Source organism: Cupressus sempervirens, chromosome 10, assembly GCF_028749045.1.
Source record: "Cupressus sempervirens isolate cs-2001-9-10 chromosome 10, ASM2874904v1, whole genome shotgun sequence".
Lineage (NCBI taxonomy): Eukaryota > Viridiplantae > Streptophyta > Pinopsida > Cupressales > Cupressaceae > Cupressus > Cupressus sempervirens.
In genome coordinates this window covers 811,537,342-811,681,520 of record NC_143127.1, presented here as the reverse complement: position 1 = coordinate 811,681,520, position 144,179 = coordinate 811,537,342, and the positions used below count along the sequence as shown (strand labels likewise).

The following is a 144,179-nucleotide window of genomic DNA, read 5'->3' as shown; positions in this document are numbered from 1 at the left end:
AATTTCCTTATAATGATGATATTAAGACGATCAACCATAGTGTTTATCATCCTTATAGAACTTGACATTGTACTACTCTTGATTTCTTTTGGCCTTCTATTCCCACTACACCTCCCACTCATCTAAATTTTATTTTTCAATCTTATCAAGATCATAAATGTTGAAATATTATTCAATTGATTAAGCCGAGGGATATTTCTTGTGGTCTTTTTCCTACACCTTCTATGCCTAATTCTTTTGATTCTTTTATGTATAATGTTCAACCACCTCTTTCATCTACCAATACTTCTAGTATGGTTCCTCCTTCTAGTGAGATTCCTCCTACTACTATGGTTCCTCCTATTTATCAACTTGTTGTTCCTCTTTTTAACCTTGGTAAGGAACCTATAGTTGTTGATCCTTCTTCTTCTCAATAAATTTCAGATAAGGCTAAGCATAATCAACATGCTCATGAATGTAAAAAGAATTGGAAAGCTCATGATAAAGCTTGTATGAATTCTTATCATCATCCTATGTCTGTTGAGGAATTTAATCATACTAATGAGATAGATAGATTTGATATTCCTATTTTGGATTATATTACTATTAATCTTGATGAAGAAGATACTTTAAAGAATGATGAGCATGTTATTATTAATCTTGACATTGATTTACCCAAAATCCTTTCTATGCAGGTTGTGCTTACATTTACTCCTAATAATACTCACTCTCTAGAGGATCCTTCTTTACATTAAGTTTTTGTTCATCATATGTTGGATATTTCTCCTCTTGCAATTTTTTCACTTTCTCTTATTACTTTTGTTTGAGATAGGGGATGAGTTCTCTAGCATAATATCTTTTTCTATGTTTTCTTATTGTTCTGTGCTTCCCTCATATCATGTTTTCTTAATGGTCATTTAGATTTCTTAGACAACCCTTGTTGCTCCATTGGCACAAGGTGATAAAGGAATTGAAATGGTTTATCATTCTTCTATTTGTATCTTGTTGGGCTAACAACCAATGTTTCACTTTGAGATACATGACATGGATTAACATCTTTTTGTGTTATATAAGTTGTGTGGTTATATCGTGCATTAATAGGTTGATCTTTTGACATAGAGGAAAGCACAACAACTTTCAAGTTTCTAACAATTGGTATCAAAGCTTGGTAACATGTTCAAATCTCCTCAAGTAACATTAAGGAGGGGATTGTTGGACTAAGAGCCAATTTTTCCCTTGAAGATTCATGACATGGATTAACCTCCTCTTGTGTTCTATAAGTAATGTAGTTGTATCATGTGTTAATAGGTCGATCTTTTGATGTTGCGGCAAACACAATGGCTTTCAAGTTTCTAGCATATCTTACTTCTATATGTTTGTTGCTAATGGTTTTTATATTTCTAACATATCTTACTTCTATATGTTTTTATATGTTATGTTCTACTTGTGCTATCATTTGTACTTTTATCCTTGTGTTGTCTTCTTGAATTTGCAAAATAGTAGCACCAAATGGTTTTTGGTCTCCATGATAGCAGTCCAAAAAAAATCTTCTTTGTTGTTATCATATATCTTTCTTCCATTTTATTTTAGTTCTACTTCCTTTGGGGGATGATAATATGTCATATTACATGTTATCATGTGATCATAATGAACCCAAAGTTAGTAGATCCACTTGTTCTCTTTATATATTATATGATTATTTTCATTGGTTTGTCTTCCCTTGGTGCATCTCATAGTGGAAATTTCTCTTATTGGATGTACGTATACTCCATTAAATTAATTGATCCTATAAAAGTGTTAGTAATGACTTTAATATGAGGTCATATGCTTTGTTCATTTTGCATTCTAATCATGGGGTAGTGAATATGGACTTTGAGTATCTATTGGGGTACTTTAGCCTCAGATACTTAGTATGCTTTCTAAGTTATCCTCAAATCTATACATTTATACTTCACCCCTTTTCTTTGCACACATCTTTTGAATCCCTTTATGGATTATGCATAATCTTAAAGAATGGATTTTTCATGCACACCTTCAATACAAGAAGTGAACATCCAAGACATTGGGTGTCTCTTTCCCCTATAAACACATATGCTAAATCTTATTTATGGGTAATGCATAACAATTTTCTCAGTCCCATGCATGAGCAATGCAATCTTATGGGACCACGCTGTGGTGATACAAGAATGTTGATCTATGGATGGGCCCTATAATGGGTTGACTAGTGGGTTACCACACTATTAGACTATTCAATGCCCACTTTTGTGATAACTCTTTCAATGATTCATAGTAGGGTGGGCACTCTACTAGGAAAGATAATCACTCTTCCTTTTTCCTTTTCTCTTCAATAATTAATTTCTCCCTTACCATGACCTAGGAGTTAGCAAGGACTTAATATATCTATGGAGGTGATGATAACATGAGGAGAGCTAAGATAGAAAGCATAAGAGGTCACTTTGATTAGATGAAGATGAGAGAGGATGAAAACATTGTAAATTACAACGAAAGAATCAAAGCTTGTGTCAGTGCAATTAGAGCCTCTCGAGGGAAAATTTATGATGTCACAGTGGTCAGCAAGGTACTCAAAACTCTTCTTCCTATCTATGCAATCAAAGTATTAGCTATTCAGGAAATGAGATGTGATCCCAAGAATGACATAACTTTGGATGCACTAGTGGGAAGGTTGACAACTTTTGAGTTGGATAACTATGACAACTATGTTCCTAACTCCATAAGCATTGAGTTTACATTTGAAGCTAAGCTTTAACTCAAAAAAAAAGGTGGAAAATCTAAAGGAAAACAATCTAAAAGTGGAGAAGACAGTTCTGACAATGATCTTGAAGTCACTGAAGCCCTACTTAGAAGAAGATATCCCAAAGGCAAAGTTAAGTACAAAGGTAAAATTTCTCTAATACATTTTTCTTGTGAAGATGTTGGTCACATTGTTGCAAGGTTTCCAAATAGAGAATGAAAAGAAGAAAATAAAAGCAACAAGTACAAAGCCAAGAAGGAATTCAAAAACTACAAGGACTACAAGGATAAAGGTAAGAATTATTGTTTCATGGCTAAAGATTCTAATAGTAGTGATGATGCTGAAATGGTTTATACTATTGTAAAAGATGATGAAGATGATAAGATGGCATTTATTTCTCATGTTAGTAAAAATGATACATGGATCATTGATGATGGTTGTTCTCACCATATGATTGGTGATAAAACAAAGTTTGATGGTGGGAGATTCAAATTTGGAAATAATGAACCTTGTTGTATAAAAGGAAAAGGTTGTATTTCACTAACCAATGAACTTAGATGTGACAATGCCTACTGGGTTGAAGGACTGAAGCATAATCTACTAAGTGTGGCACAATTGAATAACATTGGATTCAAGGTAGAATTCATGAATGGGAAGGCCAAGTTGCTAAATGGAAAATGAAATCTAGTTGGGTCTGGTAATTAAACAAAAGGTAACTTATACTATCTAGATCTAAGTGAAAGTTCATGTTTCATTGCTCAAGTAGAAGAAAGTTGGTTATGGCATAAAAGATTGTGTCATGTGAATTTTTATAACCTGATCAATATAAGAAAAAACAAAAGAGTGAGAGGTATTCCTAGCTTGAGGAAACTTGATATGGGCATGTGCAAAAATTGTTAAATTGGAAAGATGGGAAAGACAAGTTTCAAAAGAAAGAACTATCATTCTGAAGAAATCTTGGAGCTTGTACATACAGAACTTTGTGGACCTATTGGCATAGAGAGCTACAATGGAGATAATTATTTCATTTTATTTGTTGATGATTATTCTAGTATGATGATTTTAATGTATCGAAGCTCGATAAGTCTGAAGCTTTTCAAAATTTCAAGTGGTATATGGCTAGAGTTAAGAAAGAAACAGGAAAGAAACTAAAGTGTTAAGGTCAGATAAAGGAGGAGAATTCATCTCAAATGAATTCAATGACATTGAAAAAGGAATCAAAAGAAAAGTATCAACCCTTGGTACACCTTAGCAAAATGGTATAGCAGAAAGAAGGAACATATCTATCATGGATTGTGTAAGAACCTTGATGATAGAAAAGAATGTTGCAATCAAATACTGGAAGGAAGCAATCTATACAATAGTTCATACCTTAAATAGAGTGCAACTGATGAAAGACTCAAATCAGACTCTTTATGAACTATGGTATGGTTATAAAGCTAACGTAAGTCACTTCAAAGTATTTCGTAGCAAATGTTATATCTTGAAGGAGACTAGGAAATGTAAATTTGATGTCAAAAGTAATGAAGGCATAGACTCTAGCAGGAGTAAAGCATACAAATGTTTGAATCTAACTACTCATAAGATCATAGAAAGTGCATATGTGAAAATTGACGAGTTTGCAAAAAAGAGTGAAGAAGAGAGCAACAAAGAATCTAAAGACTAGATTTTTTTTTATTACTTTGAACCTGATACATTGCCTAATCCAATTGGAAGTCGATAGACTTCACCTCCCAAGTCCCCAAAACCTCCAAAAGCACCCAAGTTGTAGCCAATGCAACCTAGGTCATAGTCTAAAGGACCCAAGTCATAGTTAGAAGCAACCAAGTTGCAACCAGTGCAACTTGAGACTGAGTTTGAAGGACCCAAGTCACAAACAGTGGGACCCGAGCATGATGCAGAAGATCATAGTGAGGTAAGTGAAAAAAATTTAAATCCAAAGTACTTGTACTTGTAAGATATGTCAGAAGGCACCATGCACTTGAGCAAATCATTAGAGACAAGTCAAAAGGTACAATGACAAGGAACAAATTGAAAGGTACATGTTTGCTTACTAAATTTAAACCTAGAGCTATTAAAGATTCTTTGGATAGTGAAAGTTGGATTGATTTAATGAATGAAGAGATAGAACAAATAAAAAGGAATAAGACTTAGAATCTTGTTTCTAGACCCAAGGATAAGAATGTAATTGGCACAAAGTGGATATTTAGAAATAAGTTGAATGAAGATGGAGAAGTTTCAACAAACAAAGCAAGGTTAGTATACAAATGTTATTCTCAAGAGAAAGGTATTGATTAAAGTGAAACTTTTGCTCCTATTGAAAGATTAGAAGGTGTTAGGACTCTACTTTCTTATGATACACATAAAGGATTCAAATTGTATCAGTTGGATATGAAATCTACATTTTTGAATGGAATTCTTGAAGAAGAAGTCTATACTGAGCAACTTGAAGCTTTTGTAAATCCTAGCAAAAAGGATATGGTTTGTAAACTACACAAAGCATTATATGGTCTCAAACAAGCTCCCAGAGCTTGGTATGAAAGACTTCATAGTCTATACAATAGTCTATACATCAAAGGAGGACCGGAGAAAGAAATATTGTTGGTAGAAATCTTTATAGATGATATACGGTTTACTAGTTATGATTACTTATGTAAATTTTTTCTAAAGAAATGAGTAAGAAATTTGAGATGTCAATGTTTGTAGAGATCAAATTCTTTGTTGGCTTACATATTCAATAGAAGAAAGATGGTATCTACATTACTCAATCTAAGTATATCAAGGAGATACTAAAGAAGTTTAGAATGGAGGATTCAAGACCAATTGGAGCACCTATGTCTACTAGACATAAATTTTCCAAAAATGATGATTCGAAGGAGGTAGACAAGACCACATATAGATTCGTGATTAGAAAAATTTAGTATGTAGTGCATAGTAGGCATGATATTGCTCTTGTAGTTGGTATGGTGGCAATATTTTTAGCTAATCCTAAAGAAAATCACATGATGATAATAAAGAGAATCATGAGGTATCTAAAGCGTACTGAAGATTATGGATTATGGTCCAAAAAATGAGGCTACTTTGATTTGAAAGCCTTCATCGATGTAGATTGGGAGGGAAGTATTGATGACAGAAAGAGCACCAGTGGTGAAGCATTCTTTCTTGGTAAGAGACTGGTGTCTTGGACAAGCAAGAAGCAAAATTGCATCTCTCAATCTACAATAGAGGCAAAACGTGTTACAACAACAATTAATTGTTGAAATATTGTTTGGTTCAAACAACCATTGGTAGGTATGAAGGTAGAACTAAAGGATCCAATGGTTATCTTTTATGATAACAGTGGTGCAATTAATACATCAAACAATCCTATGATACATATCAAGACCAAGCACATTGCAATAAAATATCATTTTCTGAGAGAATTGGTGCAAAACAAAGAGGTGAGATTGGAATATGTGAATACTAAAGAACAAATTATAGACATATTTACCAATCCATTACCTAAGGATTCATTTTTTCATATAGGAGGTAAGCTAGGGGTTATCCCCTATTTGAAGCTCACTAAACAACATTTAGTGATGCATCAACTGATTATTCTTGAAGATCAATCAAGTTGATGCAATAATAAAATAGAAGATTGCATATGAATCTGTACATCAGGTACATTGAAATTCATTGAATATTATCTTTGGCATAAGATGTCAAAGAGGGAGATTTTGTTGTCATATCATAGAAATTTTGGAAAGGGAGAGTTTGCTATATCAAAGATTTTTTTTTTTTTTTGAATGTTTGAAGATGTCAAAGAGGAAGAGTTTGATGAATAGTAAGCTTGGAGAGTTTTTTGACAGAGGGATAAATTGGAATTAGAGGAAGAGATTGATGTTAGAAGGAGATCGTATTGATAGAGGGAGTTCTCATTGATGAGAATCAAAATCAAACTAAGGATATTATCCTTACTTCTTTTTTTTCTTCTAAAATTTCATTGTATTATGACATGTTGTATTGTCATCAATGCCAAAGAGGGAGATTGTTGAAAATAATTGATCTATTGTATTTTTCTTTAATGTTACACAAACTATCATATCTTTACTAGTCAGTGTATGACAAGCTCACTCAGGCGATGAAGATAGTTTCCTATTGTTGGATACAATTGGTCAATTGTGTGTTGTCTTTGATGTCACACAAATGTCATATCAATCATCAGATAGAGTCTACCGAGCTCAGATGGTCAACAAGGCAAAGAATAGAGTCTACCGAGTTCAGATGGTCAACAAGGCAAAGAACAGAGTCTACTAAGCTCAGATAGTCAACAAGGAAAAAGACAAAGTCTACCGAGCTCAGAAGGTTAGTAAAAAAAATTTGTAGTGTCTACCGAGTAGACAATTGTTACTGAGCTTTCAAGGTTAATTAAGGAAATTTAGTTATTACCGAGCTCACTCAGTCATCAAAGGGAAAAATGGCAGAAGCAGTTCTTACTGAGCTCTCATGGATAGAGAAGGAATTTAGTTCTTACCGAGTCAACTCAGTAGCCAAAGGATTTTTTAGAAGTTGCAATGTTAACCAAATCAAGATAGTTAACTCAGGAAATTTTTGGAAGTAGTATTTACCGAGCAAGGTCGCCCAGTGAAGGATTTCATTATTTTGTGAAATAACGTTTATTTGTTTAAAGTAACATTTGTAGCTGACTGGTGTATGGTTTATTGGTAAATGTAACATGTGAATGAGCCAACTTGATAATCTAAATGGTATAAATAAGAGGTCAAGTTGCAAATTATAAGTGTGGAAGTGGAATTAATGTGATATGAGGACTGATTATTGTGGAAGCGAATTTGAAGGATGATCAAAGATCATTGAGGAGCAACAAAGCTATATTTGATCAAGGAGGAACTAATGATGCTGAACAGAGGCCTGTAGTTAGCAAATTCAGCTGCATCTTGTTCAGGTCAATTCATTGTTGCTTTTTAACAATTGTAGCAGTGATTTCAAATCTCTTAACAGAGTTGGTTTAACAACCATTTTTTAGTCCTCTAACAAGGTGACAGTTCAGTTGAATTGTTCTAAAGACCTCTAACAAGGCGAGTACTCCTAATAGGGTGATTAAATCCTCTAACAAGGTCACACCTAACAGTGTGTATTGTAACCTTTAACAGGGTTGGCTCCTAATAAGGCTCACTTCAGAAGAGTGAATAATTGGTAGCTAGTTATTTAGTGGTTTTTTCCATATTGGGTTTCCATGTTAAATCTGGTGTCTCTTGTGTTCATTTTGTTTTTAATTGCATGCATGTTTGCTTGAAGATAAGTAACAGTTTAATTTACCAAGTTACAACATTTTGTTATGTTTACTAAGTATCAGTAGTAACTAGATCTTTAAGACATCTAAGAATCTATGGATTAATTTGTGTGAGTAACTAATTCACACCCCCCCCCTCTCAGTTACTCTATCTTTAATTCCAACAATTGGTATCAGAGCTTTTGGTGCTTACAGGAAAAGATTTCAAGGATCTAAGCTAAAGATTAGGATGTCTTACAAAAGAAAAATTCCAAGACTTAATAGGGACAACTTCTCAGTATGGCAAGGATTGATGAGGCTTCATCTGGCTTCTAATGGTGATATAGGGCTGAAGTACCTTGATGAAAAATATGAAGAACCTTCTAGTACATTATCTGTCAATGATATTGCTAAAAGAAGACTTACAACAACATGATGATAGATATAGCATCTGCTCTGAGTTATGAAGAATTTGATGACATCAAGGATTGTAAAAATGCCTTTGAAATGTGGAACAAGCTGAAAGAGATCTATAAAAGAGATGATAATGTGAGAAGAGCCAAAGCAAAAAGTTTGAGAGGACAATTTGATCAAATGAGGATGAGAGAAGATGAAAACATTGCAAAGTATGTTGAAAGAGTTAAAGCATGTGTTAGTGCAATCAAAGCATCTAGAGGAGATATTATGGAGAAGACAGTTATAAGTAAAGTTCTTAGAACTCTACTTCCTATCTATGCAATCAAAGTCTCTGCAATTCAAGAAAGAATATGTGAAACAAATCATAAGATAAATTTAGAGGCCATAGTTGGAAGATTGATTGCATTCGAGCTAGACAACTATGATAATTATGTTCCAACTGCCAAGAACATTGAATCAGCATTTGAAGCCAAGCTTTCACTCAAAGAAAAAGGGAAGAAGATGAAGGATCCACAATCAGACAGTGATGAAGAATCAGAACAAAGTTTATACAGTGATCTTGAAGTGGTTGAAGCTCTACTAGCAAGGAAATATTCAAGAGGCAAAGGGAAATACAAAAGCAAGGTTCCTCTAATCTATTTTTCTTGTGAAGAAATTGGACATATTGCTGCTAGCTTCCCAAATAAGTAGAACAAGGATGAGAAGAAAGGACACAAGTACAATGGCAAGAAAGAGTTCAAATCATTCAAGGATAAAGGTAAGAAAACATGTTTCATGGCTAAAGATTCTAATGATTCTGATGATGAAGAAGAAGATGAAATTGTCTATATTGTTGTGAAAGATGAATCTAATAATGATGAAGAAATGACACTTATTTCTCATATGAGTAGAAATGATCCATGGATTATAGATAGTGGTTGTTCTCATCACATGACTGGTGATAAAACTAAGTTTGAACATTTTGAAGACTATGATGGTGGCAGTGTAAGATTTGGTAACAATGAACCTTGTTGTATAAAAGGAAAAGGAAGAATCTCTCTGACCAAGGAACTTGTATGTGATAATGCATATTGGGTAGAAGGGCTAAAGTACAATTTGTTGAGTGTGGCACAACTACTCAATAATGGATTCAAAGTGGAATTTATGCATAGAAAAGCAAGACTGCTAGATGGCAAAGGTAAGTTGATTGGATTAGGCACTCAAACAAAAGGTAACTTATTTTATCTTGAACTTGGTGAATGTTCATGTTTTATTGCTCAAGTTGAAGAGAGTTGGTTATGGCATAGGAGGTTATGTCATGTAAACTTTGACAACTTGGTAAAAATAAGTAAGTTTAGGAAAGTAAGAGGCATCTTAACATAAAGAAACTTGAGGTTGGTCTATGCAAGAATTGTCAAATTGGCAAAATGGAAAAAACTAGTCTTAAAAGCAAGAACTATCAGTCTGAATTTTTTTTAGAAATTGTGCATACTGATTTGTGTGGACCTATTGGCATTGAAAGTTATACCAGTGAAAAAAATTTCATTCTTTTTGTTGATGATTATTCAAGAATGATGACTGTCATGTACCTAAGAGAGAAATCAGAAGCATTTGAAAAGTTCAAATGGTATTTAGCCAGAGTGGAAAAGGAAACAAGCAAAAGACTGAAATGTTTAAGGTCTGACAGAGGCAGTGAATTCATTTCACATGGGTTCAATAACTTTTGCATTGAAAGGGAAATCAAAAGACAAGTTTTAGCACCTGGAACTCTTGAACAAAATGGAATAGTAGAAAGAAGGAATAGATCTATCATGGACTATGCAAGAACCTTAATGATTGAGAAAAACATTGCTATCAGATACTGGAAGGAAGCTATCAGCACTGCAGTTCATACCTTGAACCGAGTATAGCTGAAAAAGGACTCATTGAAAACCCCCTACGAGTTATGTTATGGCTACAAACCCAATGTAAGTTATCTAAAAGTATTTGGAAGCAAATGCTACATTTTGAAAGAATCTAGAAAAGGTAAATTTGATGTAAAAGGTGATGAAGGAATATTTTTGGGATACTCTTGCAAAAGTAAAGCATATAGATGTTTGAACTTATCTACTCACAAAGTCATAGAAAGTGCACATGTGAAAGTTGATGAGTTTGCAGAAAGAACAGAAGAAGAAAGCAAAAGGAAACCTGAAGACTACAGGAGACTTGTTTACATTGAACTTGATACAATGCCAAATACATTTGTCAATCAAGAATCTTCAACTCCTGAGTCTTCATTAACCGAGTCACAAGAAGTTCAAATCGAGTCAGTACCTACCGAATTAGCATCTACCGAGTCCGAGCAACTAGAATCAAAACCATAAGTTGAGACATAGAAGGATAACAATGCAAGTCATTCAAAAGGCAAGGAGCTTGTGTTAGCCAAGTATGTCAGAAAGCATCATGCACCATATTAGATCATTGGAGACAAATCAGAAGGAACTATGACAAGAAGTAAGTTGAAAGGCACTTGTTTACTTGTTGATTTTGAACTTAGAAATGTCAAAGATGCATTAGACAATGAAAGTTGGATTGAAGCTATGAATGAAGAGATAGAACAGATAGAGAAAAACAAAACATGGACTCTTTTACCTAGGCCCAAAGACAATAATGTGATTGGAACTAAGTGGGTATTCGAAAACAAGCTAAATGAAGATGGTAAGGTATCAAGGAACAAAGCTAGATTGGTATGCAAAGGATAATCTCAAGAAGAAGGTGTAGACTATGGTGAGACTTTTGATTCTGTTGCAAGATTGGAAGGTGTCAGGACCTTACTTGCATATGTTGCATTCAAAGGATTCAAAGTTTATCAGATGGATGTCAAGTCAACATTTCTCAATGGCATATTGGATGAAGAGGTTTACATTGAATAGCCTGAAGGTTTTGTTGATCCAGACACGAAGGACATGGTTTGCAAATTGTATAAAGCATTGTATGGTTTGAAACAAGCACCCAGAGCATGGTATGAAAGACTGCATAACTATCTTATTTAGATTGGTTTTCAAAGAACTAATGATAACAATAGTTTGTGCATAAAGGAAGGACCAGATAATAAGATTGTTTTAGCAGAAATATTTGTAGATGATACTTTGTTCACAGAAAATGATGGTCTTTGCAAAGAATTTTCATAATAGATGAACAAGGAATTTGAAATGTCAATGTTTGGTGAAATCAAATTCTGTGTTGGTCTTCAAATTCAACAGAGTAAGAATGACATCTACATCACTCAATCTAAATACATCAAGGAGATACTAAATTTTTTTGGTATGGAAGAATGCAAACTAGTTGGGACTCCTAAGTGTATTGGATTAAAACTTACCAAGGATGATGAAATCAAAGGAAGTGGATTAGACATTGTATAGATCTATGATTGAAAAGTTGCAATATGTAGTGCACACAAGACTAGACACTGCCCTTGCAATAGGAATTGTAGCAAGATTCTTAGCAAAACCAAAAGAAAATCACATGATGGCAATCAAAAGGATCATGAGATACTTAAAAGGAACTAAAGATTATGGATTATGATATAAATTTGGAGGAAATCTGGATTTAAAAGTGTTCACTGATGCAAATTGGGTAGGGAATGTTGATGATAGAAAGAGTACAAGTGGAGGAGCTTTCTTTCTTGGAAAAAGGTTAGTTTCTTGGACAAGTAAAAAGCAGAATTGTACATCTCAATCCACAATAGAGGCTAGATATGTTGCAGCAGCAGTAAACTGCTCAAACATTGTGTGGTTCAAACAATTATTGGAAGGTATGAAGCAAGAAATCAAAGAACCTGTTGTTATGTTTTGTGATAACACAAGTGCAATTAATATCTCCAAGAATCCAGTGATGCATTCAAAAACCAAGCATATTGTCATAAAATATCACTTTGTTAGAGAATTGGTACAAGAAAAGCAAATCAGATTGGAATATGTGCATACAAAGGAACAAATTGCTAACATATTCAAAAAGCCTTTACCAAAGGATGCATTCTTGTATCTTAGAGGTAAGTTAGGGGTCATTCCCCTATCTGAAGCTCACTAAAATATAGTTTTAGTGATGCATCAATAGAAACAGAATTGAAGATCTATCAAGTTGATGTAGCAAACCAATGAAGACATTGCATATGAATCAGTACATCAGGTACCATGCTATTCAGTTGATTTGTACTGTCTTTAGCATGTGCTATCAAAGAGGGAGAGTATACTGTCATATCTTTCTAAAATTTGCAAAATAATAAGAGTTTGTATAAGAGGGAGAGATTATTATGAAAGAGGGATTTTGCTGTGTTTAAAGAAGAAAGTGAAGTATTATGTCAGTAAAGATTTGTTTTCAAATTTCATTATGCTATGAGATGTTGTGTTGCCATCAATGCCAAAGAGGGAGATTGTTGGATACAATTGTTCAATTGTGTGTTGTCTTTGATGTCACACAAATGTCATATCATTCATTAGACAAAGTCTACTGAGCTCACATGGTCAGCAAGGCAAAGAACAAAGTCTACCGAGCTTAGATAGTCAACAAGGCAAAAGAAAGAGTCTATCGAGCTCAGAAGGTTAGTAAAGAAAATTTGTAGTGTCTACCGAGTAGACAGATGTTACCGAGCTTTCAATGTTAATCAAGGAAATTTAGTTATTACCAAGCTCACTCGATCATCAAAGGGAATTATGGTAGAAGTAGTTCTTATTGAGCTCTCATGGACAAAGAAGGAATTTAGTTCTTACCAAGTCAACTCGGTAGCCAAAGGATTTTGTAGAAGTTGCAATGTTAACCGAGTCAAGATGGTTAACTCAGAAATTTTTTGGAAGCAATATTTACTGAGCAAGGTCGACCAGTGAAGGATTTCATTATTTTGTGAAATAATGTTTATTTGTTTAAAGTAATATTTGTAGCTGACTGATGTATGGTTTATTAGCAAATGTAACATGTGAATGAGTCGACTTGATAATCTGAATGGTATAAATAAGAGGTCAAGTTGTGAATTCTAAGTGTGGAAGTGGAATTAATGTGATATGAGGACTGATTATTGTGGAAGTGAATTTGAAGGATGATTAGAGATCATTGAGGAGCAGAAAAGCTATATTTGATCAAGGAGGATCTAATGATGCTGAACAGAGACCTATAGTTAGCAAATTCAGTTGCATCTTGTTCAGGTCAATTCATTGTTGCTTTCTAACAATTGTAGTAGTGATTTCAAATCTCTTAATAGAGTTGGTTTAACAACCATTTTGTAAATCCTGTAACAAGGTGATAGTTCAGTTGAATTGTTCTAAAGACCTCTAACAAGGCCACTTCTAACAAGGTGATTAAATCCTCTAATAGGGTCACACCTAACAGTGTGTATTGTAACCTTTAACAGGGTTGGCTCCTAACAGGGCTCACTTCAAAAGAGTGAAAAATTGGTAGCTAGTTACTTGGTGGTTTTTTCCATATTGGGTTTCCACTTTAAATCTGGTGTCTCTTGTGTTCATTTTGTTTTTAATTGCATGCATGTTTTCTTGAAGATAAGTAACAATTTAATTTACCGAGTTACAACATTTTGTTATGTTTACTGAGTATCAACAGTAACTAGATCTTTAAGGCACACAAGGGATCTGTGGATTAATTTATGTGAGTAACTAATTCACCCCCCCCCTCCCCCCCCCCCCCCTCCCAGTTACTCTATCTTTAATTCCAACACCTATGTCTGTCAAGCATTCCAGTGTTTACCAAGTTCAGAAGATAGTGTCTACCGAGTTCACTTGAGTTAATCGAGCTCACTTAGTTAACAAAGGAAAGTTGGCATGGAACCAATGTTAACCGATCTCACTTGGTTACCAAAGGAAGTTTACAAAGTTGCAGTGTTAACTGAGTTCACTTGGTTAACATAGGAAAACCATTTCAAAGTTAGTGTCTACCGAATTGGGTCTGCCAACAAAGGATTTTCTTATTTTGGCATATTGAGTTTAATGTATTTGTTTGTTGGTTCTATCCGAGTAAAGATTTATTATTCTAAGTTGTATTCAAGCCGACTTGACAATGTATATGCTATAAGTATAAGGTGAACTTGAGGATTGAATAAATGAGAATGGGTAGAAGATAAGAAGATGCTTAAAGGAAGTGAATTGGAAGGATAAGCAAAATATCCTTGTTGGGATGCAAAGATTAATTTGATTAGGAAGGATCAAGTATTCAAGCTAGAATTGAGATCTGAATCATTAAAGATAGTTGCATCAGTAATCAAGTCAAGTCATTGTTACTCTCTAACCATTGTAGTAGTAAATCAAAACTCTTAACAAAGTTAGCCTAAAAACTATTTTGTAAATCCTCTTACAAGGTGGAATTTGTAGATTGAAGTGTCTAAAGACTTCTTACAAGGTCATTCCTAATAGAGTGATTAAATCCTCTAATAGGGTCCCAACTAACAATGTGTTTTGTAACCTTTAATAGGGTTGGCTCCTAACAGGGCTCACTTCAGAAAAGTGAAAAATAGTAACTACTTACAATTGGTGGTTTTTCCCAAATTGGGTTTCCACGTTAAATCTTGGTTTAACTTGTGTTCATGCTATTTATTTTATGTGTATGCAACTAAGTTAATTAAAGTTAATCACACTTAATATCTTAAGATCTGCATGTTCAGTATTTACCAAGTTATAGTTGATATTTTAGTACTTGCCAAGTGACAGTAGATTGTTAGTGTTAACCAAGTGCTTCTATGCTAACCGAGTTTCAATAGAATTTATGTTTTGATTTGTATTGATATCTAAGGGATTTGGGATTTATTTTTGTGTTAACTGATTCACTCCTTCCCTCTCAGTTACTCCTCTTATATTTCCAACACTAGTATGTAGCCTGAGTCTCCTTCATGATTTTTTAAATATTTGCCTCTAGTTGTGTACTTGTTGGATATTACTTTTGATGGTGTATTTATTGTGAGTTGTTACTCATTGGTTGAATGCCATTGTGACCTTTATTGATGAGTGTCCATGATTTATTGGTGTACTTATTTTTCGTGATTATTTTTATTGATGACAATTATCATTTATTGATTATTATTATTCTTGGACATTGGGCCTTTGATGTAAGGTGGATATCTTTCATTCACTTTATGTTGATTTTTGATACTTGATTTATTCTTAGTATTTGAATGTTGATTTGGTATGTGGTGTTGGTGTTGGTGTTGGTGTTGGATTAAGTGCCTTTTTAATTTTAATTATATCTTCTTCTTGAGTAGTTTGGGTTACCATTGAGGTGGTTTTGGCTATCAAGATTCCTTGCCTAGGATTGTTTTATGATTTGATTATATGTGTGTGGATCATTCATTATCTTCCCTACACGATGGGATTGGAAGCCTGATTAAGTGACCACATGGTCAGGAGATAGTGTCTTCTTATCATTTAGGTCCCCCTTAGATTTGTGGATTTTGGATGATCATTGGTGTAGTTGTAACCTTTATCATTTGTATTCATATCTTAGAGACTTTTATTCAGTTGATGTATATATGTTAACATGTATCTTGTATTTGGATGTACTTGTATCTAACCCTGCCACATGTGCATTAGATGTTATTCATTAGATGTATTGTGTCAAATGTATTTATGAGTTTTCTTATTAGATGATGTATCTTATTTCCTTGTGATCATGACATTGTACTTGAGACTTAAACTAATTAATATAACTTCTTAATGTAACTCAACGTGAAGGAACCTTTGAGGAATTGAAATTCTATTGTAATTTCTTATGTGTATTTGATGTGAATGTGTATATTGCTTTTGCATTTTATCTTGTGTTGTTTAAACTTCTAAAAAAAAAAAGTTCAATAAATATTGTATCATGTTAGGTTTATTTCTCTTAGGTTCCCAAGCAAGGTGTTGCACTAACTTTGATAAATTTAGCTAACTAACTAGAATTCAATTTAAGAACTTAGAAATGCTAAATACCTCTTTGAATTGATGACATACCCTTGAAATCATGAATCCATGGTTTAATCAATTGAATTGAATGAATCTGTATCAAATGTTCTTCTAGCAACAACATTATGACCCTTCGAACTAGTAAATTATGTCTCCACTATCAACATAGAAATTATATTGAAATGTTAATCAAATTCATTACTATATCTAACCTAGAAGTAAGAATTAAACCTTTCATATGTAACTTAACTTCACCTAAATTACTATCACTTTGATTGATGGGGTAATTTTGCATCTTAAACCCTAAACACTTGTGATCAAATTGTGCAACCTCGAGACTCAAAACTTCTAAAATTTGTCATCCCATCATCATATCTACAACTCATTTAACATGAGTACATGTGATAACTTATCTATAATCATCTTTAAAAAAAATTAAAATATTGGCGTGTTTTTGTCCTAATTTATGGGTATGGCAACATTATCCGACTAGCCAACAAATGTTTGGGTGCACTTGTAAATATTTATTTTTAATAAAGTGAGATGTGCAAAGTCTATGAACATATCCGACAATGTCTCAATATATCATCATGCATAACATATGTTCTATTTTTCTAACTAATTATATTCATCTAACTAATTTATTTTTTCTAATTAATTTTGTTAGTCATAATTGTGTTTAGACATTTCACTCATATTATTTTGCATACATATTTGATCATAAAGTTGCATGAAAAAAAAACAAAAACATAACAATCTATTCATATAGGAATCATTTCATTTAGTGCATACATCATCATCATATATGAATACAACATGGTCAACAAATTAAAGCTCATTGGACATTGGATTCTTTATTTGCTTAATTAGTTGAGGGGGTATAAAACCACCTATTGTAGTCAAGGCAACTTAGGTTAGGACCTGATCATATATTCTTTGACACAATGTTCACAATCACATTGTATCAAAGAGGGGTGGATGTAGACACCCAAAAATGGACACACTTGCAAGTTCACATTTAATGCTCTAATTATTCCTCTATTAATTAATCATTCTTTAATTATTAAGTTATCATTAACATTCTTCCAAAATATGATCTTTGTATTATTTAATCATTACCAAAATATGAATTAAATAATTAATACTATTTATTAATCATATTTAACTAATTTAATAATTAATTAATGAAAAAATCAAAATTATGAGGTAATTATTATTTGTAACATTAATAATCATCATAAACAAAAGTAAATTAATTCAAAAAATTCAAAATCAAAAAGCATCTAAAGGTTTCTATTTTTCTATTTTTTAGTTTTTGGAAACTTTATATCTCAAAAAATAGAAAATATCTATTATATTTTTGTTCAATCCAAAATGGAAGCTTTCTCTCATCTCTCTCATCTCTTATCTCCTCACTAGTCAATCTTGATTTTCTTTGATCAATCTTTGATCTTCATTCAATCCTAGATTTCTATATAAACAAACCTCATCTCTCACATTTGGATAAATTAGTTAAGCATCAAACTTGTGTCAAATTGAAATAATATTTTGCTATTATATCTTTTATCACATTTCTCAAATCTCAAAGTCTAAGTGTTATCAGACTCATAGTTGAGTCAGACTTTATATCAAATAAAAAGAAGTAATGAAGTCTTAAGGCATTGATCAATTTGTATTCTTGTTTATTAGTTATTTTTTCTATTTATGATTACTCATGCATTTATTTTTATTTTTTGTAAGTTTAAATAGATTAGTTATTTTAGTATTTTAATTTAAGTGGATATAGTAACTAGTTTGTTTAAGACTTGCTAATTTTCGCCCTATAACAATAACATCCTTAGAGTTGTTAATCATTTCAATGTTACTTTTAGTTGTACTAACCTATCACTTTAAGATATCTTGGCAATGTGAAAGCTGACCAAGTAAAACCTTCTATTCTATGTAGGAAAATTTTGGAAGGTAGATGAACCAATAGCTAAATCTCTTGATCAATCACACCTTAACATCAAATAATCCCTTGTTCAAATCCCTTTACACTATTCTAATAACTTACATGGTAAATGCATCATTTATCCTTTGAAAAGAAGAAATATTTTATAGCCACACCTAAGGATAATAGTCATAAACTTTGAATTCTCTTAATGTATTACCAAACTAACCTATATAATTCAATCTCTTATCTTTAAATTTCTTGGTCAATATGTGCACCACACATGAAGTCATATCAAATAAATAGGCATTTTCTTCAAGACTCTAAGGAATGAATTAGTTAATTATAATTGATAATAGCCCAATAAATCTTCTCACCGTTACTAAACACTTCTTGAATGTAATAAAAGATCTAATTCATAAACATCATAGTAGTATCTAACACAAATATCCTACTAAGTAATGCAATCATACAATTAATCTTAGGTACATACGTTCACTTGTGCATAGTTTATTTTTTGTGATTTTGAATGTCTAGGTTTCCATGTCTAGTTATAATTATAAAAAACATAAGGTCATTTATCAATTATTATTTTTACATCCTCCTTAATAGCATATGTAGTAGTAGAGTAAGTTGTAACTCTAAATGTTATATTATTGCTTAGACATAGATATATACCACAACTATACCTTTCAAAGAAAAAATATTTCTTGATTAGTCCACATAATGTGGTTTGCATTCTATGATAAAATTTATACACTAGATAAAAGAAGAAAAGCCAATAGCTTGGACTATTCCATTTCCTATCACCTGTTTGGTCAAATTAATGGATGACTTATGTACATCATTTCTTTGAATTCATCCATGTCAATGTGACCTCGGTTGGTATTTCTTATACAAATTGGAGGCATGATTAGATGAGGGATTGCAAAATAAAAATTTATACTTCATTTGAGGAATTCTAGTGATCGTTACGTTTTTAGGTTTCTTTAGAGATTTTGTCATATCCCCATTTAAGATAGAATTTTAATAATAATTAGATAATACTATGTTATTAAATAAACAATGATAATAAAGTTATATTAAAACTAATACTAGAATATAATTCTAGGAAATAATAATTATTTAATCTATATTATTAATGAAATAATATTTTAAATAATTAAAAAATAATAAAATTTCAATGAGTAAATAAAGAAACTAAATTAAATACAAGATACAATATTGTAGAAAGTATGTTAACTTTATAAATAAAATTTAATAATAAATAATAATAAATATAAATAAGTAAGTAAATAAATAATATAACATAGAATAATATAAATTTACTAAATCTAATGAAAAGTTAAGAGATGCTTAACAAATAGACATGACTCCTTAAAATTTAGATATAAAAGGGAGGAGAGTTCATTTTAGAGAGGAAAAAAAAGTGAGGAGGAGAAGAGAGGAGTTCAAAAAGGAAAAATGGAAGAGAGAAGTAATATGAAGAAAATAAGGAAGTGACTTTTTGAAAAGGTTTCAATGACATTGAAAGGACATGAGCCTTTGAAAAGGTCATAATTATGAATAGTTGCGACTCTTCAAAAATATTGTGATTATAAAGTAGTGAGAATTTTTCAAAAGATTTTAGTTATGAAGCGTTGTGACCTTTTGAGAGTATTATAACTATGAAGTGTTGCGACTTTTCAAAGGATTTGTATTATGAAAGGGTGTGACCCTTGGAAAAGAAGAAGGTAAGAAAGGTATGTTTATGAATTACATTTTTTTAATTATGTCTATGAATTTATTTATATTAATGAACCATACTTGTGGATAATATTGCGTTAGCTCATGGGGTTAACACCATGGATATTAATGTGAACTTGAAGCATAAAGCATGTGAGATTTTAAGATCTCCATTGTCCGCTATGGTCGAGAATCAATATCGAAGCATGGAGCATGGAGATATTAAGATCTCCATTGTCTACCATGGCCAATAATTGATGTGCCAAAATATTCTAATGTTGTCAAACATATGCATATGTCATTGACCTTGGATAGAGGATGCCTATCCAAGAAGAATCTTAAGGGGTGTGCTCCTAGGATGACAACGAGGTAGCTATGAGCTAAGAAGCCCGATTTAGAGACGTCCTTAAGATTGGGGTTAACTTAGAGGGTAGTATAATATAGTTAGTTTTATTATTATTGTGATTCTAAAATTTATTTTGTAGGTATTACTTGTCCCTAACTAACCCTATTAGTAAGGACATTACAGTGGTATCCGAGCATGATCTTGCCATCTTGTAGGGTCAAAGGAGATCTAGATTTTTTTTAAATATGAAAGACTAATATAGAAAGTTAATGACTATTAGAAATGATACAAACATATCCATGATAACAACCTAAGAATTTTGACTAAAAGAAATATATATAATTTCAACTCAATAGAAGAAATTATCTAATTGCTTGAGGACAAATAATTTGAGGAAGGGCGGACTATCATATCCCCATTTTAAGATAGAATTTTAATAATAATTAGATAATACCATGTTATTAAATAAACAATGATAATAAAATTATATTAAAACTAATATTAAACTATAATTCTAGGAAATAATTATTATTTGATTTATATTATTAATGAAATCATATTTAGTATGATATTTTAAATAATTAAAATAAAATAAAATTTCAATGAGTAAATAAAGGAACTAAATTAAATATAAGAGACAATATTGTAGAAAGTATGTTAACTTTATATATAGAATTTAATAATAATTAATAATAAGCATAAATAAGTAAATAAATAATATAACATAGAATAATATAAATTAATTAAATCTAATGACAAGTCAAGAGACGCTTAACAAATAGACAGGACTCAATAAAATTAAGATATAAAAGGGAGGAGAGTTTATTTTAGAGAGGAAAAAAAGAGAGGAGAAGAAGAGAGGAGTTCAAAAAGGAAAAATGGAAGAGGGAAGTAATATGAAGAAAATAAGGAAGTGACTTTTTGAAACGGTGTCAATGATTTTGAGAGAATGTGAACTTTTGAAAGGGTCATAATTATGAATAGTTGCGACTCTTAAAATATATTGCGATTATAATGTAATGGGACTTTTTCAAAGGATTTTAGTTATAAAGTGTTGTGACTTTTTGAAAGTATTATAACTATGAAGTGTTATGACTTTTCGAAGGATTTTTATTATGAAAGGGTGTGACTCTTGGAAAATAAGAAGGTAAGAAAAATATGTTTATGAATTATATTTTTTAATTATATTTATGAATTTATTTATATTAACAAACCATACTTGTGGATAATATTGTGTTAGCTCATGGGGTTAACACCATTGTTATTAATGTGAACTCGAAGCATGGAGCATGAGCTATTGAGATCTCCATTGTTTGCCATGGTCGAGAATCAATATCGAAGCATGGAGCATGGAGATATTAAGATCTCCATTGTCCACCATGACCGATAATTGATGTGCCAAAATATTCTAATGTTATCAAACATATGCATAAGTCGTTGGCCTTGGATAGAGGATGCCCGTCTAAGAAGAATCTTAAGGGATGTGCTCCTGGGATGATAACGAGGTAGCTATGAGCTAAGAAGCCCGATCTGGAGATGTCCTTAAGATTTGGGTTAACTTAGAGTGTAGAATAATATAGTTAGTTTTATTATTATTGTGATTCTAACATTTATTTTGCAGGTATTACTTGTCCCTAACTAACCCTATTAGTGGGGACATTACAAAATTTGAATTTTTTGAAGGATAGTCTTTAGGCTTCACACCTCTTGTCATCTATCCTAACAATACACAAAATTTCTTAATGAATACCACAAAAAGTATCTATTTCTCATAAGCAAATTACTGTTAATGAAATTCATGCTAAACGTACTTTTATTTTTTCAAAACCATCTATTTTCAAAGTTTACTATCCTTGTATGATTATTTTTTTGATTTATTATAGAATTTTGGAGTATAAATTCCACAAAGGAAATTTGGAATAGATTATTTGTCTTATAAAGTGGGACAATCAATTTGTAGTTTTAACATAAGAGTTGTAAAACTTCAAGTAATTTTATCTTTGTATAGTTTAAGACAAGCTTTCTCCTTAAGAAAAGGAAGTTCAAGTCCCACCATTGATAAGAGTTGAGTCCAACTGAGAAATACAATAAATGTTAGAGTCAATAAATGATCTAATTTAGATCTTTGCTATCAAATTTATAACTACGTATGCCTACCAATGTAAGAAATTAGACCTTTTCTATTAAATTTATAAAGTTATGTATGCCTAACAATGTAAGAATTGACTTGCAGTTTATTATGGCTCGATCTTACACTTGTCATTCTAATGTGGACACCTTGATTTGGTATTTTACTTTTATGTAATTTATGACTTTAAATTCATATTTAACTTTATTTTGTATCTAAAATGATGATGGTTAAACCACCATTACAAAATCTCATTCTAGAGAAGAAAACTTAAAGTCCCAACTTCCATTCCTACACCTTATTTAAGTTCTTTAAGTGACTTAATAGTTTTAGTCATTTTGAAGACACAAAAAAGTATAGTAAAAAAATCCTATAAATCACGAGTGGTGCACTTTTTACTTATACAATTCTAAAACCTTTTATCATGTGTCTTATTTATCACTATTCTTGATCTTTATTAACAACTGATAAACATTATTCTTAATCCCTAAGAATCACTATTCACTATTTTTTTCTCTCCACAAAATTTTAAGAAATATTACATTTAATCCCCATAATTTACTATTCTTATTATTTATATTTTTTATAAGTATTATTTTTTATTCTTTACTAACAAATTTTGATGAAATAATATTATTAACTCTAAAGTAATTTCCACATCAATTGAATGATCCTTTATAAGTGACAATTCTAACCAACTAAACTTTACCTCACAACATATACAACTATATCTCCCTTAAATAATAATAAAATTAGAAGTATAAATCCAAATTTATGACCTCTCTTAAAAAACATTACCAACGATCCAATCTTACTCTACCTTTAAAAATGATTTCTATTTTTAACTAAAAAATAAAAATCCTATAACATCAAATATTAAATTTTTATGTTAAAAATAAAATGAAAATTTGTTTTCTCGATAACAAGACTTCACTTGTTCTCGCGGAAGAGAGATTCTGCAGATGACTTCTCCTTTGCATGGTTAGACGCGATTTTAAGGGTTTCCTTGAATTAATCATTTTGTTCTGTTAAGTTTTAGAGGTTAATGCCAATTAAAGACAAAAACAATTGATAGGAAATCCTCATATTAGCTGTTTCTGCGTCGCATCTGCAGAACAAATCCATTTTACATGCGAGCTAATGGCGCTCTGTTCTCCACAAGCATTAGTAGCAAACTCCCATGCAATATAGAAAGGTACCGTCGATCGACGAGAAAATTTCCTGTGGGGATTGGAACGATCTGGCGAACTGGAGTCGATAGAGGTGAAGCCTTTCACGGCGCCATCAAATAACGCCGAGATCCGCTATCGATCGAGCTCTTCTGTTGAGCTGGAAAGCCAGAATCTTTTAATTGACTTAGATTTAGAGCAGGAGAAGATGAAATTGAGAATGCGGCAGGAGACGCTAACGGAGAAGATGTACAGGTTCAGGGGCGTGATATTTGTGGTCTCTGTTCCTCTTCTGTTGATTTGTTTTGTGTTGTTGCTCATGCCTAGAGTTCCTTCTGAAATGAACACTATGATGCAAGAGGAATTTATGGATCACCATATTGGTGGCAAAAGAGTATCGTCCCGATCCTTGAGTTTTGCGGTTGTTTTCGATGCTGGGAGCTCTGGAAGCAGAGTCCATGTCTACTGCTTTGATCACAATCTCCAGCTTATGCCAATTGGAAACGAGCTCGAGTTATTCAAACAAGTAAGCTTATATATTATTGTTGGAGTAATTTTGGCTTTGAAGTTTCTTTTTTTATAGAAATTGGATCAAATTAGGCTTTCATCTATGCCACGATGACATGTAATTGCACATAAAAATATGTAGGGTTTTTAAGTCAGCCTGTAATGTGAATCCCATTTTGTTGCAAATCATAAAGAGACCTGGAAATTGTTTAATTGTTATCATCTCGAAAAGTCGCACTTAAGATATTCGAAGGGTGAGATGAGATCTTATACGAGTCTCAAGAATCACCGCATTTCCTTATTGATATCAGGAAAAAACTCATCATCTCAATGATGGATCAGAGAGTCCATCACAGAGTCTGATCTGTAAAAAGAGATGACATTTTGTTTTCGATTTTCAAAGAATTGGTCTATTTTGTTATAGAGTATAATCGGAAGACATTGACGCAAACAAAAGTCACACAATTCATTTCAAAAATATTTCAATCACTCTACTGGGCTGTGAAAACTTGAATGCTTTTTCAGAGTGAAAACCATTTTGTGAACAATTGTAAAAAGAATGAAATAATCTTCCAAATTATAAACCTCAAAACACTTCGTAAAATTTTATTCTGAGCGCAAAATTGTATCTTGTTACATGTTCTGAACTATTAGATAGTTCTCTTGTTAATGGGGAAAATAGTTTTGCTATTAATCACAATATCAACCGAAATTGTTTCTAGGTTATCAACATACCCCACTGAAATAGTAGTATATTGGTCGTATTATGAGATCTTGTCATTACTCTTCAAGAATCAAGCAACCGACTCGTACAAGTTGAAAACCGCTTTCTTATCAATTTTTTTTTATGAATGAATGAATGAAGGAATTTTAGTGGCATCCACGAGATCAACAGTCAAGGATCATTAAAGCAATTGAAATTGTTAACGATTCCAGGATCAAATGGGTGAAACAGTCAACGTAATTTTTTAACATTTTATGATAATTAAAACAATAAAAATCATTGTTGATGATGGTATAGTGTGATGGTTTAACTGTGGTGTTGTGATTCCTTTCACCAAGTTTAAATTGTTACTGGGATGTTATTGCTCAGTGTTCTTACGGGGATGAAGGCCCCATATGTAACGTTGCTGATTTATAATTTCAGTCAAAAGTGTTTACCCCCATTTTAAAAGAAAAAAATAATTGAAATACTTTCTAAGTTATTAATCCTAATTCTTTTGAAATTGTAAAATGAGATTTCATTACGACTCCTTAAGAATCCAACCATTGACTAGCTTAAGGTGAACCTCACTGCCATTGGAAGATATTTGCATCCAGATTGAGATAGTCTCAACAGATACTGGAATGTGAACCCCATTTCCATCGGAAGATGTTTGGATCCAGGGTGAGATGGTCTCTGACAGGTATTTGAATGTGAGCCCTCCAACAGAAGGGGTCTCAAAATGTATTTGCCACTGCAATACTGTACAATGCCATGTGCAGCATGTATTTAAAACAATCTGCAACTTGCTTAGTAACTCCGATAAAACCCTACAACTTAGTAGTTTTCTTTACAATGTGTTTTAGATTTCAAACAGCACACACATTCTGTGGGAAGACCGTCATGTGGTTTTGCAATGTTTCTAATTCCAGATAGCCTTGGACTCCATGAAGGAAATCTTCCCCTTCCAATATTTTGCTTATATCTGAAGCTAATGGAAGAAAAATGTAAGCTTCAGTTGAGAAATTAACACACAATTTACTTTGTTTTCTTAGCAAATTGACATGATAGTTGATAAGGAACCTTATGCAGCTAGTGATATGGTGTTTCATGGAGTCTTCGGGACAGGGGAACAAGTTTTTGGGACAGCAGTATTTTAATAAACTTTGTGGACGAAAAGGGTGGTTATTCAAAAAATAAAATATAAAAAATAAAAACTATTATTAGAAAAACAAAATCTAGTCGGTATGATTAGAAGAAGTTAAAATCTATACAAAATTATATTTAAGCAATAGAATAAGAAATTTAATGTTTTTATCCTATCTTGAGCAGAAATTGCACCACTGACCAAGATATTATCTACTGTTAGAATTAGTGAGATCACGTGTCAGCCATGCTGTAAACAATTTGACCAAATTCTGACACTATTTCTGCAAATGTTATTTTAAGAAAGATAAAGCCTGTTACCATTCATCATTTGAACAAGGATTGCCAGGTTCCAACATTATTAATTAAACAAATATAAGCGAATACATCAATTCCAACCAAATTCTGAATGGGCAAATTTATTATATCATTCATAAGCTTTAATATGCTCCTCTAAAATGGACAAGGGTAGTGCCCCTGTCATTTTCTTTGTCATGATATTGGCAGGGTCAAGAGGCAGAGCCCCTACCTCAAACCCAAATTGAAGCCTTGGAGGCAGTATGGATCCTTCATGGCATTTTTTTTAATATGCTAAATGACTATTGTCTGATTAGTTAAGCAGAAATTTTAAAATGACCACATTTCCTTGTACGAAGAGAAATAAACAGCATTTAGCCCAGCAAAACAACAGCTAGGCAACTGAAAACAGGGCAAAACAAAAATTTACAGTAGCCCCGCCCAAAGATAGACAGGGTAGATCCACCCAAAGTCAGGGTGGTCTGAAAAAAGTGCCTCAAAGTGCTTTTCTTCAACTCAAAACTAGGGTCCTCCATGGATCTAAATTTCTTGAGACAAAGATAAGTTATAGAATTATTGGCAGGGCCTTCCTCCAACTTCTTCATAGAAGAGTCCATAGGGGTTTTTGTTTAATTTCAACTCTATGAACCTCCAGAACAGAAGGAAAGGGAGACTCCATATGAACAGGGGAATTATCTTTCATTTTCCAAGCAAAGCGCTGTTTCTTATTTTTCAAACAAGTAGTAGAGGCATGGCCCACTTTGCTACAAGAAAGGAAAATCATTGGAGAGTCCTCAAACTCAATCTGCCACACTCGCTCACCAAATTTAAAGGCAATGGTAATATGGGAAAGAAAGGAAGACTCCATATAAATAGGGATTTGATCCTTTATTTTCCAAATAAAATGCTTAGGCATGGCCCACTCTACCACAAGAACAGCAAATACTTGCTGCACCCACTTTCCAAAGTCAATGCTAAATAACCATTGTTTTACAATACGCCAAGGACTTCTTATCCCCCTTCTTTCTTTTCAAAATAAGTAATTTTTATTTGCAATTGGATGTGAATGGCTATCATGCCTCTAAATCAGAATGCAAACTCTATTAATATTAAACAAAGGAGATATCATTTAAATGAGGGCCAACCTGTTTAATATTCATAATAAATTAAATCTAATGGATTGTGGAAATCTTGTAGCCCTAAATTTATATTGTTTTCCAAGGGTCCACTGCACTCAGGGATAAAACAATTGAATGAGGAGGCTGACTCGAAAAATGACAGTGATTTGTTATATGAAGAGAGCCAGCTACCTTAATTTGAAGGGCAATGATTAGCTTGATAAGGGCCAACCTTAATAAGTAGTGATTAGCTTTGGAGGGAGGCATTCCTTGCAAGGTGTAGGGGTGTGTTTCCGTATCATCAAAAGATATAAGAAGGAAGACCAATGCAAGTGGGATTGGGCATAAGAAGATACTAGATCAAATATGTAGATCTGCAGTCAGTTTTCAGCCGGCTGGTGATGCATCAATCCATCAAGATCAGATCTGAAATATATTTAAACAATCTGCATTCAGTAAAGCACACAATCATTTTATCAATCAAGGATGGAAACCCCTAAATAGGAGGAAATCATCATAGTTGGAAGGAAAATTTAGCCAAAAACCAAGATGTAATTTATTTTCAGGATTACATTATGAATCTGAATATTATAATAAATTCATAATTTTAGACAGCCATTATCATTTTGAATAAAGATTGCTGTTTTAGGGCAAAAATCAGAAATGTCCCGAAGGGGATTTTACAATTGGTATCAGAGCTTTCATCCTGCCAACCTGCAGGTCAAAGGAGACATTGCAACCAACTTTCCTATCTGTCATCCGTAATGTGCTTAAATTCTTTTGCAATTAAACCTCCTTGTTCAACTCTTCTTAAGACTAGGCACAAGGTATACAATGAAGCCAATAAAAATGCTTCTTCAACATCTACCTAGAAATATACAAGATACATAAGTTTTTACAACATTCAAAACTGAGTATGACTTCATATCCAGAAGCAGTTCTATTCTAAATGCATTTTGGCATACTCGTGCAAAAATCTCAAATAGGTCATGCCACAGTGGTGTCCACATCTTTACTTAAACTTGGAATTTCTTTCAACTCAAATCATGATTGTCCTGGATTTAGAACTCATACTCAAATAAATGCTGATCCTATCTCACATTTGACTAAATTTAAGACTCCTTTAATATCTAATGCACTTGAAGACGCGTTTTCCTTATTTTCTCAATAAAAATGTTGACCATGTAGTTTCTTGAAATCCAATTTTCTGCCTTGTTTGTGATTGTCCCATCAGTACAACATCGGTCTAGTGTTACATAATGGAGACGAGCCTCAAAAGGAAATTAATTTGTATAAAAATTAATTGCCTTATTTCAAGAATGCGAAATTCATAAAAATTTTCATCCCAAGTATTGTTGTAAGAATGCGTTCTACTGTACCCTCTCAAGAGCTACACCAATGTTCTAGCAAACACATTGGTTTAATCATTATTTGTGGATGAAAGATAATTGATCTCTTTAATTTGTATCCACCTCTTACAATGTTGTCAAAATAAATTCCACAAATTTACCATCCATGTCTAAAATGATATAACTAGGCTTGTATCCGCCTACATGTAGTCAAATAAACTCCACAAACCAACCATTCATGTCTAAAATGATATAGCTAGGCACAGAAAGTCAACCTAAACTCTCTGAGACCTTTTTTTGCATCAAAGTAGAGAGGATTCTCATACACATATCTGTGTATAAGATGCAGATCAGATTGATGCAAGGAAAAGAAGACTGCTGCATGAACAAGTATTAGTGACCAATAAGGATAATGTTATCCATCGTTTACCAAGATATTAATAAACTTTGTAAATCTATTATGTTTATTTCATCTAATAGATAAGTTTATCTATTCTTTACTCCCACAAGCATTCCTATACGACAGGAAGGAAATATTCTAGGGAGAGATGGTAGACAGGTCTGTTTGAATTAAGCAGGCCACCCCAAGTGTTGTAATTGTATTAGTGGATATTTCTGCTCACTTGTGGGCCAAGGGGTGAGTTGTATTAGTTGGGATGCTTCACGCTCTTATTAGGCTTAATTGGTTCCAGTGGTCTTCCTCAATAACCCGAGTTTCTCCCAAGTGATAGAATTGTATTAGTGGATATTCCTGCCACTTGTGGGCCATGGGGCTAGCTGTCTTAGTTGGATGTTGTTGAAAGTCAAAATTGCTTATTGAATTAACGGATTTAATGTGTATATATAACAATTTACAAGAGCTTCAGAGTGAAGCTAAAGTCTTTTGGAAATAGAAGACTAAAATAAAATAATAAGTAAAATACTCAAATGACCATTAATAGAAGACTCTACAAAGCCAGCTACAAATAATAAAAGATACTAATATTTTAAAAGAATCTAAAATATTCTAATACCCTCCCTTAATGGTCATTCTATCAACTACACCAAGTTGCCCCCTAAACTTGATAAACTTTTCTGGACTGAGAAACTTGCTGAGGATATCTGCAGCCCAGTCCTTAGTGGGAACATATTGCAACATCACCAATCCATCTTCATCAAGCTTGTGGATGGAATGACAATGATGGTCAAGATGCTTGGCTCATTCATGGAAGACTAGATTTTTGGCAAGTTTGGGAACCCTTTGATCATTACAGAACAAGGGAGTAGGTTCTGCTTGTGACATTTGCATGACAACAAGCATCCTTCGAAGCCAAGCTGCCTGACTAGATGCTTTAAGAGTTCCCCAATATTCAGCTTTGGTGGAGGAAAGAGCTGCTGCTTGTTGCTTCTTGCTGGTCCATGTGATTGTGCCTGTGCCCAAACTGAAAACCTACCCAGAAGTAGAATTTTTGTCATCAACACAAAACTGCCCAATTTGAGTCATTAAAACCAAGTTATCCTAGGATCTGTAATTTTTCTATATCAAATGCCAAAATTGGGAGTGCCCTTCACATATCTCAGCACATGCTTTGCTGCAAATTTTTGTTTAGCTTTTGGAGCTGTCAAGAAGCAAGAGATGTAGCTTACAACTTAGTTGATATCAAGTCCCGTGGTGGTTTGATGATGAGGCTTACCACTAGTTGCCTGAATGCTAATTCATCTCGTACCAGTAAATCCGATTTGGATGAAAGTTTGTCCTTTGCAGGTTTGCAATCATGCATTTGAACTTATCCAATAGACCTTTGCATACTTTGGCTGAGAAATGAATATGTTGCTATCTGTCTGCCAAACCTCTACATCAAGACAATAATGGAGAAGTCCCAAATCCTGTCCTATGAAAAGTCTGTCATAAATTCTGTTTGACATTCTTGACCAATTGTGCTGCACTACAAGTAATGATGAGATCAACAAAATGGATCACAAGAATAAGAATCTCACCTCTAGCATGGTTGACATACATAGTAGGATCACTCTGCTGAAACTCCTGATCAATCTGATACTTGTCAATCTTGATGTACCATGCATTGGGAGCCTGTTTGAGGCCATAGAGCGCATTCAGCAATTCACAAACATGGCGTTCCTAAAAAACAATCTAGAAACTTGGAGGCTAGATCACAAAGGCTTCTTCCTATAAATCACCATTAAGGAAAGCACTCTTGACATCCTTTTTATCAACATTCCATCCAAACTAAGATGATAGAGCAAGGCCAAGCGAAATGGTATTCATTTTGTCCGTGGTTAGCAAGTGTCTCCTTGTAGTCAATCTCCTCCCTTTGTGAAAACCCTTTAGCTACTAATCAGGCCTCGTACTTGTCAAGTGTTCCATCGGCCTTATACACCTATTTGTAGCCAATGGGCTTCTTCCCTAGTGGAAGATCTAACAATACCCTTGTTTTTCAAGAGACTCTGATATAAAGCTACCATTGCCTATTTCCAATTTGGTATACCTTTATCTTTTAAATATGTCCAAGGCTCATAAATATGTTTTCCATAAGAGCAAAGTTGATCGTGTTATACTTCTTTCTCTTATTTCTAGTTGATCCATCCTCAATAAGTTCATCATCATGATGAGCACTAATGGTCTTGGTCCACCACTTAGGTTGGAGAGTAGAACCAACATCCATTGTGGGAGGAACAACATCACCTGGGATCTCTGGATGTGGATCTTTAATATCCTAAGGAATTGTGAGTGGCACAATGTCATCTAAATCCCTCCCATTAAGTCTATTGGATGGAAGTCAAACATCCAAATCTATAGCCTTTAGAGGTGGGTTCTCAGGGGTCAAAACATGAGAAGCTTGAAATGACCCTTGTTCTTCATCAAATATCACATCTCAATTGAATATGAGATGATTAGTATCAACATCAATTAATCGACAAGCCTTATGATTATCATTGTGTACCTATGAACATCAAGTTTTGAGTCTTGGAATCCATTTTGGTGCACTTGGCATCTGGATCCAAACATATTGTTCGTGTCTGCTCTAAATTTTGTAGGATGTGTTTTTGTACTTAGGATAGTCTTGTCAAGGCATCGATATTCAAATATTGTCATCATGTGTTGCTTTTAAGTGTTGTGTTTGTAGCTGTTGAATTCTGATTGCCTTCCAACATAATGTTGTTCAAAGACACCATCAAGAATACTGAGGTTGCTCGCCAACCTTGTGAGGCACGAAAAACAAGGTAGAGGTTGTTGATCGACAAACATATTTCCAAGACATAAAACTTAGTAAGAATAGATAAATGATGGTAAACTCCAAAATAATTGTTTTTTTAGAAAAAAACCTTTTTTTCTTAAACAATCCAAATCCTAGGGATACAAAAGCTTGAAGATGCTTGAAAAATATTGGGCCAATGAATATAGACTTGCAACTTCTCACTCAAAAACCCTAGCTGATTGTGTTAAAAAAATGGAATTTGCATCCAAGAAAAACCTAGGTAGAAGCGTAAAAAACCTTGGCCAAAATCTCAAAAACATTGTAGGCAAAAATTGGAAAAATTGTGAAATGAATCATGACCGCAAATTACACTTGAAGAATGAATAGACGTGAAAAAGATCTGTATGATAGGAAACCCTTTTGCACAAGAAAAAAATCAGGTGCAAAACCTTCAAAAATCTTTATGTTCACGTCGAGTAGAAAAAAATGGAAAAAATTGCATTGCGCGAGCTTCTACCGAAAATAATACCTCAAACAAATGTGGCTCATGGTAGAGAAAGTCATGAATTTGCTACTAGGAGGCAAAAACATGACTAGAAAATGACGACAACTCATTGAAACCCTTAGTTCAAAACCAAATGCTACCAAATAAATCACAAAAACCCTATCAAAAAGATTCTGAACCAAAAATCTCGACTTCCTTGACTAATTTTGTTTTTTTCACTACAAACGAATGTACCTAAAAAAAAAAATGTCTCAATACCATAAAACTCAATTTTGCTTGATTGAATTAACAAATTAAATGATTACATAATAGCAATTTACAAGAGCTTTAAATTGAAGCTAAATCCCTCTTAAAATAGAAGACTAAAATAAAATAATAAATAAAACATTGAAATGACCTTAAATGGAAGATTCTACAAAGCTAGCTAAAAAGATCAAAGGATACTAAGATATTAAAAAAATGTAAAATGTTCTAATTGTTGTGCGCTCTTGGGCTTGTTTGGGCTGAGCTATTTGTTGGTGAGAGTTTTATGACCAGACCGACATAGAATAAAGTGCCAAAGGACACTCAATCTGCTTTTGAGAAAAGGCCCCACATATGCCAAGATTGCAAAAATATCATAGAGGCGACTCCAAGGTGCTGATTGCGTACTTGTGACTTTATGTTAGATTTGAGCTCATTCAGCTTGATCTATGTTGGTAATCCATGGGGACTCACACTACTCACTCTAAACGTATCAACATCTTTTGCAAATGATTTTGCGATTGAAGTAATTGATCCTAATTATAAAAGGACTTTCAAATAAAATGCAAATAGGTAAGGGTTTAGAGATCCTAGTCTAATCCTATAATTGAAGAAATCAATTTCCTTATGAACTCTACTAGACTTAGCCTTGCCCTAACTTCCACCAAGTTAGTACAATCTTCTAAGGTAAATGATAATGTTCAAATCATTACTAACAACACCAACAACCATCACTAGGATGCATATCAATGAGCAAACAACAATTGAAGTTAAGTTTATGTTAAATTTAAGCTTACCACACAAAGTGGTTTGCAATCAGAAAGCTAGAAGTAGTATGGAGTAGGCGAGTTTCACAAAGATTCATCCAAAATTTCTTCACTCAACTAAACTAATTTAAAAAAATTCTAAATTAAGTTTGATAAAGAACTGCATAACATTACACATCTGCACTAAATCACCATACTTCAATGATTTATTTCAATTATGGCAGCATCAAAGTGACAATTCTCCAGAGACTCCCTTTACTAATGAGAGGAGGAGAGTTTATATAGGAGTCTTAGTTACATTCAATGGCCTAGATTGATTTGAAATCAATGGCCAAGATTGTCCCAAGGAAACCCTAATCGGGGCTGCTACAAACATTAGATGCCATCCAATGACAATAAGGCACCAATCTAGGGTCCAATGAGAAAATCACATTACTTTGAAATACATATTTACTAGGGATGCAGTTCATATGTCTGCTTGGGATAACATGATTGGATGGGGATGAGTGGGTGTCACCTTAGCATCCCTGTCTTGCAATCCTCATTTCGATTTCATTTCTGCATCCTTGGGAATTCTTCATTGTACTTGAGACTTCTTTCTCTTGGATGTCATGACTTTGTGGTAGCTGAAACTTTTGTATGTTCATCTTTATTGTTTGAGGTTCCTTGTTATCATCACCTTCATGGTGATATTTTATATCTTTGATTTGAACCTCCTCAGCCTTGGTCTTTTGACCTTCTTGTGATGCTTGGGTCCTTCATATTAGTCTTCTTGATTTGTAGAACTTATTCCTTTTCCTTTCTTTTTGAATTCTTCTTGATGTAAACTTGTTCTTATGTCTCTTCTCGAATTTGGTTTGAATTTTCTAGGCAGCCTTCTTGATGCGTTGATCTCTTGCTTTGCATCTGTTAATTATCGTCCCATGTTGTAATTGCATTCTTGAACCTTTCTTCATTCCTCAATCTTGTAGCACCTCAATCCTTGCATCAAACCTGAAAAGGAAAGAAAACATTTCAAATCAAAGTCATGACTAAAAGAATATGAAAGAACTTAAAACATTTCCACAACAAAGGAGGTTAGATCTTGAATTCCATACCAATTTTTCTTAAAGCCCTCTTGAAAACTTATCATTGATCTTGAAAATCTCACTTCCGATCTAGGTTTGGTGATTGGATTGTAAATGACCCGAGTCTTGAGTAGCTCGAGCTCCTTAAGCTTGCAATGATGGGACTTTCTTATCCCTTAAAGCCTGATTGCCTTGACTACAATGAATCTGGCTTCTTGAATGCCAATCTAATGTTTAAAATTCTAACTTTCTGTGTTTTTTTGCACCTACATCTGCTCTGCTTTTCATTTTATTGGAATGAATGATTGAATCTAATTGGGGATTGAAATGAAGAATTTCAACTCTCATATATAGGTGCTTCATTCAAAAGGCATGTCCCTTGTTTGGCTGACCTTATTAAGGCTATATGTTGATTGCCATTATCTTGGTTCTATTCAAGGCTGACTTGCATTATTTGTTTTTGAATTTGCAAATTGATTTACTCACACCTGGTCAACTTGTCTTCATTTGATTTGATTTGTTAAATTATACTACTTGCTATGGTCGACCTGCCTTAATTTCATTTGATTTGTTTGATTAAACTCCTTATGGCCAACTAGCTCAAATGTTGTCACATTTAAATTGTTTGAAAGTGTTATGAAGGGGCAGAAATTTGAGGGCGGTTGGAATTTAATTCCAAGGATTGCCAACTATTGTGTTTGCTCAATGTTCAGCAATTTCTACCTTGTTGTCCATTTGGATCTTGACTTGCAAGATTATTTTATCCATTCCAATCAAATTTCTCCATTTTTGTTTGGGATTGCACACTTGCAAACCACTTTCCTGGATTTGTTAATCAATTTTCTTCCTCCATCACATCTTTCCTTAATAGACTCAGATTTGATTACATATGTTTGAATTCCTATACCAACATCCCGAGATTTTCATTACAACATCTCAATTCAGATTTTAAAGGCATCCACATTGACTTGGGGTTTGAAAAAGCAAGTGGCAATACTGGAGCAATCTCCTTAAAATTTTCTGAATATTTTTTTACAAAAGAAATTGTATATATCTCTGCTAAATTGACCTCAAGTAAATCTGATCTTTAATTTTTCCTGTTTTTCAAAATTACAGCTTTCAGGACCTTGATTAAATCAGTCTCTGGCTCTTCTCATGGAGTTCATACCCTTGGGTGGATCTTCTATTCTTTTCAATCTCCGTTTTTTCTTCATAAATCTGATGTCTTCTTCCAACTCCTGGTTGTTTAGATCTGATCATTTCCTCCTTGTTGTCTTGTCTTTAATTTGTCAGCCTCCAATGCTTTTCTTGAGCCTTTAAACTTGGATTGCCTTCTTATATTGTGTTTAATCTTTGTTGTTCAGTGGCAATCTAAGGCGATTATGTCTCAGCTGTGCAATTCCAAATCAACCAGCAAAAGGATACCTTGGATTTTTGATTTTGCCTTCATTTTCGCCTTCAAACTTCTACTCAATCGTTTAAGTGAAAATCAATTGCCATAAGGACAATTTTAGTCATTGATATGTCCTTTTAAACTTTGCCAAATTACTAAAGTAGATTTAATGCTTATAGGGACACATTCAGATTGCACAATTAAACTTATTTCACACCTTTCCCAGCTTGTGGAAAATCGATGGGTATAGGGACAAACTTGGTTGTCTTTAGACTTAGTTTCTTTGTATTTTGGTCTAGGTGGAAAATTGACCACCATAGGGACATTGCCACCTTTATCTTTGCCTTTAAATTATCCTTCCCTTGCTGATCAACCACCATAGGGACCAATCAGTCCCTTTGCAATTTCATTCTTTTATGCTCACTCGGAGGGAAGTAGAAAAATGACCTCATAGGTACTCCTTGCTTGTTTCTCACTTTGATTCTCTAGGGGAAAATTGATGGCTGAAGGGAATGGTGGAGATTTCATGTTCATAGGAACAAGTGGAAAATCCACATCCATAGGACAAATGGAAAATGCAGTCATAGGGATTGGTGGAAAATCCATGTTCACAAGGACTTTCCCCTTTCTAACCATTTCCAAAATTTACCAAATGTCTCCCTAGTGGAAGATCAGCTTACATAGGGACTTTAGTATTTTTTCCTTAACCCTTTTGTCCAAGAGTGGGAAATCGATCCTTCTGGGGAGTAATGGCCTTTTCAACTTTCAAATTTATCTTCTCTTATTGCCTAGGAGTAGAAAATCGACCATTTCATCAGGATAGTGGAAAATTGATTTCCATAGGGACTTTTGGTTCAAATATGGTGGAAATTTGATCGTTATAAGGACTTTGCACTATACTTGTGAGATTTCATTTTTTTGGTCCAAATTTGAAGTTAAAAGAGGAAGTTAATGTGCTATAGAGATCAATTGACCAACCCAATCATCTAGACACTTTGAAAAGTTTCCCTCAACCAACTTTGGATTTTGACCCTAATGACTTCAAAATCATGACTTGTCTACATTTGTAACCTTGGTGAGCTAGAGATTTGACAACTCCTTGATCTCTAGAGCTTAGATTTGACACTCTAATACCAAAACCTTATAGCTAACAAACAAAAAGAAAGGGTCCCCATTTGCAATGGGCCGATGGTGTAAAAATGTCACAACACTATCTTCCTAAAAAAGCGGATCTCCTTGAATTAAGTAGACCACCCCAAGTGATGGAATTGTAATAGTGGATATTCCTGCCACTCTTGGGTCAAGGGGCAAGTTGTCTTAGTTTGATGCTATGTGCTCTTGGGCTTAGTTGGGCTTATTAATCCAAGTTCCCTTGAATAAAGAAAGCCACCTCAAGTGATTTTGAATTATATCAGTGGATATTCCTACAACTTGTGTCTTAAGAAGGTTAGCAATTCAGTACATTGAAACCACCGTTGACACAAGACTTACAATATATATATATATATATATATATATTGATATTGATTTACTGTCTTATTGTCATATTGATTTATTCACATAAGTAAATATATATAAATTAATAATGATGATCGTATAAGAGAAACCGAGTTCCTTGATCCGGTTATATATTACCCGTGTGTCATGTAAATAGTTTGCATGAAGATTAATATGCCCGCTAGATAATATCATTATTAGTAATCACTGAAGATGATTATCTTGCATATGAAGGGATTATTTATGTGAAACGTTGCCATGCTATTGTGTCTCATACAAATGGTCATATCTAGATAGAGTCACAACTCTACGCAGATATGTTTACACTTATATTTATTATGAGTAAAACTCTGCAGATAGACATCAATAACCATGGCATGTAAGTCTTAGAATAGTACTAGGTTATTCGGTGAATATTAACATAGATCTCAGAATCGAATAAGTCATCAGAGAATCAGGTCGTAACCAGTTAGATAGTCTCCACCAATAGGATCCTAAATAATTACATGGTATCAGAGCCTAGTTGGTAGAGAGACATCTAACTCAAATTAATTTGCTTATTCTTGTACAATTAAAACAAACATGTCTAATAACGTAACAGTAGAAGACATACTCGAAGGTGCTATAATCTTCTTTTAATAGAAAATTCGGATCACTACGATTCTTGAAGAACAAGAACTAGAATCTTTTATTGAATCTGATATTCAAATTCCTGAAGATGAAACAAAAAAGCCACTTCGAAAAGGTGTAACAATAAGGCCAAGAAAATCATAGTAGACTTCGTAAAGGATCACATACTCCCGAAGATATCAGATCTGAAGAAAGCCTTTGAAGTATTCACCACAATTAAGAAAACATTTGAAATCAACAAGTCAAGTAGATTGATTACTTTGAAAAATCAATTGATGAATACTAAAATGAATAAGGGAGAAACAATCTCATCGTATTTTGGAAGGATCTCTAAAATTAAAAATAATCTAAATTCTATTTGGGACAAAGCAGAGGATCAAGAACTCTCCAAATTAGCACTTAGAGGATTACCACTATCATGGGAAGCATTCATTCAAGTTTTCAGTAGACCCTTATCCCTTCATTTGATCAACTAAAGACTAATTGTACATCAGGAGAGTCAAGATTGATCTCCAGAGGTATTATATCAAACCAAGGGGGAGAAATGATTATAAGAAAAAGAATAATAAATTCAACAAGACCGATTTCTCCAAAGTTAAATGTTATAAGTGTGAGAAATTCAGACACATCTTTAGTAAATGTCCCGAAAGGGAAAGAATCTTGGCCTCATTAGCCGAAAGTAAGAAAGATGAAAATCTGTTATTCTACATTGCTTTATCAAGTGAGGTAAACTCTAATGAAAGTGTGTGGATAATAGATAGTGGTGCTTCCCGTCATATAACAGGATTCAAAGAAAAAATTGAATCACTTGAAAATTACAGATCTAAAGGGGTTACTATTGGAGACAATTCTACTCATCCAATCAAAGGTATTAGGACCTGTTCTATTCAACTAAGGACTGGAGTTACATTAAAACTAAAAGATGTTATATTTGTACCTAGAATAAAAAGAAATCTAAGTTCAATCTCTGGATTAACCGATGAAGGATTTCAAGTTACATTCAACGGAGACAAAGTTTTGTACTGGCCTAAAAACTCAAACCTAAAAAATGCTATTACCATAGGGACAGAGATGGGACCTTATACAAACTATGCAACATTCAAAACCAAGCTCTTAATCATAAAATAACAAATTCTAATGAAATTTGGCATAGGAGACTTGGGCATATTGAGTTCAATTCACCACCCAAGATAGAAAAAATCACCTTTGGTATACCAAACCTAAATTCTAAACACATAAATATATGTAAAGGATGTGCTCTAGGAAAGAACATAAAAATCCTTTCCCTCCTAGTTAACACAAGTCTAAATCTATTCTGGAATTAATTCACCCTAATCTATGTGGGCCCATGCCAACTCTTTCTCTAGAAGGTTACTCCTATTACATAACATTCATTGATGATTACTTGAGGAAGACATGGATTTATTTTTTAAAAGTAAAAGAATCAAATGAAGTGTTATCAAAATTCAAAGAATTCAAAGAATTGGTAGAAAATCAAGTGTCAAAGAAAATTAAAACTCTAAGATCTGACAATGGGGGAGAATACACTTCTGAATTTTTCAAAGCCTTTTGTGCATCTGTTGGGATTAAGAGGGAGTATACAGTACCTCATAATCCTCAACAGAATGGGGTAGCAAAAAGAAAAAATAGAACTATTGTTGAAGTAGCAAAAGCTATGCTCTATGATCAAAACCTACACTGCTCCTTCTGGGCAGAAGCTACAAATACAACTATATACATACAAAACAAATGTCCTCACTCCATTCTAGAAAATACAACACCTGAAGAAGTCTTTATAGGAAATAAATCTGACTTAAGTCATCTCAGGATTTTTGGTTGTCTAGTGTATATACATATACCTAAAGAAAGAAGAACTAAGTTAGAACCATCTGGAAAGAAAGGAATATTTGTTGGGTATAGTGAAAACTCAAAAGGATACAAAGTTTATGTTTTTGGACAAAGATCAGTGAGAGTGAGCAGAGATGTCATATTCGAGGAGATCACTGCCTTAAAACTATCTACAAGTATAGATAATGAGCCCATTACAGACTTAGATGGAGTCCTCAATCTAAAATTCAGAGGGAGATTATATCAGAAGAAACTAGACCAATACAAGATACAGAAAATAGTAACATTCCTAATATCAAGAAAAGACCTTTGTGGGCAAGAAAAATGCTTGAAGAACATGACATTGAACCAAATGAGATTACTGAGGAAGTCAAGAAAACTAGAAATAAATCTTGTTATACTACAATTGTAATTGAGCTTACTTAATTTGAACCTACATCTATTAAAGAAGCTCTAACTTGTCAAGCATGGAAAAATGCTATGGTTGAAGAATATCAATCAATACTTCAAAATGACGTCTGGGATATTGTACCTAGACCTAAAGTCAAATCTATTGTCTCTTCTAAATGGCTCTATAAAATCAAATATGTAGCAGATGGAAGCATTGAGAAACATAAAGCAAGGTTTGTTGCTCGAGGTTTTTCACAGAAGGCAGGTATTGATTATGAAGAAACTTTTTCCCTAGTTGCTCGTTTCACTTCAGTCAGGGCAATTCTTGCATTAGTAGCAGCACAAAGATGGAAGGTGCATCAAATGGATGTGAAAACGACATTTTTAAATGAGGTCATAAATGAAGAAGTTTGTATTGAACAGCTTGAAGATTTTGTAATAAAAGATGAACACCTTTATGTATGTAAACTAAAGAAAGCCTTGTATGGCCTTAAACAAGCACCTCGAGCTTGGTATGAAAGGATTGACAACTATCTCTCCAAATTAGCATACTCTAAAAATGAAGCTGATCCTAACATCTATTTTAAAGTTTCTAATGGAGATATGATTATTTTGGTTCTTTATTGTTGATGATCTCTTAATAACAGTTGAAGATTATCTTATTGCTAAATGTAAACAAGATCTTGCTGCTGAATTTAACATGAAAGACCTAGGGTTATTACATTACTTTTTGGGTCTAGAAGTACGTCAAAAGGAAGATTACATATTCTTACATCAAGGAAAATATACTTAGGATATTCTGAATAGATTTTGGATGATGTATAGCGAGCCACTTGCCATACCAGTGGAGACTAATCTACACAAGCTACAAGAGGAAGCAACACAGTCAGAATCTATTGATCCTACTCTTTATAGACAAATTATTGGGTCTCTCATGTTCTTGGTAAACACTAAGCCTGATATCTGTTATTCCACAAATGTACTAAGTCACTTTATGTGTGAACCTAAGCAAATACACCTAATGGCTGCAAAACATGTTTTGAGATATCTACGTGGCACCATTGGCCTTGGACTAAAATACAGAAATGTTGAAATCAAACTTGAAGGCTATACTGATTTTGATTGGGTTAGTTGTTCCATAAATTGTAAAAGTAACACCGGATGTTGCTTCGGTTTTGGATCAGCAATGGTATCATGGTTCAGTAGAAAACAACCTATAGTTGCCTTGAGTTCCACTAAAGCAAAATATATGCAGCCTCCATGGGAGCACATGAAGCAATTTGGTTAAGGAAGCTGTTATTAGGATTATTTGGAAAGAAGTTAGAATCTACTGTGATCCATTGTAACAATCAGAGTTGCATCAAACTTTCTGCAAGTCCAGTGTTCCACAATCGGTCAAAGCACATTGAGACTCCATATCACTATATCAGAGATATGGTTGATAGGAATGTGATCAAGCTGATCTATGTTAACACAAATGATCAAAATGCTGATATTTTCACTAAACCTCTTGCAAAAGTGAAAATAGAGTATTTTAGAACTAAACTTGGTATGACAAATTTGTAATTACATTTTTATAAATTTATTCATGAATATTATGTTAAATTATATTGTTTGCAAACTTGTTAAATGAAAGGTGACAATCTTTCATGTGTTCAAATGTCTCTATTTTAAGGTGACAATCTTATCAATAGATGACCAACCTTCTAATACCAAAAGTATTGAAGGTTATTGGTGTCATTGTTATTTGGCCAAATTCTGCTGGACACATTGATATCCATCATTGTTATTAGGCCGGATCTTGCCGGACATCATGAAAATTATTGGTGTCATTGTTATTAGGCCGGATTCTACTGGACACATTGGTATCCTTCATGGTTATTAGGCCGGACTTTGCCGGACACCATGAAAATGAGCTGTTATGGTTCTTTAGACCGGATTTTGCTGGATACCATATCCTATCAGATATAATTGAATCATACTTAATTATATGAAGAAGTTTCAATCCCTCATTGCTAAAGAGGGAGTGTTAAGAAGGTTAGCAATTCAGTATATTGAAATCACCGTTATCACAAGACTTACAATATATATATATATATATTGATTTATTCACATAAGTAAATATATATAAATTAATAATGATGATCGTATGAGAGAAACTGAGTTCCTTGATCGGGTTATATATTTACCCGTGTGTCATGTAAATAGTCCGCATGAAGATTAATATGCCCGCTAGATAATATCGCTAGATAATATCGCTATTACTAATCACCGAAGATGATTATCTTGCGTATGAAGGGATTATCTACGTGAAACATTGCCATGCTACCATGTCTCATACGAATGGTCATATCTACAGAGTCACAACTCTACGTAGACATGTTTACACTTATATTTATTATGAGTAAAACTCTGCAGATAGACATCAATAACCATGGCATGTAAGTCTCAGAGCAGTACCAGATTATTCAGTGAATATTAGCACAGATCTCAGAATCCAATAAGTCATCAGAGAATCAGGCATAACCAGTTAGATAGTCTCCACCAATAGGATCCTAAATAATTACATTGTGGGCCAAGGGGTTAATTGTCTTGGTTGAATGCTCCACACTCTTGGGCTTAATTGGGCTGAATAGTCTTCCCCAATGAATCAGGTTCCTCAAATTATATAGGTCACCTCAAATGATGGAATTGTATCATTGGATATTGTTGCCACTTTTGTGTAGAGGGGCACGTTATCTTAGCTGGATGTTTTGGGGTCTTGGGCTTAATGGGCTGAACAAGTCTTTGGGTGCCTTTTGTGGTTTTCCTCTCCAATCCCCAGCATGATTAATAATGAGAAATGGAAATATTGGTGGCTTGATTCCTAAAGTTTCAAAGCTATTAAAGAATTTATCCAAATCGTTTTAGATGATCATTGATATATATACACTTATATTTATTGTTGGATCCCTAAAAATATTTGGTTTATTTATTATTATTTCAAATATTGTCTAATTTGGTTGCAGAATCTGAACTAGATTTATCTTGATGAAGACTTTGTATCAAGATTACCCGGGGACGCATCCCCAGCCTAATTTGCCCCATCTCAATACTAGTGACATTTTGGGGACTTGGGGACGGCTAGGGGACACCTCCCATTTCCTTGATTTCTGAAAATTTGGTGGGGATGTCATGAAAACTTGGGGACATCACCCAAAAAAGGGGGATAGTTGGGGACACCTTAGCCGTCCCCGATTCGTACCATGGATGCCTTAGTTGTCAGTTCTCAACTTCTTGCATGCCCTAAAATGCCAAAAACGTGGTTTGTATTTGTATCTTCTCCATTCTTTTTACATGCATAAAGCTTTAAAGTTTTTAACTTCTACTTTCCCATTGACAACAACAAGAAGGTTAAAAATTACAAATGCAGAAGCAAATTCAGTTATAGTAGATTTGGAGATGGGACAAGAACTACAAATGATAATCAATTCAAACAAGCAAAAATACATGACATTCACAACAGTAATCTTTTTATACAATAATACACGTAGCTTTGCGATCACATAAACATTAGCAGACCGAGATATTCGTCATCACAGGCGTTCATGAACTTGAATATATTCTTTTCAAATGTGCCCGTTCAATACTTGCTGCTTTAAACAGAACTATGCTAAGTTATTCTGTCACTCTCTGCCTTCAGCTGTCTCTGATTCTGATGCAGAGTTGGTTGAATCAGAATAGGAGCAGTAGTGTGCTTTGTTTTTATATATTTTGATTTTTATAATGAACATGAAACTATATGGCAGTACTCAGCCTTTGGGCATTTTTACTTTGTGTATAAAACTTATTTAAATATTTTTAGTTCTCACATGCATATATGATATTGACACTGAACATTGAATTCTGATTTCTGAATTTTGAATGCATATTGTGTTTTGAAACAATGAAATGTTGTAGACTTGTATGTTAAGGTTCTATGAAGTTTAAATGGCATGCTTTGTCCATATTTTCATATGAATGTCATGTATATTTGCAAATTTCCCATATATTTTATATAACTGCCCCCTTGTTGTCCTCAACCTTGGCAAAAAAGAATGCTGTATGGGAAACTCGTTCCCTGTCCCTTGCCGTCGACATCCTAGAAACTCGGGGTAACACTGTTTTTTATTGGTAAAAGTATAATTCTAACTATATTACATTCCATATTTCAATTGCACTTATGATTTTAGGGCAAGATTTAGGATCATCTTGAAAGAGACATCACAATTGGTAAATATATTATATTGTTGAAAGTTTTAGTTTGAATTTGTAACCTAAGGTAATATCAGGGTTACCGAAGCTATTTGTATCACAAGGAGGATCTAAGGATTTGTTTAAGGATCCTCCCATTGAAAAGATTTGTTTAAAAATGTCATGGCTTGAGACTGACAATCTTGGGAAGGACAGATTGTCATATCCCTATGTCAGAATGCAACCTCTAAAGTAAAGAGATAAGAGTTACACAAGGGCTGACCTGTTTGATCTGTAAAATACATTAAAATAATATTTTTTTACAAGGGCCCAATGCACTCATGGAGAAAAGAGGTGAATCGGGAGCCCGACTCAACGAAAAATGATAGCGATTTATTATATGAAGAGAGCTGACCACTTTAAGTTGAAGGATGGTGATTAGTTTGATAAGGGCAGATCATAATAAGTAGCAATTAGCTTTGGAGGTAGGCATCCCTTGCAAGGTGTAGGGGAGCATCTCTCTATCATTAAAAGATACAAGAATGACCACAATGCAATTGGGAGAGAGCATAAGAAGCAAGCAGATCAAATATACAGATCCTCAATCAGTAATCGCCAGACCGGTAGTGCATCAATCCATTAATAAAATCAGATCTGATACATATTTCTACAATCTGCATTCAGTAAAGCAATTGATCAATTTATCAAGTAATGAAACTTTAATTTTCCATGTTGATTTAGGGACAAATGCCCCTGATTCAGGCAGATCTGAAGGCACTTTTAAAGTAGAGTACAGGATGAAATCATCACAATTTGAGGGATAATTTAGCAGAAATTCAAGATGTGATCTATTTTCAGAATTATGTCATGAATCTGAATATTATAATAAATTCATAATTTTAGACAACCATTATCATTTTGAATAAAGATTGTCTATTTAGGGAAACAAATCAGAAATGTCCCAGAAGGGGACATTATAAGGGCTTGCTGTCCTTGAAATGTTGTGCGATGTCTTGACATCTCCTGGCTATCCTAAGCTAGGCAGGGCATAACCCACTTCACCACAACACACCCATCACCCTTCCTCGCTCTTTACTTCACCTCCTTAGAGGGGCACATCCTTGAAGATGTTCCTTGCTCTATAGCATACTTATAAGACTTGGATTTGCCTCGGACTCAGCAAGCTGATTTTAGACTTGGACTCGGACTCATTGTCCGGACTCAGCAAATTGAAAATTTAAAGAATTTTAAGGATTTAAAACCTATTTCATGCATCACTTAATCAATTAACGTCAAAGGCACAATAATTGTGTATAAATAAGTATAAATTGCACATGTAAGTTTACGGAATCCATGATAGATTTGGAGGCACATGAGAAGAACCAGAATTAACTCGACAATGCCCATTAACGGGCTGATTATTATTATTTTTTAAAATCTAGGACTATTTAGGAATAAAAAGTTGTCAAAGTGATCGAATAATATAAACATTTTTTTCCCTTTTCAAAACCATGTATTTTATTGATCCTCTTTAATAGATAACTTATTTATCTTTCATTTATACATCTCAATCAGAGTTCAATATGCATCATTGATATTAAAAAATGGGCGAATACAAATACTTCAAGTTTCAATATCAATAACGATTACAAATCATAAATTTTTAGCATGACTAAAGCTTGAAACTACCAGTATGGGGGTGTTTTCAGACTAAATGGTCTAGATGCATCATCTATAACAAGATTTTGAACACGGGCATTTAAGTATGCAATAAATATGTGTATTTGATGAGCATATCTTATGGCTTGTTAACCATTCCTTTTGCCTCCCCCGTCACTGCCATAGTCGCTTGTCATTGATTCTTTCCTACCTAAGTGCTGTCCCAACCCCTCTAAACATCAGACTCACATCAAATTCCAAGATGCGCATAATTCACCGTCATGGAATTCAAGCTCATATTGTGTCTCTTGCCTCTCTACCTTCTTTACATGCAACCAAAGGTTATACTATATAAAGACACGACCATTCAAACACTTATGTCTCAACTTGTTATGTTTCTTTGAATCAGCATGTTGGTGAAGTTTGTTCATTTCACCTCTAATCAATGATGTGCCATATAAGTTTGTTCTTATTTCTATTCAATGCATACAAATATGAAATTGTGTGTTTTGACCAATCCAATAAGCCAGAGTTTTATTCCTCTCCACTAATTGTTGAGTCCTAACCAATGCTTTTAATACCTAAACAAGTTGATGAGATGAATATTAAAAATTAAAATAGGACAGAAAGTAAAAATATTAAAATATAAGATTAAACTAAGGATTTGTCCTTTAAAAGGTCTTATGTACACATTTGAATATTTTGTGGTTAGAGCTGGTTAAGTTGGAGGCAAATTGGCTTTGGTCTAAAATTAAAATTTTGACATGACAAAAGCTAAATATTATCTATTGCCATTAAGGACAAGTCATAAAACGCATTAAGGACAAGTCAATAGTATTCAAAATGAATGAAAAAAAGTATTAGTGATGCATCTTTTACCTCTACAAATTAAAAACTTCCCCAATACAACAAAAAAAAAGAAACAAGTGTAAAATTTTCAAAGAACATATTTTCTTTTAATAATACACCTAACATTTGCATCTTAAATTACTATTCAACAATATTTTTTCATATTTCATCACTATAAATGATAGATACAAGTCAAATGGAATTACATTAATCATTTCCAATTTGAAAACATTAAATTATAATTCACAATTTCTAAGACATCAATCTAACCATTTTTAATCTCTAAGATGATCTTCCTATGACTGTCAAGTAAAGTATTTTATAAGGAATATGTCTTTTAGCTATGCATAACTTTTATGATATTAATTATAATAATGAGGATCAAATAGAGTTCTTTTAGATCTAAGTATTTGACATATTTATATTAATAATAATTTTATCCTTTTATATGCAAATTGTACACTACACCCATTATATTCAAATATTCAAATATACAAACGAGCATACATCTTTTCAGTCTAAGGTACTTCTATCAAGTACCAAAAATCCCCCAAAGCAAACGCCTAACACTTATTCACTATCACTAGCTATATCACCATAGTTGCTATACTATATAGACCCTTAAACAAAATGGAGTGCGCAAGGAATATGTAAAGCTATACCTCCATTGACCATATACATCTACAACCTCCTACATCAAAATGGAGAAATATTTTACGCCATCTATAAAAACTCCTTATACTCTAGAACATACTAAACATTTTGTAAACTTGCAATTTTTCTTTGGCTTTTCCTTGAATAGAAGTCCTTCCTTGAATAGAAGTCCTGCCCTATAAGTGCATCTCGAACTACAGTTGGTATGATCTACCACCTCCACAGGGACCTACGTCAACTTCTCATCAGATACAAAATGCTTGCCAGAGAAAATTGCATCATCCCCACCACTCTTCACTGTTGTTCTTTGAATCCGAGTCTTCATTGGCATAATTGACCAGGCCTTTCTCTCGTATAGACCATTAATTAAAATTTTGAATTAATTAAAAATTGAAAATAAATAATTTTTAATTTTTAATACTTTTTGTTTGCGGTAGGTTAGATTTACGATTAATTTAAAAAATTGAAAACTAAAAATATTATTATTTTTAATTATTAATTAATTAAATATTTAATTCATAAGTGCATTTTTATTTAGCCTTTTCCTTCCTCTAGCACCACCAATCCTTTTCCTCCTTCAATCCAACATAAGTTTCAAAAAAGACACACGATAGCTTACTAATTGTCACTAGGTTAACCAATTGTCGCTTATGAACAAACAACTTAAATATCACACTCTAAAATTTGATTCCTAGACTAAGTTTTAAATAGTCAAAACAGAGTTACTTTTTCTTAGCTTAATTCTTTCTTAATGTATAATACTTAAGGATGAGCACCTAAATTAGAATAACATCTTCTAGCTTTCCCCACTTCTTGCTAACATTTTCCAACTCTCTCCCAAAAATTTCCTTTGACCATTTACTTGCAAATTCTCTTACACATGTCCTTCCAACTCCCTTGCATTTAAAAGATTGGATGCTTGAAATATTGCATACATGTTCGAATTGACTCTGTGTTGATGATCAACCCCAAGACCATTCTCATTGCATGCATGACCAAACATTGATCATATTTAGAAATCTGCCAACATCATTTGTCATAGACTTGCCCTAAAAATGCCATTTCTCTCCAATAGGCATATCCTTTGTTGTCAACTCCACTTACCAACTACACACCAAGCGAAAGACACTAGGCTGTCTTACAAAGCATAAGACCTATTATGTTGAAAAGGGAAACAATGCTCATAGATCTAAAAATTTCCTCAACGAAATTATTATACTGTAAAGTCATCTTCCGAAGTGCCATCCTGTTAGTATGATGAAGTACAAAAATTCTCAGTTCACCGCATGGTACAACAAGTATTGGTGAGTATGGTGAAACATATTCTCGAGTGAAGGAAGATTCCCGAGGCAAAAGATTCTCTAGGCTAAGGAAGATTCTCAAGGCGAAGGGAGTGTCCAGGGGGTGACAAAGTGATTGGATGCATGATGCCGAAGGGAGTGTCCGTTGTGTAGTGATGCTCTTAGCCAGTAACCGACTGTTGTGTTGGTAGACCGTTTTGTAATGTAATGGTTTCTGTACTGATTTCATAATGAATTGCATTGTATAAAGTGTTGCATGTTTCATTGGACTTGAGGGGTGAAAAGTCAGGTTGATTGTAAAGACAATTTAAGCCTGTTAGCTTGTGCAAGAATTTGTAGTTCATTGTATATAATATTGATTATTGTAGTACAAAAAGTTGCTCAGGGTCTTGGGTAGTGGGTTTTTCCTGAAAGGTTTTCCCACATTAAATTTGGTCTTTGTTGTTTATTTAGTGTGCATGTTATTTTTCTATATTCTTATGTTTTTTGCACATCTCAACGTTTTGAAGTAGATTTGAAATCTTTCCTATTTCCCCTGTAAATTGGCATTAGGAAGGTTTTTTCGCACATAGCTTTCCTAACACATTCCACCAACTTATACCATTCACTCCATCTGCTTTGAAGCTCACTACCCTACCATGTTTTTGTCCTTGCCACATATGGAATTGGGAGGTGGTGAAAGAAAGTGCCAACAAGGACATATCAATGCCACATGGTTCCAAATATCTAGACCATTGCTCACCGAGTCGTACACCAATCCATTTGAGAGCATAATTTCTAATTACCTTACGTCCCATGTGGCCACAATGAGAGCTACAAAATCTCATATTATCATATACTGGCTGTTCGTTGGTTCTCTTATGTATTCTATACTGTCACCATTTGGCTAGCTCATTGGTCACTCATTGACAACGACTAAACAACAAACTAAAACACATATCTTACCAGGGGGCCGAAACCTAGATTAATTATTGTTATGTTTTGTAATTAATTATTATTATGTGTTAAGCGAATTTGAACCCAAGACCTCCCACATGAGAGGCTCACAAGTTACTGTTGTGTTGTAGGCTCTTGCTTTATATTTAAACACTTTTACACATATATGATTTAATTAAAAATCTTAAATTAAAAATATAATTAATTTTAATTAATATAATTAGGTTTGTATTTTTAAAGTTAAATAATAGTACTAAGATATTTATTATTGAATAATAATAATAATGTGATAAAAAAACTTTGAAATGTAGATAGCAATTTAATTAAAAAACTATTAGTCATAAACATTTAATACAAATTAACATTGATTGTATATCACATTGTATAAAAATGTAATTAAATTTTTTATAAATTAATATTATGATTATATTTAAAGACAATTAAACGTGACTATACATTAAAAATATAAAATATATTATATATATTAATATTATCATTATATTAAAAATAATTATATATTAAAAAGAAATATTAAATATTTTAAAATTTTAAATAATAATATAATTGAAAAAATTAATATAACATATTCTAAAATTATATTTTATATTATAATATAATTATTATTTGAAAGATAAAAAATAATAAAAATTAAACATATAAAAATTTAAACTTTTGAGATTTATTTGGAGATTCAATATTCAAAAAGTATTATTTTTAAAAAATTTAATTATAAATATATTTTCTCTTGAAACACGTAAAATTATTTTTATTATCTACATTGAAAGCATTCATCAATGTAAACATTTAGTTGTTTTAATAAAATTTGATGTTTATTTTAATGTTTTATTAAGCCAAGAGGCTTTCTACAGTCAAAGCATTCATCAATGTAAACATTTAGTTGTTTTAATAAAATTTGGCGTTTACTTTAATGTTTTATAAAATGGTGCACTGGTAGAATGATGAGTTGATAGGTCACACTTAAGATTTAGTAATAATTTATAGTCTATCCATCTATCCATACAACTATAAATGTTTGCTTGCTTTTAATCGTGTAAGTGCAAATATTGAAGAGCCACTTGGGAAGAAAGATGGACAAATCAAGAAACTTCTTACTTTTTAAATTGAAATTGAAGATGTTTCTAGAAAAACCTTCTCTTTTTCTAATGCAAATATTAGAAAAAAAATCTTTTAATAAATACATAAATAAAAAATATATAACTTAATTATTTTTCAATATTTTATTTTTAAAAAGTTTGCAGACGATCTAAATAAGCTTATAGGAGAATAAGAAATTTTTAAATTTTTCTATTGCATGATATTTCTAAATTATTTATCTTATATACAAGATACAAATTGCTTTAATGTCAAATGAATCTATTGTACTAAACACATTGCATCGAGAATGCTATTAGCTTATATATATTCAAAGGATATCTCTCGGCTTTATTTTATATATATAGAATATATATATAAGCTAGTTCCTTTCCAAGAAAATCTGAATTGTACTTTAATTTTTTCAGTTTCTGACATAACCAGTCTTTAATGCAGCCTTTTAAAACATTTTACTCTTCAACATTGACTCTATGAGAGTTGTCTCGATAATTTATAATTTATGTACAATATGAATTTGTCAGAAATGTATGGTATTGCATTGGCATCATCCAACCATTACCAAATTAGCCTACAAGCCGTTACTAAGAAATAGTAACAATCTAAGTACTGGTTATACTGAATGCAATATAGATATTTCATATGCTTTATTCAAATATTTTTCAAGCATTAATTGGCATTTAATACATATCTTTGACGTTGACATTAATCAATGATCACATATCATACTTTAAAAATAATTTACTTTACAATTCTATATATTTCTTTTTCTTAAAATACATATATTATATACACATCTATTACTTCTCCAAACTCCTTATTTGGTTCTAACTTAGCTAATAATAATATTAAGAAATATTCATTATTGAGTTTTCCAATTAATTTTCAACACATTATTTCAGTCCAGGTTTACATTTAGCACAATCTACTTCTTAATGTCTCCGTACAATATCAACTCATAAGCGTCATGATTTAAAACATGGAGCATCATGAATTATATGTGAGAAATTAATCACGACTTTAAAAATCAACCCTAAACCTAAAAATTTGCTCGGCACTCACTATTGCCGAGTGCTAGATTTACTTGGTAGCTTAAGGAACTGAGTGGCAGGAGAGTACCGAGTGAGATCGGCAAATGAAGGGCAACTTGGCACCAATGGACGCTGAGTGAGCTCGGTAGTGTGATTACCGAGTTAACTTGGTAGCCATAGGAGGGTGGAGCTCGGTAGCCACTGCAGGGTGGAGCTCGGAAGAAGAAAATGTCGAGTGAACTCGGCAATAACTATAAAGTTAAAAACTCGAATAAAGAGCAAACCGAGTGACAGAGTTTCAATGTGAGTATTACCACCATTAAAACTAGAGAACTCAAGGCTTAAAATATTCAACAATAAACTTCACAAATGCAATGAACAAGAAGCAATAGATTCAGGTATGCCTGCTTGCTTGCTATTTAACTTTGATTGAAACTATTACAAAATCTGGGAGCATATGGCTTCTACCAGAAAACCCTAAAATAACCCTAAAATTGGTAAAACTTCAAACCTCATAAACTTTAAACTTGCAGCTCTAATGACTGCATACAATGGTGCTTGGAGCAAACACTGCTTCACAAGATGCACTCAACAAAACAATAAACTTACAGAATGACAGGTAGAAGCACGTGCCATTGCAAGCATGACAACGATTCCTTCTGTCTCTGCAACGATTGATCTGCTGATCAATTCCTTTCCTCTTTCTGTTCTCTGCAACTCTCTGATCTGCGCTTCTTCACCTTCACTCTCTCTACAGGTCGAATGGAAAAGAACATTCATTTTTGTCTTCTGCCAAAATGTTTTCCCCCTCATTTGCAAATTTGAAAACTCACCTACGTGTAATAAATGTTTATGACTATTGTGCAGATCGTCAGGAATGGTACGTGGGCGTTTGACTCCAGGACAAATGGCCATTTCATTTAATATTCCAACATTATAAACGTTTTCTTGAAAAATTTAAAAAATATTATCTTCTTTTATCGGGAAGTACAAATTATATTCGTGCTCTGGAAAGTTTTTCGTGGGTTCGCAAGGACATGCTTTTCCTTCCTGTATCCTCTCGCATGTTTTGCATGCATTCGCGAGAACGCGCTTTTGCTTAATTTAAGCTTTAACATTAAAATAAACATTAAAACAGAGTCGAAAGAATAGTTACCGTTGCTTTTTAGCTGTCATCGAATCCCAACGTTACAGGAAAAAAAAAATGTGAGAAGTGGCTTATTTGCTCGTTTGTGCCGTCGCTTGTGCAGTCCAAGTACCAATAAATGGGTGTCTGTTGTCCCCAAGCATCCTAACGATCTCCTTCAATTTGGAGAATTAACGTCAAAAGGGTGGGGGAGGAGGGGTTTGTGTGTTAAATCTTACTTGGCGAAGTATTGATCTGGCGATGCGGGGTCGATAGAGGTGAAGGGTTTTTGGTATTGCCAGATAAATTTAAGATCCGCTATCTATCAAGCTCGTTTTTGTAGCTGGATTGCCTGAATCCGTCAATTGGAGGAGTCTTAGAGCAGGAGAAGATGGCGTTGAGAGTGAGGCAGGAGACGCTGATGGAGAAGATGCACAGGTTCAGGGGCTTGATATTTGTGTTCTCTCTTCCTCTTCTGTTGATTTGTGTTGTGCCGTTGTTCATGTCTAGAGTACCCGCTGAATCGAACCCTATGATGCCAGAAGAAATTCCGTATCCTCACATTGTTGAGAAAAAGTTATCAGCCCGATCCAAGAGTTATGCTGTTGTTTTTGACGCTGGGAGCTCTGGAAGTAGAGTCCACGTCTACTGTTTTGACCACAATCTCAAGCTCATGCCAATTGGAAACGGCCTTGAATTATTTGAACAAGTAAGTTTGTTTAGTATGGTTTGAGCAACTTAGGCTTTGAACATTTATTTTTAGTGTAAATGGAACCAATCCGGCTTTGATCTGTGTTACGATAACACGTCATTGCACTTCCAGATATAGGCATTGCTTGACTGGAATTGAACTACTCAACACGGTAATGTGAGCCCCATTTCGTTGGAAAGTTTTTAGGTATTATTATCTCTAACAGAATCTATTGGGACCTTCTGCGTGTGAAATGAGATCTTGTTTCAACCCTCACCATTCAGCCCGTTTCCTCATGCTGATGATGTATGACAGAATGTGATCTGAGATGTGATGAGATCTTGTTATGACACTTAAGATTCAGTCCATTTTGTTGCATTTCCTTCCTGTGATGATAGATCATGGGATGCGATCTCAAATGTTAATGCAAGCAAAACTCATACAATTTGATTCCAGAAGCATTTCAATCATTTCAATGGACTGCCAATCTTATGTTTAATTATTGAAATCATTTTTCTAGGTGAATCCTCATTGTAAGCAATTGTAAAAGAATGAAATATTTGCAAGTGATCAAGCCAAACATTTCAGTGCAAAATGAGATCTTGTTAAAAGTCTGCATTAACAAGATAGTTCTATCTTTCAACGGGGGAAACATTATTTTGTTAATAATGATAACAATTGAATTTTTTTGTAGGTCATTATTGCCAATCTCACTGAAATTGTGTGATGTCCCCTTCCGATTTTGCCTTAAAATAACAATTGCAACAAATTAGGGTAAGGATTATATCTTACGAATTGAATATTTCCTCAATATATAAACCTGGATTTGGATCTTGCAATCACAAACCAGTTATACAATTCTACACATATAAACCATATCATATTCATAAATTATCAATAATGCCACATAAACATACTAGTGTTGGAGGAAGAGATATGATGGGTCCTCTCAAAGCCTTTTCTATACCAAGCTTTGCTCTATGGAGTTTTGGGGATTGGGGATGTTTTGGGGGACAAGGATGTGTTTCTGGTATGGTTATGGTTCAGGGCCAACTTTTAGGGGATGGCTGGAGATGGCTATTAAAAAAATTGGGGATTTTTTATGTATAGAGAGATTTCAATTATGTAGATTATGACATTGACAAACCATTCACGATAGACATTTTAAAAGCTCAATGTGTAGCAAATTAACAAAATTCAAGTAGTTTCTTGTAAATACTAAGTATGCAGTGAAACCCGGGGACTCTACATATGATGAAGTTCAACACCTTGGACTAAACCTTCTGCCACTGCATTGCAAGCTCCTTAAGATGCAGATGTGACATGCAGGTAATCAATGCTTGTTCCATTAATTTTAGTAAGAATCCTCTTGGTCCTGTGAAAACAGGATCTCTGATAGAGATACAAACTATTATTACAGATTGAACTGGTTCAGATTTACTTACCAATCTGATTGTATATATAATGTGCTGTTCTGATGCAGATCTTTCAAACTTGAACAGTAATGTGCTGTGCAGATCCTTCAAACTTGAACAGCAATGGAGAATGGATGAGCATGGTTTGATAAATATCCTTGTTTCCAGGAGACCAATTGCTGAGTCTGAGTATGCCTTTGTAATTGATATCAAACTCCACCGATCGCTCCAAAGGCCATTTAGGGCCATGTCCCTACGTGGACTTAACTGATCATCATTCAGTGTATAAACAAATACATTTAGTTTGCTTCTCAATCGATAATCAATCGGTGGTATTAACAAATACAGTCAGGAACCCCGATAACATAATAGTCTCTTCTTATAATAAGAGCCCGATTAGTTAAGTAAAGCCATTTATGAATAAATAGACATATGTGTGCGTGTGTGTGTTGTTCTTATCAATAATATAAGACATAAAACAATGTTCGTGTAAATCATGAATACAAATACTCAATATAATGAGTACATCACTTCGACTGATGTACAAATACTCAATATAATGAGTACATCACTTCGACTTATGCTATACTTCAACACTCCCTCTTAGCAAGGGAGAAGTGACAAAACTTTTATGAGATATCAGTATCAAGGATATCTCTACACAACACATTATCTGACTTTAACACTCTGAAACAGTGACTTGTCAAATAACTACAATCACAATGTTATGAACACTATCATAACATATATTATGATCTTTAATTGTCCAAAACAATATCTAGAGTAATCATAATGCTTTCATTATCAATGACTTTTGGCGTATCCGAAACAAAACTGTCATAATAACAGGCCTATCATTTGTAAGATTGTCACTTTACAAAAATTACCTTCTGAATATATATGTCCATGAAACATCGTCACCTTTCATTACATATTTGATGCAACTACAACTATAGAAGCATAAACACATAAATTGAAATTTAAATTCAATATTCAACATTACAATTTAATCATACCAAGTTTTCCTCTGAAGTATTCCAAATTTACTTTGGCAAGAGGCTTGGTAAAAACATCCGTTGTCTGCTCAATTGTACTTATGTACTCCAGTTTGATAACACCTTGATCTACCATATCTCTAATGTAATGATAAAGTATTTCAATATGCTTAAATCGATTGTGAAAAACTGGATTAGCTGAAAGCTTGATACATCTCTGATTATCATAGTGAATGGTAGTTGGCTTCAAGGGCTTTTTAAACAATCCAACTAGCAATTTTTGTAACCATACAACTTCTCTGACTCCCATGGAGGAGGCTATATATTCTGCTTTAGTGGAGCTTAATGCAACTGATGATTGTTTTTTGTTGAACCAAGAAATCATCCTAGATTCGAGACTAAAGCAGCATTTTGTAGTAATTTTACGTTCAATAGAGCTGCTTGCCCAATCAGAATCTGAATATCCATGAAAATTGATGTCGACTTGATCATATCTAAGTTCCATACCAACTGTACCTCTTAGATATCTTAAGATATATTTCGCTGTCATTAGATGTATCTTCTTTGGTTCACACGTGAACTGACTTAAGGTATTAGTAGCATAACATATATCAGGACGAGTATTCACCAAATATGTTAAGGATCCAATGATTTGCCTATAGTAAGTAGGTTCAGTAGATTTAGATTCAATCATATCATCCTTCAGCTTATGTAAGTTGACTTCCATAGGAGCAGTAACTGATTTACAATATCCATTATTCCAAATTTTGTCAAAATATCAATAGTGTATTTTCCTTGATTTAGGAAAATGTAGTTCACCTTTTGCCAGAGTTCTAGTCCTAGGAAGTAGTGGAGAAGACCTAGATCTTTCATATCAAACTCTGCTGTTAGTTCCTATTTGCATTTGCTTATAAGATGTTCTTTAGCTATAATTAACAAATCATCAACATATAACACAAGAATGATCATGTCATCACCATTTATTTTGAAGTATATGTTTGGATCAGCTTCGTTCCTAGAATACTCTAACTTTGTTAGATAGCTGTCTATTCTTTCATACCATGCCATGGGTGCCTGTTTAAGGCCATATAGCGCCTTCTTTAATTTACACATGTGGGAATTTTTGTCATGAGTGATGAACCCTTCTGGTTGCTCAATATAAACTTCTTCAATTTCACCGTTTAAGAATGTTGTTTTAACATCCATTTGATGAACTTTCCATCCTTTGGATTCTGCAATTGCTAAGATAGTCCTAACAAATGTGTACCTAGCAACTGGAGCAAAAGTTTCTTCATAATTGATTCTTTCCTTCTGTAGAACCTACACGCTACAAATTTGGCTTTGTATTTTTCAATGCTGCCATTAGGTGCATGCTTGATTTTGTATAGCCACTTTGAAGAGACAACTGATTTGTTCTTAGGTCTGGGTACAACATACTACACATCATTTTTTAGTATTGATTGATATTCTTCAATCATTACTTCTTTCCAAGGTTTGCTTGATAAAGTGTCTTCAACATTTGAAGGTTTTGTTTTGATAAGTTCAGTTAATAGTGCCACATAACATGACTAATTTCTTGTTCTCTTGCTTTCTCTGATTACTTCATCAGGTTCAACATGATTCTCGTCTATCATTTTCCTAGCCCAAAGTGGCCTCTTTTTATTATTAGAATTTTCAATACTCTTTGAATTTGAGATAGTAGGTGAAGGAGGTTCAATATCATTCTGCCTCTCATTTTCTACTGAGTGATCTTCCTCTAGTTCAGTAGTAGGTTCTGTATATGGTTCATCAATGTTCTTAGAAAGATTGAAGGCAATATCTTTTTCAAATTTTACATCTCTACTGATCTCAATTGTTCTTTGACCCGGAACATAGATCTTGTAACCTTTGGTTGTTTCACTGTATCCAATGAGTATTCCCTTCTTTTCAAATGGTTCTAATTTTGTTCTTTTCTCTTTAGGAATACGAATACAAATAGGACACCCAAATATTCTTAGGTGACTTAGATCTGGTTTGATACTTGAAAATACTTCTTCATGAGTAGTGTTTTCTAATATTGAGCGAGGACATCTATTTTGAATATAAACTGCAGTATTAGAATCTTCAGCCCAAGAGGAAGTATGAAGATTTTGGTCATGCATCATTGCTCTGGCTGATTCAATAATTGATCTTTTTTTACATTCTACAACTCTATTTTGTTGAGGATTATATGGTGCAGAAAACTCCCTCTTAATCCCAACAGCAATGCAAAAATCTTTGAAAGCTTCAGAGATGTATTCACCTCCATTGTCTGATCTTAGTATTTTTATTTTCTGTCTAGACTGGTTTTCAACTAGTGCTTTGAATTTAGATAATACTTCAATTGATTCCTTTTGTTCGAGGAAGTAGATCCAAGTTTTTCTAGAATAGTCATTAATAGAAATCACATAATAGAGGCACCTATTTAGGGAAGGTACAGTCATAGGACCACATATATCAGTGTGTACAAGTTTAAGTACAAATTTTGATTTGTGTATGCTTTTAGGAAAGGATTTCTTGGTGTTCTTGCCTAGGGCACATCCTTTGTAGATACCTAAATGATAAGATTTGAGACTAGGTAATCTTTTTACAATTTTCCCTATTGGTGACAATACACAGAAATGAAGGTGACCTAGTCTTCTATGCCAAATTTCAGTTGAATTTGATGTTTCATGATTTAGGGCTAAATTTTGTTGATTACAAAGTTTATATAAACTTCCATCTCTAAATTCAATAGATATAGCTTTCTTGATGTTAGAGTTATTTGGCATAGATAGAACTTTATCCTCTTGAAAGTTGATTCTGTATCCTTGATCAACAAGACCGGAGGTAGAGACCAATTTTTTTTTTTATATTAGGTACGACTAAAACATTTTTAAGTTGGAGAGTAATACCTGAATTTAGATGAATTGAACATGATCCAATACCTTTAACTGGATGTGTAGAATTGTCTCCAATGGTTACTTCTTCAGAGGAATATTCTTTGAAGTTTTTGAGTTCGTCTCTAAAACCTGTAATATGACGTGATGCTCCATCGTCTATAATCCAGGTGTTTTTGTTTGAGTTTAATTCACTTGAGAGAGCTAGATAAAATGTAAAGTTTTCTTCTTTTTCTTCTTTATCTTCTTTGTATTCTGCTAGAGCTGCTTGAATTTTCTTTTGTTCGGGGAAAAAGTTGTTAGTGTGACCAAATTTGTCACATTTGAAACATTGTACTTTTGACCAATCTCGTTTCTTATGTGTTTTGTTGAATTCCTTCCTATTACATTTGAATATTACCTTTCTTTTCTTTATTGTTTGAATTAGCATGAAGTGCTTGAATATCTTCCTCTTGATTTATACTGATTCCCCAGGATACTAATCTTGATTCTTCTTGAGTGCATTCATTTTTGAGTAATTCAAATTTAGGAAGGTCAGGTTGGGAGCTTCGACTACGAATAAAGGTTTCCCAAGATAGTGGAAGTCCTTTTAATGCTATGATGCTAAGTTCTTTGTCATCAACTTGACTTCCAATTGTTGCAAGTTGATCTTTTAACTCAGAGATTCTTAGAAAATAGGATGTGATTGACTCCCCATTATTCATTTTTATATATAGAAGATCTTGCTTTAAAGTTAGTAGCCTACTAGTGTTATTAATTTCAAAAGTGTTCTTAATAGTAGATAACATCTCAAATGTAGTTTTAAGACTTGATATAGAAGGAAGAATATGATCCTTCATGGTGTCTATAATAATTTTCATGGCCTTGTTGTTGTACCTTTTCCATGTCATTTTATCTAGATCATTTTCAGGTATAGATTTGTTTGATTCTATATACTCTTGTAACTCCATTTCTCTTAGTACTATCACGACTCAAATTTTCCATGATGAAAAATTTGATGCTCCCTCAAGTCTAACCTCTAATCTTACATGATTAACCATTTTGAATTTGAGGATATAATTCTAATATTAATAAATTTGAGATCAATTTTAATTCTGAAGAATAGAATTCCCTATCAGGATGGCTTTGATACTATGTGAAAAAAGGATCTTTGATAGAGATACAAACTATTATTACAGATTGAACTGGTTCATATTTACTTACCAATCTGATTGTATATATAATGTGCAGTTCTGATGCAAATCTTTTAAACTTGAACAGTAATGTGCTGTGCAGTTCCTTCGAACTTGAACAACAATGGAGAATGGATGAGCATGGTTTGATAAATATCCTTGTTTGCAGGAGACCAATCGCTGAGTCCGATATGCCTTTGTAATTGATATCAAACTCCACCAATTGCTCCAAGTTAAATATGTACAAAGTCATGTCCCTGTAGAGACATGACTCTACATGGCCAAAGGCCACGTAGACATCCCCGATCATCATTCGGTGTATAAACAAATACATTTAGTTTGCTTCTCAACTGATAATCAATTGGTGGTATTAACAAATACATTGAGGAACCCTGATAACATAATAGTCTCTTCTTATGATAAGAGCTCGATTATTTAAGTCATTTATGAATAAATAGACATATATATATATATTGTGCTTATCAATAATATAAGACATAAAACAATGCTCATGTAAATCATAAATACAAATACTCAATATAATGAGTACTTCACTTCGACTGATGCTATACTTCAACAGGTCTTGACAATACATATGGTTCTCCAAGATATCTCTAGGATATATGATTCGCATTTCTGAAGTCTTGTCCTTTTACATTTAAAATCTATTCATTTTGAGACTGCATCATCACTGTTTGGGGGCTGCATTTACTCTATATCATGCCAGATATATTTTTTAGTTATCAGAGAAGCTATACAGATTCTAATTTGTCCATAGAATAATATCCGTTAAGCAGAGAGAAGATAATGAGGTTTACTCTTTCAAGAAGTTATTGGTATCTAGCTTTTCACGTGTTTTTCTTTATCCAGCAAGCCCAAGCCATCATCATGGTCCATCTATTTTATCTATATATTATTATATTAGTTGAGATTGTGAACCTAACAGGCTTGGTAGCATATCTCTCTGATGCTCTTAGCTATTTGTGTACATTCTTTGTAGTTCTTATCATGCACCTGAGTGAATTATGTCAACAACTCTCAGAATGTGGATTGTATGTTCATGCCATATGACTGCCTTTTGGCTTAAACATTTGAATTGTATGGTCTTTTGTATTTCTAATTCAAACTGTTAAGGTTGCATAAGGAAGCTTTTGATATAATCTGTACTTATATCTGTGTTGTTATGGAGTATATCGTTAACCCAAAATTCAGTACCATTATAAAATTTATTGTATGTTGGCAGCTCTGTGCTCTGGAAAACCGGCATTTGTAGAAGTTATTTAATACTAATAGATAATGGAAATTCAACATTATATTACTTATTAGCCAATTGACATGTTTGTGTTTTCATTCTTCTGAATTCTTGCATTTGAATTTGATGCAGAAAAAACCTGGTTTGAGTGCCTATGCCGCAAATCCAAAGGAGGCTGCAAATTCTCTGGAATCCCTTTTAGAGGCAGCCGAGGCAGTTGTGCCTGAAACTCTGCGCAAGAGCACGCCTGTTAGAGTTGGGGTAAAGGCAGCCTTTCTATAGTCTAGATTGTCTTTTATGCAGATTGGTGAAGTAATTTGTAAATATAGAGTGATCCCTACTGGTGTGATGTTTTGGTGAAAAGCTTAATCTCATTTAATAATATATTCCAGGCAACGGCTGGTTTAAGACAATTGCCTGGTGACTCGGCTGATAAAATTCTACAAGAGGTAAGCACTTCAGCCTGCATGCACCATGCAGGAAAAAAAAATTCTTTTCAAAAGCCAAAAAAGTTGTTTTCTGCATGTATTGTCAGTTTGTGATTTCAACAGGATAATTATGAAAGCTAATCAATATTATACTTGTGCCATTCAAGTTAATATCTGTGTTCACTCAATAGTATTATTTTAACTGCAGGTGAAGGATTTTTTGACTGACAAAAGCTCATTGGAATTTAAACCAGAGTGGGTTACCGTTTTGGATGGAGCTCAAGAAGGATCATTTCAATGGGTATACTACTATTTATCTGACTTATGGATTGATCTTTCCTTTAGGAGATGATCATATATTATTGTTAGAAATCCTTACAATATTTTGCTCTTATTCTCATTGCTCGATACACATATAAATGATGAGACCTGAAATACGCATGAGATGAGCATAGCAAAATATAATAAAAATTTCATGTAATATTATTAAGCATATACTATTCAAGCACTTTTAAAATCATCGAGGTAAGTCATAATTTTTTAAATCGTAGGAATCACAGAGTTTTCACATTCCTCTGCAATAAAAAATTTGTGTTAGTATGACCCACTTATATACAAACTTGTTTTGCCCTGTCTAAATCTTCTTCAATTCTTTGTGGTGCTGCTGTTATTGGCAATTTATTGTGAATGGAACATGAATGTGCATTTAGGAGTAGGTATGTTTACATGTGAGCTCTTTGTGGAAGAAAGAGTCTAATGTCTCCTTTTTCGATTACCCTATAGTTTGCTGTAAAGTCATAATTCTATAAAACAGGGAACATAATAATATAATTAGAGTTATAACTTTGTTGAGATTTGGCAATTTTGTAAGACAAATATAGAAGACACAATTCATAGGATCAACCATTACTAGGGCTAAAGAACATATATTCACAATCATCTTAGTCATTTAACGTAACTTATATATTAATAGCTGAGCTTCGATAAGGAGACATGATAGGGTGCAAGAAGCAATCCTCTACCATAGGCCCAAGAGTAGATATAGCAACTTTCTTGGCCTCATTTGGCCTTCCACAATCCATATGAGGTTCACCTTCCAGATATACTTAACTCGAGGAAGGTTAACCTCCCTTCATAAGGATTGAGTCAACACTTCTCAGTGTTGCCTATGGGGATAATATATTATTCCCCAAATTGATCTGCTTTGGATGTCCTCAAATAAAACACTCTTTATATTTTCCAATGTGGGCTAGAGTCAAACCTCCTCATCATGTCTGCCTCTTTGCAATGGTCATGACCTTTCACAATTACCACCCTTTGAAAGAATCACAATAGTTAGGCTGGAGTCTCATGCACGGGGCTTCCCATGAGGGAGGCTCAAGCTCCATTTTGAAGAAGAGGGTAGTCCCATGAACAAAATTTTGTTTCACAACATGATTATCTGGAATCTTCTCCTTCCCACTAGCTTAGGAATGCATTTTGTCACTTGTTGAATATTAATTATAGAATTTGAATTTTCTTTAAAAAAACATTTTAGAGGGAAAATAATTTATTTGCATATTCAAGGGGCTGAAAAAGTGTGGGGCTAGAAATTGCCCACTAGCTTAGGAATGCATTTTGTCACTTGTTGAACATTTAATTATAGAATTTGAATTTTCTTAAAAAATCATTTTAGAGGGAAAATAATTTATTTATTTATTCTGTTTATGCACAAAGTATGGAAGACAAAGGTATTGTATTCATGAGACCACTTCCTTAAATGTTGGTGTTTAAACTTATAAGCTGAGCCAGACTACAAAATTCATGGGACCACCACCTTTGAGATATTCCTAAAGAGTAGTAAGCAGCTTAAATGTTGGTGTTTAAACTTATAAGCTGAGCCAGACTACAAAATTCATGGGACCACCACCTTTGAGATGTTCCTAAAAAGTAGTAAGCAGTTTCAGCTCTATTTTTAGGAAGCTTTCTTCCATGGGACCCCAGAGTTAAACACGTCCAGCCTTCAAAAGAGCCACAAAGTTTCATGAATCGAAAACAACTTCATCTCCGGCCATTAACTTTCAACTCGATTAGGTAGTTACTGTTCTAGTTTGAAGTAGCATACATCTTTCATTTCATAGGATCTATTCGAGAAACCACAAGTACATAATGTAATCATTATATTTAAGTAATAACCTTGAAACATGAGCTCGAAATGAGAAGTCAGAATTCATTCATGAAACAATGCTCAATTCTATTTACCATTTAAATAAATTCACATTGTAGTACTTGGAGGCAATAGACATACATTCCACACAGTGTTAGGACAATGAAATCCATGATTGTTTACTTTATTAACCACTTAGTAATTGGCAATTTTATGAATTGCACTAAAGAGGTAGGATCACATCCCCTCTCAGAAGGCTTGGCCTTACAGTTATTTTCCATGCCAATGAAGAGTTACGGTGTAACAATTTTCAACATATGCTTAGCGTGGTTGATTAGATAGAGTGTATACTCTTCCTTATTTTAACATCTTAAAATGATATTATGAAGAATTTTTGGTAAGCAGGTTCACTGTAAAGCTTTATACTTTAGTTCTAAAAAATGCATGAGAAAGGAAGTTATCCAGATTTGAGGTTATTCTCCTAGAATATATGTCAATGCAAAGGAAATGTTTCTTGTAATACAATGCTAAACAATTAAAGCAGTGGTTCATCCTATGATAGCGCATGAGACAAATTCACGACATAGTAGTGTACAGTTTTTTAATATTAGGATACAATCATAAGTATTGGGCTAGCCTCTGATTTTGTTCATTGAAAGCTTTATGGTTGCATGTGTGAGATGCTATTGGTAATTTGATATCGGTTTGTCTTACTTCTTATGACCTTTAATTGTTATTTGTTTGCAATTGAATATTTATATCTGCATAGTCTGAACCCAAGGGAGTACAACCTAAATACTATCCACGACAGTAGATAGTGAAAAAGAGCTGTCTAATTTTTTACATTTTATGATGAAGTTGTATGTGGTTAAACCAATCTGCTACATCATTCTAGAGAAGCCACAATATGAGCAGTCCTTGATATATTGCTATGTTGCACTGATTATGAAGTGCCGACACTGAAAAAATTAATTTTGATAGAATTCAACATATACCCTTAATTGCAGTTATAACATCTTCTTCAACGTACTTTTAAACATCTATTGACAACCGATTTATATTTTATGCTGTAATAGTGAAATGCCTTGTTGTGTTGAAGTGATGAAATTTCTAAAAAGCATTTTGGATGCTCTTTCCTGCATTGCATAATGATTGTATGTTTTCAAATGTTGATGGATTTAGTGTTGGTACAGGTTCTTATCAATGAAGATGTGATAACAGATAAATTTTATGGCTAAATAATTACATCTGTTTTTTTTATTTCTGTTTTTGGTCACATTTTCTTTATTTTTGTTTTTTAGATGGCTGGTAAAATTTTGAGCTACTAAGTTATTTGATGTTGTTTATGGTGTAGGTTACTATAAACTACCTGTTAGGAAATTTAGGTAGCGACTATTCAGATACAGTTGGAATTGTTGATCTTGGAGGTGGTTCTGTTCAGATGGCATACGCAATTTCAGATGACGATGCCAAAAGTGCACCAAAGCCCCCCAAAGGAGAAGATTCATATATCAAGGAATTCACCCTCAAGGGTAAAAGATACCATCTTTATGTCCATAGGTATTCTCAACCCTTTCCAGAAGTTCTGAAGTAAATGTAATTAGGGGAAATGATTAGAAACAACCAAAATAGTGGATGGCAGTCTGTTATAATTTCTTTTGATGCTTATGGTAAATCTTCATAAATTTTATTCTTGTCCATGGCAATGCTGATTGTTCTCAGTTCCATAAGCAACATTGTGTTGCTTTCAGAATTTGTATCTGTATATCTTAAAAATGGGCATATATGGATGCAAGAAAGCAAGCACATTGCATTTTTTAAGTTTAGATCTCCTTTATTTCATGTCAAGACCAGAAATAAATTGTAGTTTGTGGTGTTATGTTTCTCAATTGCAGCTATTTACATTATGGTCTGTTGGCAGCTCGTGCTGAAATTCTGAAAGTCACAGGGGACGGCGATTCCCCTTGCATTTTAAAGGATTTTCAAGGTACTTGTTTTCAAATCAATATCAAATACTTGATGAAAATTTGTTCCTGTATTGCTTCCTTGTTTTTTTAAATGTGAAATTGTTAATGCTTGTGCTTGGAGTCATGATTTATTTTGACCTTCTCATGAAATAAATGTCACTGCTTTTGAGGATCTGACAATGTCATTTCAGTTACTGGTCTCTGTTAGAATCCTTTATTAAGAGATAATTTTATAAATCTTTTATGATACCGCTGAATTTTTTTGACAAATTACTGTGGAATTGTTATAACTTTAAGTGTCTTCAAAATTCAAATGATTAAAGTAGATTGGTGACTCTATAATGTTTTACAAGTAATATCCTCCAAGGCCCTTCTTGTCAAACACCTCTTGAAGAATATCCATTCAATAATTGTTTAGATTGAAAGGGAGAGTTTAGTGCTTGGTGAAATCAAACTCAACTTTATTGCTTTCAAAAGGGAGTTAAAGGTCGTCTGTTACTTTATAAGGAGATTACAAGCCAGGGAATGCAACCTTTTCTTGCAACATGGTCCTAAATTACGTATACTTCCAAGTAACTGAGTCAATGAGCAATGTTCTACTTTTTTGTCAATTGACAACAATTATGAGTATTATCAGCGACTGTGGGTTATTTGGGGTTATACTTGTGGTGTTGATGAAATTGGGATGATCTATACATAGTTTCAAGGGAATTGGGTGATTTGTCTGAAAATCTCCATCACCGTAAAGACCAAAGAGAGACATCTCCAATCAGGATATATAAAGAATACAGGAAGAGAGAGATCCTCATTGTTTCATATAATTTTTCGAGAGAAATCCTTAATTGGGACTTGATTTACCCTAAAATTCCCAACTAGGGTTTGGATTGCACCTAGAAATGACATTTTGTAATGTTTCCTACTAAGAGGTCACCAATTCCCAATGATTAACATACGTAATTATGCATATAAATTAGATCAAATTAAGAAACAATTATTGATTCATAATAGATACTTAACTCCCTAAGTTACAACATTCGCACCTTGGACCCTTGAATTGGGTCCGGGTACACATGGGGATTTGGGCTGAATTTGTGTAGGGTCAGTGCCCAGCCTTGTGGGTTTACTTGGGAAGACCCACAAGGCTAGGCACTGCCCTTGCCTAAACCTAACCCAAACCCATGCAGATTGAGCAAGGACTCGCATGGATTGGTGAAAACCCATGGCGTCAACTATAAGAGTGGGCCCTAAAACATAAAAAATATACTTCATTTTTGGTTCTATCTATTATGGTAGATCGATGTTGTTTTAGTTGTATTAAATAGAGGAGATGAAAACTCCTCATATAGATTTACAAGGATCATGTTTCCTAAAGAAACAATTGTGAACTAATGACAAAAATAGAAACTACCTAAAAAAAATTAAAGACTAAGATCACCATTAAAGAAACATTATAATATTTTGATACCCTCTCTGAATGGTCGTTGTCTAATTGTTGTCTTCTGGTCACAAATTCTTCAAAACATTCTATTGCTACTAAGACACTCCTTGGATTTGCAAAATTTTAATGACCAAGAAGCCAAAATCCAGCCAAAAAAGAATAGAGAAGGGCATCTGCTTTTAAGAATGCCTTGCAACAAGAGATGAGCTTGCCACTAACTCTACCATCGAGACGAGTCTACCACTAACCCACCTACAATCAACAAAACATTTGACCATAAATCATCACAAAAGATCCAACTTGATGTAGGATAACGAAGCTAATCTTTCTTGGAGACTGAGATAAACACTAAGAACAACTACCATGATTTTGAGGAAAAATTAAAAAACCCTCCAAACTTTCCAGATGAGCACGATGCCCCAAAACAGATTGCAAAAAGACACAATTTTGTAAGGAGGAAAATTGTAATAATTAGACATGATTTTTGAGTTGAAAAATCGATCAAAACTAGTTATAATAGAATTTGAGACACAGATCAAAGAATAGAAAGCTTCATTTTGAGGAGAATAGTAAAACCCAACATATAATGTTTGAGTTAAAAATCATGAACCCACTAGATAAGAAAGGAATCCGACAAAACTTTGTGAATTACAGAATTGAAATTTTTTTGAGGGAAAAAAAAATGAAAACCTATTAGAAAAACCTTCATGCTGCAAAATAGGATACTTTATATGGTAAAACAGTACATGCAAGTAACAAAATGCACAAAGACATGCGATTTTCAGCAAAAATCTTCAAAGACGGACCGCAACATTTCATAAAATATCTCTTACAATTTTCATTAAAAAAAATTGAATATAAAGTTATGGAAAAATTACTCGATTAGAGGAGGCTGAATTTTTTCTTTAAAAAACTGGCTAATTTTATGAAATCCCATTGACCTATTCTAATACCATGTTTTGGTAAATCAATTCTGTAGTTGTATTAAACAAAAGAGATGAAAATTCCTTATGTAGATTTACAAAGATGATGTTTCTAAATGAAATAGTCGTGAACTTAAAGACATAAATAGAAACTACCTAATAAACTAAAGGCTAACTAAGATGACAATGAAAGAAATATTAAAATATGCTAATACTAACACTAGAATGACCCATTATGTAGTCTCCAAACACACTTCTATTTCACATTTACCCTCTCTTTTTCCTCTCATTTTTCTAATGATGATGAATATCTTCTTTCAGTTGCTGAAAATGCCATGGACAATGATTAATTTGATAATCCATTTGATGATTGATGAACACTTTGATTATTAATGAACATTAAACATTGAATCATGTTTGAACTTTGAAATATTCATGAGCTTCATTTTCATTTTGTAATTGAGTAATGGTTTTAATTAGAATCATGTTTAAATAATTATCTTTGGCATTTGGCATTGTATCATACTATGAAATGATTTACCTTTACAATTTTGTATGTATTTTTTATATTTATATATATATATATAATGCATATATACATATATATTTACACGCACACACGAACCTATACAGACCCTAATGGAAAAATAAATTCATAAACCTATGTAACGGGTTCTCATATTCGAACCCATCCTTGAATCTAAACCAGTAAGTTAGTTAACACCTAATTGCCTTACTTTACTCCTAATAAATAACCTTAAAAGGATGAGGAATTACTTGTTTGTGGTCACTTAGAACATGTGCATACCTGTTTTGGTACAATACCCTCAAGGATTTGTGATGGTTCCTTATCCCATCTTGGGAGTTTCTTGCATATCTGACAAAACCAGCCTATCCTCTTAATGGTATGAGCGAGTGATTAAGGAATAAGCTATGTAATTGATATATAAATCTGATTTCACTATTATTAACGGACATACATAATATATGTATATATTATGTTAAGTTTTTAGCCCAGAAATTGGATAAACAGCAATAAAGAAGAGCATAAATAATACACAAAAGACTTGATACATTTATCTTGAGAAAACCCTTCAACTTGAAGGGGAAAAAACCCATCGACACCAACAAAATATCTCTTTTATTGATAAAATGTTGAAGTACGAAGCTTTCACTTGAATGTTTTACAACACGCTGAGCAATCACATAAATAGATTGCATTTTGACTCTTCATCTTACACATGAAGGTCTCTTCATATTCAACACTTCATATTTCCGTATGCATGCCTCTTTGCATGATGTATGACCACATGTCTTTTTATATACATTATCTTAAATATTATCACAAATGTCTCATTCACCTAAAGATGACCATGACAGTCATAATAAATAATATTTCTACTTCAAAAAATTAGAGTTAAAGATCTCCATTGCAGTTACGATCTTCAGCTCTCCCTCTTAGCAAGAGAGAGATCTTTACTAAGGCAGGCACAAATAGCTGCAATCTAAGATGATAAATTCATATCACATAACACATGTTATCATAGCATAACATAATTCACCATAGTCACTTCATAAGCACACAAAATGGAGTCACACACATGACTTCTAGAGAAGAATTCACTTTCAGGCCTACTCGTAGAGGGTGGTCCACCATATCTACTCACACAAGGTGGAATGAGGGTTTTCACTTCAAACTTTTCCTAGAGAGAATGTTTTTCCACCATGCCTACTTGTAGAGGGTGGTCCACCATACCTACTCACAGAGGGTGGAACAAGAGCTTTCACCTCACACTTCTCCTAGAGAATAATGCATTAACAATTTAGATTTTCTCTTAACAAAGATTCCCTCTTAGCAGGGACAACTTTAATCACCATAAAAAGAAAGTTGATTCCAAGTGAATTACTAATTCATTAGCTTGCAAAAGGTTGGACATCTCCTCTATCACATCCCTCTGAAGCTGAATAGTCTCCCTCTGAATATGTATCTCATTGCTTCTTTGTTGCTCCCTACAACCTTGATAAATATTAATATCTCATAACTATTAATGCTAAAAGCAGTCACTATTTATAATCAACATTCAAGATATATAATCATAAATACTGATCTCTTTGAGGTCTAATGCATATAGTAGAGATTTTGTCTTCTGCCTCTAGCCAATGCAATGCTCATGGCATCAATATATATATATATGTAATTAGATATTTTTTAATTACCTCTAGTCTACATAAGCTAAACTTTAGGCATATAATAATTAATTCTTTTATTAATTATTATTTTACAACCTAGGTTAGACCTTTTTAGGGTTTCAATCTCCTTTATAAGGACGATCTTTCTTTGTAATTATTAACCAATTCACTTTTGATAATAGCAATTTTTCTTTTTGCTTATCAAGAATGTCTCATCTATGGATCCAACAATTTCAACCTCCAACTTTTGTTTGTCTCTTTTTGTGACAGGTGTTTGCATGTAGGTGATTCTTGGGAGCTGTGGAGTTGATTTTTCATCAACTTCAACATGCTATTAGAGCCAGATTTGCTATAGCTTGTTCAGTTTTTGGAGATAAAGAAGAACGAGTGTTTGACATAACAGATCTAGTGTTTTGCATGTATTCTTCAGGCTTTGGGGATTTGTATTGCTTAAATTCTTCATGTTATCAAACATGGAATTTTCTTGGCCACCTTTTTACTCCGAGATTGGCTCTTTTACCTACGACAATAGTTCTTTCATCTTCGTCTTGTTTCCGATGATCGGATATTCTTTTCCTGATAAGGGTCATTTTTTTAGGCATTTTTTTTTGCCTCGATGGTCGTTTGACCGTCAAATTTAAGCTGTCATTTGCTGATGTCAGCATTGCATCAGCACTTCTGTTACTTGTTCAAGCTTTGTTTGGACCTACCTTCGTGTTTTTGCTCATATCTCGGGCATACAGACTCCGTTTGCCAAAAAATGAGATATCACCAGAAAGTTGGTTCTGAGGCCGTCACAGTGGTACAATTAGTTTTCAGTTTTGATTTTTTTTTTTGATGGCTTTTTTCTATCAAAGTAAGGGTTATAATTTTGCACTCTGGGAGACATATTTTGAGCATTCGATCTTCGATTTGGGAATTCATTATATCATTGGAAAGGTCTTTCCGAGCTCTTTCCAGTTATGTTGGTTGTTTTTTCAGAAAATGCTCCAAGCACATTCTATTCAGTCTTTTGGATTTTTGCAATCTGGTGGATATCTTGGTTGTTTCAGGTCCAAGGATCGATTTCGTTGCTTCAAATGATTCCTCATGACTTGTACTAGCTATTGTATTAGTCTTATGTCTCTTTTGGTCTATTTACACATCATTTGTATGCATTCTTGTGAACGCACTGAGAATATTCCATCTATATTTTTGATTTAGTAGTTTTGCCTTGTTTTGCCTTCTGATTCGAGCAGTGTCATTTGAGGATAGTCATGCAGATTATTGTATTATTGGGATTTACCATATCTTGTGCCTTATTGTACATGCACTGCTCATGATCAAAGTGTCATGGGGGGTTGATGTTTTGCCTTCGTTTGCCATCGTCCTTTGTCCAGTGAGTGTCCCTTCCGTGACATTAGCCTCATGAAGTGTCCGAGATTGATCACCTTAGTACACACATATGTACTCTTTTGTGCATCTTGATTGTGGTTCCTTAACATGCAGTTCTTTTGGCACACTTTTCCAGTTGTCTGTCACTTCACTCGTGTCTGCATTAGGGGGGGTTCTTTTGTTGTTTCTCATGCTTCCTTTGTTCGATGGAGTGAGCTATGTATTCAGTTTTTGTTCCTATGTACTAGGCGGATGCAGTGGTTGTACCTATGCATTTCGGTGAGATGGACCATTTACCATATAGACACTCATCTTTTTGTTTCTACTTTGGTTGCAGCCTTCCATGTTCGATTGATCAACTCTTAGGGCTTTGGTGTTTCATGCCATCTGTATCTTCGAGTTCAGTTGTTTGCCTTTGTATGCCTTCTGATTCGATGCAAATTACAGTTTTCTCTACCTGCTCAAGTTCTATTTCAGTGGAGGTTCTTTAGAGAAGCAGTTACTTTTGACAGAGCTTTGGAACTTCTACATGTTTCACTGGTGTTCTTCGTGAACATCTTTTGTTCTTATCTTTTGGGACATCCCTAGTTTGGAGGCTTCTTCAGTCCTTCACTAGTTTCTTTCAACATTTTTTCCATCGCTTTTTGGAGTAGGGTTTTTCCTATGTGGTTTTCTCTATTTCTCCTTTTTTCAGAGACTTGGTTGTGCTTGGGTACCTCATCAGGCTTTGTTTGTTGGGACCCAAATTTACTTGCAGTAGTAGTTTCTAGGTTTTTAGCTACTCCCTAAGTTTATCTTAAGGGGGGGTGTTAGAGTAATTAGATATTTTCTAATTAACTCTAGTCTACTTAAGCTAAACTTTAGGCATATAATAATTAAATCTTTTATTAATTATTATTATGCAACCTAGGTTAGACCTTTTTAGGGTTTCAATCTCCTTTATAAAGACGATCTCTCTTTGTAATTATTAACTAATTCATTTTTGATAATAGTAATTTCTCTTTTTGCTCACGAAGAATGTCTCATCTATGGATCTGACAATTTCAGCTTACATAATTTTTGCTTCTTTCTTTTTGTGACAGGTGTTTGCATGCACGTGATTCTTGGGAGCTGTTGGATTGATCTTTCATCAACTTCAACAATATATATATATATATATATTACTATAAAAAAAATCATAAAATTAGAACAATAATACTTATGTACTTATGATCTAATCCTCCTCACGATCCACCTATTGGCTTATTCACAACACCTCTATATAGCTTTTGAAAGAGCAGAACGGGCCTCCAATGCTATGGTTAATCTCTGTAACATCAAGGCATGATTAGAAATACATTGATCTGCAAAACGGAGTTAGCGACTTCTATGCATGCTAGCACCTCCAACCAATTCCAAACACTCACAAATCTCGATCAAGATTACTTGTCTTTCACAATTTAGACATTTATCAACCATAACATGAATAATCTGTTGTTTAATCTGAGGTAGACTTTCACCTTTTTAACCCTTGTAAATGCATCAAACAAATTTGGATAAATGCATATACACAAATTTGAGTTCAAATGCATCACACGAAAACTTTTATTAATTTAGCCGCTACTGTTCTGACCTGAACATCATCAACTTCAAAAATCAAAGCAACAATTTCTCTATGCACTAAGAATTTTGAAATAGATCAAGTGCTATAATTCTGATTTCACTATTGTTAACAAGCATATGTGATATATTTATATATTAGACAAAATAAGGTTCTTTTAATTTCAAATAGAATTCAGATCTAACATTCTCAAATGAGTATTGACCTCGTAGATATGTTACAGCATAATTTTCTGTCACACAATGCTTGATAGCAATGTGAATGATACATTTATTTTTCTCATCTCTTCCTTGTGAAGAGTATCAAATATATTTTATAACCTCTATTTCCCCATTGATCCGTCTTCCCCCTTTATATCTTTTGTGAGGAAAGGTCACACCTTTTCACCATGTCTGCCATTTTCAATTTTCACACCCTTTAACAATTACCATCCTTAGAAAGGGTCACAACCCTCCATCATTGCTGCCCATTTGGAAGTTGCTTCTACCACATTAATCTGGTCTTTATTCCTACGCTCCCTTTATGCACATCCGAACTGTGTTATATCTCAAAACAAAATTGACTGCGATTACCTTCCTTATGTTGATCCCTTTTTCCATGCTTTCAACAAATGTCTTTCCCTTGGACTATATCTTCATGATGGGACAGTCACAACCTTCCATTATTACTAATGTTCAAGTGGGTCACAACCCTACATAAGAGTCACAACCCTTCATCAATTCTTCCCATTCCAATCTTCTTCAAATATTCCTTCCTTAGCTTCTCCACTACCCTTCTTTCCTCTTTTCTTCTTGTCCTTTCCCAAATGAAATTCAATTCTCCCTTTTCTATCTAATGTTGAGGGAGTTACAACCGTTCATTTTATGCCTTGTAACCATTTGTTAAACTAAATTAAATTTTAATCCATTTTTTTATATTTGAATTTTGTTTATATTCTTTATATATTCTAATACTATTATTATTTTATAATTAAATCCTATTTCAGAAAGGGGACATCACACCATACATGATGCTTGTATATAATGAATTATACTTTGTTATAAAGATAGTGGTATGATCTTCCCTCCCTATCTCTTGAAAGAAACAAATCATGTAAATTTTATCTTCTTGTGCAATTTGATGGTTCATTTCATCTCATAATTGGTAAGAAGTTAGAAACCTCTTGGATTTGACATAGATTTGAAATCTACAATTGTTCGAGTAGAATCCTGGCGAGGTAACAAGCTTGTTAGAAATCTAGAGAAATCTCTTAATATGAGAGGTAATGTGAGGCTTAACTACTTAGCGAAAAAGACGTGAAGGAGAGAGCATTAAAAGAGATTCTCTACAATGGAATGCATCCAATAAAGCCAAGCAAACCTTAGCATATTGACAATGTCTTTGGTGGTTGATCTTAGGGTGCTTATCTCTACAAGGATGAATGAATGTTGTGCTACTCTAGAAACATTTCTCATCATATATAGTCATTGCATGTATAGGTAAGTAGCTAACCAAAAAGTAATTGTGGCTTTGAATTCTATGTTTGCAATAGCATTGATAATCCTCTGAAACATACTAGCTTGTTCCCTTTCAGCATGAGCACCATCATTGTGTTCAAGAGTAGGGACAAAACATTCTGAGCCATAGAGAGCTATGGCTTTTATGAGAGAGTCTAAGAGCTTCACCTTTGATTGATCTTGTTGGAGATAGATCTAAAAACATCTTTTGTGGAGAAAGACCATGATGGCATATCCTTTGCACACTGTAGGTTGAAATGCATGCTTTGGGTTGGATTTTGGTCTACCAACATTAGGGAAGGATTTTCTACCAAGTGTCTTTGTAAGGAAAAATTCTGGATAGCCTCAATGTTAAAAGTCAAAGTAATTGTTTTTCCAAAATCCAACATCCATATATATAATGCAGCAAGGCATATGAAATTTGTGGATCATTCATTTAGGGTTTGGAGTTCTTTTCTGATAGAACTGTAATTAAAGAAGTTTTGGTGTATTAATTTTATCAAATGAATCCTAGGAATGCCCAAGGGGTAGTAGAGATGCGTGGTGTTTTTTTCATGACAACTGCAATTGGAAAAATTTGATTTAGCATCTACGAAACAATCATGAAACTGAACATTGTATATCACAATTGGTTAAGAGGCGTTGGATATAAAGATGCATTGATATAGAGTCTGGAGTTGTGGATAGAGTCTAGAGTTGTGGAGCATTACATAGACTATTAAAGGATACCATTACCATTGTCATGGTGGTGTAGAATTGGAGTTATGGAAATTAGTTATGGATATTACATCCCTATTTTAGCTTAAAAATAAAATATTCTTTATAGCCGTTGAGAACTCCATGTGAAGTGAGTTGATTTGGTTAAGTTAGATAATCGTTATGGTTCATGTAAAATTGATGTGTTGGTTATTTGTGACTATTATTTTGACTTTTAACTTCAAGGCTATCGAGGATTTTTACTTACAACGACACCTCATAGAAATCCTTGCCTGATGCGTATGTGGGAGCATTGTTTGCTACATCAAAATCTAACCCAAAGCATGCATTTCAAATTCTAGTGTGCAGAGGATATGCCACCCTAGTCTTTTCCCACAAAAGATGCTTTTAGGTTTATCTCTAGTAGGTTCAATCAAAGGTGAAGCTCTTGGACTCTCTCATAAAAGCCTTAGCTCTCTATGGCCTAGAATATTTTGTTCATACTCTTGGACACAATGTTTTAGAGGATTATCAATGCTATTACAAACATAGAATTTGGGGCCCACAATTACTTTTTAGTTTTTAGTTTGCTACTTACCTATAGATGTAATGATTATATCTAATGATAAATGTTTCTAGAGTAGCACAACATTCATTCTCGATGCTTTGGTCCTTATAGAGATAAGCACCCTAAGATCAACCACAAAAGACATTGTCAATATGCTGAGGTTCGTTTGCCTTTATTGGACGTATTCCATTGTACAAAACCTCTTTTAATGCTCTCCTTCATGTCTTTTTGGTTGAGTTGTGAAGCCTCGCATGACCTCTCATATTGAGAGGTTTCTTTGGATTTCTGGCAAGCTTGTTACTTGGCCAGGATACTGCTTGAACCATTATAGATTTCAAATATTTGTCAGATCCAAGTGTGTTCTAACTTCTTATCAATTAAGAGATGAAATAAACCATCAAATTGCACAAGAAATCAATTTTGCACGCTTCGTTTCTTTCAAAATAATAGTCATGCGACGAAGGGGGGAAGCATTGCTAGAAAAGTAAAGGGTACGAGGGCATTACCTACCATTGAGCTAACAAGTATGGGTCCTTAACCACCTTGGTTGAAGGAAAAACTAGACTAGGCAAGCAAGGGGATAAATCACCATGTGCTAAATTGGTTTGCACATTTAATAAGATGATAATATAATTAAATGGAACAAATTGTTACCTATATATATTGGTATTAACTTCAAAGCTTCTTGTCATAACTGACATGTCTTAATATAACGATACCAGGGTACCTATATATACTTGCACATGTATATATGAACATAAAGACATATACCCAAGATATGTATGCTTAGAATATCATGTGTCATATGTATATATATATATATATATATACGATGGTATCCTTATATCAACACCTTGAGAGTAAAGTTATTACTGTTGACATTTGTAGCTGAGATAGAGATCTCTATCTCTGATTTTATGAGAGAAATTTGTTTGTTATGACCACTATGATCATCTTCAGCTGAAAGACATATTTGTGATTATATTTAAGACATGTCACATGTCATGCGTATGAAAATGTGAAGTGTTGTATATGTGGAAATATGAAGGCTCTTATTTTTTGGGACTCAAAAGACCTTCATGTGTTTCTATTTATATGATTGCTCGGTATATTGTAAATGTATCAAGTGGAAAGCCTTGCATTTTATCATCAATAAAATAGACAATTTTGTTGGTGTGGTTGGGTTTTTTCCCTTCAAATGGAAGGGTTCTCCCCGGATATATCTTTTGTGCTTTATGTGCATCTTATGAACTTTTCTTATGCTATTTATCTAATTTTTGGGCATAATACGTTAACATAGTATTAGAGCTAGGTTAGATAGCAGCATATAAAAGTTTCTATTTCTATTTTTATTGTATCTTGGAATCTTTATTCGCTCTTTAGATTGGAAGTTTTAATATCCCTGTATGGAGTATTGTAAGAATGCCATATTGCTTGAGTTGGCCAATTTATCTTTAGATCGGCCTTCATGCTTTCGTTGTTGATTGTGGGGGCGAACTCAATAAAATCTTTGTTGGCCTGTTGAATTTAAAAAGTCTATTTCAATATGGTAGGGGTCGAATTCGACAATAGTTGCCTTCAAGAGTAATAGCTATCTTTTCAGAAGTTCCCTGTGATCAAGATCCCATGCACGAGAATTTAGAAGGGGAGCAAGAGCTTAACTCGGAGAAGAATTTATGGCAAGTCGATGTTCAATTGCTCCTTTGATTCCTCTACTTTCATTCTCTTAATCCAATTGGTGCTGATCTTTATTATTGCTTTGTTTTCATTGTTTTTCTCTATTTGGCTATATTGTACGCTCGATGGCAATGACTATTTTTTCAATTTTTACCAAGGCTTATGTTCTTGGCTGAGCCTTGACCATGTGTGGATATCCATTTGACATCGATGCCATTCATTCTTCTAGGAATCCCTTTTTTCATTGTGTTGTCAAAGCTCGGTAGGATCTTTGTTAATGTTCACTTATGTTTATTCCTCATCACAGAGATTCTCATTAATCATGAAGTTATCTTCGTCCTTTCCTTTTTTGTATAACTCAAGCATATATTTGGTATCGTGTTTCTCTAGAATATTATTAGTGCCGTTATTTTGTTTTGTCTCTCATTGTTAGGTAATGACTCAGACTTTTGTGCTTCTAGCATCTTCAGTTTTCATTCAAGAGAGTTTTCTTGGAAAAGGCCGTTATGGCAAGAGCATAAATTCATATAGTTGGATGCTTCTCGTATATCACACTTTGGGAGTTTGGTGTATTTTGGTTTTGGAGATTATTGAAGGGGTTTCAGATTTTAATATTCTTGGACATTATAATACGTGTTTTTTTAGTCTTTCTAGTTGAGTGTTGCAGATTATATTATGAGCACATAAAGGGACCCTGGTCACTGGAGGAGGATGTAGTTCTTAGCAGGCTTGTTGGGAAAATTTGCAGCTCGCAAATTGGAGCCTTATAGCTAGGGGCATTCTTGGCTGCTTTGGAAAATCATACAGTTTTTGTTGGTGTAATCAGCTCAACCCAGGGATCTAGTGCAAGTCAAGCCCTTCATTGATGGAGTGAAAAAGTTTAGTATTTCTGGGTGATAAACAATATTATTTCAGGCTTTTTGGATAAATGCCTATGGCGTCTGCTCTTATTTTTTTATGGTTATGATTTTGACTCGTAACTTCAAGATAAGTATTATTGTTTTTTTTATAGAGCCACATATCAGAATCTCTTTTGTGTATATATGAATGGTGAAATCTTGGGTTGCCAACGATTGTAGTAGAGATGACTACAACTGTTGAATATCACCACCATGGAGATAAGTTTTGAGTTTTGATTGGATAGAGAATGTTTTTAGTATTAACATTTATAAAGTGATGTTAATTTAGTTGTTGCAAGATGCGACAACAATGATCCTTAGGGGGAGGCTTTATATGTGTGTATAGAGTTTTTCAAATAATGGACAAGCATCAACATAACCAACATTAGTATCAATAATAAGAGGCTTTCGTATGTTTTGTGAGGTTATTCTGGGAGATCTCATTTTCTCCATGTTAACACATTTTGTTCATATGAATGTTGGGTTGCATTTTTTATGTATTTGTTGAGACCAGACTTCAAAAGGATAAGTATTCTATGATTTTTGTATATAACTAGAAATAGAGGACATCTTTGCATTGATCTCTATGATAAGCAAATCATATGAGTTGTGATTAATCTCTTATGGTTGTAGGATGCAATGGGATGGTGAGAGATTATGCAACGTTTTTTGTAGTCTTGATACTAAACTGATGGCACATTATTTTAGAGAGAGACTATTCAACTTCCGAGGACATTATATGACAGAGGGAAATGTCCAAGTCTTTGCAAGTTTATGCTATAGTCAGCCATCTTATTTTGGTGATCAAAGTTGTACTTGCTAATAGGGAGTCTCTATTAAGAGAAAATCTCACTTATTAAAGTTGTACCTCCTGAGAGGGAGTCTCTATTAAGAGAAAATCTCAGTTATTAATGCATTATTTTATGGGAGAAGTTTGAGGTGAAAGCCCTCATTCCATCCTTTGCGATTAGGTATGGTAGACCACCCTTTGTGAGTCGACATGGTGGAAATGCATTCTTCTCTGGGAGAAGTTTGAGGTGAAAGCCCTCAATCCACCCTCTGCAAGTAGGTACAATGGATCACCCTCTGTGGGTAGGCATGGTGGAAATGTATTCTTCTCTGGGAGAAGTCTAAGGCAAAAGCTCTCATTCCACCCTTTGCAAATAGGTACAATGGATCACCCTCTATAAGTAGGCATGGTGGAAATGTATCCTTCTCTAGGAGAAGTTTTGAGATAAAACTCTCGGTTCTACCCTCTGTGTGTAGGCATGGTGGAAATGTATCCTTCTCTGGGAGAAGTTTTGAGATAAAAGTCTTTGTTCTACCCTCTGCAAGCTAGCATTGTGAAAGTCATGTGTGATTCCATTCTATGTGTTTATGATGTAACTATGGTCGATCATGTTATGCTGAGATAACATATGTTATGTGAATTTATCATCTTTGGTTGCAGCTGTGTGCATTCTTGACTAAAGATCTCTTTTGCTAAGAGGGAGTGTTGAAGTTTGTAGCTACGATAGAGATCTCTATCTTTGATGTTATGACAGAGAAACTTGTTTTTTTATGACCGTTATGGTCATCTTCAGCTGAAAGAGATATTTGTGATTATATTTAAGACATGTCACACGTCATGCAAAGAGGCATGCGTATGGAAGGTGAAGTGTTGTATATGTGGAAATATGAAGGGTCTTTTTTTTTGGGACTCAAAAGACTTGTGTGTAAGATGAAAGGTCTTATGCAATCTATTTATAAGATTGCTCAGTGTATTGTAATGTATCAAGTGGAGAGCCTTGTACTCAAACATTTTATCATCAATAAAATAGATATTTTTGTTGGTGTGGCTGGGTTTTTTTCCTTCAAGTGGAAGTGTTTTTCCAGGATAAATCTTTTGTATTTTTTGCGCATCTTATTTACTTATGTTGTTTATCTAATTTTTGACATAAAACATTAACAATTATTTCCAACCTTTGGCTATGTTTTAGTAAAATTTCATTTCATCGGCCCTCTTTATTTTTCCAGCAGCCTATATGATATTTGCTTTCTTTTTGAAATAGCCACGTGCTATCGGCCTTTTAAGAGGCTCTTGAACGTAACTCATGCCGTTGCCACCTTTCTTATCTTGCTCGTAATTGAGCATGCTTGCAAGAGCAAGAAGACAATGTCTCTTATGTGATTCATTATATATTAGTGGGGGTGTTTGCATATGCTAGCTTTTTGGGAGATTTCTTTTACCTTTTGCAGTCTTCAATTGTAGTTCCATGCTCCATATTTGCAATAGCATTTCATATTACTCTGTTGCAAATTTGTACATGCAGTGCCATGCACCATAATTGCAATAGCATTTTCATTCTACATAAAACTCTCCTGCAAACTGCAAATTTAGTGTCATGTTTCTCATTGTTGTTAGCATTCATATCTCATTGGCCCTTATCAGAGATTGCACCTGCAGTGATGTGGTTTTGCACATGTGATTTCTTACGTAATCAACTTGCTCCTCGACCGCGATTCATTTGTTCTAGTGTTGCTAGAATCTACAAGGAGCCATACCAAGCAATCCAATTTTCATTAGCACTTGAGGGTGATAATACCTTTCTAAGCATTTCTTGCTATTTTGTTATATTAAAAGGCTCTCAAAGTTCTGGTTTGGAATTCTGAAAGAAACATTGATATATTAGATAGAGCTAGACAGAGTAGCTCCGAATTGAATGCCTTGTATTGCAGAGGGTTAGAGATCTCGCATTGGAAGGATTTCTAAGGATCTTCAATATGAAACACTCTCAGTGAGTTAAGGAAACTGACAATAAATAACATGAAATCATTATGGTATCTGTCATAAGCCTAGACTGGGCAAAAAGCAATTGATTGTGATAAATAGTGATTGTTCAAGGATATAGACAGCCATATTGAGTTTCACCAAGGATGACTAGCAAGGTCGAGATGAAGAGTGTGGGTTGATAGTAAATGAACAATGAGTTATACCTGCAAGATAAGAGGAAGTAATCAGAAATAAAATAAAATGTTAACAAACTTAAACAAATATTGTAGACTGAGTTAGCTCGTGGTGATCAAATGGTACTTTTTGTCAAGTTGAGTGGTAGGTTTAATGGCATGCTTGCTTCTATGATAACTAGAGGTCAAGGTTACTAGCAGTTGTATAGATGGGTTAATGGGAAGGACTCCATAGCCTAGCTGGCTTCTTAGCCGACTCTCTAACACTAGGATGCTTAATGGCAAGATAGGGGTGTCCCATGCCTAAATTAGGGTAGGGAGGGCCTTGCTCAGTTAAGATTGTGTAGGGATATTTAAGGGTCCGCGCTTGGGAGGTTAAGCTCCTGACAATGCTTCTCATTTCCTTCAGATGCTAAGATTAGCACACGATAGAGATATGACCTGCATTCGAGTTATCTTCTTTTTAACGGGTACTTCACTTTTATGTATTTACTCTTTCAGTTGAATATATGTTAGGGGTTAATATTGTTAAATTAGTTTCTCTCTTTCCATAGACTGGGATTCAGTTAATCTGTCAAAAGCATCAATCCCTTTCATTTATATACGTAAAGCAGTAGTTATAACTGTTTTCAAGTGAATATGAAAGATATTGTTTAATTTGTTTATGATTAATTGTTTATTTGGAGAAGGGAAAAATCAGCATGTTACAATTCCAAATGAAGAAATTCATATGTAGGAAAAAGTTGAATAACTTAAATAGACTAAATACAAGGGATTGAAGTCTGAACAATACGTAAGGACTAATGAAATTGATGAGAATGGGCTTAACGATGACGGCTGCAATACTATATTAGTTGTACTGAAAAAATGCAATCAACAAGTGAAGCTTTTAATTTCGTAGTGCATATGACCCCATATGTTTAATAACATGCTTCTTTAGATGATAAAGTTTTCAGGAAGTTGATATTTAACTGGGCAAAGTTTCAGCAAGATATCTGCTCTGGTTGATACTACTCTTATAATAAATTGCACGGATATTTTCATGAGTATTCCATCTGATATAGTTTAATGCTTTTAAATCTGATGTGCATTAGTCCAAATCAGACTTAGGAACCACATGAAACTATTTTTATTGCAAAATATCATTACGACTTTATAGCTCTTAAACTTGGCATGTATAATGGTTGAATAGATGTATTTTACAGGTTCCTATAGTTATGGGGGATCCACATACAAGGCATCGGCAACATCTACAGTTGATTTCAAGCAATGCCACAAGGTTATTATCAATGCATTAAATCATGATCAAGCATGCACCCACATGAAATGTACCTTTGGGGGTATCTGGAATGGTGGTGGTGGGAATGGACAGAAGAAGCTGTTTGTAGCATCATTTTTCTTTGATAGGGCTGCAGAGGTACTCCTAGCCTTCAAATTGATTCTCTTTAAAAAATATCTGAAAGCTATAATCTCACCCAAGATGTCTGTATGCTAAATCTAGAATTCTGAAGGAAACTATTTACCAGAGTTTCTTATATGTTTGCATTTTCAGGCTGGTTTTATTGATTCAAGTGCAGCAGTGGCAAAGGTAAAACCTGAAGATTTTAAGAAAGCAGCCAAAAAGGCTTGCAGTAGTAGTTATGAAAATGCAGGGAAAGAATTCCCTAATGTAGATCAGACTCAATTGCCCTATCTCTGTATGGACCTTGCATATCAGTATACTCTGCTCACTGATGGATTCGGTAAGATTTTAAAGTTTTTCTTGATCTCGATTGATATACTTGATTGGCAATTCAATATCTGGAGCTCTTATTTGAATTTATTGGTCTTTTTTCATTTGCAGATCTTAGTCCTACACATGAAATTACTTTGGTGAAACAAGTGAAGTACAAAAATTCTCTGGTTGAAGCTGCATGGCCACTTGGAAGTGCTATTGAACTTGTTTCGTGATTGATATATGGGATTCTGCTCAAGTTACTGAGAGCTATTAAAGGCATACTGTGTCTAATCAAGTTTCTGACAAAATAACCTTTTCCCAGAGTTTTGAGCAACATAATGGCATTATTATTGTTATGTCAGTTTCCATATCATATTCATTCAAATCAAAATGCCAAAGACAGGTCTACTAGATGACCTTTTTCTTCATTCTTCTAACAATTTGTACTAGCTGGTTAGGAACATTGAGCCCAACCAAACAATTTGATAAACATCATGTAATTTTCAATCTATTTAATTCCAAGCTTGGAAGGCATACATTTTGTCATGGGTTTTATGAAATGTATTTGATTGTAAACTGGAACTGATTGTCTGTCATCAAGACTTTCTGCAGAACCATTGGTGTACACACACCTGTTGTAGGCCAAAGTGTTGGGGAAAACAGGATAAACTAATGGTAAATATTTTTGGGGCAGGGGATCAGTAAAGAGATGTACAGACTCGTATATTCATATATGCACATGCACACATCAAATATTTATATCTTGTGATCTGCTTGCCCACAGGCGTGAATAGAGCTAGTTATTACCACAAAACAAACAAGCTTTTCAAGCTTTACCGGAGAGCATTATCCCTCATCATCAGAGTATTTTGTTTTTTCAAAAAGCTTGATGCCGACCAGAGCTTACAATTCATTCTTGACCGTATGAGATTTGAAGCAGTTTAAGACGCCAGTGGCTAACCAGCAGACAGTTTACCTTTATTTTAATTTGTTTATTAAATAAAAAATAACAAACTCTTTTCAAAACTAATTATTGAATCTCTCAAAGTGTTTTATTCAGGAGAATTTAGTTGGCTGCATAGATGCTGCCGTTTAAGACATCTATATAATTTGGAAGGGTTTTTATTAGCCCGGTGGGTACTCTTCTCATATCTTTGATCTAAATTGGTATAAGAGTCATCTTGACCTCATCTTTTATAGAAATCTAATTACCTTGCTTTGTAGCCATAGTAGAACTTCATAGTATTCTGGTGCATATCCTTCTGATGTGGTCCGACATTCCTCATTTGCAGTTTAAAGAGGTCCAAGGATCTATTTGCCAAACAAAAAATTGTTAGTCAAGTTGAAATATTTTTAAAGATTCCATTAAGGATCAAATCTTGTTGAGTGTAAGGGCTTCAATGTTATTCAAATGAAACAGAAAAATTTAATGAAATGGTTTAGCCTGAAGCTCAATTTAGATAGATTTCACATGATAGTTTTAATGCTGAACATGATCGAATCTATACCACTTGGTGTAAGGCTCTAATATCATTCGAATGAAGCAGACAAGTTTAATGAAATAGTTTAGCCTAAAGCTCATGCTAATGTACTGGGTAGGTACAGTTGTAACCTAAGTCACATGGTTCGTATTCAAATTTGAGCTCGTCAATCATAAAATTCGAATGAAATTGGCAAGGGTAAAAGTTCAGAAAAGAAAATCAATATTAAATTTTAGTTATACATATTTATGTATTTTTAAATGTTAGTAATATATGCACAAAATTGTCAAAATAGTTTAACATTGCTAAATAATGTAACTAAATAACTCAATATCAGTTATAAATAACAGTTTTATATTAAGGAAATAAGTCAATACTATTATATTAAATAACAATATTATATTAAAAATCATAAAATTCGGACGAAGTTGGGGAAGAATAAATATTAGCTGAATCTCATGGATAAAATTTCAATTTAGACAGATTTCAGGTTGTAACTAAATTTCAATTTAGATAGACTTCACATATTAGTTTAAATGCTAAACACAATTGAATTTATACTATAACTCAACTTTTGAGGTTCATGGTCTGAAGGCTGTGCATTGGGAAGCAAAAATTGGTTGAAATCTCAAACATGACATATATTTTAATAGTTCGATTTGATAGAGTGGAATGAAAGTGTGCAACTTAATTTGCTTTCAACTTGTGCATAGTAACTTCATCCTTTTAGTGCTCATGTGCTGTCAGGGCGCCTCTACATCTGTGTGATACTTTCTGTCAAGCAGTTCACATGCATTGTTCGTGTTTCTACACTCTGCCCTCACATTTCGTCAAACAACTCGCGCACTCTGTTAGGGTTTTTTTAATCTCAGGCATCTGGTCAAAGTTGAACAAACAGCTCACGTTTCATATCATGTAGCATATTAGATATGCGTGCTGCAAGTTGCACATGCTTCAACCTATTCTTAAGATAGGAATGTAATTGTTCCTTTGAAAGCATTTGGATCCACCCCTCCAAAATTTGGGTAATCTTATTAACTCTTTGTAGTTACACTTTCTATGTAGACAACCCAAGAAGGAATACTAAGGAGGAAATAGTTACAGAAACACATTTGTAATTGATGAACAATTTTGACCGTCATCTTACAATGTACAACTTCGTTTGTTTGCCAACTTGTGCATAGTTTCACGTTTCATCCTATTGAGTTGCATTGCTAGGCAATGTATTGAATGATACATTTTGCTATTCGGTACATATAAATAATACTAGAAATCACGAGCCCTGAAACCAAAATTCCTAGAGGCAATTCGTTAATTAGATGTATTCAAATTTAGAAGGTTCCCGCGTATTCAAATCTCAATGAAGCATGTGCTCTGTCAGTGCCTCTACTTTTGTATGCCGCATTCTGTCAAGCAGTTCACATGCATTCAACTTCCGCACCCTCTGTTTGCTGCCTTTTTTATTAAACTCTCAGCCATTTTGTCAAACAACTCATGTTTGATAACCTCCCCCCCATTTTGGACGCATATACTACGTTACTTCTTTAACCCCATGTTGAGAAAAACTAACAGAAAACAAATAATAGACAGGAGGAATTAAAATCAACATTTTACAAGAACCCAAACTAGAAGATGAGATATCGTGGCATATATTATCTGTTCTAGCAATCATATATCCATGAGCTGGCTTTCTTTCTTTTTATGTGTTGTTCGCAACTCAAGATTCTCATTTTCAATAGCATCCAAGCCATTTAAAACATGTTTACTTTGCTTGCTCTATTAAAGACAAAATTGAGCAGAGCAATGCTTTTTAATTTTTAATTTTTCAAAAATAGCTGGACATTTTTCAATTTTTACACACCGTCGATCTCCTTTCGCATGGAATATTTGATTCTTTGGGATACTATTCAATGCTTTTATTTAGTGTTTTGTATCTTACAACAATTGAAGTCTGTGGTGTTGTTGACCTTGGAGGAACATCTGCTCATGGTAGTAGAATAAGCTATAATGATGTTTTTAATAAGAATCCCACCTACCTTCTATTTGTAATATAAAGTTAATAAAATATGCGTAAGAACATTTTATGATTAGATAAGTATGAAAACGATTTGGATCTTTGTTTTTTATTAGTTAAGCATCCATAGGAATATTATTACTTGAAAAAGTAAGATGAATTCTTTTCCTCACGAATTTGCTTGGCATGGAGATTGATACAAATCTGTCTTAAGCATACTCTAATTTAATAGGTAATGGTTTTGAGAGACGTTTGATAGGTTTGGCTATAAAGGTTCTTAAGTAAAAGGTGAGAGAGGAGATAGAATGAAATATAAATTGATTTTGTTGGATTTTCTTTATAGTCATTTTGACTAAGTAATGTTTATCATGAAAGCATTTGATTCAATAGATAACATATCTTATTTACAACTACGCAATGAATTATCTTCTTAATAATATTTAGACATAAAGATGTTTTCCAATCTCACAAAAGAAAGAGACATCACACTATTAGAAATGTGTAAATATATTTTTATCATTAAAATACTATTCCAACAACGATTATTGGACATTGTAATCCTTTTATTTATCATTCTACCTTTTCTTGTATCCTAGTTGTTATGGATGTGTCTCACGGTTTGTGTGCTGAAAACTTAATTAGATCTTCAAAGGGTAGTTGGGTTCAATTTTTGGACTACAAATAGCTTCCTTTCAAGTGAAGAAAATATTTCAAAACAGGTCACAAAATTGCGCAATGTGTGGCAGAGAAAAATAAATTATCTACCTCATGGTGGAAAGGTACTTCTAAACAACATTATATGGTTGTGAAGCAATATGAAAAGTCAAAGGAGTTTCTCATAGGTGTTTGTGACTGGTTCTCAATGTATTATGGATTCTTTGTTGACAACTCCAGTTTCGAATGAGGAGGTTATTGAGGATAGAGTGGTTGTGGCTCCTTTTGTCTCTCTTGATGTGAAGGGAAGGTGGCTTTGGATGCTAGTGTAGACACCTCAAAATGGAAAAACTTTGTGAGTTCAAATTCAATGCATTAATTATTCTTCTATTAGTTAAGGATTCTTAAATTATTAATTAATCATCTCATTTCCTCTAAAAATTGAATGTTTGCATCATTTAATCATCTCCTTGTATAAATTAAAAATTTAAGTTTATTCTTATCAGATTTCCACAATCCATTTGAAATGTAAATTTTGTTTCTAGATTTGATTGTGTATGTTTTTTAGCATCATCCATAACACAACACAATCAAATCCAGAAACGAAATTTTCAAATTAAGTTCATTTAATTAATTAACCTTAAATTAATTGATCATTATCGATTAATTAAACTTAATTTCTAAAATACTATAGTTTATATAATCAACATTAATTATTTAACTAATTTATTCCTCTTCATTAAATTAAATTCTACATTTAATTTAATTTTTAATCATTTTCATCCTAATTAAGATATTGCATGCTCTCTGTCCTCCACCCTTAGTCCTTCATCCCATTAAGGATGAATGAATTTCATCTTAGAGTGAGTTGGGTCAATCATGACTAAAGCAATTTGGTATCTCACTTAGGGTTGTCCCTCTCACTAGCTACGCTAAAGGATTCAAGAGATATGTCATTAAGGACAAATCCAAGCCTTTACCAAGGAGTTATAATTTCATCTTAATTTTAATGAGCAAATTTCTCATCTTAAGGATGAAATTCCTTCATCCTTTGGTAATGGCTTGGTGAATATATTAGCAACATGTTCTTTAGAGGCACATAGTCAAGCCTTACCTCTTTCTCTTGTACATGCTCTCTTAGAAAATGACACTTTAGAGCAATATGTTTTGTCTTTGAGTGCATCACTAGATTCTTGGAAATATTTATTGTACTAGTGTTATCAGAAAAGATAACAATTGGTTCTATGACCTTCTCATGAATTCCTTCAATATTTTTAATTAACAATATTACTTGTTGAAAATTAATAGTAGCAACAACATACTTTGGCTCTACAGTAGATTGTGAAATGCAATTTTGCTTCTTGCTTGCTTAGGAGACTAATCTTTCACCAAGAAAGAATGCTCCACCACTTGTGTTGTTTCTATCATAAAAATTACCATCCTAATCTACAATAGTAAATACATTCAAAAAGAAATCTTCATCCTTACCATACCATAGGCCATAAACTTGTGCCCTTTTGAGATATCTAAAGATCCTCTTTACTACAACCATATAGTAAATTGCAGCATTTGGTCTACTACAAATAACATGTTCTAGGTTGCCGATCACTGATCTATATAGGGGTTTCATGTACCTCTTTGGATTCATCCTCCTTAGACAATTTACATTTTGTGACCATAGTTGTTTCCGCTAGTCTTGATCCATCAATGCCAAAAGTTTTCAAGATCTATTAACATATTTGGATCGACTAATGTATATTCCATTCTTCATCTACTATACTTGAAGACCAATAAGAATTTTAATTTCTCCTATCATTAACATTTTAAAATCCTTTTTCATTTCCTCTTTAAATGACCTACTTAATGCTTCATTTCCTCCGAATATTATGTCATCCACAAAAAGTTTAGCAATCAATATCCTATCCTCACTTTTAGATTTTAGATATACATTGCTAGTGTCATTGGTTCTTATGGATCCTATTTGAATAAGAAAAACACGCAACCTTTCATACCATGCTCTTGGTGCTTATTTCAGTACATACAATGTCTTATGCAATTTGCATACCACACCTTTACCTCTTTCAATAACAAAACCTTTAAGTTATTCACTGTACACTTCTTCTAACACTCCATTCAAACATCCAAAATTTACATCCATTTAATAGATCTTAGAACCTTTATAAGAAGTGTATGCTAGATATATCTTTACATCTTCAATTGTAGCAATAGGCGCAAAAGTCTCACCATAGTCCAGTCCTTCTTGTGCATATCCTTTGTAGACTAACCTTGCCTTGTTTCTAATCACTTCTCCTTTCTCATTTAGTTTGTTCCTAAAAAAATGATGTAGGAGCATCCTAGGGAAGTCAACAATCTTGTATGCAGGGTCTTCGGGCTTGAATTTGTGGAGTTATGGCTTGCGCAATTGGGGATACGTTCAAGGCATATTGGGCAACCTTGTCCTAAGTCCGCATAGAGTTTGGAGTTATCACCTTGGAGTTAGAGTAATTTTGGTGACTGTTGGTCATGTGTTCTTGATTTACTAATAGACTTTGAAGACTGCATTCATGAGCTTTGATCTAAGGGAGTTGGCATGTGTGCTCTTGGATTTGGATCATTGGATGATACATGGACCTATGTCTAAGTGCTAGTATTCTTGTGTGGTCTTTTGAGTTAGTTATGCATTATAAACTTGGAGCCTATCCTAAGTATTTAATTTATGTTATGTATTTACTGTATGTAGTTAAGTTGATTTGTGGCTTAAGGGTGTATTTAATTTGAGTGTTTATTTAATGTAAGGGTTGCTAGGCCAACTTGTGGCTTGGTTTAGTATAAGTAGAGGGTCTTGTGGAGTCTAGAGTCATTATTTTATCCAACATGGAGGAAGTAAGGAGTAGCTGAAAGAGCAAAGTTTGTTAGCAGAGCTAGTAGCTGCATCTTGAGAAACAAGGAGGTTTCTTGGTGTCTTGCAAGCACAAGTTTATATTCTTCTTGGAGTTATCTACTAGAGTGTGGATCTGGACTAGCTAGGAGTTGGATCGTGCAAGGTCTTGTAGAATTACTATTGTAATTGCTTATGTATTTGGACAAAACCCAAAATGATTTTTAATTGGGCATGTTGAATGAAAATCTTATGATTCTATTAGGAGAATTGACATTTTTGTGGATCTTAATCTCGGTGTTATTAGTTATATTTCATTGTGTGGTTATTTGCTAGGGGCTAGGACATCTCCTTTGGCGATTCTCTTGCCTTGCACTACATTAAAAATTTATTTTGTACTTATGGCACTTTTGTTAGTAGGTTTTTTACTAAAGTCCATGTACTATTCTTCTCAATATGATCTAATTCCTCTTTCCTAGCTTTAACCCAATCAACATTCTTCAAAGCATTTTTTATTAGTTATATTTTGTTGTGTGGTTATTTGTTGGGGGCTAGGATATCTTCTTTGGGGATTCTCTTGCCTTGCACTATGTTAAAAATCTATTTTGTACCTATAACACTTTTGTTTGTAGGTCTTTTACTAAAGTCCATGTACTATTCTTCTCAATATGATCTAATTCCTCTTTCCTAGCTTTAACCCAATCAACATTCTTCAAAGCATCTTTAACAATCTTCGGCTCAAATTTAGATAGTAAACAAGTGGTTTCCCTTACCTTACTCCTTGGCATCACTCCAACATTCTTCTCTCCAATAATCTCTTCTTGAGAGTGATTAAGTTTCACATACCATGGAAGTATTGGTTATGTTCTTTGGTTTCCTTTATTAGCATTCACCAGTTGTACATCATTCAACTCTTCATTCATCTGAAGTACTACATTTAGTTCCACCGATTCAATTATATATAAACAAACTTGTTGTAGTCTTCTAGTTCCTTCATGATATCTTCCTCACTTTGTTTAGAAAATTCATTAATTATGACATTAGCACTTTCAATCATCTTGTTAGTATGCTTATTCAAATACTTAAAGGCTTTTCTTGTAGTGGAATAGCCAAGAAATATTTCTTTATCACTCTTAGACTCAAAATTTTGATTTTGTTCATCCTTTTTTATGTAGTATTTGCTTCCAATTTTTTTTTTAAAATTGACACTAGGAGTATGACCATACCTTAGCTCATAAGGTGTTTTTTTTGTTCCTTTCTTAAGTTGTACCATGCTCAAAGTAAAAACAATAATACTTACTGCTTCTCTCCGAATCATTTGAGTCACTCCCCTTTGTCTTAGAAGTGTTCTTCCTTATTCAACTATGGATATGTTCCTTCTCTCTACAACTCCATTTTGTTGGGGTGTCCTTGAAGCTAATAGGTGTATTTTTATTCCATGCACTTCAAAAAATATTTTGAATTCATGTGAAATTAATTCACCCCCTCTATTAGATCTGAGACATTTGAGTGATTCACCTATTTCTTTTTCAACTCTTGATCTATACAACTTAAACTTATAAAATGCATCAAAATTAACCTTAAAAATATAAAAAACATCATTCTTGAGTAATTATAAACAAATAAAATAAATTACTTATCTCCAAAGTAGCTTTTAGTTCCAGTAGGTCCACACAAATCAATATGTACAAGGTCAAGAATCATCTGAGATGAATAGACTTCACTAGTAAAACTAGAAGTAGTAATTTTTCCAAATTAGCACTTCTTGCACATAGCATAATTAGGTTTAACTAAAATAGGAAAACCTCTACAACATCTTTTCTTACTTACCTTTATTAGATTATCAAAATTGACATGATTTTTTTTTTGTTCCACAACCAACATTCCTCAATTTTAGCTATCCAGTAATGTCTATTAATAGAGTTCAATCAGAATAGGTTACCTCTAGTTTATTCACAAGTAACAATCAACCCTCCAGACTTTCTTGAGATCTTGCAAACACCGTTATTGAATTCAAATCTGAATCCTTTTCTATTCAACTGAGAACTACCTAATGTAACAACTAGTTTTTCCTTGGGTCTTAATTAACAACTAACATATTCATAGGAATACAGTTATTACTTCATTTCATAGGGAAAATAGTTAAATTAGTTTTATTCGTATGAATGAGATTTACAATTAAAACCAGTTAAACAAAATTTCTTAACTAAGAATTTAAAACACCATCAATGAATTTACTATAGAAATTAAAATCTACATACCATGGAATTCAACATCGAAATCAATCTAGGGATGCTTCTGCAACCACCCAGGTTAGTACACAAATACCACTATAAATATCAAATGACGACTACCATTAAATATCACTATATCAATTAGGGCATCACATACCATTGTATCAATTAGGGCATTGATTCATTGGATCGTTTAGGGCATCAGATACCGTTGTATCACTTAGGGCTTCGGATACCACTGTATCATTTAGGGCATCGATTACCATTGGATCAGTTAGGGATTCAAATACCACTGCATCATTTAGGACTTCAGATACCACCATATCATTCCTTCCAACTTGCTAAATTGTGGCATTAACATAGGATTAGAAGATATGCTCATAATCATTATTCTTATATATGAAAAACTGAAATAACAATCCTATAGATATATTTCATATTCAGTTAGAAGATCAACCGATCTAACTTGTAGCCAATTATATTGATGATAAGAATTGCTTACATTTCAAGAAATAACTGTAATGATGTTACAACTCAATTAATCTTACCTTCTACTTGAATATACTTCATAAACGTAAAAATACCTATTTTCGACAAATGTTTGAATGCATAACTTATTTTTGTCTATTGCACGTCCAACAACTTGTGGAGAGGTGAAACATTGTTAGGGGCTTAACCACCCAACCTTGAACCACAACTTATCCCCACACAATCTCTAACAAGAAAGGCCTTCCCTACCTAGAATAAACATGGTACATCTTGTCATCTACTGAGCATCGTGGTATCTAATCACACCACTCATTTTGACAACACAAGAATACAATAAACATGATCATGTATGAGCTATTGAATGTTTCCTTTTAAAAATGATAAACATTGTATGTCATAACTAATTTTGTTTCTTGATATTGTAGATTCCTTTCTCTCACCTCTTCACCCTTTTCCTTGGCTGTACAGCTGGGTGAATTCCAAGTGTTTGAATCTTAGAGCAACACGCTCGTTCTATTAATCCTTAACTGGTAAAAGAATATTATATGTTTTTAGCTTATCACAAACTATCACTTGAAAGAATATGTTCTTTAAAACTAGCATAAATATCATTAACTCTTATTTCAAATTTGTATATTTAAATCATGATTTTATTGCATCAATAACTCTTTCTCAAGAGGTTCTATCCAATGATCATAACTATAGTTTAGCTATTATGGAAATCAGAAACTAGTAGGAAATGATAAGAAGTATACAACTATGCATGAAACATGATTGATTATGTACTTCTAGCTTATCAAAATTTGTGATTTAGAAGAGCATGTTCTTTAAATCTTGCAGTAAATAACATTTGGTTTTGATTATCAATGACATAAATAAAATACGATTCTATGTCATGGATACTTTACTATTATTTTGATGGAAACTCCTTTTTAAGAGAGAGTCAATTGATGGTACCTAAGCATGATGATTACACAACAGTTGCCTGCTGCTAAGGAGTTCGGTATACAACAATAGTTGTTAATAAGATTCAGAGCATTACTTGAGGTTGATGGACCACATAACTTGATATAATTCTAGAAATGTTTAGAGCCTTGCCAAAATGCTATTGATTCAATTCTTCCTCTGAACGATCTCTAGGTGCATTCAAAAGGTGAATTACAATCACGTCTTCAGCAAAAAGAATAATAACCCAAATAGAGAAAAGAATGGCAATGCTAAAAAGCTAGTGATATGGCATTGCAAAGATTTCGTAGATGGAAGATGAATGCTTGGAAAAATATATAAGTCGGAAGCTTTTAGAAATAGAAGCTAGGTGCTTGAATAGATAATATAATACATCTCCCCACTTCTCTCTCAACTTCTTAAAAACAAAAGGTAATGTCTCTTTGGCTTCCAAGAAGTTGGAAATAAAGACAAAATTAATGGAGAAGTTGGAGTTAATAAAGGAAGCCAATCTTTAAGAAAGGTAATTGGGTGTATTTAAAAAGATATCTGCCTCTGTACAGGACTTCAAAATAAAAGAAATAGTTGTGACTTCTTGGCTTCTGTAACTTAAAAGATTATCTTGCTAATTAAAAATGCCAAGTGTTTAATCAGTTACAATCAAGAAGAAAAATAAAAAGGATGGAAGAAAAGTTGGAAAGTTATAATTCGATTATTGTTATAATATATATTTACATACATTCATGTAAATATATCAATGGGATGACATCATTTTATTAAGTTATAATATAATGGTGCCATTTCATTTTTTATATCTATATGTACGTATATACATATATATTATAATAATATGATGAAAATCATTTAAAATTCTTTGATATACATTTCATAATTCAATTAATTTATTTTAATTAAATTATTTTATGTTTTAAATTATTTATTTAATAGCTCATGGGGTTCCATCGATTGCATCTTGATGTTCAAGTCACTAGGTCCTCAACCCATTTGCCTAGTGATGGTGATGCTCTTGTGCCTAATTCTTTTCTAGCAATGTTTCCCCCTTTCGATGTGCTCTTGCAAGACAATTCTCTATAGTTAAATCATATTACCATAATAAGTTATTTAATCATAAATAATCATAACAACTAACCATCTATTCAATTCCATGAATTCGTGATAAATAATTATAATGACTAACCATCTTACCATTTCGCAAGACTATAACAAATTTAACTGTCAACTGACTTCATGTGAAACACAACAACTATATTTTAAATTAGGTCAAAAATTGGGATGTAGGATACCATTGCCCTTGTGTTTCATTGTTTTCGATGAACTTGAAATTATAACGAAAATTATAAGGGAGTATTAAATTTTTTGGAATGTAATGTACCATTCTCGTTTGTGTTTCATTGTCCTCAATGATCTCTAGAAATTAGACACTAAAAGTATATTCCAAATACAAGATGTATATATAGCATCGTAATATAAGTTCTTTTCAAAATTAGATCAAAATCATGATCAAAACTCAAGGTCCATTTTTACTTCAATATTTCCAAAATGATATTATAGATTTAAAGATACACTCACTTGAGTTCACTTTACTATAGTTGTGGTTACCTTAGCATCACTTGAGTTGATCATTTTGTAGGATATTCCATTTCATATTCCTGTCACACTCATGTAGACACTCACCATATCATTAGTTCGATTCCCATATTGATATCTTCATATAAGAGAATTTTTTTTTAGGGTTCAATAAATGAGAGCAAGCTAAGAGTTCAAAATTGGAATTCTTCAACTAGCAAGTTCTAGATCATAACTTGATCACATAATTTAAGTCACTTATACATACCGTCTGTCATATGGCACTTATTAATGAGTAGATCATCCTTGCAAGCTTATAAATCACCTGAAAAAGGTTAATAGATCCATGTTTTCCATTTATGTATCCTAGACCTTCATGCCCATCGTATCACAATAACATTTCATTAGAATAATCATCTCATGATAGAATATACATTTCATCTCCAAAATAATGTACAACAACTCAATATGTAAAGTTAACATCACATCTGTATTATACATGTATAGCAATGTGTCAAAGGGTAAAAACATGATATACTATGCAAGATCATCATACATCTAATCAAGATCATAAGCATTTGAAACAAATTCTCATAAGATTCTTATCAATTAGCTCATCATTCACATGTAAATTTTTGGAAGTTTATCTTTTCGATTTGTGTGACCTAGGCTTTCATGCCCATCTTGTTAGTGTAATTGTTTCAAGGAAAAATTTACATCTAACCATTGGTAGTTTCAATTATGCAAGTGTGTTTACTCCATACTGGAGCACAAATTGATCTTGTCATTTAATCAACATTAGAAAAGATCATGGTTCACAATTTTAGTTTCCTTCAGTTCAAGTTCAAAAATAGATAACACAATATTACCACCATTTCATAAGAACATGAATATTATTGCATAAAGTAAATGCTAGGAATATTCAATTAAAAAGAAGTATTTAGCCATCATCAGGGTTTAGATAACATCTCATCATGGTTATAGGAGCTGGTTTGGATTGTGCAAGCCTCAGCATCTAGACCTATTTTGATCTTCTCATTCTCTACTGAGAATGGCCCTCCCTCTTGGGATAAGGTACATGTACCATTTTGGTCTGCCACTCGAGCATCTTGGTGTTAGAGTCTGCTCAGTAATAGTCAGGGTTGAGGATACACCTCCACCACCCCATCTTTTTGTCAGTTGGCACTACTAACCTCTTAGTGATCTATTTTAGGCAAGCATGCCTTTAATCTACCTTGGCCAAGGATTTAAATGGGCAAAAACCCAATCACCACCGCTCGACTTGCCAATCATGTCATTTTCTTAGTTATGATTCATCTTTAAATGATATTGCAATTTATCCATCTATCCATTTCATCTCAGCCCTTCCTTAGCTATTCTAGATGATTTCTTGGTGTAATTTTTCCAGTTTTGATTGTAATATCTAGTTATGTAAAATAAATCTTTTTCAACATTACATTCTCAGTTTCTCAAAAATAGTGTTGGGCCCAAGGTTTCGGCATTGAACCCAGCGCTTTGATACCATATGTAACAACCAATTTTTTCTTGGGTTTTAATTAACAACTAACATATTCAAAGGAATACAATTATTACTTTATTTCATAGGGAAAACAGTTAAATCAGTTTCATTCATATGAATGAGATTTACAGTTAAAATTAGTTAAACAAAATTTCTTAACTAAGAATTTGAAACACCATAAATGAATTTACTATGGAAATTAAAATCTACATACCATGGAATTCGACACTAAAATCAATCTAGGGATGCTTCTGCAACTACCTAAGTTAGTCCATAAATACTACTATAACAATATCAAATGACAACTACCATTAAATACCACTATATCAATTAGGGCATCACATACCATTGTGTCAATTAGGGCATCGATTACCATTGGAACATTTAGGGCATCAGATACCATTGTATCACTTAGGGCTTTAGATATCACTGTATCATTTAGGGCATCGATTACCATTGGATCAGTTAGGGATTTAGATACCACTGTATCATTTAGGGCTTCAGATATCACTATATCATTCCTTTCCTTTCGACTTGCAAAAATGTAGCATTAACATAGGATTAGAAGATATGCTCATAATCATTATTCTTATATATGAAAAACTAAAATAACAATCCTATGGATATATTCCATATTCAGTTAGAAGATCAACTGATCTAACTAGTAGCTAATTATATTAATGATAAGAATTGATTTCATTTCAAGAAATAACTGTAACGATGTTACAACTCAATTAATCTTACCTTCTACTTGGATATACTTCATAAAGGTAAAAATACCTATTTCTAACAAACGTTTGAATGCATAGCTTATCTTCGTTTGTTGCACATCCAACAACTTGTGGAGAGGTGAAACATTGTTAGGGACTTAACCACCCAACCTCGGACAACTTATTCCCACACAATCTCTAACAAGAAAGGCACTCCCTGCACAGAATAGACATGGTACATCTTGTCATCCACTGAGCATCCTAGTATCTAATCACACCACTCATCTTGACAACACGAGAATACAATAAACATGATCATGCATGAGCTAGTAAATGTTTCCTTTTAAAAATGATAAACATTGTATGTCATAACTAATTCTGTTTCCTGATATTGTAGATTCCTTTCTCTCACCTCTTTACCCTTTTCATTGGCTATAAATCCAGGTGAGTCCTAGGTGTTTCAATCTTAAAGCAACCCACTCTTTCTATTATTCCTTAACTAGCAAAAGAATATTATATGTTTTTAGCTTATCACTGTAGACACCTAAATCTGATTACACTGCTTCGGTAATCTTATTTAGCTATCTCTACAGGAATCATTAATTAAATTCCTATTTAATTAATCCTTTTTCCATCTCCTAGTTGATTAATTTAATTAATCACCTATAGTCCTAATTGATAAATCAAATAACCCATTATTTATCAATTAATCCTATTCTCCTATCTAATTCCAAAACCCTCATTTATTAAATAAATATATTTGATAAATAAAGCCCTCAAATCTAATAACCCCTAACTTATGTCTAAACCCCCTTTTTAGCCTAATCCACCCCATCCACCCATACTAACCAAGCTTAGCCACTAACTCACCCACCCTCTTGAATGCCATCCACTTGCATATCTCTAACAAGCTTAGTCTAATCCTAAACCATCTCTAATCCCCCCCCTAACCTTGTCACATTCCCTAAGCAAGCTTAAGACTTTCCTAAGCCAAGCAAAGTCAACAATCTCAACTCCCTCCAAAATATCCCAACCACCCAACCATGAATGCTCTTAAAAAGGCCATAAAGACTCTTACAAGCCATTATGAAGGGTCTTTATGAAGATATTATCCCTTGAGCCTCCTTTGTTGACTCATCCTTGCCCTTTCCTCCATCCACTCACCCTATGACATGTGTCACTCCCTGATTGGCTGTAAGGAAGCACAATCCATGTGCTCTCCTCTCATGCAATCTAAGCCCTTCATGAGCTTTTCCCCATCCTTGCATCTTAGCCCTCAAACCCTCAAGCTCTTAGCCTATAAATTGGATCCCCTCCCAAGCCATTTCATCACAATCCTTGAGTTAAAGTTATAATGCTAGTTTGAGAAACCAAAGCCCTTAACCATACCCTTATAATGCCAAATTGAGAACTCACAAAGCTACCAATTTGCCATTTTCCATCTCCATTGAAGCATAGTTTGAGTATCTTGAGCACATATCCTAAATCCATATCCAAATTAGACTCATCCCAAAATCAAGAGAACAATCTCATTGAGAGAGCCTATCAATGGCTCACATTCTCATTTGAGTTTGTTTCCTCTTTGTCTCTCTTTAAGGTTATATTAGTCTTGTTAGTTAATGCTTTGTTCTCTTAATAGATTAGTGTTTCTTGCTAACATATTAGTATATACAATCACAAATTTTCACTTGAAAGAATATGTTCTTTAAAACTAGTAGAAATATTATTGACTCTTATTTCAAATTTTTATATTTAAATCATGATTTTATTGCATGTTCAATAACTCTTTCTCAAGAGGTTCTATCCGATGATTATAACTATAGTTTAGCTATTATAGAAATTGGAAACCAGTAGGAAATGATAAGAAGTATACAACTATGCATGTAAATGATTGATTATGTACTTCCAGCTTATCACAATCTGTGATTTAGAAGAGCATGTTCTTTAAATCGTGCAACAAATAACATTTGGTTCTGATTATCAATGGCATAAATAAAATATGATTCTTTGTCATGGATACTTTACTATTACTTTGATAGAAACTCCTTAAGAGAGAGTCAATTGATGGAATCTAAGCATGATGATTACACAATAGTTGCTTGTTGCTAAGGAGTTTGGTATACAACAGTAGTTGTTAATAAGATTGAAAGCATTACTTGAGGTTGATGAACAACATAACTTGATATAATTCTGGAAATGTTTAGAGCCCTGCCAAAATGTTATTGATTCAGTTCTTCCTCTGAACAATCTCCAGGCGCATTCACAAGGTGACTTATAGTCACATCTTCAACAAAAAGAATAATAACCCAAATAGAGAAAAGATTGGCAATGCTAAAAAGCTAGAGATATGATATTGCAGAGATTTTGTAGATGGAAGATGAATGCTTGGAAAAATATATAAGTCAAAAGCATTTAGAAATAGAAGTTGGGTGCTTGAATAGATAATATAATACATCTCCCCACCTCTCTCTGGACTTCTTAAAAACAAAAGGTAATGTCTCCCTTGCTTCCAAGAAGCTAGAAATAAAGATGAAATTAATGGAGAAGTTAGAATTAATAAAGGAAGCTGATCTTTGAGAAAGGTAATCGGGTGTATTTAAAAAGATATTCAGCTATATACATGACTTCAAAATAAAATGAATAGTTGTGACTTCTTGGCTTTCGTAACTTAAAATATTATCTTGCCAATTAAAAATGCCAAGTGTTTAATCGGTTACAATCAAGAAGAAAAGTAAAAAGGATGGAAGAAAAGTTGGAAAGTTATAATTCGATTATTGTTATAATATATATTTATGCACGGGTATGTGCAAGATCATGGTGTGCCAAAAAGTGGTGATGTGAAAAAAATAGAGTTAAAAAATATCTAAAAGTGTTTCAAAATCCGCTCTAACTTTTTTCCACCCCTCCTGATACCAAAACTAGAAAGTAGGCTTTGAACCCTTATCGGGTATTCGATATCAAATCGAATACCCGATATTATCAGATATCCGATAATATCAGGTATCGGATATGAAATCGGATACTCGATGAATGTGCTATTATTTAAAAAACACAACTCGAGGGTTGCTGTTTTGACAATGATTTAGCATTTTTGAGCTCGAATATCCATTTTGCAATTAGATACGCGATAAGTAGGTATTTTTTATTTTTTAAATCAATTTTAGTATAAATTTATTAAATTTTATTATAAACTTTTTAGTTTTAGTTGAATTTATTAGAATTTAGGTCTTTTTTGATAGAAATTATTAAAAATTAGATTTTTTTAAATATAAATTAGTTTTGAAAATTAATAGGTACGACTGACCGAAATGATGATACTGAGGCAAGGAATACTATTCCTCATAAACCCCCACCAAACGATCTAGTGCCCCTGCTAAATCATCCACCAAATGATCCTTTACCCCCTCAAAACCCTCCTTGAATCGAGGATTTGATATTTGAAAATCTCACCGAATTGAGGGCTCTGCGAACAACATATAATAGTATACCCACATTGGTTCCTATGTTATCCACATTAAACACCATAGTGGATAACATTGAAACACTTACTGAGGAACAAAATGTCACTCTTTGTTAGCGTGACAAAATGCATGATATGTTTGATGATGGGTTGGACTATGATGAGGTTGCGTCCCTCAATATAAGTAAAGATGATTTGGTTTCTCTTTTTGTGAACCCAAAAACCTGTTTACCAGTTGACCTCAAAAAGCCCAAACTATCAATTAAATGGTGCAAAAATCACGCCATACGTGCAAACTTTTGGGATTGTTGGTGGATGGTTTTTGACATCCCTCCACATAGCAATTTAGAGGTGCCATTTTATTTCCTTAGAAAATTGTATGTAGAATTTGTGTTGGGCCTCAAGATAAACTATTGGAGCATGAAGCCCAACATGGGTGTAGGAGGAGGAGCTCCTCAGGATAGGCCCTCTTCCCAATGGAAGAAATATGGCACTTTCCCCCCCCCTACTAATGTCTCCCCCCTCCTCAAGTGCAACAACCTAATATTATCGTAGAGGCTAGCTCTTAGACCATTAGAGCCATCCATAGATTGAGTAGCCTATTGATATCCCATGCTAGGTCAGTCCTGCCTCTCCATGTTGATGATGTTGGTGCGAGTTCATCATCAACTAGCTCATCACACATTTGTGTGCCTCATACTTGCATTATGTGCAAGAATATTTGTCTGGGTTCCATAGGTGATCTTTTTGAGTATCAATTTTTATTAGACGAGGATACACCAGATGAATGTGCAGAGGCTACAAACCTTAATGCGAGAGATGAGGGGCATGCAGAGGCATGGACTCCTTCTGTGTTGGTACGTGTATACATTTTTTTGTTATAACATATGTGATTTAAAGTTAATCTTTATAATAGAGTAATTTTAATTTTTAAGCCATACTAACTTATACATGTATGTGATCTTCATTCATGTTTAGTTGATGACTGAGGAGGAGCTGAGATAGGTTGATGATGCCACGCTCTCAACTATTTCATTTGGCCTTGAGACATCTACGATACATTATTTTGTCTATTTGATATTGCAACGTATATGGTTTCTAATCTTTCTTTTATCTTGTAGGTACCACTTGTCCCTAGGGGACAAAATGCGGGGGATGAGCCAGGACCCATTGACAAAGGAAATGTAATTAGGTGTTTTCTATTTGATTAAATATTGATGCATTCTTGTAAAATGTTTTTGGTAATAAAATTTAATTACATTCTTTATTGTATAGGGCATGGCTACTAGCGATGATCCCATGCAGATTTCACATCGTAGATGCTCAGGCATTCTATTCGCACTGAGAGCCCCATTGTATGCATAAGTATCATTTATTTTTTATTTTTCTTATTTTTATAAATAAATTCAAAACCGATTTCCATGATATTAGCAACTAGTATTTTTTATCTCATAGGAAACTCCTAGTGCAGATGAGGTTGGACAAGAGAGTTTTGTATCTTTGATGATGCAACCACTATATCTTGAGGAGGAGCCTACACTAGTAAGTTGTAGTTTGAATTCTTGATTATATGTTATAAATTTAGCATGCTATGAATTATAATGTTATAGTTTAAGTTGTAGATTCCTCTAACAAATATATTTGAACATACACAGGCCACAATCAACGAGGTACAAGCATTGTCGAGGGCATACGAGATGACTCCTGACTAGCATAGGAGGTTGATGAGAGAGGGATTTATGATGGAAGTTTAATAGTATAAATATTTATTAAAAAAATATCATTATGCATTTGAGTAATTCAATGTTAGATACAAAGAATCATATAAATTTAGTACTCTAATGTTGGGTTTTCCTTTTTTGTTTATGTAGGAGGCATCTGACCCAACTAGTGCAGTGAAGAGGCTACATTTTGATCATCCACTAGCAACCTAGGATAGTATAGTTGTCATAGGATGCATCATGAGACATTTTGAGATGGCATATGCCACATTTTTTATGGAAACATTGATATTATACACATTCTGATGGCATGATCAGCCACATTTTGTATATGGATCTATGTATTTTGATATATATTTGTGTAATTTGTCTATAGGTACATGAACTTTGATATATATTTGTGTAATTTGTCTATGGCTACATGTATTTTGATATATAATTTTTTCATTTGTGTGCACAATGATATACATATTAATTTAGTATCTAGTATTGTTCAATTTATTATGGATCATGTGTATTGTTCATGTTTATGGAATATCATTAATTTTGATCATGTTTTTTATATTCGATTCAAATGCAATAATTTGTGAATAACATTTTAACAACCTTTATTATCAAATTTGGATGCAATGTTTAATTTGAAGTGCTATCATGACATAAAAACACTTTTTAACCTCCTATACAAGGTTCACATAACTCCAAATCTGATTTTAAACTCCACCTTCAACCTTGAAACTAACTCTTGGCTTCAAATCTAATCTCAACACACTTAGGGACTCCACTCCTCAACCATGGATTCTATTTCCAACCATGAACTCATTCCTAGATTAATAATCTTTGATAACTTGCCCTTCACTTTGTTACTATCCTCATACTACAACTTTTCAATTTCAACATAACCTCAAAATATAGCAACTTAAGATACTTGATTGGATCAAACTTTTTTAACTTGGTTCCCCAATACCATATCCATATAAATAACATCTATACATTTCTCACATTGATTAGATTACCCATACTGATCCACTTAACAAAAATTAGGAACCCAATCATCCAAAACATACCTTCTTGTTGTCCTTTGAATAGACCGAAACACAATCATTCATAACTTTTGAACCATACTTCATTTCCTCAATGCAACCATCGAGTAATGCATTCTATCATTATGTAACCTAGATTCATTAATTCATGCTATCATTTCACACCTTATATAGGTGTTTCCAACCTTGTATGGTCATGCTCAAACCCTTAACTAACTCTACACTCATTTTCACTTTACAAGAAAAAGTTGTAAGAGTTGCAAAATTGCAATTTTGAGAAATTTTTGCTATAAACTCAAGTTCACCAAATGTGGTAAGGGGTTATTGATAGCCAACATGACCTTTGAGCTATGACCCTCAAAAGATTGACCTCGATATGCACTTAGAGCACCTTGGAGACTCCTCGGTATAGGGTGGTCGCGGACGATGGATGGTCTCTGTAGTCAGAACAAGGGTGTCACTAGGGTTCACCTGCCCATCCAGAGCTAATGACACTTATGATTCAATGCCAAGATCAACGGTTTCAAAGTTATATTTTGGTGCACCTATGAACTGAGGCACATTGCAGGGTTTGGCATTGAGCGAGATCGCCGTGCCAAATACAAACAAAATGTGATCTCTCAAAAATGAGATAGGTTATTTTAGGCCTTAGCATGACTATCTTGTAGCTGTTGGAACTGATTGAAAAGATCACGAGGGAGATTTTTGGAAATGATTGAAGAGATCATATATAAAAAGTAATGAAACTGGTAAAGAATGTTCTCAATCCTTGTTTTGTCATTGATGTCAAACTTGCTACTTGCAGGAATGACAATTGCTTTAGTGATGCAAATACTATCAATTGGTTGATTGACAAGGAGGAGGCAATCAATAAGATGTAACTAGAACACCTAGAGAAAGATTGAAGTTATGATGTTGTAATGAAGTACAAGGATTAGCTAAGCCATTGATGAAAAAGTGTATTGATGACATACTCTAAGACATAGAGAATGGGCACACTGAAACATATCAAATATGTAAGGTTTTAGCTAAGTCATTTGTAAAGCCTAACTAAGTTCATTAGAGAGAGAGAGCCGAGCAATCTAGTTAGTGCCAAACAGATTTCTAGTTGAAGCCGAGCAAGTCGTTCAACTTCAGATGCCAAGTGATCTTCAAGTGCCAAGTCAAGACAACTAGTGCCGAGTAAATATTAGATGCTGAATGATCTCCAGATGCTGAGTAAAGATCAGATGCCGAGCGAAGATTAGGTGCCGAGAAAATACAAATGTCGAGTAACATAAAGATGTCAAGATTTAGTAAACCAATAGTGCCGAGTTGCTACATTATTTCAAAGATCGAAGATTCAAGCTCACAAGGTTGTTATCTTGAATTCTGCAAATCAAATAGAAGATAAGAGTGACGAGCTAGTGGCATAGAACACCATGTAGAAAATTTTTTGAAGAATACAACTGGACTCTAGACGAAGTTTCTAGATAAGAACAAGATATGGGGTAGATACATTGTATCTTACCTAATCAATTTGAAACCCTAAAGTTGGAGAGGGAGAATTGAGCGGCAAAGGCAATCCAAATTTCTATTTAAGGAGTCATAAGGCTACGAAGCAAAGAGAGAGAGGAGGTCAAGCATGAAAGCATAAAGTGCTAAAGGAGGTGCTAAGGAGTAAGAAAGCATAGTTACTTTGCTTCAAGAGATGACCATAGATATGGTTGCATTGGTATGATGAGTAAGAAGACTTAAAGAGACGAAGCTTGAGATGACAAGTTGTCAGAGCTGAAGTGATTAAAGCCAAGCAAAAGGACTAAACTGAAGTGTGATATGAAATATGCAAGATATGTTGTAAGTTGTATTAGATCAAAAAGTCATTATTGTTACTCTCTAGCAATTGTAACAGATAGTTTAAATCCTATGGACTTAGGTTGGTTTAATAGCCATGTTGTAAATTCTTTAACAGGGTGACATTCCAAGTGAATGTTCTAAAGTCCTTTGACTAGGCCCATTCCTAACAGTATGGTGAAATCCTCTAATAAGGTCACATTTAATAGTGTGTTGTAAGCCTTTAACAGGGCAGGTCTTTAATAGGGCATCACTTTAGAAGAGTGAAAATCAAGTAGCATGTTATTGGTGGTTTTTCCCAAATTGTGTTTCCACATAAATCACCGTGTCATGTGTTGATCTTGCATGTTTTATCTCTACATATTGATTTACTGTAATTTGCTAAGGATGATTGATTTAAGCTTGGATGGTTGAAAAGTTTATGGATTCACTATAATTTGTGAAAAAGTATTATTGGGGCATTTGGACCTTGAATAACTAATTCACCCCCCCTCTCAGTTATTCTAAAGAATTCTAACAATTGGTATCAGAGCTTAACTGCTGATTCAGTTTAAAGGGACTATAATCAAGAAAGATCAAAATGCCTAAGAGAGAAGTTTCCAAGCTCAACAAAGACAAATTTTTTGCATGGAAAAATTTGATGAAGCTACATCTTGGATCCATAGGAGATTATGCCCAAAATTCAATTGTTACTGAACATGGTGATCCAATTGGTACTCTTACTGCAGAAGATTTGAAAAAGAAATAGGAACACAATCAGACAATGCTGGAAATTGCTTCTACACTCAACTATGCTGAATTTGATGATATCAAAGGATGTGAAACTGTATTCAAGATGTGGAAAGCCATATCGGACATCTATGGAGGAGATCAGAATGTCCAAAGGGCGAAAAGAGAAAGTCTCAGAGGAAAGTTTGATGATATGAAAATGGAGGAAAATGGGAATGTTGCTCAATATGGCGCAAGAATAAAGGAAGTGGTAAGTGCAATAAGATGTTTGAGTGGTCAATTGGATGAAGATACTGTTAATAGTAAGTTCTTAAGAACCTTGCTCCCTATCTATGCTATTAGAGTATCAACAATACAAGAACTAAGATGTGTACCAGGAAACAATCTAAGTTTTGAAGGAATAGTGGGCAGACTCACTGCATTTGAGTTATCTAACTTCGATAACTACAGACCTGAGAATGTTGAATCTGCTTTCAAGGCCAAGCTATCACTAAAAGATGCTAGACAGGTGAAATCAAAGAAAGGAAGAAAAATGAAATATGTATCTAGTGACAGTAGCACTGATGAGGAAGATGTGGAACAATTGGAAGCATTGCTAGCTAGAAGATTTCACAGAGGCAAAGGAAAATTCAAAGGTAAGATGCCTATCATTTGTTTCAATTGCAATGAAGTAGGACATATTGCTGCAAGGTGTACACAGAAAAAGGATTACAAGGAAGGCAACAAATACACATATAGAAGAAAAGATGACAAGAAAGATTATAGAGAAAAAGGCAAGAAGTGTTATATTGCTAAAGAGAATTTTGATGAAGTTGTTTATGTAGCCATGAAGGACCAATCTGATGAAGAAGAGCCTACAACACTGGTAACATGTATGAACAAAAATGACAGGTGGATCATAGACAGTGAAGGCTCACATCACATGACTAAGACAAAAGTAAGTTTGTTAACTTTATTCAGTATGATAGTAATAGTGTTAGATTTGGTAATGATGTTCCATGTCAAATAAAAGGAAAAGGTTCCATTAAACTTACAGAACAAATTTCATGTGATAATGCATACTATGTTGAAGGATTAAACTACAATTTGCTGAATGTCTCATAGTTAGGCAATGTAGGATGTAAAGTAGAATTTGGAAACAAAACTGCAAAAATCTATGGTACTGATGGTAAATTGTTAGGAAAAGGAGATCAAACAAGAAGTAGTTTGTTTTACCTTGATATGGATGATGTTTCTTGTTTTTTTGTAAAATTTGATGATGAATGGTTATGGCATAGAAGGCTATGTCATGTCAACTTTGACAATCTGGTCAATATCAATAAAATGAAGAAAGTCAAAGGTTTACCTAAATTAAAAAAATCTGACAATATCATGTGCAAACAATGTCAGCTAGGAAAGATGACAAAGTCAAGTTTCAAAAGTAAGAACTATACATCTAAAGAAGTACTTGAGTTAGTTCATACTAACTTATGTGGTCCAATGGAAGCACAAAGCTACAAAGGAGATAAATACATAATGTTGTTTGTTGATGACTATTCCAGGATGATGATTGTTATGTTCTTAAAACAAAAATTTGATGTTTTTCAAATGTTTAAGTGGTATGTGGCTAGAGTTGAAAAGGAAACAGGAAAAAGTTTGAAATGCCTGAGATCAGACAAAGGTGGTGAATTCACATCAAATGAATTCGAGATATTTTGTAATGACAAATGAATCAAAAGACAAACGCCAGCTCCTATAACTCCCCCACAAAATAGAATTACTGAAAGAAGAAATAGATCTGTGATTGACTGTGCCAAAAAATTAATGATGGAAAAGACTATTTCTTTAAAATACTGGAGAGAAGTTGTAAGTGTAGCTGTTCATACACTGAACTGAGTACAAGTCAAGAAAGAAGTCCAAGCTGAAGAACCAAAGAGAATGAATGAATACAGAACTTTTGTGTATTCTTATGAAAAAATGCCTGTTGATGAGGATGCTATCAATCAAATTGAAATTCAACAAAAAATTTCAGTTTCAGTCGAGTCATAACCAGTGAATGCTGAGTGTCATGTCCCCTTTTCAAATAATAAAAAAATAATAATCTTTGCTAAGGCAGGCAGGCCCAAGAAAGTGAAGTTTCGGAAAAAGGGGGTTAATCTTTGGAAACCGTTGGACTAATAAATGAAATTATTATTAAAATATGTTTCATTAACCTCTCTTGGACGTGATTTACGATTATGCCCTCTTTTAAGGGGTTTGGAGGCATTTTGGGGAGATTCGAGAACTTGATTTTTGCTCATTCTTTGTTATTCTTCAGAGGCTGCCAAACCTGTGGAGAAGGAGACCCAAGAACGGGGGTTTGCAGGTTTCCAGGGAGACCCAAGAATGGGATTTTGCAGGTTTTCAAGAAGGATAAGGATGGGAGTTTGAAGCCATTCCATGTGCATGCTCATACAGAGTTTGCCTTTGTGCTGAACAGTGCAGATTTGTGGGTTTTCGGGTGTGTTTTTTGTATGAGTTTGGTGTTTTCAGTTGAGTATTTCATATCAGTTTGGGTTGCTGCTGTATTTTAGACTTTAAGGTGTTAAAATAGAGCTGAATATATGTATTGGGACGTGATTAAACTTCTGAGATAGAATATTAGTGTTTTTGTGTTGTTTCCGGGCATTTTTGTGTTAATTTCGGGAGCCCGATGAGCATAGTTTTTGTCCTACATTTGAGAACTGTTGTGTAAAGGATATACGGATCTAGAAATGTCGTTTTGTAGGCTGTTATGCTGCTGAAATTTCTGTAAAAATGTCCACTTTCAGATTTATTAATAATAGGTGAAGCTGTGAAGCTTTTGGCACAATTTTTGGCATACCCGATTTGGGGTTTCTTGAGAAATTTGGTGGATCTTTGTGATATTAGTTGTTTGATCTTGAAAATCTGATTAGAGGTTGGGAATATCATATAAAATCAGAAAAGGGACATTTCAGTGGTATCAGAGCTAGGATCTTGCCATCCTGAGGGTTTGTAGAAGTTGCATGTCAGTTTTGACAACTACCCAGATCTTGCATTTCAGTTTTGAGAACTACCCAAATCTTGCATGTCATAATTTATGGTTGCATGTTGCTTCTAATCAGTTGCATGTCAAAATTTATGGTTGCATGCTACTTCTAATCATTTGCATGTTAGTTCTTGGTGAATTTGGTGGTTGTAGAAGCTTGCATGTCAGTTTTGACAACTACCCAGATCTTGCATTTTTGACAACTACCCAGATCTTGCATGTCATAATTTATGATTGCATGTTGCTTCTAATCAGATGCATGTCAAAATTTATGGTTGCATGCTACTTCTAATCATTTTCATGTTAGTTCTTGGTGAATTTGGTGGTTGCATGTTGCTTCTAATCAGTTGCATGTCAAAATCTATGGTTGCATGCTACTTCTAATAATTGCATGTTAGTTCTTGGTGTTTGAAAAAATTATATCCTATTGGGGTTACACTCTACTTTATCTAGAATGGACAGGTATAGTACAGAGTCTCAGAGGACACAATCTTGGACAATTGATATCCAGAGTCAAAACAGTAGAAAGGATGGTTATTTAGACATTCGAGATAAAATTATGAAAATAAGCCATGACATGTCTGAACAGTTGGTTGAGCACCACCGTATAATGAATGACATGTTGTCCGACCCAGCTAAGGTGGATAAGTTGACTGGATTTCTATTTGGCAGATTTTCTCACAGGATAGATGACACAATTCCCAAGAACTTGCATGAGGAGTTTGAGAAACTAGCTGATAGCTAGGTAGAGGTCTCAGATTCTACTCTGCCACAAGAGGTGGTGGGAAAGGATATTACACAGATTGATAGTAACAGTCAACTTGATACTCAAATTGAGGCAATTGTTTATAGGTCGTCAAAGGGTGATGCCACAGGTATTCAAGATGGTATAGTTACAATAGGCAGTGACTACAGTGTAGTGGGTTCAGATGATGATTATGAGGATGTTGTTGTGCAAGATGGTGAGACACCTAGTAGAGATGAGCAGACATTGAGCATTCATGACTTTGCTGAGAAAGAGTACCAAGCACAGTTAGATGCTTCATCACATGAGGTTAAGGTTGGTAGTACTTCACATGATTTGTCCAGCCAGCTGAAGGTGAACAAAGATAGTATTGTGACTTCATTATCTCATTATGACAGGTATGTGGAGTTAGTTGGTATTGGTCATATTACTCAGGTGAGCAGTTTTCTTGAGTTACTATTTGATTCTAGTTTACGGATATGGACTCGAGATTGTTATATTGGCATTTGGGATTCAGTTGACTGGAGATCTTTAACACTTTTTGGTAGCAATGTTTGTTTGGGTGCTATCATGGATTTGATTAGTAGATTACACGGTGTTGTCTTTTCTTGTGCCAGTATCTTGTCTGATGTTGGTATTAGTTTTTATACATCGATGTTGGGCTTTGTTCATATATCCAGTCAACCATACTTGCTGGAATGTGTTGATGACATTTCATATTTGGCAGTGTGCATAGATGAGTCCTAGGATCATATTGGCATTGATGACATCCATGAGGATGCAGTGGGCAGTTTTGAAGACTTAGTTTCCTTGGGTATAGAGGAGTTGGACAGCAATGCTAATGTTTTTGATACTCTATATGTTGATATGAGCTTTAGATTTGATTCACAGGATATGGATGGTAATACTCTAGAGACTAGTAACTTTGAGGATACTCCTTTAGACAGTGCATCAGAGGAGGTTTGTAGGAGACAGTCAAGCCAGTGCCATCATGTGTCTAATCAGTTGAGAGTTAGTGACCAAGACATTGCTATCACTTGCCAGCATTTCGATGCTGCTCGTTAGTTGTTAGCAGTTTATGGATGGGGTTCTCCTATAGGGATGAGCAGGGAGGCAGTTATCTTTCCTTGACAGAGTTCCACTCTTTATGGGAGGCTATTTGGATTTTGAGACAGAATTATATGTTGTTGGTAGCCAACAAAGATTATCTTATGGAGTGGGGCAGTATAGCATATGATGCATTGTTGGCCAAGGAAGATGAGATGAGTGAGCTTACTAAGCAGCTTGAGGTGACTTCTAAGATTCTTGAGAGTACACAGTTGGCTTTCAAGGAGTCACAGTTTCATTTGGCTAAGGTGACCATGGAGTTAGAGAGACTACAGTCTTTACCTGATTCTATACAGTCACAAGCTGTGGTTTTTGGTGATCCAAGGATGTCCATGGCCGAGATTGTCAGAGACAGTGGAGATGGGGATGCATCCATCCTTGATACTAACATTGGCATATTAGGTTCATTCCCACTAGAGTTAGGTTTAGTTGAGTTGGGTGTTGTAGCAGATTGTTGTATGCCTGACATGGTGGTGGCCTCTAGTACTAATGGCACAGAGACTAGAGATGTATCAAAGATCGTGTGTGATGTTGGTGAGTCGACAGTTGGCATTGTTCCTGCTAGTAATAATACTCCTTTGGTGATATCTTTGGAGGTAGTAGTCAGTTCCAACATGGTTAATGATCAATTGTAGTTAGTTTCATCTGGATTACAATCTGAGCCATTGACTGAGATTGGCGCATTCTATCGGCATTACACTGTGAGGTACGCTCATCAATTTACCTTTGATGACCATGTTGATGAGATTATGATACAAAGATGTACTTTGATTCCTAGTGCTTATGATCAGTTATGGAATAGTTTGATGCCTCGGGATGAGAGTTGTGATGGGCACGACATGGCAATAGGTCCTGCAGTTGATAGCTTGATAATACATGACTTAGAGCAGGAGTTTTGGAGTGATGCTTCAGCAAGTGTTGTTATTGATTCTACTCCTTTGGCTATGACATCTCTGACTTAGCTAGTGATCAGTCACAGTGGGTTATATCACTTGTTCATGCTGAGCTATTGACTGAGGTTGGTTTTTTTAATCAACATTATATTGCAGGGTATGTACATCAGTTAGCAATTGATCCTTGTGTTGAGGAGTTGATGGCAGGAAAATTTGGTTTGGGTTCCATTTCTTGTTGTTTATCTTGTGATGGCTTTTCACCATCAGGGGTGCATGGGAGTTATGGTTATGAGATAGTGGCCGATGATCTATAGAGTTGTGTTGACTACAGGAGTTGTACAATGTGTGGATTCTCCATACTTGGTATAGTTTCATTTGAGAGCATTCACCATTGTTGCAGAGTTGGATTGTACATTCCATATAGGCCAGTGGAATGCATTGATGGTATTTACTGTGTTGGTAGTCCACTTTACTTGGGTTTTGATGTTCTAAGAGTTTGTCTCTTATGGGTTTTTGACTATGGTAGTGGTGATTTTGGAGTTTGGTTGAGCTATAATTGTCAGTTTGATTATGCATTCCTCTTGGTCATATTGCAGAGGATATTGCAGGAGCCTGTGTTAATTGGTAGTAGTATAGTTCATGACTACATTTGGGATCCAGGTAGATTGATTGGTTTATTTTTCAGCCATTTCTTGAGGACAAGCAATGTTTAGGAGGGGAGGACTTGTCATGTCCCCTTTTCAAATAATAAAAAAATAATAATCTTTGCTAAGGCAGGCAGGCCCAAGAAAGTGAAGTTTCGAAAAAAGGGGGTTAATCTTTGGAAACCGTTGGACTAATAAATGAAATTATTATTAAAATATGTTTCATTAACCTCTCTTGGATGTGAGTTATGGTTATGCCCTCTTTTAAGGGGTTTGGAGGCATTTTGGGGAGATTCAAGAACTTGATTTTTGCTCATTCTTTGTTATTCTTCAGAGGCTGCCAAACCTGTGGAGAAGGAGACCCAAGAACGGGAGTTTGCAGGTTTCCAGGGAGACCCAAGAACGGGAGTTTTCAGGTTTCCAAGAAGGCTAAGGATGGGAGTTTGAAGCCATTCCATGTGCATGCTCATACAGAGTTTGCCTTTGTGCTGAACAGTGCAGATTTGTGGGTTTTTGGGTGTGTTTTTTGTATGAGTTTGGTGTTTTCAATTGAGTATTTCATATCAGTTTGGGTTGCTGCTGTATTTCAGACTTTAAGGTGTTAAAATAGAGCTGAATATATGTATTGGGACGTGATTAAACTTCTGAGATAGATTATTATAATTTTTGTGGTGTTTCCGGGCATTTTTGTATTAATTTCAGGAGCCCGATGAGCATAGTTTTTGTCCTACATTTGAGAACTGTTGTGTAAAGGATATACGGATCTGGAAATTTCATTTTGTAGGCTGTTATGCTGCTGAAATTTCTATAAAAATGTCCACTTTCAGATTTATTAATAATAGGTGAAGCTGTGAAGCTTTTGGCACAATTTTTGGCATACCCGATTTGGGGTTTCTTGAGAAATTTGGTGGATCTTTGTGATATTAGTTGTTTGATCTTGAAAATCTGATTAGAGGTTGAGAATATCATATAAAATTAGAAAAGGGACATTTCACTGAGTTACATTCAGAAGCCAAGTTACAGAATGAAGAAAATGCACAATCTGATCCCGAAGTCAGTACACATGAAACAGATGAAGAACAACCTGACAACGAAGTGCATAGTGACCCTGAATCTGAAAGATCAAACATGAAAGCAAGGGCAGAACCAAGATTATCCAAATATGTAAAAGGAAATCACCTTGCTGAACAGATAATTGGTGACAAAGATGCAAAACCAATGACAAGGAATAGACTAAGAAATGAATCATGTCTGATCATCAAACTTGAACCTAAGATAGTATATAGTGCATTACAAGATGATGACTGGTATAAAGCTATGTAAGAAGAGATTGATCAAATAAAGAAGAACAAAACCTGCAGTTTGGTTCCCAAACCAGTTGACAGAAATGTGATTAGCACCAAGTGGGTATTCAGAAACAAGCAAGATGAGAATGGTGAGATTACTAGAAATAAAGCTAGACTAGTATGCATGGGTTATGCTCAAGAAGAAGGATTAGACTATGGGGAAACATTCGCTCCTATTGCAATAATGGAAGGAGTAAGAACTTTACTTGGATATGCTACATATAAAGGTTTTTAAGGCTATCAGATGGATGTAAAATTTTCTTTTTTAAATGGTATACTAGAAGAAGAAGTCTATATTGAACAACCAGAGGGATTTGTTGATGAGAACAATAGGGATATGGTTTGTAAATTACGTAAAGCACTCTATGGTCTGAAACAAGCACCCAGAGCATGGTATGAGAGACTTCACAAGTATCTAGTACAAATAAGATTTGAAAGAACTGATGATAACAACAGCATGCACATCAAGTCAGAAGAAGGTAAGGATATTATTGTATCTGAGATTTTTGTGGATGACATAGTTTTTGGAGGAAAGAAAGTGCTTTGCAAAGGCTTTGCTGACAAAATGAAACATGAGTTTGAGATGTCTATGTTTGGAGAGATCAAATTTTTTATTGGATTGCAAGTACATCAACTAAAACATGGTATATTTGTGACTCAATCAAAGTACATCAAAGAGATACTTAAATTTTTTAGATTGGAGGAGTCCAAACCAGTCAGCACACCAATGGCAAAAGGAAATAAGCTATCCAAAAATGATGAATCAGCTGAAGTCAATCAAATAATGTACAGATCTATGATTGGAAAACTACAATATGTTGTACATAGCAAACCAGACATAGCATTAGCAGTTGGAATAGTGGCTAGATTCTCTACTAATCCCAAAGAAAATCATCTCATAGCAGTAAAAAGTATAATGAGGTATCTCAAAGGAACTGATAACTTTGGTCTCTATTACAAAAAGAATGAGAAGTTTGAGCTCAATGCATATACAGATGCAGATTGGGGAGGTAACATTAATGACAAAAAAAGCACAAGTGGAGGTGCATTATTTTTAGGTAAAAGGCTAGTTACTTGGACCAGCAAGAAACAAACATGCACATCCGAGTCCACTACAGAATCAGAATATGTGGCAGCAACAGTCAATTGTACAAACATTGTGTGGCTTACACATCTATTGAAAGGTATGAAAGAAGAGGTAACCAAACCTGTGATATTGTATTGTGATAACACAAGTGCTATAAACATATCCAAAAATCTAGTAATGCATGCAAAAACCAAGCATATTGCAATCAAGTATCACTATGTCAGAGAATTAGTAGAAGACAAACAAGTGAAGTTGGAGTACATTCATACAAAGGAACAAACTGTAGATATCTTCACCAAACCATTGCCCAAGAATGCTTATGAATATCTTAGAGGCAAGTTGGGGGTAATATCCCTAACTCAAGTAGTTTAAAGCAATGAGGTAGCTGCCCTGCATCAATGGGAACAAATCATTGAAATATCAGAAGAATGATGCAAAGGATGACAGTAGGAGCAGAAACTCCAAATTAGTCACAAGCATGGTGACAGAGGGAGAAAAACATAAGAGCCAAAGCTTATATTTTGCATGATAAAGATGCTACATCTTTGGCATTTATGTCAAAGAGGGAGAAATATATAGAAAACTGATCAATACAAAGTAAGAGGGAGATATATATGAAAGAGGGAGATATATGAGATTAGTAGTATGGATGCAGCAGTCAAGATAACATATACAATCATGGTGGTAACTAAGTTGATCAATTGATCAGTTTGGTTTGCCATCAATGTCAAAGAGGGAGATTGTTGGAATTGATTGAAAAGATCATGAGGGAGATTGTTGGAAATGACTGAAGAGATCATATATAAAAAGTAATGGAATTGGTAAAGAATGTTCTTAATCATTGTTTTGTCATTGATGTCAAACTTGCTACTTGCAAGAATGAAAATTGCTTTAGTGATCCAAATACTATCAATTGGTTGATTGACAAGGAGAAGGCAATCAATAAGATGTAACTAGAACACCTAGAGAAAGGTTGAAGTTATGATGTTGTAATGAAGTACAAAGATTAGCTAAGCCATTGATGAAAAAGTGTATTGATGACATACTCTAAGACACAGAGAATGGGCACACTGAAACATATCAAAGATGTAAGGTTTTAGCTAAGTCATTTGTAAAGCCTAACTAAGTTCATTAGAGAGAGAGAGCCAAGAAAGCTAGTTAGTGCCGAACAGATTCCTAGTTGAAGCCAAGCAAGTTCAACTTTAGATGCTGAGTGATCTTCAAGTGCCGAGTCAAGACAACTAGTGTTGAGTAAATATCAGATGCCAAGTGATCTCTAGATGCTGAGTAAAGATTAGATGCCGAGTAAAGATCAGATGCCGAGTGAAGATTAGGTGCCGAGAAAATACAAATGTCGAGTAACACAGGGATGTCGAGCATCAGTAAACCAATAGTGCCGAGTTGCTGTATTATTTCAAAGATCAAAGATTCAAGCCAACAAGGTTGTTATCTTGGATTCTGTGAATCAAATAGAAGATAAGAGTGATGAGCTGATGGCATAGAACACCATGTAGAACATTTTTGAAGAATACAATTGGACTCTAGATGAATTTTCTAGATAAGAGCAAGATATGGGGTAGATACATTGTATCTTACCTAATCCATTTGAAACCCTAAAGTTGGAGAGGGAGAATCGAGCGACAAAGGCAATCCGGATTTCTATTTAAGGAGTCATAAGGCTACGAAGCAAAGAGAGAGAGGAGGTCAAGCATGAAAGCATAAAGTGCTAAAGGAGGTGCTAAGGAGTAAGAAAGCAAAGTTACTCTGCTTCAATAGATGACCATAGATATGGTTGCATTGGCATGATGAGTAAGAAGACTTAAAGAGATGAAGCTTGAGATGACAAGCTATCAGAGCTGAAGTGATTAAAGCCAAGCAAAAGGACTGAACTGAAGTGTGACCTAAAATTTGCAAGATATGTTGTAAGTTGTATCAGATCAAAAAGTCATTATTGTTACTCTCTAGCAATTGTAACAGATAGTTTAAATCCTATGGACTTAGGTTGGTTTAATAGCCATGTTGTAAATTCTTTAATAGGGTGACATTCCAAGTGAATGTTCTAAAGTCCTTTGACCAGGCCCATTCCTAACAGTATGGTGAAATCCTCTAACAAGGTCACATTTAACAGTGTGTTGTAAGCCTTTAACAGGGCATCACTTTAGAAGAGTAAAAATCAAGTAGCATGTTACTAGTGGTTTTTCCCAAATTGGGTTTCCACATAAATCACTGTGTCATGTGTTGATCTTGCATGTTTTATCTCTGCATATTGATTTACTGTAATTTGCTAAGGATGATTGATTTAAGCTTGGATGGATGAAAAGTTTATGGATTCACTATTATTTATGAAAAAGTATTATTAGGGCATTTGGACCTTGAATAGCTGATTCATGCCCCCTCTTAGTTATTCTAAAGAATTCTAACAGTAGCATTTGATGTTTCATTGTAAGCCCTCATGAGCTCCAAGTTAGGACCCTCAAAAGGTTGACCTCGAAATGCACTTAGAGCACCTTGGGACTCTTCAGTACAGGGTGGCCGCAGACGATGGATGGTATTTGTGGCCAGAACAAGGGTGTCACTAGGGTTCACCTGCCCATCTGAAGCTAATGGCACTAATAATTCGATGCCAAGATTAGTAGTTCCAAAGTTATGCTGTGGTGCACCTATGAACTAAGGCACACTATGAGTTCTTCCACCAAGTGAGATTGTTGTGCCGAATCCAAACGAAATGTGATATCTCAAAAATGAGATAGTTTATTTAAGGCCTTAGCATCACCATCCTATAGCACTCAAAATTTCATCGATAGCCTTCGTGAGCTTTGAGTTATGATCCTTAAAAGATTGACCTTGAAACACCCTTAGAGCACCTTGGAGACTCCTCAGTACGGGGTGGCCATAGACGATGGAGGGTCTCCATGGTTGGAACAAGGGTGTCACTAGGGTTCAGCTACCCATCTAGAGCTAATGGTGCTGATGATTCAATGCCAAGATTAGTGGTTTCAAAGTTACGCTGTGGTGCACCTATGAACTGAGGCACACTGCGAGTTTTGGTATTGAGTGAGATTGTTGTGCTGAATCCAAAAAGAATGTGATCTCTAAAAAATGAGATAGGTTATTTTAGACCTTGACATCACAATCCTACAAAATTTTATGTTTCATCGATAGCCCTCATGAGCTTTGAGTTAAAACCCTCGAAAGATCAACCTCGAAACACACTTAGAGCACCTTGGAGACTTCTCAATAAGGGGTGGCCATGGATGATGGATGGTCTCCATGGCCAGGAAAATGGTGTCACTAGGGTTCACCTACCCATCCAGAGCTAATGGCATTGACGATTTGATGCCAAGATCAACGATTTCAAAGTTACGCTGTGGTGCACCTATGAACTGAGGCACACTGCAAGTTTAGGCATCGAGTGAGATCGTTGTGCCGAATCCAAATAGAATGTGATCTCTTAAAAATGAGATAGGTTATCTTAGGCCTTGAAATCACCATTTTGTAGAATTTGACATTTCATCGATGGCCTTCATGAGCTTCGAGTTATGACCCTCGAAAGATTGACCTCGAAAAACACTTAGAGCATCTTGGAGATTCCTCGATATGGGGTGGTTGCAGATGATGGAGGGTCTTTGCGGTTGGGACAAGGGTGTCACAGGATTCATCTGCCCATCTAGACCAAATGGAGCTGACGATTCAATGCCAAGATCAATGGTTTCAAAGTTATGTTGTGGTGCACCTATAAACTGAGGTACATTGCAAGTTTTGGCATTGAGCGAGATCGCTATGCCAAATCCAAATGGAATGTGATCTCTCAAAAATGAGATAGGTTATTTTAGGCCTTGACATTACCATTCTATAGAATTTAAAATTTCATCGATAGCCCTCACTAGCTTTGAGTTACGACCCTCAAAAGATCAACCTTGAAATGAACTTAGAGCACCTTGGAGACTCCTCGGTATGGGGTGGTCATGGATGATGGATGGTCTCTATGGCCAGAAAAAGGGTGTCACTAGGGTTAGTATTAAAAGCAAAAACATTATTTTTTACCTCTCTCAAGTTTTTGGTATTTGGCACAATGCAAGTTTGGTGTTAATATGTATTAAAATCATCACTTTTTTGATCCCACCACATAAATTGCATTAAGTAAAATCATCTTTGTTTCTTACACTAAATCAAAAAGTTTCCATTTATAATATATCAAGTGTTTCATCATTATTACATCAATACACAACTACCAAAAATCATAGTGAAAAATAGAATAGATTTTTCTTCATTCTGCTCCTTATTTAGCTTTTTATCTTCATGCATGGCTTCTCTTCATGATGTACCTACATTCCAAAATCATAAAAAATATTAGTAACTTATTGTATTAAACAAGATAGTCATCTGTTCACCGAATCATTATGAAGAAAATAACATAAGTAAATATACCTAGTCAAGTGTTCGAGTAGGGTCCTCTCTCTATTTTAGGGTCTCCAATAGGGCTTCATGATCAACATTAGTAATAGTAAAAAGTTCTTTTACTTTTGGTCTTCCTTGATGCTTCAACAACTTTACATTTTTCTGCTATAATAAGATGCAAATATATGAGAATTATTTTGTGCTTTTGATAGTCTTCAAATGTAGGAATTCCATTCCTTCTAATCATGTATGTCCACAACCATGTTCTATTGACAACCATTGAACCGGTAGGATATGTGAATCCATCATCATCTGTGATCAGTTGTGAAAATTTTTGTTTACCTCTTACACAACATGTTAACCAATAATTATATTTCTCATCATTCCCCTATGGTGCAACCAATGCAAAGACATGTCCTGGTTGAAGAAGATTTGATAGATAGTTATGCTCAACTGAACTTTCCATGTCATCATTTTTGATAAAGGGTATGATAGACAATGGAGTAAGATAATGTGGAGCCCATGTGTCCACCCACTCACTCGACTCATAGTGATCTTGACCACACTGAAAACAACTAGGACAAAAGCAAGCTAGCTGTCGTGTCCAAATGGTCCATGTACTAGAATCAGAGCTCCAAAATGAATGCATTTTTGATGAGTCTCTCACTGTAGCACAATCTAATCTATCACCTATGGACCCTTCCTCAACCAACCAAAAGAACCATGTACTATTGAATCAAGAGTCCCCCCCAGTGATAATGCTGAACTATACCAATCAACAATGCTATGAGCATCAAGAAGCTCTGCTTTTGAAATCCTCAATTTCTCCTTAACTAGAGCTCTCTTCGCACATGCCCCTACTCCATCATGTTCCCCTTTCCCATGGCCAGACTCAAAAAAACTCCAAATATGAGGCACCCCCCCTCTCTACGTGCATCCTAACAACCAATAAAACATACGAGCATTCTTGAATTGACCTACAAAGTTATCTGACCAAATGATATGTCTATCCATAGAAATTGCATTCTCTTGTAAGAAATCAAAATAATTCTTGAAACAATGTTGCACAAACTCGTGAGAGTGAGATCTATCACCACTCATATAAAAATGATACTCTTTAATAATCTTCCAATTATCTTACACACTATCAGGGGCATGTATATATGTTATGTGGATGAAAATAGCAATATGAATGGAGTTGTAATACTGAGATTGTGTCTTATTTTGAGGTTGCAATGTGTAGTTCTCAGAAAAGTCAACAATTGATATAATCACTACTACATTTGACCTCATTTTTTGACCAAACATTTCGACCATCAATCAAAAAGGTTTAGATTGGTCAAATTGTAAAGGAAAATTTTTCATTTAAAAAAAATGTAAGCCCGTATTGGTTGAAATTTCAACCAACACGGGCTTAACTTTGAAATGAAAAATCATTTTAAATTTGATTGTTTTACAGAGCGCGCGCAAAGGAGGTGGAGCTGGAGCATGAGCATGGTGTGAGGGTTTTCTTAATTTGGCATTTGATTCGCATTGTTTTCTTCTAGATTTTTTGCTTGTGCTCCCGAACTTCTCCCTTTTGCTTGCTTTTGAGGTAGTGGTGTGCGTATCACTAGAAACATTCCTTCATCTTTTAAATTAGGCAAAAATGAAAAGTCACAAATAAGAGTTTCAGGGGTTTTAGTAGATCTCTTCCATTTCCAGATGATAAGATGAGAGATCTAATTGAACACTTTGCTGAATTGAATTTGAGTTGGGTGTATTATGCCTCAAGAAAGGCAGTTTTTATTTTGAAGGTTGACCCGCAGGTGGTCTATGCCCAACCCCATGAAATAGATGATAGGGGTTGGACTCCTCTTCATATTGGAGCACGTAAAGGCAATCTGAAATCGATGAGTTTCTATTCTTTTATAGATATCTTTGTTTCACTCTAAAAGGGCTGATTTTGTTTATGTTAGATAATGGATTGTTCATTGTATTTGATTCTCCATTATTTATATATTACTCGAACCTTGAAGACAAATATATATGTGTAAAAAAGTGTGCATGATTTCGTTTCTCAAATTTATAAACATAAAAGCATCCTTTCAGACTTAAAAAATGTTATAACCACACATTATTTTTTCTTAAGAAGATATAGATGTAGTACAAGGAGGATCGCTTAGTACCAAAGAAAATCAAACAGTCAAAATTTTATTCTATGCTATTGAAAGAGTTTGGAGAGTAGTTTAAACCTTGATAAGAAGTCAAAAAAGCACTTACAGTTTGCAAATTAATAGTTAACCATATTAATTCCACAGAAAACAATTGCCAGTGTGTGAGTATGTGTGATTTCATATTCTTGATGATCATGGATTTTTTGTAGGATTTTCTTCCCTTTCCCTGGAGATACTCTCTCTCTCTCTCTCTCTCTCTCTCTCTCTCTCTCTCTCTCTCTCACTTAGGGAAATCACTTCTCCTGCATCCACTGCATTAACCTAGTATATGGTAGTCATATAAAATAACATGTATACATATATCTACACATTTTTTTGTAAAATATAATGCTTGTTATTAACAAGATCATCAAACGTATAATTTTATCATTTGACATAATTTATCCTCCTAATATAATGATTAACCAACGTCTTAATCATTCAACATTCATGATCTTGAATCCCCGAAAAAGACCGTAATGGAAAAATGGGATGTAACACAATCTACTCAGGAAGGCTATCCATTCTACCATTGTGATGTGGGACACAAACTCAATAGAATCTCTTATTGTATCCATTCCACCATTGCGATGTGGAGCACAACTCAACTTCATCCCTTATTGTATTTTAGACCTTCACACTTGGGAAGCATGGATCGTTGGAGAGATTTTGTGAGTGAAGGATAGGAGGGGTATCCATTCCACCATGGTGGTTTGGGAAACAAACTCAACTTCATCCTTTATTGCTAAGTTACCAATTCAGATGCGAATTCTAGAAGCAAGGATTTTTTTTTGGATGCGGATGCGGGAGGAAGCATATATATAATTTTCACTAATTTTGTGTACAAATAGTACATGAAGAATAGGATCACAAGGTCAACTTTAGATGACCATTACTTCCTTTGTGCTACTACAAATATTTACCATAACCACCTTTTAAGAAGCTTGTGAAATTATCTTCCAAATGAATCTAAGATCTCTTTGACTAAAGGCCTATTTGGATGCGTAGCCTTCTTCAACAATATGAGCTGTCTGGGAAAAAATCAACAAAAAAAAATGTTCCAATTTGCTCAAATCAGAACTCTGAAATTAGATGTCACAGAACTGGCTAAGGATGATAGAAATACTCCAAATTGTAATGGAAATGTACTCATTAATAGGATAAGCCCTAGAGATAGGGCAACACCACATAATGCTCTCCTTATTGGAAGAGGGCATTCCACTTATATTTGCAACATGAGATCTCAAATGCGTACAATAAGTTCCTATTTTTTTTTCTTACCTGAGCTCCACAAGATGTAAACATCCAATTGCTATGTGTGAGAAAAAGTGCTTTTAATTTCAAACTATTAAAATTTCAAAGTTGGCATACACCCAAACAGTTGGGTACAAGTTTACACATGACCAATAAAACCAACATAAGGGACGTGTGCTACATGTTGGCATCTCCATAAACCAAATTGTATTTTAATATCATTATTCCCAAATACATCTCAATTTGCTTCTACAGTAGCACAGTATATTGATGATGATGATAAAATGAGTTTCAACTTTAACTAGCAAATTAAAATGTAAACAACAAAAACAAGTTTCAATGTTTATGGATTAGAAGTTGACCATATTTCAACATTTCAAGAGACAACCAAAACTTTAACCTAATGTATATGATTTCTCACTCACCTTACTTTCAGTTGGCCACCGGGATATCCATTTCTCATTTCAATTCCATATTTTTCCTGACATGTTGGATATTTGGGTTGTTGTTCATTAGTGAAGTGGATCTTCATGAAATGGTTTTCCTTACTTGCTTAATTGGCAAGGAGGCCATCAAAGCTTATACAGGCAACTGGCTAGTTATTGCTTGCGTTGAAGGTTAGAAGCAACCTTTGTGCTTGTAGAAAACCTCCCTCCCAACTAAGGTATTCCCTTTGCATACAGAAGCTCTTTGTGTTAGGTAGGTTCAAGGGGTCATTTTGTTACATGCTTAGAGGGTTCATTGGCTATAAGTTGCAAATTGTGACCATAAAACTAATGCAAATTAGTAGGCATATATATTTCTGGAGATTGGAACAGTCATGAAATTTGGTGTGCTCCATTTTGCTTGCTATTAATGGACATATTTCCTCTTGCAAGATATTATGAGCTAGGGTGGGAGACCTATGTGAATATCCATTTAATCTTTGTATTAATCTAGATTAGTGTAAAAGCCACATGGTTTCATTTGAGCTCTAAGCTTCATGAACCCAAAATAAAAAAGTTCTAGAATTCCTTTTTATCTTGGAATTTAATCTCCAATTTGATCTATTTTACCTCAAAAAAGTTTATCCTTTGCATTTTTTTAACATATCAAGTATTATATCCATGTGCATGTTACATGATGTAGCTCAGAATAAGGCTCTACTTTTATGAGACCAAATTAGATTTATCTAGTTCCAAGGGCATCTTGTGAAGAAATAGAGCAAGGCAAGGCTTCTCCTTTGTGTATGGCTTGATTGATCTTTTAGCAAATTTATAGAACATTTTTCAATAGATACACATCAAACAAATTCAAGGCTTGTATCTATTGCCCTTCTGTTCTGCTTTCAATTAGAAATGGAGAAATAGAGCAAGGAAAGGATTTTTGTATTTGTTGCTCTTCTTGTGAAGAAATGGAGCAAGGAAAGGCTTCTCCTTTGTGTATGGCTTGATCTATCTTTTAGCAAATTTCTAGAATAGTTTTCAATAGATACACATCAAACAAATTCAAGGCTTGTGTCTATTGCCCTTCTATTCTGCTTTTAATTAGAATTTTCTATGTGCCTTGTGTTAGCTTAGGCAAACAATTTAGTTTGTGTGTTACTGGTAAAGCTTCTGCATGATCTGTACAATTTTTTAGTACTATTACACAAGGTGAATGGTTTTTGATCATTTTTCAATTCTCTGTGCAGACCTCTGTCTACTACACAAGCCTTTGCACCATTCAAGTTTTTCTATAACATGTGCACAAAGTTCTCAGTGTCATTCAACAATTGAATTTGAATTCCTAAGGCAACAGACATTTCATTATGTTTGTGCACAATCTACTTTTTGTTGCATGGTACCTCTTTTTTTTTTGGCACACTTCAGCTCCTTGTATAGGTCTATGGAAGCCTCATGAATGGGTTATTAAAATCATAGATGTGAGTTTGTATATTTTAAAGCTTTTTGCTTTCTCATTGGATAGCCAAGAAGTGATTGGAAACTCGTTAACCACATACCTGCTTCTTTTGATATTTAAATCATCTTGTGAGGTTAAACCATAACTATTTTCTTAAGTAGTAGTTACTAGATTTGCATAACTTGGCTTAGGTACTCACATGTTTTAGTAGCGAGTTGAAGACATCATGTAGGTCTAAAGATAATGAAGATAAGTGGAGCTCTTATAAATGAAATGGTAGGGGTAGACTACAATTGATGAGAGGAAGACATCATGTACTCATGAAGATAATGAACATAGTGGAAAACACTCAAAGGTTTTGAGACTTCTTAAAAATCATGGGAAGGATAGAGAATGCTAGTTTCCCAGTATTAGGTTGGCATATAAGCATTTTCAACTACCCCATAGTTTTTGGATTGTATGAAGTCATTTGAACCAAAAACTGGAAAGTACTTACTGCCAATGGAAATCTAAGAATCATGTGTTGTTCAATGTCATATTGATCAACATGAATGATGAAAATGTTGTCTAGGTTCCAAATTTTCATTTTATTCAAATGTTCTTGTTTTCCAAAATTCTTTGGAATCTAGAGTGCTCTAGTATTGCAATTTTTTTTGCACCCAGAAGATCAAAGATTCTGAATTCCCCCAATTTGCTGATATCATGATGCAAAGTGATGTTAAATGTGCCTTGGAATGCCCTTAAGGTCTTTGTTGGACTCAGTAACTACCCTTTTTTTTGTAGTCCTTCAAACCCATAATCAGTTCCACGTAAAAAAAATGTAGAAATCTATGTGCTTGAACTTTATTTTGAGTGGGCACCTAATACAGAGAATATAATTTGAGGATAGTTGCACATATAAATTCTGAAAGAACATGTCAACGCCAATAGGCAATGAGAGGAGGGAGCATAAATGGTTTTATTTGCAGATCTCTAATACATCTAGGGGTATTATTATGTACATATGATAGTGTAAATGTCAAACTTCGGGCTAAACCATTAAATATAGTGACTAGGAGACAAGTAGATGCCAAAGATTGGTATGATACAGGTACAACTAATTCTAAAAAATAGGATATGGGTACATGGAGATGCTTTTTTTAATGTATTTTTTTAAATTTTAGAAAATACCATAACATGAAACTTTGAAAGTAAGATAGTAAATTAGTCACACAAGAACAGTAAATTACTATCTAGTAAAGGCAATTTCTCTTTAGATCATTAGTACATGGAGATGCATTTTTCAATGTTATTCAATAATTTTTAGAAAATACCATGACATGGAACTTTGAAAGAACAGTAAATCTGTTACACAAGAATAGTAAATTACAACCTAGTAAAGGCAATTTCTCTTTAGATCATTATAATAATGGGAAATCTGTTGTACAATTGTTTATGCCCCTTAAGAAGGTTACCCTATCAATTGATCCAATCACTATAACTTCACATGAAATTTTGTATCATCCAAATTATTAGCATGAAACATTATGCAGGCTTATTTTATTTATTTGTCTCTTATTTTTTTTGTTACCTTTTAAGGCATTTTGGAAAACTAAGTGTTCTGGTGGGAGATGTCAAACTTCAACTATGAGGCTTTGGAGATGGCAGGAGATATTGTGGTATTAGAGTAGAGTTCTGAAATTTGATCTAGGGCTTTAAAGGTGCCAAAAATTTGAAAAAAGAGACAAAATTTGTATGCATTGCAAGTGCAATAAAAGGGAACAACAATATTTGGAACAACTAAAAAATTAGAAAGGTAGTAGAGAACATAGAAACATAAATAAGTTAATCATCTTCTAGTGGTTAGAATGCAAGATTCTAATGATGATTTTGATAATTTATCCATAGATACTCATCTATAGAAGAGATTTGAGGTAAAAATCATGATTTTCTTAATACTATTGACAATGAATTTCTAGCTATAGTTGTCATATTTTTTGATATATCTAATTTGATTACAACAAAAAGAGTATACCATCCATGAAATTTGAAGGAACGTATTAGTATGTGAAGAATTAGTTCAAGTTTTTGTGCTGCTGTTTAAGAGGTTATCATTTATCATGCTGCAAAGTGCAAGTGGCTGAACTTGTTAAATATTTACATGTAAAATTATATTATATTTTCTTTTAGAGATATAGTAATTGCATTCATATTTATGAATCAACATGTGTTGATTGTTTTTGGGATTCGTCAGCTACCCCAATCAGAACAGATTTGATTTAAACTTTGAATTTCTTGATAAAACTATGCCATTGTACTTCTCAATAGAGTGGTTAAATTTGATATCTTGTGGAGCTCACTAAAAGAATTCAAAAAGCAAAGAAACTTTTCTAAATCAAATATTAATAATTAGAACAATTTTCCCCTACCACCAAATCATCCCAGCTAACTATAAAGAAATTTCAGATGTGATTTCACTTTCTTTCTACCCATAGAAATACTGCAATAAAGTTGTCTATACAAATATAAAGCATATGTAGTTGGCACCTCACTACTTATTGTGTTTCACAAACCATCAAGATGACTTAGTTAAAGATGGTGGGTAAAGATGGATGTTTGCATCTTTTACTGAGAAAAAAAAATGCAGTCTTAATCATATTGTTAAGATTTCTCCCTATATTTTTATTGGTAGATCCAACATTGACCAATTATGGTACTCTTCTTCAGAACATAAGGGATTTAAAAGATGGGAAACCTGTAAAAATTCCTGTATATGATTTTAAGATGAGTTGTCGCACTAGCTATAGGTTTGACTTTTAGTTTGCATGAAAAATATTAATTGTAATTGTCAAATGTTGTAATATAATAGTTTTGAATTTTGAATGCTTTGCAAGAAATATTAAATGCTATCTAGGAATTGCCTCAACTAAAGTTTAGAGCTGGGTAATATCTTATGTGAATTATTTTTCTAGGGATGTTGAAGTTCCATCATCTAAGATTGTTATGTTTCAGAGACTAATCAAAGGTAGTATTTTATGATGGCTTTTAATGCTTATTTTGCATATGGTACCCATGTGGTGATACATAACATAATTAATTGTACTTGGCACAAATACAAATGTTAGTTTCACTGGCATTTTTGTGAATAATATATTTGTTGTGCTCACAATCAATGTCCCTTACTAATGTTTCTCATCCTAATTGTATAAACTGAGTCTTTTCTTGTGAACCATATTGAATTAAAGGATGCTTTTCCTTGAACAAGGCTGTTATGATTCTAGTAGATGTATAAACTATCAATGTTGGAGCTCTATTTCTCATGACAGATTTTGAGTTTTTGATCACTTCATGTATAAATCTTTCAAGCTTTGAAGAAATTTTTGGATGGAGATGCCATATTAATGTTAGATCCAAAAATAAATAGAAACTCTACTGCAAACTTGGTGATAGAGAAAGTGCTATTAAGGAGTGGTTAAAAGGCTTGGCAATGATTTGATTTTGATCAATCAGGTACGCTTCATGTGTCCAGACTTTGTCTCCTCAGAATTTAGCTCTTGTTTATGGCCTATTATTATTATGAGCTTTATAAGTTTATATAGTTCATTTCTCTATTAAAAATTTCTATTACATTTTGGTTTTCTCTATGTTGTACATAATCTAAATTAAACCTATTTATTTCTTATTATAGGGCCGCATCAGCCTCATTCTTGAAAAAAGAAGAGGAGGCCTCATGTTATAAGAGTAGAACCACAAGAGCCATAGGAGAATGTCAAAGATAGTCACGATGTGCCTATTAGCATCATGACTATCTTCAGCATTCTCCTATGGCTCGTAAAGGAGATCAGCTAGCGAAGATGCTCTCTAAGCTTTTAATACGCTTCATATCATGGCCTTTGAACAATGTTTCTGAAGCTACATCAACATTGTATCCTTTAGGTGTTTGATTCTTCATCTTTCTTCTTTATTATTCTACAGAATAATTCTTATGGTTCAAGTTTTCTTGCATCAATTTGTAATTTTAGTCGAAAATCTCTATATATTTATTCTTGCCAGATAGGGTTGCTTAGATTTTATGTAAATATCTTTTCTTTTGCAGCTTGGACTTGAATTCACCAATAATGTTCTTTATACTCAACCAACAATATATTTGTACCAAGTATAGTGCATTGTAATGGTATTGTTCATACAATCTTGATATTTACTCAAGAAGACTATTTTTATTTAGTTTTATTCGCCAAGTTTCCTTTTTAGTTTGATTTTTAGTTGGTGACGCTTGAGACTCAAATGCCTACAAATGCTTCATGCAGTGTCTAGTCTCAAGCCCTAATCACTAGGCAAGCTCCTAGCTCTTATTACAGTTTGCTTACTGCAATGTCACATCCAATTTGCATGTGATTCTACTGACCTAAAGGATCGTTAACCACAAACAACCGTAGTCTCCTCTGCCCAAGATAATACAACTTTTTTTGGGTTTAAATAAGAAAATCACAGCAGCATTGTTAGTGAGGATTTGTGTTTGCTCAGAAACTTCTTATCTAAGAAAGCCTTCCTGAGGTTTGTGAGCTTGTGTACTTCTCCTTTACATCAAAGGTTCAATGTGAGCATGCTACTAAACATCTTATCTAAGAAAGCCTTCCTAAGGGTTGTGAGCTTGTGTACTTCTCTGTTACATCAAAGGTTCAATGCGAGCATGTTGCTAAGACCCTACCCAAGATTACAAATGCAAAGTGAACTAGTTTTTAATGCTTCTCACTAGCAATGAAGCATGTTTTATTAACCCATTATCTAGCTGGTCCACCTTTATTTCAAATTTAATGTAGGGATGAGGATCTTCTTGGTCAGGTTCTTGCATTGAATGATGAATTAGATCGTGTGCTAGGGAAACACAACTCCATTACTACAAGGTCTCCTGTTACATGAAAAAGAAAATCAACTCATGTGGCTCCTCTTGTTAGTGTCAACCATGAGGAAGATGATATTGAGCATAATTCAACACAACTAGCTCGCAGGTAGCTTATCTGTGGATGGCTAGTTCTTATAGAAATGTGATTGTTGATTTAAACAAGTGGTAATTTAGTATTTTTGAAAGTGTCTGCAGAAGCTTTGCCAAGATGTTTCTTATGTGTAATTTTAAAATAATGTAGTTACTCATCAAATTCTTTCAACTAGTTCCTTTCATTTATTAAATCCATGTACTATGATTTGATAGGCTTCTATAGAGAAAAATCAAAAGAGAAATAACAATATTTTATGCATTGTAGGTCAAGATCTAGTGCACAAGCTCATCTGAGAGTTGATAACACTAAAAAGAATTAGTGAATAGGTCGAATCCCATTGATACCTCCACTACCAAGACTTTAAAATATTGATACTTAGGGCCAACAAACTAAGTAGACAATGGATTTCCTTAGTGTTGATGCTTACGAGTCACCAACTGCTGTAACTCCACCAACAACTAGCATAGACAATGAGAAATACACACATTCACCACCAGTATCAACCATGCACTTAAAATATTTAAAATATTGATACTCACGACTAGCAAACTAAGTAGACAATAGATTTCCTCAGTGCTGATGCTTACGAGTCACCAATTGCTATAACTCCACCAACAACTAGCATAGTCAATGAGAAACACACACATTCAAACTCTAGATAAAATGACTCGATAATAGCACAGTCATGTAGTTACTAGATCTCTCGTGGCTTGGGTGACAAGTAGCTTGAAAATAGATGTTAAATTTGGAGCTAAGAATTTAAGATGTTTTGTGTTCTTAACATTTTTTAATCATTTAATTCACACATTTTGCCTTTAGGTAAAATAGTCTCGATGATTACTAAAAGTTAGGATGACCATGAGAGAGAGAGAGAGATAGAGAGAGAGAGAGAGAGAGAGAGAGAGAGAGAGAGAGAGAGAGAGAGAGAGAGAGAGAGAGAGAGAGAGAGAGAGAGAGAGAGAGAGAGAGAGAGAGAGAGAGAGAGAGAGATCATCTGAGTGTGATCCAAAATGTTGATACAAAAACATCTACACAATCAAAGTGAGAAGAAACTTCAGATGATCTCATGGATTGTGGAGATCTGCTTGCTCTGATTTATAAAAGTTAAAAATCTTACACTTTAATAAAATAACTCTTTTTGTCAATAAAAGTGATCAGTTTTAATTTAGAATCAAAGCTTCAGCTTCTTGGGGTTACTTGCATGCTTGTTGCCTCGTGTTTACTTCTTGCCTACTGTAACACTTTCTTTTCTTTTCTTTTCTTTGGTCAGTTTTTAACTACTACTTTGATGTCACTTTTAGAAAGTACGAAGAAATTTGTGCTCCACATGTGGAAGAATTTTGTTACATTACAAATAATACTTACACAAGGAAGGAGGTACAATTTTGCTTTTGTATTGCAAGATGACTTATCACATCTCTCTTGGATAGTATTCTTAAAATGAGAATTATCTTTATCTTAATACTAATAGGTGTTAGAAATGGAGATTGATGTCCCAACTTATTTGTGATATGATCTGACAACACCAACAACTAAGAGCTTTCTCAGGTAATGTTTTTTGTGGAGCTATCTTGGTGAATATTTTCATCGAAGTTAACATGAAAAAAAAAAACATTACTATATTCAAATGTAAGCCACATAACAATCATGATAAATTAATGATGTACTCATTTTTCATTTTCCCTTCTCAATTCGAATAGGCACTTTGCCCGTGCTGCTCAAACATGATATAAGGTAGCTTTACATTCTAGTTTTCTTTTGTTGTATATGGGAGATAAAATTATTTAATATATAAAAGTATTTTATTCTTACCTTCATAATTTTTTTCATTCAGGTTCCATCTCTACATTTGGAATTCATGGGCAATTATCTTGCTAAACTCACCCTTGTTGAGTATGACTTTCTCCGTTATGTTCCGTCAATGATAGCTGCATTAGCTGTATTTGTGGCAAGGATGACTCTTGATCCTGGAACTTGCCCCTAGGTAATGTAAATTCCATCGAGTCATTTTTTTGTTCAGTCTTGTCTATACTAAAATTTGAACAGGATTTTATTGTCCTCAATCTTTAGAATCCTATGCTAGAACATTACACAGGCTATAAAGTATTAGAGATGAAGGACTATATTCATGCATTGCATAATTTACAACTAAATGGCAAAGGGTGTGCATTGACTGCAGTCAGGGAGAAGTATCACCAACACAAGGTATCTAAATATCTTCTAGCATTTAAAATTCTAAATTTATCACCCCCATGGTCAATAATTTCCAACATCTTTCTTTTGTATTTATAGTTCAAATGTGTGGCAAACATGTCTCCCCCAATGGCAATTTCTCCTTAGTTCTCGAAAAACCAATAATAATGAAGTTGAAGCTAATATCTTGAGGGTTGAGTGGCTCTTAATTTGGAATGGGATTCAACTCACTACCAACAAATATATCAAATTTTAGTGTTCAAATCTATAGATCGTTTAATAATTGACATCCTTTAATTTTTTTCACATTATCTATTTCAAAGTCTACTCTATGTAAAGTCTATAATATGTACTATTTGCATGACGCTCCTAATTGTTTTGTTCTCCATATATGTTCAAAAAATGGCAATGGCTAAAAGAATTTATTTTTTAGGTCCTCAAATGCTTTATATAGTCTGGTTGAAATGATTTAACTTGTCACTGGTATAGATGTCAATATCCAGTGTTCAGATCCCTAGCAAAACCACCACCTTTAGTTTTTTTTAGATGGTCTATTATAAAAATCTAATCCTTGTATTTAAATTCAAAAACTAGCTGTAGTGGCTGAAATATTTTCCTTTTTCATGTCATCAAACAAGTTTGTATTCGTACTTGAAATGATATATTTTCTTCCCTTGTAGTATTGATCATGTGGAATTTTTTTGTATAGCATTTGCACTGGGCATCAAAGAAGTAGTTCCAACATATCTGAATGATAGTCTCACCTCGGATGATTTTCTTACCGAATTAAGCTTCGCTCTAGCTAGCTCTGGCTATGATAATTTTATGGTAAGATCTTCAAACCCTAACCCTGCTCCATGTTGTTTCATTGATGGTTGTTAATTGTGTTATTGATGTGAATTGTCGTGATTTTGATCGACTTGATGATGTTGTGTAATTTTCAAAATTTGTGATCTAATACTATCAATCTATTAGGACAGTAGTTGTTTCACTTCAAAAGTCTTGAGCTTTTAATTTTTGGGGGCTTGCATTTAATTTTCATTTATGTGGTATTGTTAAGAATTACTATTCCAATCTTCAGAGAATTAATGAATGACTACAATATTACTAGTTTTAAAAGGCCTCACATGTTAGAGATATAGATAGTGCAAAGCCATTTATAACATTAAAATAGAATTGGCTATGAAGTATCACAATGATTCTAGACGAGACTTTTATGTACATTTAAAACGCTCTTTCTATTAGGTTAGAAAATGATAGAGATGTTAAGGTAAAAACTTTAATGCTCTGCTTTCACCATAGTCATATCTTAGATAGGAATAGTGATCATTATGCATTTTATTACCACTAAACCAACCAATGAAATTGAAAATTCTTAGACAAGTTACTGCTCCGAAAAATTAAAAATATGATTTTTGGAAATTCACTTGCTACTCAAAATTTAAAGTATGATACTAGGAATTCGAATGATTATTTCACTTTGATTCTTTGCAGGGAGCTACTAATTTCTTTTTGCAGAGCAACAGTTAAAAAGCCTCTGCGAATCATATTTTATAGGTAATTTATTTCATCTTGATTGGTTTTTGTGGTGAGATTTAGTTATGCATTTCTCATGTCTCCTTAGTAACAGCTTTGGTATTTCTTCAGAGATGGTGTAAGTGAAGGGCAATTTTACCAAGTTCTACTTTATGAACTGGATGCTATTCATAGGGTCAATTTCCTAATACTCACAATAGTCATTGCTATTCAATTGAGATTGGCACGACTCATTTGTTAGTTTGTATTCTCTTTGGATTTTGTTCAAGAAGACAGATGAATGCTATATGAACTATAAGTTTTGTGGTGTGAATAGGCTTGTGCATCTCTTTAGCCAAATTACCAACCCCCAATGACATTTGTTGTTCAAAAGTGGCACCATACTAGACTATTTGCAAACAACCATGTAGATAGGCATTCTATAGATAGAAGTGGGAACATCTTGCCAGGTATGAAGGTCTTACAAGGCTATATAGTACTATTCTACTCTATTCAAAGGTGTCAATTTGTAACGCTGATGTGGGTTTCCTATATTTTTAGGCACTGTGGTTGATTCCAAAATTTTCCATCCCACGGAATTCGACTTTTATCTCTGCAGTCATGTTGGGATACAGGTTTAATACTTATTTCTTAGATCAACTTGTCATGCTTTCTTTGCCATGTATTATAACAAAAACTGATCTAGTTTTTATCATTTATAGGGGACCAACAGACCAACACATTATCATGTGCTTTGGGGTGAGAATTTTTTTATAGCTGATGGGTTGCAATCATTAACAAACAATCTTTGTTACACATATATCCTCTTTCATTAATTCTCTTGATTCTTTTTGTTATGCACAATGCATATATTCTAGTGTAAATCCCCTTTCATTTAACTCTCTTCTAAATCCCCTTTCATTTAACTCATTTGCCTTGAAGTCCCCAATTCTTGGCTTCCGTTATCTAATAGAAGCTTGCTCGTTATAATTGGAAGTAGATTCAACTCCAAAGATGAGTCTATTTTTTTCTAATTCTGGCATGTAGCTTTAGGAGAACAACAACTGCGTGGTCAACAAAAAATCTCTCCCCTTTCTCAGGAAGGGTTTCTCCATCAAACATGAATGTGGCATTCATCTGGCTGGTTCATATTGCCCCAAGCCATGGCCAAGAAGATTTTTTGATTGGCATGAAATTTAGCTTCTAGTACTATAGCCTAGATTGAAATCTGCCCAAACTTTGTATGGATGCCTATAGCTTTTCCCAAAGCTCTCATTCAGCAGTTGTGAGATGATCAATCAAGAGGAAACAATTGAGAGCTTAGAGTGACACAATTTTCAGATGATCATATGAAATGAAATGGGCGTGCGAGTAGAAAGAAACTAGAAAGACATTGTGTATAGATGAAGGCATGAAATGGATGGGTTTGGAGCACTCAATACAAACACTCAACACTTTGTACATATCATCATTCGAGATCAAATGGGTGTATGGGATTATATGCATAGTGAATAATAAAGGAGGGAATTGAACCCTCCCTGAGGCTCACAGTTGTTGAGGTCAACTTCAGCAATGGCCCTTCTTGTGAAATTCCCATCTAAAACCTTTCTAATGAGATAATGTGTTATGAGCTCTTCATCCGTGGGATGGAACGTGAATCGAGGAGGCAGTTGTGCATCACCCATATCATTCATCAATGGGATGGAACGTGAATCTAGGAGGTAGTTGTGCATCACCCATATCATGGTTCATGATATGGGTGATGCACAACTACCTCCTGGATTCACGTTCCATCCCACTAATGAAGAGCTCATAACACATTATCTCATTAGAAAGGTTTTAGATAGAAATTTCACAGGAAGGGCCATTGCTGAAGTTGACGTCAACAACTGTGAGCCTCAAAATTTTTTGACCAATGCCTAAAAGTTTTCTACCAAGCATTGGTCAAAATTTTGACCAATTCCCAGTAGTTTTCTACCAAGCATTGGTTGAAATTTTGACCAATGCCCTGCAGTTTGCTACCAAGCATTGGTCAAAATTTTGACCAATTACTAAAAGTTTTTTACCAAAAATTGGTTGAAATTTTGACCACTGCTTGGCAGACTATGTCCTTGCAATTACAAAAGTTTTTGACCAATGTATTGGTCAAAATTTTGACCAAATTTTTTTTGACCAATGTCTTGGTCAAATTTGGTTGAAGTTTGGTCAAAAATTGGGTCAAAATTTTGACCAATAAAGGTCAAAAAATGAGCCCGAATGTCCTAGTGAATAGTGCTAATGGGAAAATTCTCCTTACACATTCTAAAATGTTGATCCTACCACTGAGACCTGTGACTATGTCTTGAATACTTGTAGAAAAGATTTTTCTAGAAATTTGAAATAAAACTAGCCACACTGATTTCTTTTGCAACCAATTCACATATAGAGCCCTCACCCCCACTCTTCAATATGTATTTCACTATTTCATATACCTTTTTTAAAACGATTATCTTTCCAAGGACTTGTTCACACTCCTCATAGAAAAATTTGTCAAACTTGGATAAGACACCACATTCTAAACACTTCTCATTTAAGCAAACATTTCCTTAAAAGAAACAACCATCAACTCTATGATATAAAAATTGATCTAGCAAGTCTCTTGATGATTTTGTAAGCCCACTAGCACCATAATTCTCCAACATTTCTTTACTATGCAAAGTAGAACAGATGGATCATAATAGTTCATGGTGCATAGAAAACTCGACATGATATTTGCAACAACATGTATTTTGAATTTTAAGTGACACACAATAAAATGGCTTCAAATATTCAAAAGCCCTTTGTGATATATGAAGACCTGGATGACTCTCTCTAAATTGTTTGAACAATATAGTTTGACTTACCTCCAGATAATGTTTAGGATGTGGCGTGCAGTCTTTGATGCCAATGCTTAACTTTAACACATCTTTAGCATTGGGTGATACTCTTGAGCTAGAGTGCAAAAACTGTGTAATTTCTTCCTTCACATCATTGGATAGCTTCTTATTAGAATGTGGAAGTCTCCCACCAAAAGCTCATGTTTCATTTTGAAGAGGATCATTAATTCTCTCTCGTCTACTAAGTGCTCTTCTCAAAGTAGTATGATTTAGGTTCAAGTCAATACAAGTTTGTTTCATATATCTACCCTTTCTCAAATGACGACTTACCAAAGAGGTTGTAATAACCCTTTGAGCAGCTCTCTTATCCTTCTCCCTACTATTTTTTCCAATGTTATTGAGAGCACTGAAAAGATTCTTCACAATAATAGCATTTCTTTCTGATTTTTTATTGACAGGAATCTTCAATTTGGAAAGCATAGGTCTAATCTTTTGCGTCTTTAATAACTATATAAAAAGTTGACATTGCTCCACCATTATTTTATTGCCGAAAAACATCTTATATAGTCTTGAAGCCCATAACCAAATGGTTCTTTCTGATTTTTTCCCTTCCAAATTGGTAATAATCATTTCATCAATTTCAATTATCCATTTTGGTGTTCTAGAACCTTCATGTCGATTATAATTAGGAGATATGTAAGGTTCCTGTGCATTGTCATGTTCGGCATGGTCAATCATGCAATTTACATTATGACCTGGTAGCATTTCATCCTTTAAATTTTCATTCTCTAAATTTTCAATCACGACATTATCATTATCAATTGGTACATTTTCATTCCCCAACTACACATAGTCATTATCTGACTCTATGATTTAACCTTTGACCAATTTATCGTCAACTTGACTCACATTTAACATACCTTGTCATTTCCTTCGGTGATTTACCTTGTTGCTTTCCTTATATGCCAAAATGTCTTCATTGGATACCTTCCTTTTTCATTTAGCCTTTTGACGACTACTGCTCCCCATTCAGATGACAATATTAGACACGTAAAGATATATTATCAAACCTTTTTCGATTGTTTGGGCCCCAAAACGTTAGTTTTCCCAAAACTTGTGAAAATGGCCCACAAAAAATGATGTTATCGAGTTTGTAGTGATAGGGAATATGTTGGGAAAATCATGCTTGTTTAATCAAGTATCTAATCTAAGATCATATTCCCAATAATAAATCGGATATCTGATGTTAGATCGGATATCCGATATTGATGCCAATATTTTGGAGGGAATTATGGGCAATGTATGATGATTAATATTATATAGGATTATTATTATGTATTATATATTATTATGACCTATGGTTATGACATATTATTATTATTAATATATGTAATTATTATTAAATATTATAATATATGTTATTATTATTATTTATAAATATTATATATATATATATATGAAATTATTATATTACATTATTAATATTTTTACTATTATTATTAAATATAATAACGTAATATGTGTTATTATTATTATTATAATCTATAAATATAATATATACTAATATATATATATATATATATATATGATTATTATATTATATTATTATTTTTACTATTATTATTAAAAATAATAATGTAATATATTATATATGTTATTAATATATGTTATTATTATTATTAATAAATATAACAACATATATTATTATTGTTATTATTATTATTATGACCTATGATCCATTTGATTGGTTCTCCAATACGTTGAGACCTATGACCCCTCTTAATGCATTTCATGACAACCTATGTCCCTAGGAGTCCTAGGGACCCTAGGGACGCATTTGGTTGGTTCCAATGCATCGAGAGGGGTCATAGGCTAACTTATGACCCCTCTCAACATATTTCATGACAACCTATGTTCCTAGGGGTCCTAGGGCCCCTAGGGATGCATTTGGTTTGTTCCAATGCATTGAGAGGGGTCATAAGTTAACCTATGACCCCTCTCGATGCATTTCATGACAACCTATGTCCCTAGGGGTCCTAGGGCCCCTAGGGACACATTTGGTTGGTTCCAATGCATCGAGAGGGGTCATAGGTTAATCTATGACCCCTCTCAATGCATTTCATGAAAAAGTATGTCCCTAGGGGCCCTAGGACCCCTAGGGATGCATTTGGTTGGTTCTAATGCATCGAGAGGGGTCAAAGGTTAACTTATGACCCCTCTTGATGCATTTCATGATAATGTATTTTCCTAGTGGCCCTAGGACCCCTAGGGATGCATTTGGTTGGTTCCAATGCATCAAGAGGGGTAATAGGTTAACCTATGACCCCTCTTAACACATTTCATAAATACGTATGTCCTTAGGGGCCCTAGGGATGCATCTAGTTGGTTCCAATGCATCAAGAGGGGTCATAGGTATAACCTATGACCACTCTCGATGCATTTCATGAAAAATTATGTCCCTAGGGGTCCTAGGCCCCCTAGGGATGCATCTGGTTGGCTCCAATGTGTCGACAAGGGTCATAGGTTAACCTATGACCCCTATTGACACATTTCATGACAACATATGTCCTTAGGGGCCCTAGGGAACCTAGGGACACATTTGGTTAGTTCCAACACATTTGGTTGGTTCCAATGTGTCGAGAGGGGTCAATTAACCTAAGACCCCTCTCAACGCATTTCATGACAACGTATGTCCCTAGGGGCCCTAGGACCCTTAGGGATGCATTAGGTTGGTTCCAATGCATCAAGAGGGGTCATAGGCCTCTCAACGCATTTCATGACAACATATGTCCCTAGCGGCCCTAGGATCCCTAGAGATGCATTTGGTTGGTTCCAATGCATCGAGAGGGGCCATAGGTTAGGGTCATAGATTAACCTATGACCCCTCTTGATGCATTTCATGACAACATATGTCCCTAGGGATCTTGGGACCCCTAGGGATGCATTTGGTTGGTTCCAATGCCTTAAGAGGGGTCTTTGGTTAAACTATGACCCCTATCAACATATTTCATGATAACCTATGTCCCTAGGGGTCTTAGGCCCCCCAGTGATGCATTTGGTTGGTTCTAAAGTGTCAAGAGGGGTCATAGGTTAACCTTTTATCCCTCTCAATGCATTTTATGGAAACCTATGACCCTAGGGGCCCTAGGGCCCCTAGGGATGCATGTCGTTGGTTCCAATGAGTTGTGAGGGGTCATAGTTTGATGCATTTCATGACAACCTATGTCCTTAGGGGCCTAGGACCCCTAGGGATGCATTTGGTTTTTCCAATGTGTCAAGAGGGGTCGTAGGTTAACCTATGACCCCTATCATTGTATTTCATGACAATCTATGTCCCTAGGGGTCCTAGGGCCCCTAGGGATGCATTTAGTGACAATATATGTTCCTAAGGGCCCTAAGACCCCTAGGGATGTATTTGGTTGGTTCTAATGCAACCTATGATCCCTATCAATGTATTTCATGACAACCTATGTCCTTAGGGGTCCTAGAGGGGTCATAGGTTAACCTATGACCCATCTCAATGCATTTCATAACAACCTATGTGCCTAGGGGTCTTAAGGCCCCTAGGATGCATTTGGTTGGTTCCAATACATCGAGAGGGGTCATAGGTTAAGCTATGATCCCTCTCAACACATTTCATGACAACCTATGTTCTTAGGGGTCTTAGGGCCCCTAGGGACACATGTGGTTGGTTCCAATGCATCAAGAGGGGTCGTAGGTTAACCTATGACCCCTTTGGATGTATTTCATGACAATATATGTCCCTAGGGGCCTTAGGACCCCTAAGTATGCATGTGGTTGGTTCCAATGCGTCGAGAGGGGTCATAGGTTAACATATGACCCTTTTTGATGCATTTTATGACAACATATGTCGCTAGGGGCCCTAGGACACCTAGTGATGCATTTGGTTGGTTTCAATGTGTCAAGAGGGGTCATAGGTTAACCTGTGACCCCTCTTGATGTATTTCATGATAACGTATGTCCCTAAGGGCCCTAAGACCCCTAGGGATGCATTTGGGCCATTGCATCAAGAGGGGTCATTGGTTAACCTATGACATCTATCGATGTATTTCATGACAACGTATGTCCCTAGTGGTCCTAGGGCCCTTAAGGATACATTTTGTTGGTTACAATGCATTGAGAGGGGTCATTGGTTAACCTGTGACCCCTATCGATGAATTTCATAACAAGATATGTCTGTAGGGCCCCTAGCAATGCATTTGGTTGGTTCCAATGCATCGACAGGGGTCATAGGTTAACTCATGATCCTCTCGATGCATTTCATGATAACCTATGTCCCTAGGGGTCCTAGGGCCCCTAGTGACACATGTGGTTGGTTCCAATGCATCGAGACAGGTCATAGATTAACCTATGATCCCTCTCGACACATTTCATGACAACATATGTCCCTAGGGCCCCTAGGACCCTTAGGGATGCATTTGGTTGGTTCCAGTGCATCAAGAGGCCTCTCAATTCATTTCATGACAACGTATGTCCCTAGGGGACCTAGGGCCCTTAGGGACACATCTAGTTGGTTTCAATGCATCAAGAGTGGTCATAGGTTAACCTATGACCCCTCTCGATGCATTTCATGACAATGTATGTCCCTAAGGGCCCTAGAACCCCTAGGGATGCATTTGGTTGGTTCCAATGCCATATGACCCCTCTCAATGTATTTCATGACAACGTATGTTCCTAGGGACCCTAGGACCCCTATGAATGCATTTAGTTGGTTCCAATGCATTGAGAGGGGTCATTGGTTAACCTATTACCCCTATCGATGCATTTCATGACAACCTATGTCCCTAGGGGTCCTAGGGCCCCTAAGGATACATTTGGTTGGTTCCAATGCATTGAGAGGGGTCATAGGTTAACCTATGACCCCTCTTGACGTATTTCATGACAACCTATGTCTCTAGGGGTCCTAGGGCTCCTAGGGACACATGTGGTTGGTTCTAATGTGTCAAGAGGGGTCATAGGTTAACCTATGACCCCTCTCGATGCATTTCATGACAACGTATGTCCGAATGCATTTGGTTTCTTCCAATGCTTCGAGAGGGGTCATATGCTAACCTATGACCTCTTTCGATGCATTTCATGACAACTTATGTCCCTAGGGGCACTAGGACCCCTAGGGAAGCATTTGGTTTATTCCAATGCATAGCCTATGATCCCTCTTGATGCATTTCATTACAATGTATGTTTCTAGGGGCCCTAAGGACCCTAGGGATCCATCTAGTTGGTTCCAATGTGTCAACACATTTCATGATAATGTATGTTCCTAGGGGCCCTAGGAACCCTAAGGATACATTTGGTTGGTTCTAATGCATCGAGAGGAGTCATAGGTTAACCTATGACCCCTCCTGATGTATTTCATGACAACTTATGTCCTTACAGGCCCTAGGATTGCTAGGGATGCATCTAGTTGGTTCCAATGCATCAAGAGGGGTCATTGGTTAACCTATGACCCCTCTCGACTCATTTCATGACAACCTATGTCCCTAGGGGTCCTAGGGCCCCTAGGGATGCATTTGGTTGGTTCCAATGGGTCAAGAGGGGTCATAGGTTAACCTATGACCCCTCTCGACACATTTCATGCAACCTATGTCCCTAGGAGTCATAAGCCCCCTAAGGATGCATGTGGTTGGTTCCAATGCATTGAGAGGGGTCATAGGTTAACCTATGATTCCTTTTGACACATTTCATGACAACGTATATTCCTAGGGGTCGACCCCTAGGGATGCATTTGGTTGGTTCAAATGTGTCGAGAGGGATCATGGGTTAACTTATGACCCCTCTTGATGCATTTCATGACAACGTATGTCCCTAATAGCCCTAGGACCCCTAGGGACACATTTGGTTGGTTTGAATGCATTGAGAAGGGACATAGGTGAACCTATGACCACTTTTGACACATTTTATGACAACGTATGTCCCTAGGGGCCCTACTAGGGCCCCTAGGGACACATTTGGTTAGTTCCAATGCATCGAAAGTGGTCATAGGTTAACCTATGACCCCTCTCGACACATTTCATGACAACCCATGTTCCTAGAGGCCCTAGGACCCCTAGGGATGCATTTTGTTGGTTCTAATGCATCGAGAGGGGTCATAGGTTCCTTTCAACACATTTCATGACAACATATGTCCCTAGGGGCCTTAGGGCCCCTAGGGACACATTTGGTTGGTTCTAATGCATCAAGAGGGTTCATAGGTTAACCTATGACCCCTATTGATGCATTTTATGACAATGTATGTCCCTAGGGACCCTAGGTCCCCTAGGGATGCATTTGTTTGGTTGTAAGTTGTCAATAGGGGTCATAAGTTAAGCTATGACCCCTCTCGATGCATTTCATGACAACGTATGTCCCTAGTGGCCCTAGGACCCCTTGGGATGCATTTGGTTGGTTCCAGTGCATGAGAGGGGTCATAGTTTAACCTATGACCACTATCGAAGCATTTCATGACAACATATGTCAATGAAATGAGTCAAATGGAGTCATAAATTAACCTATGACCCCTTTCAATTCATTTCATGATAATAATATATTTAATACTATTGTAATACTATATATTTTAATGTAATAATAATATATTATTAGATTATATAATAATAATAATCATATATATTAGTAGATTATAAATTTAATAATAATCACCATATATATTATTATATATAATAATAATCCTATAATATTACTATATATATTTAATAATATTAATATGTATCACATATATTACTATATTATATTTAGTTATAATAATAATAATAATTATATTTATAACTATATTATATTTAATAATAATAATAATCATACATATTACTATATATAATAATAATTGTAATCATATATAATAATAATAATCATAATCATATGTAATAATAATATTAACGTCCACACTTCCCCCAAATAAATTTCACTCTAAAACCCTCTAAAGTTTCCCTCTCAAATTTCCCTCCAAAATTGCAATTGGAAAATCTTTCCTCTCAAATTTCCCTCAATATTTGCAATTGAAAAACTCATAGTAATCATATACCCTATTTCATATTGGGTATTCAATTACAGATCAAATACTTGATTTGAGTTTGGGTATTAGATTAGGCTCACGATTTACCAAGCCTATTTGGTCGACAGAA

At 34.2% G+C, this 144,179-nt stretch overlaps 1 protein-coding gene across 2 annotated transcripts; it reads left to right on the top strand.

Annotated features, from left to right (window-relative positions):
* Positions 1-23,362: 23,362 nt before the first annotated feature.
* LOC149536411 (apyrase 2-like) lies at positions 23,363-84,178 on the top strand. Of its 2 annotated transcripts, none has more exons than XM_089807223.1 (9): positions 23,363-24,136; positions 61,700-61,828; positions 61,960-62,016; positions 62,204-62,296; positions 65,496-65,701; positions 66,037-66,128; positions 83,121-83,332; positions 83,468-83,657; positions 83,759-84,178. In XM_089807223.1, exons 1-9 carry the CDS (start codon positions 23,819-23,821, stop codon positions 83,863-83,865), a joined length of 1,404 nt encoding a protein of 467 aa, XP_089663349.1. In that variant the 5' UTR covers positions 23,363-23,818; the 3' UTR covers positions 83,866-84,178. The 2 variants fall into 2 exon arrangements, with proteins under 2 accessions (XP_089663349.1, XP_089663348.1); XM_089807222.1 differs by lacking the exon at positions 23,363-24,136 and adding an exon at positions 53,027-53,854.
* The last annotated feature ends 60,001 nt before the right edge of the window (positions 84,179-144,179 follow it).

Bases quoted from the DNA above. Each gene is read 5' to 3' on its own strand.
- LOC149536411 (XM_089807223.1), top strand. From the start codon at position 23,819: ATGAAATTGAGAATGCGGCAGGAGACGCTAACGGAGAAGATGTACAGG. The intron at 62,017-62,203 runs GTAAGCACTTCA...TTTTAACTGCAG, and splicing joins CTGATAAAATTCTACAAGAG to GTGAAGGATTTTTTGACTGA. The intron at 83,333-83,467 runs GTACTCCTAGCC...TTGCATTTTCAG, and splicing joins TCTTTGATAGGGCTGCAGAG to GCTGGTTTTATTGATTCAAG.